At 47.2% G+C, this 126609-nt stretch overlaps 3 protein-coding genes, 1 non-coding gene and 1 pseudogene across 4 annotated transcripts; 4 read left to right on the forward strand and 1 right to left on the reverse strand.

The window, feature by feature from the left end:
• Positions 1-15539: 15539 nt before the first annotated feature.
• On the reverse strand, positions 15540-115262 carry LOC101699407 (R-spondin-4; the record flags this gene model as incomplete). The annotated part of the gene is made up of 4 exons (XM_087188585.1): positions 15540-16077; positions 17985-18125; positions 18676-18816; positions 115157-115262. Coding segments are annotated over 4 exons (432 nt in total), but the record flags the coding sequence as incomplete, so codon positions are not given.
• LOC147824694 (small nucleolar RNA SNORA70) lies at positions 49541-49675 on the forward strand. The gene has a single exon (XR_015442120.1). It is a non-coding gene; the product is annotated as a small nucleolar RNA SNORA70 (small nucleolar RNA).
• On the forward strand, positions 55619-56088 carry LOC101717037 (ADP-ribosylation factor-like protein 2-binding protein pseudogene; annotated as a pseudogene).
• Positions 77052-91640, forward strand: Scrt2 (scratch family transcriptional repressor 2). Its single transcript, XM_004840637.3, has 2 exons — positions 77052-78001; positions 88567-91640. The coding sequence occupies exons 1-2, from the start codon at positions 77869-77871 to the stop codon at positions 89355-89357; spliced, it is 924 nt and encodes a 307-aa protein (XP_004840694.1). The 5' UTR covers positions 77052-77868; the 3' UTR covers positions 89358-91640.
• A 69-nt stretch (positions 115263-115331) lies between the features above and the next one.
• Positions 115332-120838, forward strand: Srxn1 (sulfiredoxin 1). The gene is made up of 2 exons (XM_004840636.3): positions 115332-115580; positions 118765-120838. Exons 1-2 carry the CDS (start codon positions 115371-115373, stop codon positions 118966-118968), a joined length of 414 nt encoding a protein of 137 aa, XP_004840693.1. The 5' UTR covers positions 115332-115370; the 3' UTR covers positions 118969-120838.
• Positions 120839-126609: the final 5771 nt, after the last annotated feature.

Raw genomic sequence — 126609 nt, forward strand, 5'->3', positions numbered from 1 at the left:
TCTCACCTGTCCTTTACTTCATAACAGTTATTGAACACTAAATAAACTTCATCAACCAATTGCTTCATTTTGGTTTGTGGGCCCAGCTGGAGTTTGTGGAGCCTTTTCCTAATATCTGGAGCTGACTGGCTGATAAAGTACTGCCTTAGGATAATATGGTCTTCTCCAAAGTCAGAGTCTAAATTAGTGTATTTATGGAAGGCCTCTTTAAACTGAAGCTGAAAAGCAACTGGGTTTTCATTTAGGACCCTGACTAATAGCCCTGAGCATATCATAGTTCACAGATTTGGGCATCCCTTGTCACATACCAGCTACATGGCCTTGATATATAACTTTCATTTATCTTCTCTGCCACCTGTGTTATAATTGCACTCAGGTCCTTCTTGAGTCCCAAATAATGTCATAGTAGTCTAATTGTCAGAGAGTGAAGCTGTGAAGGCTTCATAATTGGCCTGATTTGCAATCTTTATAATCCTTTTCCTTTCTACTGCTGTGCAACAAGAAACAAGGATGAATTGGATGTCTCACCAGGTCAGATCAAAAGTCATTTCAGGATCCTCAAAGAATCTACTTGTTGTAGTCAATGGTTTGCAAGGGAATAGATTTAATATGAGACATAAATTTATAAGATTATCTTACAATATTTATTCACAAAGTCAAATGTAGAATGGTGTAAAAGATCTGTCTGTGTTCTAGGGATTCAAAGAATTCAGCCAAGGGCCTGGATCCCAGGGCAATGTCCCGCGTGAGTTCAACCAAAGGCCTAGAACCCATAGTAGTGTCCCCTAGGTGTCCAGCCAAAGGCCAAAAGCCCACAGCAATGTCTCATGCAACTTTGTATTGGGAGACCAAGGAATGTACAATAAAAGACAGAAAGCCCAAGGATTGCTGCTAGAGGCTAGAGAATCTGTGCCAAAAGTCTGAAGGATCTGTGTCAGAAGGCTGAGGGTTCTGCACTGGATCCAGGGAGCAACACTCAAGACAAAAATGAAGATCAAAGCTCCCCCAAAGAGAACAGCAGCCATTCCTGGTGACAGTGAAGACCTGAGCTCCTCTACCAACAACAGCCAAGTTTGTATCAGGAAAACCAGCCACAACAAAGCTTCTACTGGGAAATCAGCATCATGCAATCTTCCCCTCCCATTCTCCTCTTATATTGTTCAGACAATCCTCAGATGGGTCTTCCACATCCAGAACCACACTAACAGTTCAGCTGGGCATTCCCACTCAAGCTGACCTTTAATTAATTTACCACACTATCCAATTATTTTCTGGCACTGCTGAATATCCATAATTGAAAAGGGAACTACCATGTGGACTGTACCATCAGTGCTTGCCACTTCTCAAAGGGGTAGAGCAGTGGTGGGCTTAGATGTCAGGTTTTCTGAGTCTAAGGCCCTATGGTAAGTAGACCCAGACCTAGTATGGGGTGGGCTCAAGAGATGGCCTTTATCTCCAAAGTATAGACTGAGCAGGCTTCTGGAAAAGTAGTCCATGAGAAGGAGAAGCAGACAGAAAGGAGTCCTCCCTACCATCAGCTCCTGAGAGATGATGACTTTTAGGATACAGATCAGGCCTCTGGTAGTGGGCCATAAAGGCTTGAATATAAAGCATCTCTGACCATTTTTCTTGCTCCTTACAGTTGAGATATAGTTGAAATATGGCATTATATTTCAGGCTGCCAAGGGGTGGCCATGTCTCATTTTCCTCAAGTAGACCATTTTTATTACATAGGAAAATAAGATGATCTCATTGAATGGCCTTAGTGTGGAACTCATTCCAGTGGTTAAGAAGATATCTGAGGGCCAGGGATTTAGCTCAGTGGTTCCACCACCTTCCTCAAAATCACAAGGTCCCATGTTCAATCCCCAGTACCAAAAAAAAAAAAAAAAAGTAGAAGATATCTGAGTGGGTAATCAGAAGGAATAGAGTTGTTCCCATCTGTACATAGGAGAAAAAAAAATTAGGGTCTAGGTTTAGCCTCCTAAGGATTTAACCTGGCAGACCATTTCCTTCCTGATAAGGTTAATTTTACTTGGGGCTGGACCTGGTTAGTTTTAAATGAGCACAAGTGCTACTTCTTTTGGACCCATTGGATTTCCCCTATAAACATAATTCATTTTCTGGTTGAAGAGCCTGGAAGTGGAATGCCTTACTGGCTGGATGACCCTTAGCTAATCAAAAAGGAAACATGATTCACCCTTAGAGAAAACTCAATTCACCAAATCAAGCCACAAAACATATACATCTGATAGCTAAAATCTCAAAATGAAAATCAGTCAGCAAAATACAGGTTACCCATCCTTTTAGGCAGCAGCATAAACTTAAACCCACAGTTATCACAACAAACGCAAAACTAAGTAAGTAAAAAATAAATGAATAGGACACCAAAACAATATCAGCAAACTACTCCAAGAAGCAAAAGCTCTAGGCAGTGTTTTAGGACCCAGAGGAGATGAGTTAGCCAGAGCTGGCTCCACTGCTCTCTGACTCACACAGAAGCAGTGGTGGGAGGTTTAAACAGACCAATTTTTCTCTTCTCATGTGAGAAGACATGGTACCTCTTACCCTGTTTTGAGTTGTCTAGAACCAACAACTAAACAAACGGAACACTCTGGGGCCAGGGATTTAGCTCAGTGGTTCCGCCACCTGCCCTACAAGCACAAGGACCCGAGTTCAACCCCAGTACAAAAAAAAAAAAAAAAAATGGAACACTGTGATATCTGAAAGTCTGAAGGGGAAAGGGGATCAGAAAAGGAGAAGAAAAATCACTAAAATCTATGGAAAGTAAGCACTCCACATGAGTCCATGACCCACAGGGAAGCACAAACACTCTTGATGCTAAACAAAGAGCTGCCCAAGTTCAGAGCAAGCTACCAAATACTCCACAGAGAAAGGCAACAGTTTGAGTGAACGAGGTTCATATCGCCTAGTCCCCTGCTGTGGGTGGCTACACCAAAGCCATTTGTCTATTGACAGCATTCTCACCTGCTCTGCTCAACTGACACTCATTCCTGCTGAGGCATGTACTACAGCCTCCAAGATAGACTTATCACATTGTGTGATCAACAATGGAATATAAGCCCAACTGATTGGCAGGGCCCCTCCTGTCCCCCATAAGGACAGAAGCCATTCATTTTCTCTACCTTTACCAATGATTGTGGTCTCCATGCACAATGAAGATGATAGAGAATGTCCAATGCCTGAGAGACACCCTGTGTGACTGTTGCTTTAAAAGAAGGCCCATAATCATTCTGTAAGCTCTTAGGAAGTCCAAATCTGGGGATGACTTCTAAGACTTAAACCTTTACCATTTGTGGTTTTCTGTTCTTCAAGGAAAGACCTCAATCCACTTCATGAAAGCACTTATCCAGACCAATAGGTATTGGAACTCCTACTCTTTGCCATATGAGCAAAATTGAGCTGTCAATATTTTCCAGGATATTTATCATGTCTCTGTATACCTGGAGGGGCTATGGTCTGATTAAGAGGATTGTTCTTTTGGCAGAGTGCACGTCTTAATTATCTGTTGTATTGTCTGAAAGAATCCCTTTCCTATGAATAACTTTGAGGCCATCTGGTGGGTCTTGTCTCTCCCCAAGTGAAAACTTCGATGTAAAGGCTTAATCATTTTTTTTTTTTGGTACCCGGGATTGAACTCAGGAGCTTGCACTTGCAAAGAGTGGTGCCACTGAGCAAAATCCCCCACCCAAGACTTAATAATTTTTCATTGACTAGCACCAGGAAGGAGCAATTTACCATCATCTGATTGTAACCATCCTGATGGAAGGGAATGACACCTATGGGAAAGAGCCCACTCAACTTTTGACTGAGAATATTTGGGTTGAGTATGATTAAGAGGCCCTTCCCAGATCAGAAGGGTCTGAAGGGATGGCCTTTGAGTAGCTTCTTTTGCAACTGCATCACCCAGTTGATTACCTTGAGATACTTCATCAACTCCTTTTTCTCCTCTACAGTGAATTACCACCACTTTGGAGGGCATATAGTTAGATGATAAAAGTTCATCTATCTCCTTATGATATATGATACTTTATGGGAGATTCGTTTGCTGTCAGATCATTCTTTTTTTTCCATATGGCTGCCTGAGCATACAGCACTAGGAAAGCATACTTTGAATCAGTATAAATATTGACTTTTTGTTCTTCGCTGAGTTGTAAAGCCCTTGTTTGAGCTATGAGTTCTGCTAGCTAGGCACTAGTCTCAGGGGCCAGTGAGGAACTTTTAAGTGTCTGATGCAGAGTCACTACTGGATACTGAGAATCCTCATGACCAGACTTCTCAACTGACTTGGACTGTGCTTCCTCAAGGGTTCAGAGACAGTCCTTAAAAAGAAACTCTGAATCTGTATGTAAAGAAATACAAAAGAAAGCATCTTTTAGATCAAACACTAGCATCTTCCAGGATCTGAGAAAGGAGATTGTACTGGTTATGTACCATTGAGTGGATTGGCACTACTAACTCAATTACCAATCTAAGTCCCTGTATCAATCTCCATTTGCCATTGGGTTTTTGAACTCCCAAGATTGGAGTGTTGCACAGGTTACTACAGACTTTAAACTTTGTGCTCTTAAATTGTCAATTATACACAATAATCCTTTTATTTAACTTCAGGCTTTAGAGGATAGTAGAATCTTTGAGATGTATTTGTATCAGGGCAGTGTTTATTGCTCTCCATATTCTACCTTTAGTTGCTCATACTTCAGGATTTACTTCTGTCTCCATGAGGGGGAGGCAACGTACCTGACCTGGTTCATGTAGATAATGGATAAAGAGAAAGCCATCCCAGTTACAGCCTAAGGGTTGTGAGAAATAGGGAGTTACCTCCACTCCAGTGACTCCTTTCACTGATGTATGAGGTCTGGAAGGAAGGCCAGGGTTGAAGAGAAGGACCAAGAGACATGAATCAGTGTCCATTAGAAGGCTGATTTCTTTCCCCTCTACAGTCATGATTACCCAAGGTTCCTCCTTGGAGATGATAGTCCAGCAAGAAGGAGAAGGTAGAGAATGCCCTGGGGCCTTTCAGTCTTGCTGGACCAGCTGGTAAAATAGCTCTGAGCCCTGGGGCCCTTGCCTCAGAGGGCAGTCTGACATCCAGAGGTCACCTTTGCAATTAAAGCATGGCCCAGGGGATTTCTTACTGCAGTCCTTTTTAAGGTGGCCTAGCTTTGGCAGCAGCAGAAGGTGGGTTTAATCATGGAGCTCTTTTTGAAGTCCTGAGAATCAGACTTAATTTCTGTAAGGGCTGCTGCTAAGGCTATCAGCTTCTTTTGACCCCTCTGTTTTCTCCCTTTGCCCTCTCAATTATAAAATACTGTGGAAGCAATTTTTACTAAAGTGTCAAGTAAGCTATCTGGAGCAGAAGTCATCTTTGGTAACTTTTTTCTGATATCTGGGGCTGATGGGTAATAAACTTGTCTTTAAGAATAATCTGTCCTTCTATGGAATCATGAGCCAGGGATGTATGTTTTACCAGTGCCCCGTGTAAGTGGTCTAAGAAGACAGAGGGATTTTCTTTTTCCTCCTGTTGAATAGTTGATAATTTAAGATAATTAAGGGCTTAGTTCTTGTCCTTCTTAGACCTTCAAGAATACACATCTGAAGATGCCTTCTATTCCAATCTCCTGTCCGGTTGGTAGGCCAATAGGGATCTTGTGTAGGGGCTTCTTGGGCTCTGGTAGGAACCAGCTGTCCCCCAGGCTTCCTGTTTTCTGGTCTTTTAAAATTAACAATATGATATTCATCTCCAAATGCAATGACAGCTTGTAATGCTGCTTGTTTCTCAATAGAAGTCAACGTTTGATTTAAAAGTAACATTACATCCTTCCAGTCTAGTTCATAAGCTTGAGTAAGTTCTCTAAAGACATCAATTTACTTATGAGGGTTGTCTGAAATTTTTCCTAGGTCTTGTTTGATCTGTTTGAGGTCACTGAGAGAAAAGGACATGTGGACATGAGCATGTCCAAATCCTCCATTTACTGCTTGATTGGGCTATTGTCCCTGAACAAAATTAGCTACAGGTGGATACAATCCTGTAGAGACTTTAATTATAACTGGGTTAGAAGCCTCACTCTTGGGCTCTAAAGGATAAGAAAAAGGGATCTCAGACTCCAAAGAGCAAGTGGGTAAAGTAAGCTTAGTAATAGTAGGCATAGCTTTGATTAGAGTTGTCTTGGAAATCTTGCCTTCAGGTTTAGTAATAGTAGGTGGGGTTTTGATTAAACTTGCCTTGGAAACCTAATCCTCAGGGTCCAAAAGGCAAGAGCAGGAAACCTCAGACTCAGTGATAGGGACCAGATGTGTCTGGTTTTCTTGTGGCTTATATTTACATTTTGAATACAGATAAGGATTACCTCTTAATGTAAACAAAATCTGAACATAAAGCAAGTTTGACAATTTCCCGCTCTCTCTTACACTACAATTCTAATTGTGAATACTATAACATGATAGTCAATACTTCCCTCTGCATTCCGTTTTGGCTCTAGAGGATAGGCAGGCCATGAATGGGTACAGAAGAATATTAAGCTTTGCTCTTCCCCAATATGTGAGGGCCAAACTTTAAGAGGTTTTGACATTGAGTTTCCCATGCTGAAATGCAAAAATAAAGAATCAGCATCCCTTTGATTTCTATTTGATTTTTGTATCTTCAAGGTCCCCTGAATTGATTCTGCTTCAGGGCAAATGGCTTCCATCTCAAGAATGACTAGAAGATAAATATGACCAGACTATCCACCCTTGTGCTGGTGTGTGAGCTTATCTTCGTAGGAATCTCATATTTTTACTCCTGTAGGTGTTTTTTATAAGCACAAGTTACAATTTATTTCAGCCATAATGACCATGTTTAAAGAAAGTTTTGCTAACAAACCAATAATCAAGAGATTTCAACTGCTGCTTTTTTTTTTTTTTTTTTGCAATACCAGGATTGAACTCAGGACCTTGCACTTTTTTTTTTCAATATATGTATTTTTTTTTTTGCTTAAATTCTTTTATTGGTCCATTTTAGGTATACAATACATTTACATTTATCATTTGGTACTTGTACCTGTACATGATGTATCTTGGTTCTTGTTTTTTTCCCATTCCCTGCCCTCCCTTCACCCCCTCCACCCTTCCCTATTTACAAACACTTTATTTCCATTTTTTCCTTTTCTCATAATTTTTCCTTTCCTTTCTTACCTTTTCCCTTCCCCTCCCCCTTTGGACCTTTTCTTCCTATTTCAAATTATCAATTATTCATTTTAATCATTTAATCCTTATTTACACTTTCAGTTTCTCACACCAGAGAAACTATTTGGTATTTACACACTTGTGTCCTATTTATTTCACTTAAGAGTATGGCCTCAATATGCTTCCATTTAGCTATAAATGTCTACTTTCTCATTCTTTATGGCTGAATAGTACTCCATTTTATAAAAAAAAAAACACATCTTCTTTATCCAGTTTGCAGTTGATGGGCACTTGGGCTGTTTCCATGCTTTAGCTATTACAAACTGTGCTGCTACAAACATGAGTACACATATATCTCTGTGGTATGATTCTTTTAATTCTTTTGGGAAGATACCCAGCAGAGGAATAGCTGGGTCAAATGGGACTTCTAATCCTAGTTGTTTCAGGCATCTCCATATGGATTTCCACAGTGGTCCCACCAGTCTGCACTCCCACCAACAATGAAGAAGGGTTCCTTTCTCCCCACAACCCTGCCAGCATTTGTTATTGGTTGATTTCTTGTTGGCAGCAATTCTTTCTGGGGTGAGGCAGAATCTCAGTGTTGTTATCATCTGCATCTCTCAAGTGACCAGTGATGTTGAACATTTTTTCATATGTTGATTGGCTGCTTTTACTTTTTTGTCTGAGAAATGTCTGTTCATTTCAGATGCCCTTTTTTGAATTGGATCTTTATATTTAGGGGGTCAAATTTTTTAAGTTCTTTATATAGTCTGGATAGTAGACCTTTGTCTGAGGAACACCTGGTAAAAATATTTTCCCACATTATAGGTTGCATCTTAGCTCTGTTGGTGGTTTCTCTTGCAGTGCAAAAGCTTTTTAATAAGATGAGATACCACTTGTTGATGCTTTGTGCTAGTTCCTGTGCTACTGAGGTTTTGTTCATAAAGTCTTTTCCTATGCCAATGTCTTCAAGAGTTCTACCTAAATTATGTTCCAGCAAGTTTAGTGTTTCTGTTTTAATATTTAGATCTTTAATCCACTTCGATCTTAGTTTAGTGCATGGTGATAGATATGTGTCTAGTTTTAATCTTTGGCAAGTTGAAATGCAGTTTTTCCGACACCATTTATTAAATAGGCTTTCTTTCATCGAGTGAGGGTATTTGGCTCCTTTGTCAAAAATGAGGTGGCTGAGTATGTCTGGAGTTGTTTCTGCATCTTCTAATCAGTTCCACTGGTCTTCAGGTCTATTACTTTCCCAGTACCATGCTGTTTTTATCACAGTAGCTTTGTAGTATACTTTCAAGTTGGGGACTGTGATACCCCATGCCATGTCTCTGTTGCCCAGAATTGCTTTTGCTATTCTAGGTCTCTTCTGGTTCCAAATGAATTTTTGGATTGTTTTCTCTAGTTCTGTGAAATATATTGTTGGAATTTCAATCAACATTGCATTAAATCTATATAGTAGTTTTGGAAGTATGGCCATTTTCACTATATTGGTTCTTCCTATCCAAGAACAAGGGATGTCTTTCCATTTTCTGATATCATCTTCAATCTCTCTTTTCAGAGTGCTGTAGTTGTCAGTGTAGAGGTCTTTTGCTTTGTTTGTTAGATTGATTCCTAGATATTTCATTTTTTGTATGGTATTGTAAAAGGAGTTGTTTCCCTAATTTCTCTCTCAGCGAGTCTGTTATTTGTATATAAGAAGGCTGTTGTTTTTTGAGTGTTGACCATGTATCCACCTACTCTACTGAATCTGTCAGTAGAGTTTTGGAAAAGTTTTATGGGTCTTCTATGTAAAGTATCATATCATCAGCAAATAATGACAGTTTAACTTCTTCCTTTTCTATCTTTATTCCTTTTATTTCTTTCTCATTTCTAATTGTTGTGGCTAATATTTCCAGAACTATATTGGACAGGAGTGGTGATAGTGGGCATCCTTGTCTTGTTCCTGATTTTAGCTTGAAAGATTTCAGTTTTTGACCATTTAGTATGATGTTGACTGTTGGTTTTTCATAGATAGCCTTAATCAGGTTGAGATAAAGACCTTTCTGTAGGATTTTTATCATGAATGGGTGTTGCATTTTGTCAAATGGTTTTTCTGCATCTATTGAGATGATCATATGGTTTTTGTCCTTGGCTCTGTTAATATAGTATATTACATTTATTGATTAATGTATATTGAACCATTCTTGCATCCCTGGGATAAATCCAACTTGGTCAGAGTGTATGATCTTCTTTTTTTTTTTTTTTTTTGGTACCAGGGATCAAACTCGGGTCCTTGCACTTGTGCAGCAGGCGGCGAACCCACTGAGCTAAATCCCCAGCTCATGATCTTCTTGATGACCATCTGTATTCTTTTTGCCAGTATTTTGTTGAAGATTTTTGCATTTATGTTCATTAGGGAGATTGGCCTGTAGTCCTCTGTTTTGGTTGGGTCTTTCTCTGGTTTTGGAATCAAAGTAACACTTGCTTCCAGGAATGAATTTGGAAGTATTGCTTCTCTTTCAATTTCATTGGTAAGTTTAAAGAGTAATGGTGATAGTTCTTCTTTAAATGTCTTGTAGAATTCAGCAGTGAAGCCATCAAGACCTGGGCTTTTCTTTGTTGGTAAATTTTTAATTACATTTTCAATTTCACTCATTGTAATTGGGGTGTTTATAATTTCTGTATCTTCTTCATTTAACTTTGGCAATTCATATGTATCTAGGAATATGTTCATTTCTTCTGTGTTTTCCATTTTATTAGAGTACAGGTTCTCGGAGTAGGTATTGATGATCCTCTGGATTTCTGCTGGATCTGTTGTGACTTCACCTTTTTCATTCTTAATTGCATGGATTTGAGCCTTTTCTTTTCTTTCCTTTTTTTTTTTTTGATAAATTGGCTAAAGGTTTATTGATTTTATTTATCCTTTTGAAAAACCAACTCTTTGATTCATTGATTTGTTGTTGTTGTTGTTTTTTGGAGTTTTTTTGGTACTGGGGATCAAACTTAGGTCTTTGCGCTTGTGAGGCAGGTGGTGGAACCACTGAGCTAAATCCTCGGCTGATTCATTGATTTTTTGTATCGTTCTCTTAGTCTCCATTGCATTGATTTCTGCTCTGATCTTTATAATTTCCTCTCTTGTACAAGCTTTGGGTTTGTCATGCTCTTCTTTTTCTAGGAGCTTGAGGTTCAGCATTAGGTTGTTTATTTGACCTCTCTCTGTTTTCCTAATATGGGCATTCACTGCTATGAATTTCCTGCATTGAACTGCTTTCATTGTGTCCCATAGATTCCTGTATGTTGTACTGGCATTATCATTTACTTGTAGAAACTGTCTAATTTCTTCTTTAATTTCCTCTGTGACCCATTGGTTGTTCAGGAGAGTGTTATTCAATTTCCCTGTGTTTGTGGGGGTTTTGTGGTTTCTTATGCTATTGATCTCCAATTTTATTGCACTATGGTCTAATAATATACAGGGGGTAACTTCAATTCTTTTACATTTATTTAAACATGTCCTATGAACTAGGATGTGATCTATTTTGGAGAATGACCCATGTGCAGCTAAAAGGAATGTCTATTCTTATTTTGTGGAGTGGAACACTCTAGAAACATCTATTAAGTCCGTTTGTTTAATAGCATGGTTAATAGAACTTCTTTGTTAATTTTTCATCTAGATGATCTGCCAGTTTGTGATAGTGTGGTATTGAGGTCCCCCACTACAATTGTATTAGTGCTTACTTGGTTTTTCATGTCCATTATTATTTGTTTTATATAGTTGGGGGCATTCGTATTTGGTGCATATATATTTATGATTGTCATCTCTTCCTCTTGGATTATTCCCTTCACAAGGATATAATGACCATCTTTGTGTCTCTTAATTAGTTTTTGTTTGAAATCTACTTTGTGTACAAATAAGTTTGCTACCCCTGCTTTTTTCTGGGTTTCTGTCACATGGAGAACTGTTTTCCATCCTTTTACTTTCAGTCTATGAATTTCTTTTTGAGTTAGGTGTGTTTATTGTATAAAGCATATTGTTGGATTTTGCTTCTTAATCCATTCTGCCAGTCTATTTCTTTTGATTGGTGAATTGAGGCCATTAACATTGATGGTTATAATTGATAGATATTGACTCATCCTTGTCATGATGTTTTACTGTTGTTGGCTCTTTTATTTTTTATTTTTCCTCCTTTCCATTTAGTTTCTTGCCTTGCCTAGTGGCTTCCCTCTGTTGGGCCTCATGGAGTTGTGACCTTCATTGTCTTTTTCTAGGATATTTTTGGAATTATTTGAAGTGCTGGTTTGGTGTTCATGAAATTTCTCAGGTGTTCTTTTTCATGGAAGTATCTAATTTCCCCATCCATTTTGAAAGATAATTTTGCAGGATACAACAGTCTAGGTTGGAAGTTATTTTCTTTTAGGGCTTGGAATACTTCACTCTAGGCTCTCCTTGACTTGAGGGTTTGTGTTGAGAAGTCTGCTGTGATTCTGATGGGCTTTCCTTTGTAGGTGATTTGTTTCTTTCCTCTAACTGCTGCTAGGATTTTGTTCTTCTGCTGGGTTTCTGGGATCTTGACTATTATATGTCTAAGTGTAGATTTTTTTTGTTCATGGCTAGTTAGAGTTCTATATGTCTCACTTATCTGTATGTCCAATTCTCTACCTCTCTCTGGGAAGTTTTCTGCTATTACTTCTGTGAACAGTTTTTTTATGTCAATTGTACTTTCTCCTGTTTTTTCATGGACTCCTATCAGTCTTATGTTATTCTTCTTTGCATCATCCAGCAGCTGCTGGATTGATTTCTTGTGGTCCCTTACTATTTTTAAGAAATCTTTGTTTTCATAGTCACTAACTGCAATCCTGTCTTCTATATCTGATATTCTATCTTCACAGTCCCTTAATCTGCTCTGAATACTTTCAATGGAGTTTTTAATCTCCTAGATATCTGTTTGAATCTGTTTCATGGATTCCATTTCTTTCTTATATTGGGTGATCATGGTTTCCATTTCTTTCTTATGCTGGGCATTCATGGCTTCCAGCATGGTTCTGAGCTCATCTATTTTTTTATCTGTTTCTGTTCCAGATCCTCTAATCATGTCTCTTACTCTGCTCACCATCTCTGTTGTTATCTGGGAAATTATTTCTGTTTTGAATTTTTCTAGACCCCCATTCATCTGTTTTGTTACTTCCTGTGCTATCAGTTCAGGGTATCCAGGTGGTTGATTATCACATTTTTCCACCTCATTTGCCCCAGAATTTGTCTTTGGTGGGGTAGAAGTCTGAGCTTGTGCCTTGCTTTAATATCTTCTCATTTTTGTTTTTGGTACTGACCTTGGTTTAATCCCTGGGTTGATACTTCGAAATTGCTTATTTTAAGTATCTTTATTGTTTGTATTTAGAACCCTTGTGGAATGATTGCTTTTCAGAGGTGTCTTCCAGGTATAGCTCGTCTTTAGGTTTTGAATCTCTAATGACTCTGAGGCTATCTCATTTTCATTATGCCAGAAAGCCAATCACAACACCTTAGCCCAAATGATATAATCAGCAACACCATAGCATCAACCACAGCTTAGAAAATAAAAATTTGTGTTAGTTTATATTAATCTATCACCTTTAACTGTGTGAATTAAATCAAAATTGAGGACCAGCCCAACATATGTTAGTGAATAAATTCTTCAATATAGCAACTTTACCCTTCGGGACAGGGAGTCAGAAGGAGTTGGGGAAGGAGGGGTATATAGGTAGAAGGATAGGGAAAGGTTAGCAGTGAGGCCAGAGGACACAGGAAGATCACACAAACTCTAAGAAACTGTTGAAGACAAGATGAAAAGACAGAATGAAAGAACAAAGATGAAAAATGAATAACCTAACATCAATAGGGAGGCTAGAAACTATATTTACTTTCCTTTAAAATTAATGACAATCGAGAGAAGGAAAAAGAGAAGAAAAATGAAGAAATCTGAATTAGTTCCAGAACAGGAACAAAAAGGGAGATGAAGAACAATGTGGGACAGCAAGAGAATGAGTGAGCAAGAGAGAGAAAGAAAAGTGAAAAGAAAGAAAACAAGAAGAGAAAAATAAAAATTTAAAAAGAGTAGAAAAATTAAAAATAAAAGAAAAAATTTTTTCAAATATCAAATAAAAATGAAGGGCCTCCTTCAGGGTATGTCTCTGCTGTCACAACAGACAACATGGGGAGCCATGTACAGGTATACATCAGTGAGTCTCAGCAAGCCAGCAGCAGACCCGTGAGATTCAGGCAGATTTCTGGCTGCGAGTCCCGAGGTGAGCTCCCTGTCCTCCTGCAGGGTTGAACTCTGCAAGGTTCTACTGAAGGTTCCAGCTCCCCTTTCCCTGAAGATAATCCCGATTCCGATGGGAGGTGATGATCCCTCCAACTTATCAAGTACAGTGGTCTGGTGTGCCTTTAATTGCAGAGATTCTCTTCACTTTTCCAGTGGGCTTCAGTTTTCATAGAGGGGCCTGAGAGAGGCCCTCTTTCTGTTTTTCACTTCTGCTCTATCTTCTGGAGCTCAGGACAATGGCCTTTATGACCCCTGTGCCTCTGTAGTGTGGAACCACATAGCAGCGCAGCCAGGAGGCCAGAGTGGAAGAGGTGCTGCAGGCACTAGGCTGGTCGCTGTGGGCAGGGCACGGGACAGAGCAGGGGTTCCACGTTGCCGAGGTCCTCACCGTGTGCCAGCTGGTCAAATTTGTAGAGGTTTCAGTGCATAATAATTTGGCTCCAAGGCAGGGTAGCAGAGGGGCAATGGTTCATGGCAGCAGAAGCAGCAAAAGCAAAAAGGGAGGACCTTGCTCTTGCCGGGCAGGAGGCAGGCACAGTGCCACTGAGCTATATCCCTAGCCCTCTAAACCATTGCTTTTTAATTCTTTGAGAAAGATTGAAGCAAATAGATCAAAGGGCAAGTACTTTGCATCCTGCAAAAGAGATCACAGAAGCAAACAGATGGCTCAGAGGAATTTCACCCATGAAGAAGCCTCCAAAGCACCTGTGTTATCTACCTAAACACCTAGGCAATCTTCCTTAGCAGCAAGACAAGGATATGCATCATTCAAAGTCCATTCTAAGTCTCTGAAGCTCACAGGTTAAACTTATACCCATCACCTAGCAACCACAAGGCACACATCAGTTTTCTACATGTACATGGAAGAAGGGAAACGCTAACTAGAATTCCCTTTTTATTCTTAGTTAGCATATAACAAGCACAAATGTAAGTCACTTCCCTGCTAGCTGTTCTGTGAAAGGCAAACAGTTGTTGCAAGTTGCTTCTGCCTGAGACCTCCTAGAGAAGTGTGGTCTAGTGATAACGTAGCTGAAGAGTTCTAAAGTTAACTCCCAATGATTTGGAGAAAAGCTTAGAAGGAGTTTCTAACCTAGCAAAGACCTATCAAGTCACCTAGAGAGTTACTGTTTCTATTTGTACCTGGCCTCATAGGGGTCTACCTTGCTAGCAGAGAGAGAACAATCCAAATCTCTAGCTCAACTCTTAATGAAGGTTTAAGAAAAGGTCTTAATGAGATCATTTCAAGTCACTCTGAGACAGAGGATACCTGATGATCATTCAAAGAGTTACTTTTCACCTCACTGAGGAGTGCAGGTAAGGATGATAGATAAGTGGAGATTTTCTGCTAATTACCTGGTCAGGGTGTCGGGACCTAGCTTCCACTTGGGGACCTTTGGGTATCAGCTAGAGAGTAGCCCCAGCCATGTCACCTCAGTTGTCCTTTTAGCTTCCACTAGTTCCATGCAATCAGAGATCTGTCTCCAGAAAGGAGTCAGTTTCCCATCTGGCCAACATTCCATCAGCCATTGACTTCAATGGGAATTCACCAGAAAATACTTGGAGAAATCTGCCCTCTGCTTTGAGAGTGGCAGCTGCTCTGATAGCATTTTCTAGCTGGCAGAGTATCCACTGTTTGTTTTAGCATTTTATAAGGGACAGATAAAAGTATCTGAGCTGACTTTATCTGAGATGACTTCCCTGTCTTCAGCATTAACAAATGCTCATTTTCTATGCGCTCAACTTAAAGGCCCCTAGTTGGAAAAGATTGGGGCAGCTAAGAGATCCTTTCATTCTCTAATTCTGTATGTCTCTTTTTCTCCAATATAAACTAGATTTCATAAAAAGACCCATTATGCAGCATTTTCTAAAATTATCTGTAGTTACTGTTAAAGTCCACTAAGTGGTGCTATAACAGTAGTTCTGTCTAAAATAACAAACTAGTCAAGCAATTAATATAAAACAGAAACATAAAACTTTACCTGAAAAAGTAAAATATCCCTTTGAAGAAACATCAAATCATTTTAACAAAAGGCAATGTATAAGACTCAAGATATAAAACTCATGGCACAAGCAGTGACAAACAAGAATGACAATTTTTGATTACCTAATATAAATCAGCAAAATAAAAGCAAACTCTTACCTCCTTTTAATTATCTCTTATCTTGGTAGGACCTCCAATAATGATACAGGAGATTAACTATGAAAATATTTCTATTGTTAGATGTCTGATCCCCCAAACTTGTGTTCTCTAAAAATTGAAGAATGAATTCTAGAAACATCGGAGGTTAAGAGTAGGAAATATTTATTGAGGGGAAAGACACAGCTCCTGAGAGGCAGAATGGGTAGCCAGGGACTCCACTTTACAGGCAAGTTTTATAGAGTGAAACCCACATGGGTACAATGTGGGCTACAGCTATGATTGACCAATAAGGCTACAAGTATAGTCACTTAGGTAATAGGGGTTCAATTGGGAAACAAGTGTGCATGGAAAGGACAAAGACTTCTTCTCAGACATGATGGGTCCAGAAGTCTTTGGAAGGTGACTGATGTCTATCTAGCCTTCTTCAGGCCTGCTGTTTGTCTTTTGAGGGTTTATAGGTGTGGTCATCTTGAAAAGGAAAAGTGTGGTATGGGTTAATTTAAAAATGAAATTAAAAACTCCATGGCCTTGTGGTCGGTAGTAAATGATTATTGTAAACACATATTTTCTTGCTAATTCTGCCAGGCACATAACTCCCCATGCAACCTGTTAGTACCACCAAGAGCTCCATAACTCCCTATCTCTGCCTAGGGCTTGAACACATTCTGGAATGTAATGTACTCTATATGATGCCCACTCTAAGTACACATCTTTCTTATCCCCTCCTCCTTGGCAGACCCTTCCCTAAACTGATACATACTCCAAATATGTTCCTTACCCTGAGTTTGACTTTGCTATAGACCAATCAATAATGATATTATATATATAACCAATCAACTGCCTGCTCTGCTTCTATACTAGTTCCTGCTTACAAATCCTATATAAACTATAGACAGACAAAAAGACAGTGCCTGGTTCTCTAAAACATTATTCCAACCGGGCCCATTGACATAAATAAAGTTTGCTTTCTGCCTTCAAGTCCTGGGTGCCTGTCAGTATTTCCCATTTGCTGTTACAATCTCATCTTTATTTTGAGGCTTGGTCTCCGTGTTTCACCTTTCTCCTGACTCTCTCTCTGTGCCCTAGCCCTATCTGACTCCCTATAATATTTCTATCTAGCTTAGCTGTCTATAATACCAGGATTCTGGGAGGCTGAGGCACAAGGATCTCAAGCTTGAGCCCAGCCTGGGACATTTAGTGACTTATTGAGGCTCTGGTTCAAAAAATTTAAAAAGTCATGAGTTCAAAGAGTGTAAAGGGTATAAAGGCCCTGGGTTTAATCTCTGTTACTGCAAAAAGAAAGAGGCCCCAGGGCCGGGGATTTAGCTCAGTGGTTTCGCCGCCTGCTACGCAAGCGCGAGGACCCGAGTTCGATCCCCAGTACCAAAAAAAAGAAAGAAAGAGGCCCTGGCCAGAGCAGATGGTCTAGTGGATACCACGCTAGTGAATGAGGGACCAGACTGGGTTGCACACAGGGTGAGGGAGAGAAGGGTCCAGCTGCTTCCTGGGTCTTGGCATGGCCACGGCGGGGATTCTGGAGCTGAGTGTGGAGGAGGAACTGGCTTGAACCACTGGGGAAGGGGCCTTCAGAGCCAGGAGCCTCAGCTGTGGGATGACCATGACCGTGTGCTCAGGGAGACCATGGGGCACTGACAAGGCCACCACAGCCAGGGCACTCACAGACAGGGTCTGACAAGGAGCTGTGGACAGATAGTGACAGCTAACACACACTGCCAGTTGCTGAACAGAGTACTTTAAACTGCATAGATGTATTTAATCCTATAACAACACTTTCCCATGAGGCAGGGTCTGTGTTCTCTCACGATTTTTTAACATTTGGAGACGCTAAGACACAGAAATCACTAATGAATAAGTTTTAGAGCCAGGATTTGATCCTAGATTGTTTTTTCCATACTGGGGATTGAGCCCAGGGCCTTCACACTGAGCTACATCTCTAGTACTTTTTATGCACTTATTTGTTTTTTATGTTGAGTCAGGGTCTCAGTGAGTCACTAAGTTGCCCAGGCTGGGCTTGAACTTGCAATCTCCCTGCATCAGCCTCCCTGAGTGCTGGCATGACAGACATGCACCAACACACTTAGCTTGATCCTAGATGTTTTATTCCAAAGTCATTGCTCTTCTTCTGTCTCCTTGGTAATCAGACGGTGCTAATGTTGGTACCAACAGTTATCGCCTTCACGGTGGCTGGGTCAGCTCCAGCACACTGGAGGATGACTCTGTGTAGGTCCCCAGTGCACAAGACTCAGTGGGCCTGGGCATCCCATCCCCACATGACAACCTACTGTGATGTGTCCTTGTCTCCTAACACCTGTCACCAAGCCCCTCCTCCAGGCAGGGGAGGAGTCCCCACTCACCCTGGCACTCCCAGGTGCTCTGGTGGGTCAAGGTGCCTGGTGGGCAGGTGGGCAGACACTTCCCCTTGTGCAGAAAGAATCGTCTCTTGCAGCGGATGCAGAAGTCCTGGCTGAAGCAGCTGTCACATGTAGCCCCGCATTCTGCAACAGAGCCAGGACACTGGCCGGTGAGGCTCCCTGCCCAGGAGGCGACCCGGGTCTGGCTGAGGTGGCCCCTGAGCAGCCACATGCTCTGCAGCATGGGGTCCAGCTGCAGAGTCTTCTCTGAACTCCAGACTTGGCCAAGGTAAAAATGGGCTGCTTGTGGGAAATCGCCTTTTCTCATTTTAGCCGTACTCAGGAAGGGCAAATGAGTTGCTTAAAATCACACAGCAAATCTGGGCTGGGAATGAGGCCTTCCTGGCTGTTTTTCCACCAAGGCTCAGAGACATTGATGGTCTGTCCCAGGTCACAGCACAAATAGGAGGTAGAACGCTTTTCTGAGCTAGGCCCAGAGCAGGTGAGTAACAGGCAAGGCCACAAACCAAGCCAGAAGTGATGGTTCCCTTTGCCCTGTCAGTGCTGATGAAGGCAGAGAGGGGACTGGCTGCCAGTCTGGAGCTGAGCAGGTGTCAAGTCTGGGCTCAGGTGTCTTCCTGGCTCCCCTGGCTGTGCTGGGGGGAGAGAATGGGACAAGGAGGGAACCACGTACTTTTGCACCTGTTGACCTCCTGGCCGCGGATGCCGAAGAAGCCGAGTGGACAGTCGTGCACGCACTTGCCGTACTGGCGGATGCCCTCACGGCGGATGAGCAGGAAGAGCCTCTGCTGGCAGGTGGAGCAGCCATTCTCCTCTACCAGGAAGGAGGGGAGGGGAGAGAGTCAGCACACATGGGAGCTGCCCAGACTTTCTCACTGCGCTGTTACCTGGGCACATGGCTCCCAAACAAGACTACATTCCCCAGCTTCCCTTGCAGCTAGTTGCAGGCATGCAGCCAAAATCTGCCTTAAAGGGTGGAGTCATGCTCTTTGTCATCCCTTGTCTTTCCTTTGGGTGGAATGTGACCGTGATGGTTGGAGCACAAGCAGTCACTTTGGACCATGAAGTGGAAACCATGCCCTGAGAATGGCGGAGAGATAAGATCAAAGGAGCCTGGGTCCCTGAAGACAGAACTGTTGTACCAGCTCTACACTGCATGGGTAAACTATTAGGATGAGTGATAAATCAATGTCTGTTTTACTTAAACTACTGTCATTTGGAGTTTTCTCTTATTCATACTTAGAATTTACTAACAGTGTGTATGAAGTTGATCAAAAAATACAATTGATAGGTAAATTTTTAAAATTTATTATCAAAAAGACACATTATCATTAATCTTGTCAAAATATTTCAAATATGCTTATCCCATCCTTCTTGCCACTTTTCTGAAGCATTTTAGGAAGTCCTCTTTCTTGAGTGTCTTTCGTTGCACTGTCATGGCTTGCCTCAGTGTCCTGAACCCACTCAAAATGCTTACTTTTCATGATCATTTGATTTTCAGAAAGAGCCAGAAGCTCCACAGAGCCAGATCTGGTGAATAAGGTGGATGAGATATGCTGTAATACTTTTACAAGCCTGCCTTTCTGGTGGATGGCACTCTGCAGCAGCATTAACCAAAATTTTTTATCACAACTTGGAAAGAAGACTTCCAGGGTTGCTGCAGAAAGTGGCAAGAACAATGGGATAAATGTGATAAAAGTTAGGGGAATAGCTGGGCATGGTGGCCCATGCCTGTAATCCCATCACTCGGGAGTCTGAGGCAAGAGGATCACTATGAGTTCAAGGCCAGCCTGAACTACATAGTGAGACCCTGTCTCAAAAAAAAAAAAGTGAGGGGGATAATTTGGGAGGGATTAATGGCAAAGAGCCTTATACTATAATAAACTGTTTATGTAAACATTCACTATATATTTTGATCATCCTTTGTATTTTGAGTGTGTCGGGAACATGTGCATGTGGGGAGGGGCCGAGACCCTCACCCTCCTTCATGGTTCTGAGAGATATTCCATTCCCCACAGTCACCACGATCAAACACACCCAACACCGTTGGGTACAGTAAGTTGAGGGGAGGAATTTTTATTTTGGTTTTTTTTTTTTTTTTGGTGCTGGGGAACGAACTCAGGTCCTTGTGCTTGCACAGCAGGTGGCAAAACCACTGAGCTAAATCCCCGGCCAAGGGGAGGAATTTTTATTGCTCCAGAACTGGGAACCAGGAACCAAAGCTGGGGAGAAAGAGGTAGAAAATGTCCTTGGATCTAAAGAGCCTCACCAAGGCCACAGGGAGGCTGTAGGGTGGTAGGGAGGCCATCTCCTCAGGATCACTCAGAGGGAGTCCCAGGAGTTAGGCGTTGTCATTCTGCGGCAGCTGGCAACAGTACTGTGACTTTTTCTCTGCTCCCAACCCTCCAAAGCCAGGGAGGAGACACAAAGGAAGTCTTTAAATAGAGCATCAGGGCTTCAAGGGGATGCTAGCCCCTCCTGCCCCAGAGGGATATAAACCTGCATTCACAGCCCTGCAGCTCTGCCCCTTCCTACACCTCTCTGAGCAGAGACAGGTGATCAGGAAAGGGGGCAAAGCCGAGAGGGGAGACAGCAGCAGGAGAGCCAACCTGTCCTTTCTGGCAGGCTTGAGGGGCTGGCAGGGGCCAGGGCCCTTAGGAGGAGCCGGGCTTGGTGGCCTATGCAACTGCCTTGCAGGGGTCCATGGGTGTCAAGTGCCCCACAGTGAGAGGCAAAGTGTCAGAAAGTGACCAAGTCTCAAAGGGGGACAAGAAAGGCCGAGCATCTCCTTAGGAGAAGCAACAGGGCAAACACTAAACACTCCATGTTTGTGCTCCACCAAGGCCAGCTGCTCAGTGAGCTGGTCCCTCCTCCCCTCCTTCCTTCCCATGCTTGTAATGAATAAACACTGGATGTTCTTGATGCCTTTTTTTCTTTGCTGCTCAGAGTGTGAGATAGTTGGAAATCTTGTTGCAGTGCCTTGGAAGTCTGATGAAAATAGCTACGTGACTCTTTAGCCTGATCAAAAGCTGTAAGGAATGCTATAAGTTGACCCACTTGTGCATTGCCATACGAAAGTGGCCCAGGAACGTTGATATGTGGTCAAGTGTGCCCAATATAAAAGGGAGCAGTTCTTCAACATATGACTTTTTGCACTCTTAAAAACAAATTTTGTTTGCAGAACAGTTTTGTGACACTGATGATACATAAATGTGTACTCAGAGAAGACATAGAAGGAGCAGACACACACTAAATCCAAGGTAGCTGCTCCTCTGGGTCAGATGTGGGGTCAGGGATTGGGGAACAAGACATAAGAATTTTCTTATGTCTATAATATTTAATTTCTTAAAATCTGAAGCAAATGTGAAAATGGAAAGATTTGATCAAAGTGGCTGGCAGGTGCACAGATGTGCATTATATTATGTTTTTATTCTTGACTGTAAGTTTATCTCAAACTTGCAATCCTCCTGATTCTGCTTCCCAAGTAGCTGGGATCACAGGCATTCACCATTGTGCCCAGCTTATCAGTGTTTTTAATTTCCATGATTTTATGAATTTCCTCAAAATTCTTCTCCTATTGATTTTGCTTTATTTTTTGTGATTGGGAAGATATTTTGTATGATTCCAAAAATTTATTGAGACTTGCATTAGGGCCTAACATATGGCTGATCTAGAGAATGTTCTGTGTTTTCAGCAATTCCCAAGGCCTCCCATGGCTACATGAGCTCTCCAATGGAGCAGAGCCAGGGAAACTGGGCTGGGGACCACCAGGTTGGAAAACCAGGGCTCTTATTCTCCCTCCCCACACTAAGCAAACCTCCTGCAGCCTCTAGGAGCCCTTCTAGCAGAAGAAAGCAGCAGAGGGAACCCCTGGTTAGATCAGCCTCCTCCTAAGTCTCTTCCAGGCTCTGGAGCTGACTGCAGCCTCCTGTCAGAAGAACTGGGGATGGTGGCTCGGCCCTCAGACTCCATAAGCACTCAGCCCAGGCTGGCTTGTCCAGACCAGGCCTGCCAGTGCTCAAGACACCCCAGCAGGGCACCAGACCTGGGGTTCCCCATCACCCTTGCAGAGGTTCCTCTTCAACACTGCAGGTCTGTTCCCATCACCCTTTCCTTAGGAAACAGAGTTTCCTTAGGAAACAGAGTTGTCCACCTCCTACACTAATCTATAATGTTAGATACAAGACCACTTACTGAGAAGGCACATACATGGGCAATTGCACTGAATCCCTGGTGAAAGGAGTAATCAACTTACAGCAAGTCCACACAGCCGGAAAGTGATAGAGCTGGGCTTTGAACCCAGGTGGTCTGGCTCTAGAGCCTATAAGGGTGTAATCTCCCCACTGCAGTGCCTCCTCAAAGGTGGTCAATAGAAGATCCATTTCCTCTGGGAAGTGGGGGAACCCTTGTTTGCACCATTGTAGCATTTGCCAACTCCATGGTGTATTAGTCATTTTCTCAACACTGAGACACAATGCCTGACATCCACAGCTTAAGGAAGGAGAGGTTTATTTTGGCTCACACTTCAGTCCATAGACAGCTGGCTCCAAGGCGAGACAGCACAGCAGAGGTGCATGGAGGAGGATAGCTGCTCATGGCATGATGGCCAGGAGGCAGAGAGATCCAAGTGAGGGGGCAGGAGATAGACTCATATAGACCATACCACCAGTGACCTGCCTTCTTTGCCCTGGCTCTACCTCCCAAGATCACATTTAGCCATAAACTCATCCATAGACTAATTTACTGATGATCATCTCACCCCACAATCCAATCACTTCCTCAAAGCTCCACCTGTGAGCACAGGAAGCTTTGGAGGAACATCAGATCTAAACCATAACATTCTGCCCTGGTCCCCAAAATAATAATGCACATCCCATTATACAAACTAGTTCTAGCCCATCATTAAGAGTTGACAAACTCTTAACAGATTCAGGATTGCTAAAAACTTCAAGTCCAAAGTCTCCTCTGAGATTTAAGGCAAACTCTTAACTGTGAGCCACTGTAAAAATCAAAAGAAAATTAAACATGCTGGCTTACAAAGGCATAAGGTAAACATTCCCATTCCAAAGGGGAGGAAAAGAGAATAGAAACCAATGGGACCAAAGCAAAACCAAAACCCAGCAGGGCAAGCATTAAATCCTGTAGCTCCAAGCCCAGCACCCAGGGAAAGATGTGGCTTGATGTGAACTCCAAAGATCTTGGGTGGCCCCACCCCTGCAGCATTGCTGGTGGTTGCAGTCCTCATGGCTTCTCTCTTGGGCTGGCATTGCTCACTCCATGCAGCTTTTCTCAGACGATCCACATTCCTGCCTTCTCCAACTTTCTGAAGTCTCCACTGTATCTTTGGCTCCACTCTCACAGCTTCACATCTTGCCCCTCAGGGGCATACTGTCTGGCTTCCCAGCCTCTCTTCTGAAATCTAGGTAGAAGCCTCCTTGACTCCACAACTCTTGTACCCTACATGCCTGAAAAACCAGCACAATGTGGATGACACCACGGTCTGTCACCACCTCAAGCCAGGCCTCCTTGAAGGAGCCTTTGAGTGCCTGGATGGATGAGCACTGCAAAAGGAATCCCAAGAAGCCAATTTTCTAGGTGGCCTTTCTAGATCAAGGTGCCCTACGACTATTCTCAAAGCAAATTCTTTCACTTTTCCATTCTTGAGTCTGAGAAGAGCAGTCTTCCAGATTCTTTTCACACCCTCAAGGCACCCTTTATATTTGCCAATACAAAGTATATGGCTTCCTTTTAATGCCAATCTTTTTAGCAACCAAATTTTCTTCTACTCCATCTTTGTAGGGCCCAACTGTACTGGTGCTTCCCTTCTGGTCAAACTAAAACTTTTTAAATAATTCAGCTGTACTCTTTGCTCTTGATTTTCAGTATAAATCTGTCCAAGAGGCCCCAACAATACCCATACCACAGCCTGAATATTGGGCTGCCTTGAAATTTCCTCCACCAGATTTATTAGTCCTCTTCCCTTAATCTCAGTATCCTGCAAAGTCTCAGGACATGAGTAAAATGTACACAAGTTTTCTCCCAGTGTGTAACACACATGGCCTGAATCCAACCACCAGTAGAGTCCTTCTTCCCAAGTGAAACCTCTTGAATCTGGTCTTCACTGGCTATCCTACCAGCATACTGGTCTTCTGAGCTATGATCAGAATGTCCCATCAAGCTTGGGTTATAGTATGCTATGGCTGCTTCTCCAGCTGGCATCCAAACTCCTCCTGATAACCAGCTTCAAAGTCTTCTGAACTTGGTCAGGTACATCACAGCAATGACCCCACTTCTCTGGTACCTAAATCTGTCTTAGTCACTTTCCTCACCACTGAGACACAATATCTACACTGCAAAAGTGTCACTGAATACAGAGTTGGAAAAGATGAACACAATCAGCTCTCTTGAGGTGGTGCACCCTCAATTGAGTAGACTGAACCCCAGAGAGGGTTGAGACCAGGGGAGGGTAGGGGGCTTTGTGTTCACTCAAGAGTTTGCTGGGTCTCCCTCCAACAGGTTGGGTGCATGTCCTCATCTCAGGAGACCAGGCCAAGGCTCAGGGTGCCTCCTGTGTTTACTTAGCACCCCTGAACACACACCTGGCTGGAATGAACCAGAATTGGGGAGGCAAAGATGACCCAGACCAGTTCTAGTCTGCCTGACCCAGCTGTGGGTTGACCACAGACACACACATGTGGGCACAGGTTCAGAGGAGCCTCTGTTCAGGGGGACAGCACAATGCTTAAGAGCACGGATTCTGATTCTGGATTGCCTGGCCTCAATTTCAAGCTCTACCATTCACCGGCTGTGTGACCTTGGGCTAGTTACTTAACTTCTCAGCACCCCTGTTTACTCAGCTATAAAGAGGGCACATAGAACTAACTATATCGGGGTGTAATTAGGATTATGTGAACTAATAATGCAAGCACAAGCTCGAAACAGTGCCTGATAAACTCTCAGTAAGAGGTAAGCGCTGTAGTGTGTAACTTCAGGAAGGCAACTCCATGTGTGCTGGGAAAGGGGTTAAGGAAGAAGGAAGTGCCCGATGTGGGGGATTCTCCCCCTTAGAAGGAAGGTGTGGGGGCTGTGGGATTCTGTTCAGAAGCCGCAACCTCTGTGGAGAGCAGCAGCTAACATTACAGTGTGCAAAGGCAAAGAGTTATACCAATCCCCGCCCCATTTCAGCCTGTGTGTTAGTTGCTGCATATGACTATATTCAGAAAAATGCCCAAACTGTACCTTAGGGGTGTCTTAGGGTTTTTAAGAAGTTTTTGAACTTTTGTTTAGTTTTATAGTTTTCTCCTCACATTGGAACCTAACGCCCCCATGAACTCCTCTCCCACAATAACTGCTGCATACTGCATTTCAAATTGGCAAGAGCTGGAATGGACGGGTGAGGGTTTCCCCCAGGCTGTTTTGAGCATGGGTGGGAGTGGAGAAGGCAAGCCTGGCCCCAGCCTGAGGACTCTGAGTCCAGCGTTCTTTCCTCTGACACGAGGACAACCCAGCCCTCATCCCAAGGATGCAAAGTCTCAGCCCGTGGCTCCGCTGGGCAGAGCAGAAGCGTGGTCAGGGGTTCCCCCAGGGCTGTGGCAGAACCAGGAGTCCGCAACCCAGAGGATGTTTGCAGTGGAGGTGAAAGGAAGATGTGGACTCTCGTGCCAGCTTCGCAGATGCTCCGAGTGACCTCTGCGGCCTCGCTCTCCATCTGAACCAAGTAGAGATGATGACACCTGTCTTGGCATGTGCACGTGCGAGCAACCTGCTCACAGCCGGGGTCCAAGGACCCCGGTTCTTCTGCTCTGCCAGTGAGCGGTCTGGGAGGTGCTGGGTGCAGTGTGGCTGTAGGCCAGCAGATGGCACTGCAACCCAAGGAGACGGAAAAGGGAAGGAAGGGGTTGTGCCGGGAGAGTGGGTCAGCCGGGGTCCTACCGGCATGATGTGGGCATTCAAAGCGGAGAATGGGTCCAGGCCTCGCGAGGGGTTAGCTATGCCCCGAACGCAGGCACTCCCAGGGGCTCACAGAGGCGCATAACCAAGGACCGACCCTGTGCCAAAGGTGCCTTTCACACATGATGTCCCTGAACCCTCACAGTTGTGCTATGGATGGTGCCATTCCCAAGTAATTCCTGCAAAGTTCATACTGTCCTAAGCCCTTCTGCAACTGTTATCCCGTTCAACCTCTGGCAAACCTGTGAAGGATTTGTGATTGTGTGTACTCTTCCAGTACAGAGGAGCAAATGGAGGCACTGAGAGAGTAAGTGATTTGTCCAAGGCTGCACAGCCAGAGCAAGAAAGCTGAATCCTAACTGAAAAGTCTTGCTCTAAATCACTGCTGTGCCCTGGATGCTGGAACAGGCACACAGGTGTGTAAGGACATGTCCCCTGTCACCCCCACTGCTCACCCTCCACACACACCCCTCAGCTGGCCTTGTGGCACCCTCGCTGACCACCTCAGGGGTCCCCTTGAAAGAACCTGGCTGGTCACTCCGGGTTTCGCAGGGGAGCCCCCTCCCGCAGCACTCAGAAGTCATAGGGGACCTCTTCCATTACAGTGTCACTTTACGGGGGCAGGGTCTCAGCCACTAGGACGGTGGGGATGAAGCAAGGAGACCAGTGGGAGGACGTGGTGAGAAACCAGGTGTCAGGGATCGAGGTGAGCGAATATGGTGATGGCTAAGGATCACCAGTGGCCTTGGAGGTGGCAAAAGGGATTCACATTCCCCATATGTTTGAAAGAAGGGGCTAATAGGATTTGATCAATTTTGTATGTGAGCATGAAAGAAATTGTTCTCATATGTAATAAGTTCCATTACATATCTTTATGTCTTAAGCTATTAGTTATCAAATGTGGTGTAACAGATTGACCCAACCTAGTGGCTTAAGACCACAGTAAGGGTTTGTATCTCAAAGCATTCCCAGGATCAGGGAAGTTTCCATGAGGCTCTGCTCACTCGCAGGCTTGATGGGGCTGGAGGACTCCCTGCAAGGTCACTTATATACACAGTGCTGGCTGTTACCAAGGTGCTCAGTTCTTCTCCACCTTGAGTGTCCTCATGATGTGGTGCCACCCTCCCCCAGAGCCAGTGACAAGAAAGCGGACAAGATACAGGCCGTGATGCCTTTCCTGACCTCACCTCAGAAGTCACATTCTGTCATTTCTGCAGTGTCCCAAGGCACCCTGTTCAGCGTGGGGGTCAGAGGTCATGTGAACTGCAGGAGGTGCAGATCGGCAGGGGCCAGCTTGGAGCTAGCTGCTGCAGAAGGAGCTTTTTTATTGTGAGAAGATATGCATAACTAAAATTTATCACTATTTTTAAGTGTAGTTTGGTGGCATTAAGTAGATTCACAATGTTGTGCAACCATCATCACCATCCAGGTCTAGAATTTTTTCATCTTTCCAAACTGAGACTTAAACACTAACTAAAGAGAGTTAGTTAAACACTAACTCTCCAGTACCAGTCCCCTTGGCCCCTGGGAACCACCTTTTGCTTTGAATTTGACAACTCTGAGCACCATTTATAAGGACTCATGCAGGATTTCTTTTTGTGATAGGTTTGTTTCCCTTAGCATATCCTCAGGGTCCATCCATATTGTACCACATGAGAATATTTCTTTCCTTTTTAGGGCTGAGTAATGTTCCATTGCATGTACACACCACATTGGGTTTCTCCATTCACCAGTGGACAGACACTTGGGCTGCTTCTGCTTTTTGGCTATGGTAGCTAATGCTGCTGTGAATGTGGCCGTACAGAGATCTGTTTGAATCTCTGCTACCAGTTCCTTGGGGTGCCAACCCAGAAGTGAGATTGCTAGATCATATGGTAATTCAAGATTTAATTCTTTGAGAAACTGCCACATGATTTTTACCGCAGCTGCCCATGGTATGTCCCTGCCAGCAATTCACAATGGGTCTGGTTTCTCCACAACCTCACTGATGCTGTTCTTGCCTGTTTGGGGGGGGGGGTGCCTTTTTCTAGAACAGTCTTCCTGAGCAGTGAAAAGTGATGTCTCATTGCGGTAACTTTCCCTAACGACTAGTGAAGTTGAGCACCTGACTGTGAGCTCTTGGCCTTTTGGATATCTTCTTCAGAGAAATGTCTGTGTGGTTCCTTTGCTCCTTTTCCCCTTGAATTTTTCCTTTTATTGTTGTTTTTCCTTTCTTTATAATTAAATGCCCTTCAAGCTGAGGCTGATCACTCACTTTGACTCTGCCTTCTCTCAGTCTCCTCAGTCCACACCAAGCCCTGCCCTACATGCTGGGGACACCAGAGACAGCAGAGTCCACAGGTTGCCGCCCATGGGCCTTCTCACTCTTTGTTGACACTAAGGTGATGTCAGGTTGCGGCAGAGTGGGTTTTATAGCAGGGCCTCAGCCCCATCCAGCCCTGAGCCTGGCATGCAGGCCTCACGGCAGATTCTCAAAGTCTAGGGCTTCCTGCATGACAAGCATTGGGAGACTTAACACTTCTCTCGATGTACACTTCTCTGGAAGACCTGACAGCTCTGATCCCTGGGGCCTGTATCCCATCCAGGATCCATCACTGGGACTAAGGGACTGTCCCCATCTGCCTAACAAGTTGGCTGCTGATGACTTGGGGGAAGGGACTGAGCCCCGCTTTGGTCCTTCCAGTGGCCCCACAACCACTTCACATTTCACAGGCAGCAGGGCAGGGCACAGTGGCCAACTCCTGCCTTAGACTGCAACGCATCTAAAGAGCTATCCAGATCCAGAACCCTATGGGACTGGCCCAGGCCTCCGTGACAACTGCCGGAACCTGTGTCCCTTACTCCCTAAAGATCCTAGGAGCACTGCCTGGAAACCACCTTCAGCAGATCCCCACCTGAGGGTCTCATTCCCAGGACCTGACCTTCAAGACAGGGCAAATGCCCACCAGTCTTTTCCTGGTCCACCTGGCCTTGAGTTTTCCACCCCTGCTATGTCCTGACCTCCCCCACAGTGATGGCAATAGTGGCAGTGTCTAGGCACTGTTGGGTGATATCCCATAAACCCATGGTAAGTTGAAAATATCTTAAGTCACAACTGCTTTGGATCTACCTAACTCACCAAGCATAGCCTCCCTAGCCTACCTGCAGTGTGCTCTGAACACTTAAACATGAGCCCGCAGTTGCCAAAAGCAGCTAACACAAAGCCCGTTTTTTGTTTTTGTTTTTTGGTACCTGGGATTGAACTCAGGTCGTTCCGCTTGCGCAGCAGGCGGCGAAACCACTGAGCTAAATCCTAGGCCCAAGGCCCGTTTTTCATTTGTTTGTTTTTTGACAGAATCTTGCTATGTACTTCAGGCTGGCCTTCAACTCACTTTGTAACCCAGGCTGGCCTTGAACTGTCAGCAATCCTCCTGCTTCAGCCTCTCTAGGATTACAGGCATGCACCACCATGCTTGGCTTAAGGCCTGTTTTATAATGAAGCACTGAGTAGCTCACATAATTTACTGAATACTGCAGTGAAAGTGAAAAATGGCCATATATAAAATTGAAAAATCATAAGCCATGTCATCATAAATCAAGTATCATGTGTGTGTGCACATGTATATATTTAATCCTTACAGTAATGCCATGATCACTGGATACTTATTAAAATGGCTAATTTCTTCTAAAATTGACAATACTATGTGCTGGAGAGAACACAAAATAGCACAGCTACATTGGAAGGCAGCTTGTTAGTTTATAAGATGATAAATACACTTACAATGGAACCCAGTAATTCTCCCAGGTATCAACTCTAGAGAAATGACAGCTCGAGACTTGGTGTGGACACTAAGACCTGTCCACACATGTTTCAGAGTGGCATTCTTTGTAATCACGCACACTTGGAAGGGACCCAAATGCTTTTTAGCTTGTGGAGAGATCAGTTGTGCTGCACCCTGCTAAGCTTGGACCTGTGCAGCTATAAAGAGTAATGGAGTCCTCATACCTACAGGAACATAGATGAATCTCAAATGTGACATGCTGAATGAGAGAAGCCAGATTCCAAAAAGCTGTCCACTTTCTGCAGGATTCCAAAACTGTACTGCACAACTAAACAGATGGAAACTTTGCCATTCTGAAGCCAGAATCTGAAATCAAGATCCTTCCTTCCCTGCGAGGCTCTTGAAGAGAATCTCTCCCTGTCTCTTCCCTCTGGCTTGTGGTCACACTGCTCCTCCCTTCTTTGAGGACTCTTGGTGTGACAGTTTGGGGTCCACCTAGATAATCCTTATCCCAAGAACCTAACAAGTAAAGATCCCTTTTATATAAGGTCACATTTATAAACTTCAGGGAATCAAACTCAGTGTCTTTGAATGGCTGTGATTCAACTCACTATTCCAGGGCTAAAGGTTAGAATGCTGGCTACATTCCTGGGGCATAAGGAAACATTTTGGTTGATGGGCATGGTCTATAGTCATACCTGGGTACTCAGATGCTATGAAACTCATCGAATTCGGTACCCAAATTTTGTTCCCGAACTCATTTGTTTGGTACTCAGTGCTCCAGCTACAACTTGTCGGGGCATTGACTGCCTCATGGTTCAATACCTTTTCCATCCAGAACAATTTGGTACTCATTCTCCTTTTGGTACTTGTCATGCCTCCTGGAAAGGATGGCAGTACCACTGTACAGTAATTGTGGTGATGGTCACATAATTGGTGCACCCATCAGAACCCACAGAATGGCACATGTCCCCCAGCTGCCCCAGGTGTGAGCAGCAGAGCCGGAAATGTGTGAGGCAGACTGGCACCAGACTCACTTTCAATGCGATCGATGCACTATTTGTTATTGAGGTGGGAGAGGATAAGGTGTGGGGGTGGGTGACTCCGGATCCCACTGCTAATAATTAAGCAAAAAGTCTGACAATGATGGGAGGTGATGAGCTGTCCCATGGCGGCAAGACGTCATGACTGAAGCTCTTCCGCTCTCTGAATTCCTGCTGCAGGATTCCAGGAGGTGAAGCCCCTGCCCACTGTGAACCCAGAGGGCAGGGTCTGGGATGCTTGGCCCAGTGGGGGAGGGGGAAGAGGGTGGAGTGGATGAAAATAATAGCAGGGAAGGCCATTCTTCTGACCCCTCTCCCGCAGAGCACTCATGCCCTGTCCCCAGGGAGGAGGCCTCTGTCCTCTCCATTCACTGGCCCCAGCTGATGCCACACTCCCCCACCAGGGGCCTCCCCCCTCCTGTCATTGTCTGAGGGCTCAGATGGAAGGACGGCCCATTAACCCCTTCCTGGCCTCACTGCTGCACTGTGCAGCTGTCACCACGGCCTCAGGCCCGAGCCGGAGAGGACCCAATAGTTAATCACAATTAGAGAACGGCATGTCAGCTGCGAGGCTGGCCTTGCCCATCGGCTGCCAGCCGGCCCAGGCCAAGGGACGGCCCTCAGCAGCCATGCAGCGGGTTGGGAGACAACGACAGAAGCCTTCCTGATTCTTTCCTGGGGACTGCCTTGAAGACTCAGCCAAGTGGCCTCCATCCCAGAGCGGTCACATCCAGTGCTTTCCAAACCCACCAAGAGCCTTGGCCCCCAGTATCCCTGTCTGATGCTCACATGGCCAAGTCAGGGCCACCTCCTCCAAGAGGCCTTCCCTGACTGCCTGGCTGAGGTGGCATTGCTCCCAATCATTCTCCATCACCTGCCCTGTGACTTAGCATCTTGTTTTGTTTTCCCAAGGCATTCAACATTTCCTAGGATCATTTTAGATTTTACCTGGTTTAGTGTGAGTGTTTGTTTCCTAGGATTACAACAACAAGTTACCGCAAACTAGGTGGCAACCGAAATGTAGGCTTCCCAGTGCCACGGGCCAGAAGTCTGGGACCTAGATGTCTCCACAGCAGCGCTGAGGGAGGACACTTCCTGGCCCCTTCCTGGGCTGCTCTGGCTGCAGGCCACCTCAGTCAAGCTCCTTGGTCTGCAGACCCATCCCTGTTGTCCCAGTGTCTCTCCAAATGTCCGTGTGCAGACGTCCTTCTCTTACAAGGACACCAGTCATTGCACTGGGGCCCTCTACACTTTCATGTGACCTCGTCATCACTCTGACTTCTGCCTGACCCTGTTTCCAAATAAGTCCACCGGTGCAGGTGCAGGATTAGGAGAGGAGCAGATCTTTTGTGAGGACATGTTTAATCCCCCAGCTGTGTGATTCTCTGTCTGTTCTAAGAGAGCAAGTCCTGCTTGGTTCCTTTCATGAGTTGTATTCTCTTTGCAGCCACCATTTAATTTAAAATAATACATTTTCTAAAGGGTTCTGCCCCAGCCAGAGCTGGATCCAGGAAGAGAGGACTGGGGTGCTTGAAGGGAGGAGAAAGCTGGAGACTGGAGAGGGCAAATCTGGAAGCAGGGTCCCCCTAAAGATGGCTCCCATCCATCTCCAGGGCTCTGGGGTCCTCCAGGACCCTGCAGCTCACTGCAGGTGCCAGGAAGCATGTTGATCTGACAGATAAGGGAGAGTGTCCCCCAAGTTCAGAGGGATTAACTCTGTGGGAGACTGGTGAGAGCTCCCCAGGTAGTGAGCATTGAGGGGAGACACCGAGAGGGCAAGTGCATCTGTGGGTGAGTGCTGAGCATCCTCAGGAAGGTGCCAAGTGTCTTCCACAAAGAGCCTTTAGGGGACTTTTTTTAAAGCAGGGACATGTCAAATATGTATCTAACCGATCTTTGCATTTTCAACTAGTTTTCCATTGAGCAGTACATTCACTTTGCTGAAGATTCAGGATACGGCAAAAGTTTTCCTCTTCCTATCCAAAGCTCCCCTCCTGCAGGAACTCACTGTTCCTGGTCTCTTTTAGATAGAATCAATAGATGCAAACACATGTCCTTCGTGTCTTTCCTTGATAAGCATACAGTAGGAGCACATAATGCATGTGCTGTTGCTGTTCTGTGTCTCCTCCTTTTTAGGGGGTTCAGTATTGGAACTCTGGGAGCACTAAACTACATACTCAGCCTTTTCATTTCATTTTGTGACAAATCTCACTAAATTGTCCAGGCTGGCCTCAAACTTCCAATCCTCCTGCCTCAGCTTCCCAAATAGATGAAATTACAGGTGTGTACCACTGTGCCTAGCATTACATCTTGCTTTTAAAACCATCAAAGTGTCATTATATACAGTGAAATGTACCTGTGTAACCAACACCCTAATCACAATTCAGAATATATCCAGTGCCCCAAGAAATCCTTTCATGCTCCTTCCTGACCCCCTACCCCAGAGGCAGCCACTGCTCTGCTTCCTATGGTCAATGATTTGTTTCGCCTGCTAGAATTTCATATGAATGGCATCGCCATAGCATGTTATCTTAGTGCCCAGCTTGCTTTCACTCCACATGTTTGTGATTCACCCACACTGTCATGTGTGCCTCTTCACTGATCTGTACTGCAGCACATGCTTTGAATGCATGGATACATGATTCCTTGATCTCTGGCCAGTGCTTCTGGGCTGTGTCAGGTATTGTCTATTATATATTCAACTGTTTTGAACATGTTTGCACAAGTCCTGTGGGGATGTATATTTTTATTTCATTTGTACAAAAGCCTAACAGCAAAGATACTGGGCCACTGGGAACCATGTGTTTATAAGAAATGGCAAGATTATTTTCCAAAGATTAAGACCTTCCATGCCATTTCAGCTCCATGCACCTGCATGTGCTCCACCCTGTGATATCCTGGAGTTTGTCTAACTTGTCCCCCATCAAAAGACATTTAGATTGTTTCATCTTCAGCTGTCACAATGTTGTAGTGAATAATTCTGCAGATATGTCACATATCACCTGGGCAAAACACCCCAGGACACACTCCTAGAAGTGGGACCTCTGAATGTGCCAGAGACTGATAGTTTCCCCCAATAATCTGGCTGTGCTTCTTCCTTTGAAATACACTCTCATTTTTCATCAGGGTACATGGTACCTGGAACAGAAACCATCTTTTCTTGCCTCTACTGTAGCTTTTGTGCCCATGTAATCAAGATCTAGCCAATGAACTAGAAATCAAGGATCGTAACATCCAGAGTCTTTAAGGGGAACTTTCTCCCTTCTTGGTTCCTTTCTAATGACTGGAATGCTTTCCATCTTGGGATATAGATGTGACGCCTGGTGTTTGAACAGCCATTTGGGGCCCAAAAATAGAAGCCATGTACTGAGAATGGTAGAGTAATGATGAGAACCTAGATCCCTGGACTGCAGAGCACCGTGTCAGCCTTTGACTGCCCACTTCTGGACTTCATTTATGTGTGAGAGACAAATCCCTCTAATTTGCACATGCCACCATTACCTGATCTGACAGGTGTCCCACCCTCACCATAGGCTCAGCCCACAGTCCAGTGGCCTTGTGCCCGTGTGCTTGCTTCAGCAGCACATATACTAGTGGCCTTGTGCCCTGCTCACCTTTCCCCCCTTTGCAGCAAGATGCACCAGGGTACACCTTGCTTTTACTGTAGCCCCTTTGCACCTACTGAGCCCTCCTCCCCCTCATCTGTTCTTATCTCCCACTGCCTCCTCCTAGGAGGCCCCTGTGAGTCCCTCCTCTCCCAGGGCCCCTCATTGCTGGCCTCACGGAGTTCACTGACCCACACTGAAATTGTCAGTCTGTGAGTTTGGGGTGCTTGGGTGGAAACCAAGGGAAGCCTAAGTCCTGATGGCGCTGTTCAAACTGGTCCATTGCCAGGACCTCAGGCCTGCACCTCAGCTTCTGTCGCACTCTGTACAACAGTCCTGTGGACTGCTGGGTGAACGAATGAGTGAACGAATGAGTGAACGAATGAATGAGGGGCCCACCAGGGGGCGGTAGCGTTTTGCCACCCAGGCGGGGTAGGCGAGGAGCTGGGCGGCTCCTCCTCTCCCCCCCAGGGCTCCGCCCCTCCCCGGGCAGATAATTAACTCCACCAATAAAACGCTGATTGCAGCGCCTTTGTACTCCCCGCCTCACCCATTGTCATGGAAAACGGGGTCCCCTCCCAAGCCCCCGCAGCTGGCCGGGAGTTCCCGAGCCACCTGGACTGGACCGGGGGACCCCGAGCCTGCGGACGCCCAGTCCATCTGCTCCGCACCGCCACCCCACTGTCAGGGGGCGGGGGGGGGGGGGAACCTGGCTGCACCAGGCACTCGGCCAGCGCTACAGGGGCCCGCGCGGTGGGGTCGAGGCCGAGGTGTGACCTGAACCGATAGGGCCCTATCAGTGATGAGCAGCCCGAGAACATAGAAGAAACCTGTGGTGAGGGCCCCCACCCCTGATCCCGTTTAACCTTCCAGAAATAGTCTTGAAATAGAAAAATGGTATTGTTAAGAGCCTGCAAATAAAGCAAGTGAGTTGGATGTAACCAATTTAAACTGTAGGGGTTTTTTTTGGGGGGGGGGGGGGTTCTATTTGTTTAGTTTTTGTTTTTTAATAAGATTGTTTCCAAACCCCTGAGTGGTGGAGCTGCCTGTAACCCCAGCACTCTGGGAGGCTGAAGCAGGAGGATTGTGAGTTCAAGCCCAGCCTGGGAAATTTAGGGAAACCCTGTCTCAAATTTTTAAAAAATTTTAAAAAGGGCTGAGGATCAATCAAAAGCCCTGGGATCAATCCTCAGTACTGCAAAACAAAAACAAAACAATAAGTACAAGATTGTTCCCCCTAAATTCCCAACCTTCTCGTGTCTGTCAGTTTGGGGGCCATTTCTCCAGGGAGCTGGCTCACAATTACCCCCAGAAAGGAACCTGCCTGCCCACACATGTGCTAGCTTGTGTGGAACCCATGGGTCACTTCATTTGCCTCTTCAAGAAATATGGCAGAGGTCGTGCCACAGCTTGGTTATTGACAAAACCAGCTGGGCAATCCCCCTCTGTTGGCTGCTATCTGGTCTGTGTGCCTGCCCTCCCCCCTTCATCTGTGGGTACAGCCTCTGGCCACAAGTCCCTGGGTAAATGGGGTGGTTATGATCTGGGGGGGGGGGGGGGTACTTGGGCTTTGGGGACCCAATGCGGTGCAGGAGCTGGCTTTCATCAGAGGGAAGTATAATAATGACAACAGCAACTACCAAAAAGAAAAAAGATGAAAGCAAGTCTTGTGCCCTATCAATCTCAGGCCCAGGACCTGTGTGAATGAGCCTGGCTGGGTCCCCTGATTCTCCTCTGCTAACTTATAGAAGATGCCCATGGGACAACTGATTTTGGTCCTGTAAAAACAACAGCGCCTCTATGGTTTTGGGGCTGGAAGACATTCACCAGTGTTGTCCTTAACTGCACCATCCCACCCTCCTCTGCCTGGCTCTGCCATCCTGCCACTTCCCTTTCGTGAGATAAACAAGACTGTGACCCATGCTCACTACATCATCATGTGACATCATGTTTTCAACTTCCTGAAGATAATACCCTGACCCTGTCACCAGCTGTTAAACTTCAAGAAAGACTTTACTAAGCCCCTCTTGAGACTGGCAGGACGTGGCTGAGGAATGTGAGAAGTGCCCATTGCCCTCACCTCTCAGGTACAAGCTGTGCCTGCGAGGACTGGGCTCTGAGCCGCAAGCACATCACCCTCCCCTCCCTGGTCTATACTTTTCTAACCTGTCAAATGGGAACAGTAAGTGCAATGGGACTTGCATGAATTGCACATATATGAATTTCAGAACAAGCAAAATTCACACTGATGAAAATCAGAATCGTTTCTCCCTGAGTGTCTGAAATGTTCCAGGTCTTGATCCGCATGGTTGTCACACAAGGACACACTAAGAGAAAACTCACTGAATGGCACACTTGAGAAAGTGTGTCTTCCAGGTACTTTATTGTGTGTGGTGTAAACCTTCATTAAAAAGGGAGAGGAGGGAGAGAAGTTCGAGCACAGTGATCCTTGCCAAGCCTGGCATCCAGGACAAGGTGAGGAAGCTGACCCAGGTGTCTCTGCAGAGGGTGGACAGGGGGCACTAGATCCAACCTGGACAGCAATAGCAGAAGGGCTGGTGTCAAGCTTGTCTTCCTTTCTCTACTCTGTCCCCAGCCAACTCCCAACTGGACATTCCCTCAGTGCTAGAGGACAGGTAAGGTAGCGCCATCCAACAGAGCAGAAAGTAAAACTCTGAAGTCACCCCCATGGCTGTGTGACCTTGGCTGTGTCGCCTACCTTCTCTGGGCCTCAGGCTTCTCACCCAGAAAATGAGGCCAGTACTCTCAGATCACTGTGACACCAGCTGAGTTGTCACTTCCTTCCTTCACTCATACAATTGCCTACACTCTGCCGGGGCTCAGTTTGCTGTCTCAACAGTGAGGTGACACAACCTCGGCTCCACAGGGTGGCTATGAGGATGAGAGGAGTCTTTGCTTGGAGCGAGGACTCTGAGGACCTGGCTAATGGCTCCACTCACTCCCTTCCCTCCGCTGAAGACCTGCTGTGCACTGGCGAAGTGCTGGGCCCCAGGGGGCCCATGGGACTGGCAGTCCAGCCAGGGCCTGAGAGTGCCCTTCATTCGGTCAAGTGGAGGGATGGCAGGGGATCTCCAGAGCCAGTGGCATGGATCTATCAAATGAGGCACCGAGAAAGGCTGTCACCGGGGACACCAAGGCAGCCCTGTACACTCTTCAGCATGGATGGGCAGGGACAGCGCTCCTGCCACCTGGCTCTGCAACTGTTCCCGGGCAGCCTGGCTGTGCCTAAGAGAATGGGGCAGCAGGGCAGGGCCAGTGGGCACAAGACGCCTGCCAGACAGAGGCAGCCCAAGACTTGGAGAGAAAGCGGGGGGCAGACTGCAGACAGTGAGGAGAGGAAAGAGAGCCAGGGAAGAGCATTAACAATGAGTTCGGGATGCTCCCGAGGCACCCAAAGGCTCCAGGCCCTCACCAGCCAGGAGGGATGCCGTCAGGATCCCCTTACAGCTCAGGAAACCAGAGCACAGAAAAAGGCAGTAACTTGACCCAGGTCACACAACCAGTGAGTGGCAGACCTGGTCTTGGGACCCGGGCAGGCTGCCCCCAGAGACCATGGTTCTAATCATTACAAGGACAGAGAGGAGGAGGGAAAGGAGGGGCAAGGGAGAAGAAAGACTAGACAAGAAAAAGTGGCAGGAAAGAGGAAGGGGAGACAAAAGAGAAGGAAGATGAAGAAGGAAAAATAAAATAAGAAAAAGGTGGGTGAAGAGAAGGAAGTAGAGGAGGTGGGGGAGGAAGGAGGTGGAGTGGAGTGCTAAGGAGGGGGAAGCAGTAACATGAAGGGGGCAGGAGACCTCCTGGGGCAGGGTGGGGCTGCCATTGCTCCTACCCTCCACTTCCCACTACAAGGAGCTACTTCCTGAGACACAGGTTTAGGACAGCCACACCACCACACCAGGAGAGGTTGCCTTCTGTGAGACAGGCTGGTGGCTCTGCCAAGGCTCAGAGCCAAGGAGGGGAGGTCGAGGAGGAAGATGGAAGGCAACTGTTTGAGGGCTTCAGAAGCTGGGGCCAGAATGAGAGTCAGCTCCCCAGGCCTGGTGGCTACTGAGTTCTGGGTGCAGGGCTGGCCTGGAAGCTTCATTTTCAGCCTTACACTCCTCAGACCCTGGCCTCCTGGAGGCAGAGGCCATAGCCAAGACTCAGCACCAGCAGCCGGCAGGGCCTGGCCAGAGAAGTCGCCCGTACACATGCAAGCTGGCTCTCTTGTCCTGTTCCTTTGAAAGCTAAATCTCTCCATTTGTCAGCCACAGCCTGCACACTGCTGGCCTCCTCTGTGGGGCCCAGCCTGCCAAGGGCATAGAGAAGAGAAAGAGAAAGAGTCAAGGCCATGCACACACAGCCCTGCCAGGCCAGAGACCCAGCAGCAGCCAACACTGTTCCACTGCCTGCAGAAGCAAGTGTCTTCTGCAGTGTGGCAACTGGGACTCTGTTCCCTCCTCAGTCAGGTGTTATGGCCATGGTGGGCAGAGGGCTGTGGGCACTGGGACCTAGGGGTTTAAGGTTCTACTTTGGATGGTCTTGGGGTCCCTTTGAAATTACACCCCAATTTCTGTGTACTTGAACTTTTCCAAAGGAGGGCTTTGGTTTTCAACAGACTCATCAGATGGTAGCAGAAGAGGCCACAAAGGGCCCAGAGAAGACTCCATGATTTGATGCTACAGAGCAAGCCACCCCCACTCAGTGACTCACAACAGCCAGCATTACTGAACAGGTGCCCTCGTTTCTATGGGTCAAGAACTCAGTATGGGCCTGGCGGGTCACTCTGGGCTATGCTCAGCTGAATGCTGGTCTGGGCTGAGGATCCATTGTAAGGTGGCTTGTTCATAGGATGAGCAATGGGCACTGGCTGCCCGTGGGACCTCAGCTCCTCTCTGTGTGCCACTGCACAGGTACCTGGGTGGCTCCACTACACAGCAACTGGCTTCTCCAGAGCTGTCAAACCTGGAGATAAAGGCAGAAGCGGCAATATATTGTATGACCCAGCTTTGGAAGTCCCACTGGGTCTTTCCCAGAAAATCCTCCCGGTTCCCCAGTCTTGCTTTATAGAACCTGACAAAGATGTGAACACGGAGGGGAGAGAAGCACTGGAGCTTCCTTGGGTGCTGGTGGCCAGAGGAGTTCAGAGTCCTGCAGATCCAAGGTCCCCTGCAGAGTGAAGCCCTGCCCTGAACAGAGGTGAAGCCACAGGCCAGGCCCAAAACTGCCCCCACACCCCCAGGCACTCCTCCACTTCACCTCTTCCCAGCCACACTGTCCCCACACTGTCAGTGTTCCAGTCTTGCTGATTTTCTGTCCATTTCCTGAAGGCAGTGTGAGTTCTCCTCCTCAGTCTTCTCTCATCCTTGAATGTCCTCCTCACCTCCTCTGCTCAAAGCCTCCCTCCCGCAGGAGGTGCCCCGAGTGCACATACCCAGGTGTCATCACCCCTGCAGTGCCCTGCACCCTCACCAGAGCACTGCTCTGGGCCCACTTAACAAAGCATAAAAGCAAGACTAGAAAGGATCAAGCTGTTTCTAAGTAACTAAATTATACCTCAGAGCAGAAGTCAAGATTTATGGAGTTTGAAATTCATCACTGAAAAAAAAAGATGTATAGAGATATAAAAATATACAGCACCCAACAAAGGTAAAATTCACAATGTCTGGCATTCAAAGTTTACTGGGCACGCCAAGAAGAAAGAAAACACAAACCATAGTGAGAAGGCTAATTTATCTGTATGTTTAAAGCTAGGGAGAGACATGGAAGACATAAAAAGAGATGAAAAGTACGATGTCTGAAATGAAAAATATTCTGACTAAACATGGCAGAAGAAAACTTTAGTAAGTTTGAAAACATAGCAGATAGTAACTATCCAAAACAGAACACATAGAGAAAAAATAAGAATAAAAAATTAAGAAAAGTGTTAGAAAAAGAGTTGATTGAAATAGTCCAAATCTGACATAAACTATAAACTCACAGATCCCAGAAGTTTAACAAACCACAGTGCAAGGAACAGGAAGAAAATTAGCTATCATGATCAAATTGCTGAAAACCAATGCCAAGGAGAAAAATAGAGTAAAAAAGACATGCTAAGTACAGGGGAACAAATATAAAGATGACAGCAGATTTCTTGTCAGACACAGTATAAAAGAGAAGATGGAGGAGCAACATCCTTTAAGGTACTGAAAGAATCTTTCACCCAAAATTCTATACCCAGTTAAAATGTCTTTCAGAAACAAAAGTAAAATAAAGATGTTTTCAAAGCCAGGTGTGGTGGTGCATGCCTGTAATACCAGTACTCAGGAAGCTGAGCCAGGAGGATTGCTGCAAGTTTGAGGCTAGCCTGGGCTACATAGTGAGTTTAAGGCCAGCATGGAATGCATAGAAAGACCTTGTATCAGAAAACTAAGTAAGTAAATAAATAAATTTTTTCAGACATACAAAAGCTAAAACAATAGATCTGCACTAACAGAAATGATAAAAGAAATTCTTAGGCAGAAAGATGAAACCAGATGAAAATCTGTACCCACACAAGGGAATGAAGGTCACCAGAAATATTAACTAAATGAATAAATATAAGGTTTTTCCTTGCTATTTTCCTACATAAGATGTGTTTAAAAATAATTTACCATCTAAAGAAAAATTGTGGAATTTGTAATGTAATGTATTCCTTGACTTACAATGGTTCAACTTAGGATTTTTCAACTTTACATAATGGTGTGAAAGCAATATGCATCAGTAGACATTGTATTTTGAATTTTGATCTTTTCTTGGGCTATCTTGTGCAGTGCGATACTCTCTTGTGATGGGGTCAGCAGCAGTGGGCAACAGTTCCAAGTGAGCCATGAAATCACAAGGATAAACAGCTCATGCCGGACTACACTATTTTGCAGGTTACATATATTACAAATGGCCAATAAGCACATGAAAAATGTTCACATCTCTGGCCATTAGAGAAATACAAATTAAAACATTGAGATTCCATTTTACTCCAGAAAGAATGGCTATTATCAAGAAATCAAATAATAACAAATGCTGGTGAGAATGTGGGAGGAAAGGAATCCTTATTGGCAGGAATATAAACTAGTACAACCATTATGGAAATCAGTATGCAGATTCCTGAAAAACTAACACTAGAAATTCCATTTGACCCACATATTCTCCTTCTAGGTATCTTCCCAAAAGAGTTAAAGACACCCTATTACAGTGATCCATGCATACCCATGTTTATAGCAGCACAATTCACAATAGCCAAATCTTGGAAGCAGCCTATATGTCCATCAACAGATGAATGGATAGGGCTGGGGATTTAGCTCAGTGGTTCTGCTGCCTGCCTTGAAAGCACAAGGTCCTGAGTTCAATCACTGGTACCAAAAAAAAACCTTCAACAGATGAATGGATAAAGAAAATGTGTTATTTACACACAATGAAGTACTTCTCTCCCATAAAGAAAGATAAACTTGAGTCAATGGTCGGATCATAATATTAAATGAAATATGTCAGGCACACACTCTTAAATATTGTATAGTTTCTCTTACATGAAAAATCCAAAGTATAAACAAATTGAAGAGCAAAATAAAAGATAGATAATAGGAAACAGGGAGATAGATCTTTTCCAAATGGGGAGGGAACCAAGAGATGGAGGGAGAAGGGAAGGAGAGGTAGGGGAAGGAGAGGTAGGGGAAGGAGAGGTAGGGGAAGGAGAGGTAGGGGAATGGACATAAGAAGAATGCAGATGTTTACGTACATGTACCAATTCCCCCTGATGAATGTAATCATTATGTGCCACAAATGTGTACTAATAAAATAAAAACTAAAAAGTAAATAAATGAATTTTCAATTTAATGATATTTTTAGCTTACAATGGGCCTGTCAGAGTGTCTCATCATAAGTCAAGAAGCATCTGTTTGCATAACTAAAATGCCTGACATGAATAACATAAAGCCCAGGGAAAAAAAATTAAAACGTACTTTTGTAAAGTTCTTATACTACACATGAAGTGGTATAACATCACTTGAAGATACACTGTGATAAGTTAGAGATACATATTACAAAGCCTAAGACAACCATTAAAATAACAGAACATTAGAGCTAATAAATCAATAAGGGTGGTAAAATGGAATAATAAAAATACCCAATTAATATAAAAGAAGGCAGAGAAAGAAGAAAAAGAACAGATGGGACAAGTAGAAAACAAACAGCAAGATGATAAACTCAAATCTAACTGCATCAATAATAATATTAAACATAAACAGTCTAAACATTCCCAATGAGAAAGCAGAAATTGTCAGATTGAATTAAGGGAAAGAGACATGACTCATAGATGCCCCACCATAAAAAAAAAAATTTAGAAGCACACTGTGAACACACCAGTTAAAAGTAGAAGGATGAGAAGAGATACATCATATTTAATACTAATCAAAAGAACACGAGAGTGGCTAGTTTAATATCAGACAAAGTTGATTTCATAGCAAATAATATTACCAAGGACAGATAAAGCAATCAATTACTCAAGAATATATAATAATTCTAAATAGGTATAACCCTATAGCAGAGATTAAAAATATAGGAAGCAAAAACTGATGGACCTACAAAAAGAAACAATCCATAGTTATCAATTTAGCTTTGCAACCTCAATAACTACAAGAACAAGTGGAAAAAATTTAACCAGGACCTTTTTAGTGAGTCTTGCCTTGACTATCTATTTTAACTGTACTCTCCTCTTCCCTACATCCTTCCTGTGCAATCTTCTAACATAATATTTATTTACTTACTTTAATTTATATGTTTGTATGATGCCTGGAACACTGTCCAGCACTTAGAAGATTCTCAAAAAATACTTGTTGAATGAAAATATGATTGAAAGACTGTTAGTTGCTACTATTATGATATATTATGTGACTCTTCGTATTCTCTTTCCCCACTGTTGTTTGAATGTGTGGACCCCCCACAAAACCAATATCCAAGCCTCAGAGTTCTAGAATATAAATCATGGAACTTCAGAATGTTTGTGCCAGATGCATAGGATGTTAAAATTCTAGCAAGTCAGGTACTCACAAAGTTGGAATTCTAAGGTGTTTAGAGTCAGATCATCGGGACCAGGAACACAGTTGATGGGGAATCTAAGCCTGGTGTACACAGAGGTAGATGGGAGAGCTTTTTGGTGTCCCACCTGCTGTTCTGTGTGTGCCCTTATTTTAGTATCCAGAAAGAGGTGTCCACCCAGCTAACCCAGCTCAGCAGTGCAAAAGGACAGAGAAACGACTCCCTCCTGGCTTCAGGAGCTTGGGGGCGGGGGTAGAGGAGGGTGATGTGGGGCAAAGAGGCAATATTTCTTCATATTAATTCAGCCCCTGCTCACTGGGCCCCTTCTGGACTACGGGCTCATGCTTCACTGTGGTCACGCAAGACTGGAAGCTGTCATTATCACAGGAAACCACTCTCACCACCACTTCCCTCAGGGATAAGGGGGAGAGGCCACAGTGCTGGAAGCCTGTCCATCATCCCAGGGACCTTGGCCCAAGGCTACAGAGCTGGTGGGGGCTGGAGCTAGGGGGTGGAGAGAGGAGACTACAGAGTCAGAGGGACCCAGGGCTCTAGGCCCAGGAGTGTGGCCTTCAGTGCCTTGGCCATGGAGCACTCTAGAGGGGGTAATCAGTTGTCCTTCAGCTGTACAGCTCTTTTCATCCACTCATCTACTGCATGTCTCGTGTGTTGATTTCTCATCCACCCACCAAACTAGACTGAGTCTAAATGGGAACCCACAGCTTCTCCTTTGCTCATAACTATTCTCAGCACCTAGTGGCATTAGTGTAGACTCCATGCAAAATATGCATTTGATCAGTTTTGCTTTTAGACTGAATGGATGATGCTGCTTCGCGGCCCTGTACATGGGGATGCTTAACACTTGGGGATGTGACACACCTTCTTTGGAAACCAGGGAAGGCTGTGAATCCTCTGCAGCCCAAGGACCACAGAGGAGCCTGCTCTGTCCCTGATAAGCAGGCACCAGCAGCTACCCTACTGGCCCAAGGGCCCCTTCTGCCACCATCAGTTTTTAATTCACTGTGCCATCCAGGGGACACGGTGGACTGACCAAGGGCCGCACCTGGTGAGCCCTCACTGACAACCCAGCTCTGTGCAACATACTCAGCTAGTCACCACCACCACTCCACTCCCAAGGATGGAGTGGTCCCAGCACACCACTCCTTTCAGACCTGGTGCTACCAGTCTCTAAAACAGCCTGGGCCTTGCCCTCCAGTTAGGACCCTGGTTCTGCGCGAATGGAACACAGGCCGCCTTTCTGAGGCCCGGTGAACTGCTGGCAAAACCCCTCAAATTGCACAAAGAGGCATGAGGTGTCAGGCAAATTCCCAGGGACACTCCCTCCTCCACTCCACCCCAGCCCCCAACCCCCAGCCCCCAGCCAATAACCAGAAGGTTCCCACCTGGTGTGCAGAATGGGTGGCAGCGACCCCCTCTTTTCTGGACCCTGCTGGGGAACCCCCCCAATAGTTCAAACTGCTGCTATGCGTCCTCGTGCCTTCTCCTTCTTCATTATTACTGCCCCGCTTAATTGGGCGGCCCCGCGTGTGTGTGCGTGTGTGCGGTGTGTCTCCTGGGTGAGAGGGCGAGGGGGTTACTTCTGACACATGGGGCGGCCGGGGCGGGGGGGGGGGCGGTGCTGGCTCCCTGCCCGAGAGCGGGACCCTCCCCCAGCCCCGGCCGCTGGGGATCGCGCGGTGCAGACAGATGGGCCGAGCCCAGGGGCGGGGGCGCGCTGACGGGGTGCGAGACGGCGGCGCGGCCCGCTCGGGTGCTGACAAAGGCGGGCGGTGCGGGCGCCTTATCTGCGCGAGCAGACCGGGCGGCCGGCCGGGCCTGCGGCCCGCGCAGCGCTCACAAAGGCCGGCCGGGGGCGCGGGCACGAAGATTAATTGCCCAATCAAGTTGTCGGCGCGGGCGGGGGGCGGGGGCGGAGCCCCGGCCCCGGGGGACGCAGGGCGGCGCATAATGAAGTGTGCAAAAAGTTAATTTGCTCTGCGACTCGCTGCTTTCCACAATCAAAGGCGGGCGGCGAGGATGGGGGGGCGGCGAGGAAGGGCCCCCTCTCCCTACCCCAGCTTGTGATCCCGAGGCTAGGCGTGGTGTGGGGACACGGAACTTCCCAGAGGGGAGGCCAAGGTCTCCAGACTAGCGCTCTAACCCTTGTGCGCTGTGCCTGCTGTGCGCCTCCAGCAGCGCTCATTCCTCTCCGGGGCCGCGGTCCTCTGCTGGATGCAGAGTGGCCGACAGTTCTGGAGCGCTCACTGCTCCAAGTGGCCAGTCCCTTCGCTGGCGCGGTCTCCCTCCCCCTGCAAACCCTGGGGCCTTAGAGGCGTCTTGGAGGAAGAGAAAACCCAGGCCCTAGGTGCTTATAAATCACTCGAAGGCCCCAGGGCTCTTCCTTTGCTGCCCAGATAGCAGATGGAAAATAGGTAGAGGGGTAAGTCTCAAGACGAACTACACAGGACAACTGGGAAGATGGTGGTATTCACACTATTGTATAAGAAGGAGCCCCCGGACCCATATCATAGTGTTTGGACAGGGTAGGTTTCTCTGGCATGTATTGGGAAGAGTGGACAGGTTACAGGTGGGAAACGAGAGCCTGGATTGTCTTGCACCACAATCCAGTCAGCTGAAGAGGAGGTGTTTATCTCCATGTCTCGCTAGTTCCAGAGAGGACACAGGTTTCTAAACTCAGCTGATCCACCCTGAGACAAAGAAGAGGAAGTGGGAGGGTCTTCTCTGGCCTCTCAGGAGGTTCTTGCAAAAGAGGAAAGGTCACAGGAAAAGGGAAATCATCCCCCAGTCACCAAAGAGTGGACGGCAAGTCTGACTTAAGTCACATGGGGAAAGGTCGTTCAGTTTGTTCAGCCATTTCTCTGAACAGAAAAGAGTAGGGGGAGCTCAGAAAACAAAAGGCTGGGGGTGTTTCTTACCCATTGCTATTTTCCAGGAGAATAGGGGCTCAGATGGAGGCTCACACTGTCCCAGGCTGGCTGATGGTACAGGGAGAAACCCTGTAGCTGTCACAGTAGCTCTACTGACCAGCTTCAAGCCATCGCTTGGTGAAGAACTATCTGGACAAATCATTTAACCTCTCCTCTGCAACACCTTAAGGATATCAGCAAGAACAAAGTGGAGGACATGGGATGTGGGAGGTGCTCTATGAAGGAGCTGCTGTTTTCTCAGAAAGGAGTGGGACCAGGATTGGAATTCAAGCTGTGGTCTCAGGACCACAGCCCCACCCACCTACCTGCTCAACACCAGCCCCTTGACACATCCAGAACTTGGCGCCCAAGTACTGGGTCCCCTGAAAGAAAAGGAGCAAGCCTGCCTTTCCCAGGGGCTTGCACCACTCCAAACAGACAATGGGGCACAAGTTGGGTGACCATGGCAGCTCTGAGGAGGTTCCAAGGCCCCCTCTTTGAGATGTAGTATCCAGGCCAGACTGGCCAGCTCACCTTCTGCCTCTGACCAGTGGGTCCTAAGTCCTGGCTCCCTGACTCATTTCCCAGGCCTAGCCCTGGGCTGCAGCTGGGCCAGGAGACTGGTGAGGGAGCCCTTGGGGGTGTTAGGAGCCAGGCTTTCAGGGGAGAAGGGGAAGGGTTACAGCCAAACCAAGATTTATGGGCCTGATCATAATAATGAAAGAAAAAAGAAAAAAAGGACGCGTGTTCGGCAATGCCCAGGGACCAAGACTACTTCCCTATTACCGAAAATGTCCTCGCTCTCGACTCTGCAAATTAGCATAAAACATGCTGTTTTGCATCCATTTGCATCTCATTTGCATGCTAATAACTTGACGCCACAATGCACCCAGTCCCCTAAGAGGTTTCTGGTCTTACATTTTTTTCTGCCAGCCCCTGCCCCTTGTCTTTTCCAGAGAAAACCAGGAGATCTAGGTTCTAGGCTAGGCTGGGCCACTCTCTCTAGGCTGCTCTCTGCTCCTCTCTTTATTTCAGTTTCCCTGACTGTAATCCAAAGGAGACAAACTGTGTGCAGTTTTCCAGATTATGCTCCATTAGCCCTCTTCGGGGCTGCAGGCAGAGACAGGAGCAGGTGGGGCAGGCACACCCCATCCCCTCTGAACAGCTGGGGCTGCAAGCAAAATTCTCTTGAGCTTCTCTATTAAAAACAAAGACCAAAAAGTTTGCAAACAAATGGACTGTTTTCTCCACCAAGTCTTCCCAGTGCAGTGTTCTCTAAAGACTTTGATAGTAGCAATCTGCACTCAGATGTGTAGCCCAAACAACCCTTGAAATAAGTACTAGTATCAAACTTAAATGGGTAAACTGAGTCACTGGAAAGTCAAGTAACTTAACTAAGTTCACATAGCTGCCACGTGATCAAGTTTCAAACCCAAGCAGTCTGGCACTGGTGTCTACACCACAAGTTTACCCAGGTCAACCTTTCCATTGTACAGATGAGGAAACAGAGGATCAGTGCGGGGAGAAAATTTTTCCACAGAGCAGCTGAACTGATTAGGCTCTTTGCCCCAGGGAAAGATGGTTGGAGAAGTAAGGCCTCACGTTACAAAGATGGTTTAATGAGCTGGGGGGTGGGGGGGCTTCTTTGCTTTTTTTGCTTCTTTGCCAGCCATAGCAAGGGTCTGCAGCCTCCTGCTCAGCCAACCTTGCCCCAGCTGGTAGATTTCAGGGAACAGGCCCCTGAGCCAGGCAGGACGAGCCCCTAAATCAGAGCAGCCAGCAGGCTGAAGAGCACCAGGTGTGCCAGCCACAGCCAACATACAATGCCATCCACCCGGCTATGCAGGTGGAGGCGCCTCAAGGGGGGCCTTGGGAAGGGGGGCAGGGAGCTCTATTTCTGCATGCAAAGCCCCTGCTGGCCAGCAGGTGCTGGGCCCACCCCTGGGGGCCTGGCTGGGAAACTCCCAGATGCAGAGATAACTAGGCCCCCTGAGGGGTGCCCTGTGGGGGCCAACCATTCCTCCCTCTATTCAGTGCCTCTCCACCCCCCTTCCTCCTGCCAACCCCCCCCCAACTGGCCCCTTTTACCCTGCTCAGCCACCTTGGCCTTCTTGTGTTTCCCAGGCTTTAAGCTCAGTCCCATCTCTGTGCCTTGGCACCTGCAGTTCTTCCACCTGGAAGGCCCTTCTTGACCCTGGAGCACCCATCTTTTGGGTCTCAGCTCAGGCCTGACCACCCCAGCCAAGAGAACCTTCTGCCACCCTCCTAGGTGCTCCTGGGCACACTGACCTTGTCTTTTGCTCCATCACTAACATGGCCTCAACCTCTGCTCATTTCTGGGTCACCTTTCGCCCCACAATCCTCTCCCTGCAGGGGAACCAGGACCATGTCCATCTTAGAACAAAATAGTTCTCAATAACTGTTTGTTGAAGGAAAGAAATAGAGAAGATAGTAGCTGTAGATGCTTTATTTGGTGTCAGCCTCCCCCATCCCACCCTGCCCTAGAATTACCAGTTTCAGGACAAAGGGAGAAATGAATATTTGATATGTTTGCTACTATGCTTTCAGACCTAGCAATAGTAAGTGCTCAATAAATATTTGTTGCATGAAAAAGCAAAGCTGGCAAGAGCTCTGAGTCAGGATCGAGGTCTGAGTCCCTCCAGCATTGCCGGCCAATGACCCAATGCAGGATCTTGAGGGCAAATACCTTCCCCTCTGGGGCTTTTATTTTCTTCTCTGAAAGCTAGACTTGGGCACCTCTGCCACCTTGACCAGGACCATGGAGGGTCAAGTATGGCCCATCTCACTCATTCCCAGGGGAGGTGGATGGTACCGCTACCAGGAGGCGAAGGGGCAGGCAAACCTGGCTATGCAACCTTGGGGGAACCTTTCCCTCTCTTCCCACCATCTCATTTGCAAAAGGGACACTGTAGCTGTGAGGACTACATAACTTGATGGTAGGAACGGTGCAGTGCAGAGTGTAAAATGACCTTTCTGTGGCATCAGCAAGACGGTGCAGTAGGGCCTCCATGGCATGGCCGACCCAGCCAGTGCTCTGCTTCTTTGTCTGTAAAAAGAGTTCTCACTGGATGTACACCAGTAGCTCCAACTACTCTGGAGGCTGAAGCAGGAGGATCATAAGTTCAAGACCAACCTGGGCAATTGAAAAAGACCCTATCTCAAAATTTTAAAAAAAGAAAGTGACTGCAGTCAATTAAGCCAACTGGGTTCCTCTGCTGGTGAGTGCCCAGTGTGCAATGGCTGCAAATAGCAACCTCTTCCGTAGTGTACACAGCCTGCTGCTTGTATGGGCTGCCCTAAGAGACCTTGGAGACACTGCTTCCTGGTGGATGTTTGTGTATTTGACCTCCTGCCATCCCCAGTCCAGGCTCCAGACAGGCATGCTGCAGGGTGCCTTTAGGAAGCCCCAGGGCACATTGGTGAGGGCTCACATTGGACAAGTCATCATGTCCATCCACTGCAGAACAAGGAACATGTGATTGAGGCCCTATGCAGAACCAAGTTCTAGCTGCCAGAAGATCCACATCTCCAAGAAGTGGGGCTTCACCAAGTTCAATACAGACAAATTTGAAGACTTGGTGGCCAAGAAGCACCTCATTCCTGATAGCTGCAGGGTGAAATACATCCCACATCAAGGTCCCCTGGACAAGTGGTGGGCTTTGCACTCCTCAAGGATTCCACTATGCTGCCCCCCCATAACAAATTCATCAATAAATCTTATCTCTGCCCCTCCTCAAAAAAAGGAAGGGGAAGTTGAGGATGTAGCTCAGTGATAGAGCACATGCTTAGCATGTAGAGGCCCTGTGTTCGATTCCCAGCACTAAAGAAAGAAGGAAAAGAAAGAAAAGGAGTCCTGAGGGGTATTGTAAGGATTAAAGTGAGAAAATTTTGCAGAGGACTTGGCACATAAGAGGCACTTTATTAAATGCCTCTGTGGCTGTTCAAGTCTAATTGAAATAAGCAGAGGACAAAGAGAGACACAAGGTGAAGATGGAGGTCAGCATGGCTCTAGTGTTGTTGGGGTGGACTAGGAGGGTAAGGCTGGGGTACAGGGTGGGGATGAGACTGGAACAGTGAGCCAGGGTGAGATCAGCAGCACTGAGGATGAAATCTCAGGATTTAACCTTTAATACAGGAGCAGAGGATACTACAGAAGAAGCTTAAGCAGGGAAGTAAAATGATCTGATAACAAAATGTGCACTCAGGCTTCAAGGTGGAGCTCAGAGGAACAGTGCATGCTTAGCATCCCTTAGGCCCTAGGTTCCAGCCCCAGCACCAAAACAACAAAACAAAAACTCAGAATGCTCACTCCAGCGACTAGACACCAGGTATGGCTGCCATTACTGCTCATTCCCAAGTGCAGTCTCTCTCTTTCATGCTGGCTCATGGGCACCCAAAGGAGATCCACCCTTCTGAGCCTCTCTTACACTTAGATGTGGCCCTGGTCCACATCCCCGCCAAGAGGAGGTAGGTAGAGCAGCACCTACAACTTCTAGGGCTGGAGGTCTTTAAAAACAGTGCCACATACTTTGCCTGTTCCTCCTCCCCTCAGGCTGGAATTTGGACATGGTGGCTGGAGAATGAGCAGCCATTTGGGATCATGAATTGTTGCAGGTAGAACAATAAAACAGAAGGAGCCAGGTCTCTGAGGATGGAGGAACCATCACACCTGCCTGGGACTGCCTGCCTCCAACTGTTTATAAGAAAGCAGATCAGTGTTTCCTTTGGTCACACTTCTTGTGGACTCTCTGCCACTCACAACCAGCTCTAAGCCAAATAGCTCCACCTGGCACACACGATCATGGACCTCAGTGGCCCACCTTAGGTATACAGGGCGGTGCAGGATGATTCTGAGTCTTCCCTCCTGCTCACACTGGCAGTGAGGCTCCTGGCCCTGACTGCCTGGGTCTGCCTAACTGTCTATAGCTGGCTAGAGTCATATCTTAAAATGGCTTGAACCATGCTGAGCCCATCATAAACACTCATTAATGTTAGTAGAAGTCCTTGAGTACAATAGCAATAGGATTCAATCCTGTATGTATGTGTAGAAACTTTCATATCCATAGACCCTAGGCATAAAGGGGTTAATGGACGAAGCATGGGGACAAGTCTCTGGAACCTGACATCCCTACCAAGCCAGGACAGGAACCAAGAGAGAGTTTGAATAATAACAGATAATATGTCTTAATATTCTGCCAGGCATGAAGCCAAGCACTTTCCATGTATGATCTGATATAATCCATGCAGCAATCTAAGAGGCAGATCCTATCATTATGCCCATTTATGGACGAGGAGCCAGAGGCTCAGAGAAGCAATGGGTCTTGCCCAAGACCACACAGCCAGGAAGATACACAGCCAAGACTGGAACCTAGGCTGTGGGTGGTCAGAGCTGGGCCTCACTACCCAAGACTAAGCTGGGCACTAGTCCAGCCTGCCAGGTGGAACAGGCTGTCCTGACTGTTTGGTGACAGACAGAGAGGGCTTGTTCTGCTGGCTGGAGAGCCAGGACCAGGAGGTGTGTCAGCTGCGAGCCCACAGCCACAGGCTGAGGAATAGGGCCAAGACCTCCGTCTGGAGGGGTGTGGGGAGGGAGTGAAGAGAACCTGAAGAGCCAGGCAGAGCATCACAGAATGAACATAAAGCCACAGCCACAGGACAGGCCCTAAATACTGCTCCCTGGAGCCATGACCAAGTAGCCACTGACAGCCACCTGAAGCAGGGCACCACCGGTGCAAGAGGCAGGAAGAGCTTCAGCTATCAAAAGGGAAAGCAAAGGATGGGAAGGGGCACCATTCCAAACAGCCAAGATCAGTCACAGAGAGGCCCAGCACTGTGTCCATAGGACCACCAGAACCTAGGGCCAAGACAGTTCTGCCCAGTGGCCATTGTCTTCACTGCTCTTTGGTTCTCCTCTACTCCCTTTCCCTTCCTCCCCTCCTGCCTTCCTCCCGTCCCTCCTTCCTTCCGTTCCTTCCCTCTTTCCCCTCTATTTCTCTCTTCCACACTGCCCTCCTTATTCTCCCCTTCTTTTCTTCTCCCCTTCCTCACAGATGGGAGAAGCTGCCTCCTCCAGGGACAAAGGAAGGAAATCTCATCTGACCACAAACTTCACTGTGAAATGAAACTCAACTCCCTAAATTGTTGCAATACCAGCCAAAGTGTCCCCAAGCCCCAGATGACCTTTGACTCTCCAGAAATCAAGTGTAAAGGGAGTGTCCCCAAATGACAGAGTGTGTCTCCCATAGCATATATGTAACCTGGAATTCTGGCAGGCAGCTTTGTGGGGTCCTGCATTATTCACTGGGTTGCCTGGGGCTGATTGCTAGGCCTCACTGAGCCTCTGCATTCATGGCTAAGACAGCTTTAGGGGCTGAAAGGTGGGTGAGGCTGGATGACACCCATTGCACACAGTCACAGCTGCCTGGTCTCTTGCTGGCACAGGCTTCTGACCTTCCTCTTAGGCCCATGGGGCTGAGCCAGCTCTCAGCTGATGTTGGCATGTGGCTGAGAAAGTGGACAGGCAGGCTCTCAGGGCCGGCCATGTGCCCAGAGAGCCTTCTGTGCCACCATCCCGTCAGCCAGCTCACCCGTCCAGCCACTGGGCACTTTCTGTGCCCCTGGCAGGACAAGGTTGCAGCCCCGTGTCTCCCACATCTCCGTTCAACTGATGCAAGCCACCCCTCCCCCCACCAAGGCCCTGGAAACAGAAGTCTCCAATATAAATGCAAATTTTCTGCAGTCCCCAGTCTCCTGGCAGCTCCACCGGCTGGGACAGGAGCTGACACTGGCCCAGAGGAGATAGGACACTTCTGGACCACCCTTATCTCCAGCCTTACCCAACTCTTAGCCTGTCAGCTCCACAGGACCCAGGGAGTCCCACCAATTCATTTCCCTATCTCTTCCCTGTCCCATAAGGCCTGGGATGGGCCTGCAGAGGTCCCCTTGTTGCAACTGAGGAGAGAAGAAGTCCTCTAATGGGGAGAAGCCCATCAGGGTGGGGTGGGGTGCAGGCAGGAACAAAGCAGGGATGCAAGAGATGTGGGAGAAAGGGCACCATGACATGGGGTCTCATCTTGGCCACTATCCTGCAGTTGGCTCAGGTGCCACCAGCCCAAGCATTGCTTTGTGTGAATGAGACATCTGCACCTTCTCTTCCTGCTGGGACAGCTCCCAAGGGTACAAGGCATCCCTGCATCCCCCAGGCAGGCACAACTCATACAACTGTGACCTGCAACCTTTGCCAGGGCCCATCTCATCTTTGGGACTTCGTTTCCCTTTGGACAGGGAAGTACCTAGAGACCCCCAATGTTGCACAGCTATACCCACTGCAGGCCCTGGAACTGGGCAGACAGCTCCAGGGGTGAGATCTCTCCTGGGTTTTATCATCCTCCCCATCTTCTGGCTCCTAGGTCTCATGCCCCAGGCTGACTCCAAGACTTACCAGGGATGGAGGAGACTCTGGCCAAAAGCAATCTGTGATCCACATGACCCAGAGTCAGGGTGGGTCTGGGGTCAGGAGCAGGACTCCCAAATGCCACAACCCAGGGTCCAGTCTAGCACATTCCTGTCTCTGCTGCTAACACCACCTCCTCCCTGACGGCCTCATCTGGAGCAGTTCCTTTGCTACCTCCAGAGGCCACATCACACTGCCTCATTGGTTTTTATCTCCATGGTGTTTATCGTTAAGTGAAATTGGCTCATTCATTTACATCTTTCTGTGGTTATTTTCTGGCTTCCCTCTCCCTTACTGGAATTCAAGTTTCTGCAAGAGTAGACACCATAGATCAATAACTCCTGCCCTTGACCTTTTCTAAGGGATCACAACACATCCCTTCCCATCAGGTTAGTAAACTATTCAGCAAGATAGCCATAGTTGCTGAGCACAGAGCCTGCACACAGTAAGTACAGGATAAATACTGATGGTTGTTATTATCAGCATGCAAGGACTAGGCGCATCCTGGCCCTGAAGGCCTGGCTCCCGGCCCATCGCCACCAATTCCCAATGAAATTCCACCTCCTCCCACCATGCTGCCCATGCTCACTATGGACCAAGCTCTTCTCTGCCTTTCTCACCCCAAGTTCCTGGGCAGATTCCTCTTCTCTATGCTCCTCAGCTTCTCTCTAGAAACCGATGCAGTGAACTCCTCCCTGCCTGAAACTTCACGAAGTCGCTACGAGAATCAGGGGACATAATTATGAAGACACTACCTTTAAGCCCTATATATAATTTCAGCACCAAATAGAACTCCAGGCCAGGCATCCACTCCCTCAGAGTCTCTTCCCCATGGCCTCGAATCTCAAGGCCCTGCTTTCCCCTAGCCCATCCCCACCTCATCTCAGGGTTTCTTCAAAGCAGTGGTTTCCATTTGAAACTGGGTTTCTCTTGGACATAATCACTCCACCTTCCCTCACCTACAACCCATCTTTCTCACAATTTGCTTTATATCTTTCTTCAAGTTGCTTCATTTAAAAATGGAAAGCCAGTTCCTGCTAATGGGAAACTTTATACTACTGCCATAAATGAAAATTACTACCAATTACCATAAAAAGAGGGTATCTGTTGATATTTGCTAAAATAAATGCTTAAGTATTAGAAGCTTGGTACACCCAGCAAGAAGGGATCCTGGTGGAGGGTTTTTAAATTCTCAAGATGAGATTCTCTGGAGAACTTTTCAAATTCCTTGGCTCAGTGGACAAATATTCCATGAGAATGCTGTGTGCCCAGCCCATGGGCCACAGCTGTGAGAGGGGCCACTTCCACGAGCACACCGCTTGAGACCTTGAGACCTTGAATTTGTTGGGTATTTTCACTCCTAGGAAAAAACCATGAATGTGGACCTGAATAGTGAAGGGAAACTTTTGGCAACATTGTTGACATAGGAAAAAGTTGGAAACAACCTGAATGCTCATCAGTAAGGGATTCAGTAAAAATGGTGTAGTCCATACGATGAAAAATTATGCAGCCTTTACCAGTGATACTGTGGAATATTCAGATATGAGAAAATGTCCATAGTCTTTTTTAGGTGGGAAAGCAGCTACAAAACAGAATGTTCTATATGATCCCTTTAAAAAAATATACAAGAAGTGGCAGCAAGTGGGGAATGGCCTGGCCGGGCAAGGGCACCCAAGCCAAGCCTGGGGCCTCACACAGAAGTGCTGAGCCGGCTAAGGGGGCGAGGCCTCTCCGCTGCGGAGCGTGTGTTAAGAAGCTAAGAAAAAAAAAGAGGCCAAGGAGACTGCAACCGTGGCTGCCCGGGAGGAGGAGAACTTGGCACTGTCCTTCTCCTCTGCCTCTGATGCAGAATTTGATGTTGTGGTTGAATATTTAGGGGACATTATCATGGATGATGAGTTCCAGTTACTACAGAGAAATTTCATGGACAGGTACTACCAGGAGTTTGAAGACACAGAGGAGAATAAACTTACCTACACACCCATTTTTAATGAATATATTTCTCTAGTGGAAAAGTACATTGAGGAGCAGCTGCTGGAGCAGATCCTGGGGTTCAGTATGGCGGCCTACGTGACAATGTTACAGCACCATAAAGGCTGGTGACATCTTTGACATGCTGCTCACATTTACAGGTTTTCTGGCTTTTAAAGAAATGTTTCTGGACTACAGAGCAGAAAAGGAAGGCCAGGGGCTAGATTTAAGCGGTGGCTTAGTAGTGACATTGTTGTGCAAATCACTTCCAATGCCAGCTTCCCAGACAATCCACAGCATGAGGTAACAAATGGGATCATTCTGGGTGTCACCAGCTAAACAGCTCAGAGAGACTTCTGCTGATGACAACAACAGAAGAGTGCATCTTAGAAAGACTGACTGTTCTGCAGTGCTTCGTTCATGTTAAATAAGTATTGATGGGTCAAAAACATGACCTGGTGCTCCTAGCCCCATTTCTCCCAAATCACCTTCCTGTATTTAGTAACCCTAGTGCTCCTCATCTGTGGACACCTCGCTCTGGTGCTTCTAAGTCAGGCTCTGGAGCAACCCCAGGCCAGTCATCCCAGGCCTCCCCAGAATGCACACCAATGTGGCTGTCAGCAGAGTGCAGGACCCCACTGTCACCAACCCTCTGTCCCTGCAGGTTTTGCACGAGTCCTTTTGTGCATTCATTGCTCTTTTTTACATAGCTCAGAGTTTCAGATCTTAAGCCTCAGTGGGGTTTTTGTTGGGGAGTATTAATCTAGGGAGTCACTCGCCTGAGCCAGCTGCCCCGCTTGAGATCTCAGAATCTCCTATGACCCCTGTCCTGGCTGGAGGAAGCAACTGAGAGAAATGCCCTTTACCTGAAAGCTCCATTGAAAATCCAGTTCTATCTCACACCTGTAGTCCTTGTAACACCATCTTATGCTAGTCCAGATGTAGTCTCCCTGTTTCTAGAAGTCTCTTTTTAAACATTATTTTCAAGAAAATATTTTTTATAGATAAGTACTCAGGCTAACCTAGTGGATATGATCTTCTAGGGAACTTCTATGATTACCCACTCCTGTGATTACCCACTTAAAGATCAAAGTATTATATGTTGTGTGCTCTGTAGTTCTCAGTGTTATGAAGGCAAAAATGTTTTCTACTTTGGTGTGCATGTGTGTGCTGCAAATAGACTAAAGCTATCTTGCTTTAAACTAATGCTATCCTGTTGTCGAAGCATGTTAAGAGTGTTTCTGCATGCTTGCTTAAATCTTTTCCATACAAGCCACTCTGTTGGGTTTCTGTTGGAGTAGGTAGAGTCTCTGCAGTTTCTTCTTCCTTTCCAAACCTCTCTTGCCAACATGGTGCTCCCCGTTTGTCTGAGCATGAGTTGGGGCAGTGGACACTCTACTGGTCACCAGTCAGCTCTGACTTAGCACAATGTTCAGTAGACAACTCCCAACCTGGAAACAATTTGCATCTCTACAAAGAAGAAAAAAAGTTCAATTCCTAATGTGTACTTTTGATTTCACTTTTTATAGTGAAAATAAGAATCTGGCTATTCTGGTTTTAAAGGATATAAGCTATAAGCTATAAGCTATGTGTTTTTTCCATACTAATACATTGCTTACTTTTGGACCATGAGTAAAATTTGAGACATTTTGCAAGAAAAACAACAACAACAACAACAATATATATATATATATATATATATATATATATATATATATTATACAAGATGTGCTTGAAACACATATGGTGAATATTTTTTGAATTTATTACAGAAAAGACGTATTGCTATTAATTTCTCTCTCAAAATACTCTCCCTTGCTCTGAACTCATTTATCCCATTGTTCTTGCCACTTCCTGAAGCAGATATAGAAGTCATCTTTCAGGAGGGTCTTTATGAAGTGTGATCAAAAATACAGTGAATGTTGCTGCTGTGTGTCTTTCAATAGAAAGACAGACTTGTAAAAGTATTATGGTGTATCTTCATTCCGCCCTATTCACCTGATCTGGCACTGTGCAATTTCTAGCTCTTCCCCAAAGTCAAAATGGCTGTGAAAGGTAAATGTTTTGAACTGATTCAGGACATGAGGCACCTGTGACAGTACAACAAAGACATTCATGAAAGAAGACTTCCAGAACTGCTTCAGAAAGTGGCAAGAATGATGGGATAAGGGTGTTCAGAGTTTTTCAAGAAGGGCTAATGGCAATGTATCTTTTATTGTAATAAAAAATTTTGGGGGGGTACCGGGGAATAAATTCGGGACCTTGTGCTTGCAAGGCAGGTGGCAAAACCACTGAGCTAAATCCCCAGCCCAGTAAAATTTTTTTTAAAAATTAACCATTCAGCCAGGCGTGGTTACACATGCCTATAATCCTAGCACTTCGGAGGCTGAGGCAGGAGGATTGCCATGAGTTAGAGGCCAAACTGGGATACCTAGTGAGTTCAAGGCCAGCCTGAACTATATAGCAAGATCCTGTCTCAAAAAAAAAAAACACAAGAGGGCCAGGGTTTTATCTCGGTGGTACCGCTGCGTGCCTCGAAAGTGCAAGGTCTGAAGTCCGATCCCCAGTATCCAAAAAAATAAATAAATAAAGGAATTTAATCATTCACTGTATTTTCAATCACAGCTTGTAGATATATGTATGATAGAAAGATTGGGGGCTTTGGGCTGCAGAGAATTTTTTAAACAAGAAATAAAAAGTACAAACCATAAAAGCAAATACTGATAAAATAATCTACACTAAGATTGACTCTGTCTATCAAAGTTCACCATTTAAAAAGTAGAAAAACAAGCCATAAACTGAGAGATGTTAACAGTTTGACTGACAAAGATTAACATCCAAAATATATAAAGAACAATAGGAAAAGGACAATAAAAAAGAAAAGAAGGCCAACAGTTTGCTCAGACATAGAGAACCAATAAACATTTGAAAAGATGATAAACCTCTGAGTAATTAGGGAAATCTAAATTAATACTTCATTATGTCCATGAGATTGGCAAACCTTAAAAAGCTGGACAAATTCAAATGTGATCAATTATGTGGAACAAAGAGGACTCCTTGACTCTGGTGAGGGGGAGGCCCAGCATAATCACTTTGGACAACACCTTGGCATTGTATTGCACAAATTCTGTGAGCTGGCCATCCTTCCTGGAGTCATGCTAGAGAAACACTTTTATGCATCAGGATGTATGTGTGTTGTTTTTTTTTTTTTGGTACCGGGGATCTAACTCGGGACCTTGCACTTGAAAGGCAGGCGCCAGAACCACTGAGCTAAATCCCTGGCCACATCAGGATGTATAAACAACAACAAAGCCCTTCCCTGGACCCTGCCCTCGGACTCCAGATAAACTCCTCTTCCTTCTTCATTGCTTTCTGCTTTCTTTGGACAAGGTTTTCCCCAGGGCTGAGGCTTCAGCTCTCCTGTGTGTCTGAGTGGTATAGCCCAATCCTGTTGGGCAGCTGCTGGACAAGCCAAATTCCACTTGCAGAGCTGGGCACGGAGAGCATCAGCAGAAAGGAAAGAGGGGACAAGCTACATCTTCCGTGACCCTCCTGGACCAAAGAGAGGCCAACGCTGCTTGGATGTTAGGAAAAAAAGTGGCAGAGTTTTAGAAAGGGGTCATTAATAAATGATGATTTATCAAAGTAACAGATTGTTCTGCTGCCATGCAAAAGAATAGACACCTCCTGATGGGCCACTAGGAACCAGCTCCAAGGCAGGGTGTGGCTCCAGGCTAGAGCACTGGCAGAGAATGTGTGTGAACTGGGTTCCCTCCCCAGCACCTCACAAAAAGGAGGACAGAGAAAGGAAAACATCTCCAAGATATACTGCCAAGTGAGCAAAGCAGGCCAAGCAGCCATCATTATGAAAAGAGAGGAGTGAGGCTCATATGTATATGTTAACTCGTATGTCATTAAATACCTCTGAACACAGGAAAGTGGCCTCTGGAGGAGTGGGTGACTGGGGCTTGGGTGAGGCAGAGTCTTCCTTTTTGTAACATTCTCTTTTGTACCTTTTTATGTTGTATACTCCATGTGATTCTATGGAAAAAATATGTAAATATGATAATTTTAAAATGGAAAAGAAATGTAGCCACATTAAGCCTACTGCATATATAATGATTAAGAAAGTGGAGTTATCTGGGCATGGTGGCCCACACCTGTAATCTTAGCACTGTGGGAGGCTGAGGCAGAAGGGTAGCAAGTCTGAGCCCAGTTTGTACAACTTGGCAAATTCGTGTCTCAAAATAAAGCATAAAAAAGGACCAGGGATATAGCTTAGTGTGAAGGCCCTGGTTTCAATCTCCAATACAGAGAGAGAGAGAGAGAGAGAGAGAGAGAGAGGAAGTTGCTGACCATTGGTTGATATATTGCTACTTGGTAGATACTCCATTAAATTTTATTACTTTCAACTTTGGAAACTTTTCAAATTTTTTAGTCACATCTTTTCAAGTTTTAGACCTTTCTATGGGGTCTTGAGGAATGTATGGGGGTTCTTGGCATTGTGCCTACCACGCCAAGTGCATGGAACAAATCCATTCATTCTGGTGGCTCATTGTTTCACCAGGCACTGTTCTTTGAGACATTTTCCTTTGATTAAAATAGTCTACTTGTTCCATCCAGGACTGATCTTGAGCACAGGTAAAAGATGAGTCCCCAGAGGAACCAGTATGACTCCCCTTTCTCAGGATCCAAAATGGCACAAGGTCGCTGTTGAGATCTTGGTCTCCTATTGCAGACTATGGTATATATGTGATTTTCTACTCTCTACCTACCCTGGGCTCCTTGTTCATTCCTCTCTAGTCATACTGGCTTCTTTGTCCGTCAAATCCCTCACAATGGCAGACAAATTCCAAGATGGGCCTTGTAGTGGTTAAACTTAATCATGTCAACTTGATAAGTTTGGAACTGACCTAGGGGATTAATAAAATATGCTCTGGGGCCAGGGATTTAGCTCAGTGGCACTGCAGCTGCCTTGTAAGCACAAGGTCCTGAGTTCGATCCACAATACCAAAAAAAAAAAAAATGCTCTGAGTGTGTCTGGATGAGTCATAGAGGAATGACCTTAGGTGCTGTAAACGATTCCTACCCCTTCCTCTCCAGCACTGTTCTCCTGCTCTGCTTCTGGTTGTCAAGAACTAAGCAGCTCTGCTCCACCATGAATTAAGCAGCTTGGTTCCACCATGCCCTTCTGCCATAATGTTTCTGTCCTAGAGCCAGCTGATCATAGACTGAGTTCTCTGAAACCATGAGCCAAATTAAACCTCTCCTTTAAACTGTGGGCTTGAGTATTATGTCCTAGCAACAGAAAAGCTTACTCAGACAGAAAATGGTACCAGAGAAGTGGGATTTTGCTGTGACTATACTTGACAATGTGGCTTAGAAGTCTTTGGAATTGATTTGTGGAAGGAGTTTAGAAAGGTTTCAAGATGTGGGCTAGAAAAATCTTAGAATACTGTTAGCAGAATCTGATGGGTGATTCTGGTCAGAGTTCAGAAGACTGGAGTGCTAATAGGAATGCAGACAGTAAAAGCCAGGCTCAGGATGTTATAGTTGGGAACAAGGACTCCATTGGCAGTTGGACTGAAATTACACTCTGGCAAAAAAAAAAAAGTCTACATTTTGTTTGTGTCTCAAGATTTTGCAGGATACTGAGATTAAGAGTGGTAGACTAATTAGTCTGGCAGAGGAAATTTCAAGTAGTCAAATATTCAGGCTGTGGCGTGGGTATTGCTGGCTGCTTTTAGCCAGATTTATAGTACAAATCAGGAGTAAAAAGCAGAACAGAAAAATTTTTAAAACTTAAATTTGGGCCCAAAAGAAATCATGTGCAAAATTAGTGCCAAAGGAAGTATAGTTGCTGAAGAGACTACCAATGAAAAAGAAACCAAGTACAATCAAACCTTGGATTGCAAGTAACTTAGTATGTAAACATCAGGCAAGATGAGCAAACATTTCTAAGAAATTTTAACTTGATAAATGAGTGATGTCCTTCGGGGTTGAAATGCTGCCTCAGTGATTTACTGGTGAGGTGGCCTTGTGGAAGTTGCTTTTCTGGAAACTCAAGTTCTCTGTGTGACAAATGGGAATAATAATAGTATCTACCTGGGCTGAGATTTAACTCAGTGGTTCCACCGCCTGCCTTGCAAGCACAAGGACCTGAGTTCGATCCCCGGTACCAAAAAAAAAATAGTATCTACCTCACGACATTGTGAGGACGAAAGGATTAGTAACAATAAAGCATTTAAAATACTGTGTTACCTGTTGGTTCAATAAATATGGCAATTCCCACTTTATAGACAAGGAAACTGAAGGGGGAGAATGTTAAGAAACTTCATACAAATTCACTTGTTTGAAATCCATGTTATAATTAGAAGTCTGCAATATATTTATAGCTTTACATCTGTTATTATGCTGGTGTATATATAGCTTTTTTAAAATTAAAGCACCTTAAATATTTTTACATTTAAAAAAAGAGTGATGTCTTGCAATGCAAGTAGTATGTCACACTGAACATCACATGATCACAACAGGTTCCTCTCTCCCTCTCTCTCTCTCTCTCTCTCTCTCTCTCTCTCTCTCTCTCTCTGCTTTGATATATAAGTGCTTTGGATTATGAGTGGAACTAATTATTCTTGCAAACCAAAATTTTACTATACTTTTTCCAGGGAAAAGATGAACTACACCTTGTGGGCATCTCAGAAATCAGTAAGACTCCATCCATCATAGGCTCAAGAATACAAAACTATAGGGCTGGAGATTTAGCTCAGTGGTTCCGCCACCTGCCTCGAAAGCACAAGGACCCAAGTTTGATCCTCAGTACAAAAAAAAGACTCAAGAATACAAAACTATAAACCTTTCATTTGAGAAAAGAGTCCCTGGGACCCTTGCTCCAGAAGGGTCGGCTAGGGAACTGATTACCTAGGATTCATTTTGAATGCTCAGTCATCCTGGCACTCATATGCCACTGCAGCCATGGTCAAGTGGCCCTTCTGCTGACACCAGACCTTAGCTTCATCCATGTGATGTTGGTTTTACTGGCATGCAGAATGCAAGAGTTAGGGTCAGGGAGGCTTCCACTCCGAGGAAGACCTGGGAGGCCAGGCAAGAAGCCCCTTTGAGGGCAATGTGTAAAGCTGTGGAAATAAAGACAAAGGTGCAGTGGAGACCCCAGGAAGGTGGGGATGCCAGGAATGTGGCCAATCTGCTGAGGAAAATGCAGGGGTGGGGGGAGGGCAAAAGAGAGGCCATGTGGGCTGCTACCAGAAAGCCCATAGAAGTGGAGCTGCCCAAGCCCTCTGGGACCCACATCTCACCACTCTGTGCTCCAGATGCCAAATATGGAGCTATAGGATTTAATGCTTACTATGCTGGTTTTTGGTGTTGCTTTGATCATATTCTCTATCTCACTCTTCCTCCCCTTTGTAATGGGAATGTTTAGTTTACCTTGTGCCATTGTACCTTGGGATTTTGTAACTTGCTTTTTATTTTCACAGAGGATCACAGCTAAGAGTTTGCCTTGGGTCTTAGAAGAGACTTGGACTTGGACATTTGAAAAATGCTGGAGCTGGAAAGTCTTTGGGAAAGGGATTATTGTTTCCAGTTGAACACAGGATAATGTTAGGTGAAATTATTAACTTGATTTTTTTTATTTGGAGATTAAGTGTGTTTATTTGGAGTTTGGGTGTCAAGTTGACAAGAAGTGCAATGTAGAGGTTAAGTTTAATCATGTCAACTTGACTAGCTTGGGAGCAGCCTAGGGGATTAATAAAGCACACATGTGGCTGTGTCTTGGTGGGTCACAGAAGCATACTTTGCTGGGGATTTAGGTGCCGCCACCTGCTTCGCAAGTGCAAGGTCCTCAGTTCAATCCCCAATACCAAAAAAAGAAAAAACAATTATAGCACAAAAGCATACTTTGCTCCACCACATCCTCCTGCCTTAGAGCCAGCCAATCATAGACTGAATCCTCCAAAACCATGAGCTAAGTTAAACCTCTCCTTCAAGTTCTGGGTGTCAGGTATTGTGTCCCAGCTATGTGAAAACTGACTAATACAGCCCCTAAGATTTCTTCTCCTCTCCTCTCCAAGTATGTGACCTGAAAAATCCCCTGGATTATGAATGTGATGGTGTATACCTCCATGATTAGGTCATTTGGTAAAGGTGACCTGAAGATGTGGAAAGTATTTGGCTTGTCCTGACCTAATTTCCTGACCCCTTTAAAAGTAGTGAGTTTCCACTGGCTGACCACAGCCTGAAAAGGATTCGACACACCCTTGCTGACATGAAGACAGAGGGGGCCACATGTCAAGGCATGCAGGTGACCTCTAGGAGCTGACAGCCAATGAGAAAACCAGGACTTCAGTATTGTTGCCCTCAAAAATGAATTTACTACCTGAGCATAGAGGCAGAGGCAGGAAAATCACAAATGCAAGCCCAGCCTGGGCAATTTACCTACTTAGGAAAACCCTGTCTCAAAACTAAAAAAATAATAAATAAATATTTAAAAATTTTAAAGTCTGTGAGGTACTTCAGTGCAAACACTCTGGGTTCAACCCTCAGTACTGCAAAAGAAAAAAAAAAAGGAATTAATTTACAAGTAGCTGTTTCCCTGACAGTCAAGAACAGAGCCCAGCCCACCCCTGATTTTCACCCTGTGATTCCCCAACTTGTGACTTACAGAACTACAAGCTAAGCCACTGAGCTTGAGGTCACTGCTTACACAGTAACGGGAATCAATGGACATGCCACACTGGCTGCATTCTGACCCTGCTTTTGAATGGGTCCCTCAGCCTGGAAGGGTATCCCCACAGGTATTTTCCCTCCTTTCACCCAACTCTCTGTTCAAACATCCCTTCCAAAGAGTTCTGCCCTACCCTGACCATATCATCTAGAATAGCACCACTCCTTCGTTTTCTAGTCCCCTGCCCACTGGATTGTTTTGTATATCATTTGTCACTACTTGATGTTATATGGTTTCAGTTTCATCCAAGTAACTTTATTTTGAAATAATGTTACACAGAGAAAAGTTGCGAATGCTGTACAAAGAATTCCCGTATGCTGCATCTTTCACCTGGAATCTCTTGACATTGGCACTTAAACACGTGTGCTTTATCATGCTCTCTTTGTTTGGAGAGAGATTCTTTCTGAACAATTTGAGAGTAAATTGCCAGTCTGATTCCCCATCACCCCAGAATACTCTAGTGTCTACTTCCTACCAACAAAGGCCTTCTACATAATTACAATAATGTCATTGAAATCAGGGAATTGATATTGATGTATTATTACCTTCTAATCTTCAGACCCAGTAAAATAGTGCTAGTTGTCCCAATATCAGTGTCTTTTATAATAAACAAAAAGATGCAACCAGAAACACAGCATTTCCTTGTCTCATCTCTGTAGTCTCCTCTAACCTGGACCATAGCTAGGTTTTGCCTTGCCTCTCATTACCTTGGCACTTACTGGGCATCTTGGGCAGGAACATCACAGGACTGGGTTTTTGCTCCTCTCTGATAATCCTAGCAGGGTCCCATGTCAACTCTTTCCCTAACAAGTGATGTAACCTTTCAGCACTTGATTAAGGTGGTCTCTGCCCTGTTTCTCCACTCTAAAGCCACACTCTTTCCCTTTGTAATTATTACATACTGGGGCAGTAATTGAAGACTACTGTCAATATCTTATCTGCAACAAGGTTTCACACAGTGATTTTAGTTTTAGCATCCAGTAATGATTCTTATCTATCTATATGTATCAACAACATAAGTTTACGCTGATTATTCCAACTCCAACCTAACATCACATGGTCCTTCTAGCCTTGCTGGTGTCTGTGTCTGCCGTGGCCTTCTCTGATGGCAAGAGACCTGCTCTCCTTACCCTCAACACATGTGCTTGCTTGTTCAAACCCAGCCTGGGCCGTGTTGCCTTCCATGCTGAGTCCCACACCCAGCACCATTTCCAACAAGTATTGATAAAGGGAAGTAAGAAAGAAGAAATTGAATACTTTTTATGTTATTTTATTAATTAATAATAAATTCACTTGATACAAAAATTAAAACTACAGAAAAGTCTGCAGTGAAAAGTCTCCTTCCTGGCCCCCTCTCTTGCTCTGACCCCTCCTCCACAGATAACAACTATTATTAGTTTGTTATGTAAATGACTGACATAATTACTTTTTTGTTTCCCCCTCTTTTGTGCAAACATTTTGTACAAACATTTCTTTTCTCACTGGTCAATACATCTTGGAGACTTCTCTATACCAGTACATTAAGCATAGTCTTTCCGTTCTGATGACTGTATAGTATTCCATTCCTTGACTGTGCCATACTTTATTTAGTTGGCTCATGTATTATAGACATTTAGATTGTTTCTAAGATTTCTTTTTGAGACAGGGTCTCACTTTGTAATGCAGGCTGACCTTAAATGCACTATGTAACCAGGCTAGCCTAAAACTTATAGCAATTCTCCTGCCTCAGCCTCCCTAGTGCTGCGATTACAGGCATGTGCCACCATGCCCTGCTTTGTTTCTAAGATTTTTCTAGGCAAAATAAGACAGCAATTTTTTAAAACTTTGAATGTATTCATTTCACAAGTATACAAATACATCCATGGAATACATTTTCAGAAATGGGGTTGTTAGTGTGATCTTTTATGTTTATATATTTAATGAATAATAATTGTCTCACCTCTTAGAATGCCAGCTCTGAGAAGAATGGGACTCTGCTATTCACTATTTTCCCAGCATCAAGAACTGAGCAGGTACTCAATAAACATTTACTCACTAAGTGAATGAGTGACAATTCTCTCTTGACTGTCTCGAGCATTTATGGGCACTATACCTTGCCTGGCACCATGCATCATCTTGCTAATCCTCCAAACACACCTGGGAAGTAGGGACTGTTTAACAGCCCTATTTTACTAATTAAGGTCCTGGGGCCCAGAGAAGGGCCATGATTAGCCTGAGGTCACACAGCTGGCTCAAGCCAGGCAACAATTCCCACGCAGGCAACTCAGACACTGGGGTCTGCACTCTCAACACCTCTCCTACTGCCCAGGCACAGCTCACAGCCTTGCAACCCCATGTGGACCCCTCATCTCACCCCAACCACTTTCCAACTTCTCCCCATTGTCACCCCAGTTCAAGTCGCTTGCCCCCCACCTTCAGCTGACACAGGACAGGAAGGAGAAGAGCTGTCATTTCCATACAGCTGTCCCAGAGCCAGGCCCTGCCTCAGCCCCCCCATTTCCCTGAAAAGGCTGAATTGTCTTGGCCGTTTGGGGGGCACCTCTCGGCATAGGCCAGGCTGCCTGGGCAGGGCCTGGCGGGGCTATTATCCCACATTATCTCACTCCCCTGCTCCTGAAAAGAACCGGTGACTGCCTCCCCCACCCCACCCCGCCTGCTCTGTCTTTTATACTTAATTACCTCACTCATTACCCCACAGCCTGCAGAGGCTGGACCACAACTGGGGCGTGAGTAATCCCAGCCTCACACATCCAGCCGGCAGGAGTGGACTGCCCACACAGCCCATAAATAAAGAGCCAGGCCTGGTCCGGCCTTCCCAACAGAAGGGCTCTGTGTTGGCTGTTGGGAGGAACAGGCCTCGCCCTCTCAGACCCGTTCCCAGTTGGCCTTTGCCAGCCGTGGTGTTGTGGCTCTACCTCTTCCACTCCAGACAGTGACCTTGAACTTCCCCAGGCCACTGAAGTCACAGTTCGGTGCCCTTGAGATGGGTGGGACAGCACCTCTTCCTCATCCAACCCTGGGCCCCTAAATGCAACTTCCGGGACCTGTGTGACCCCTGCAGCCACCTCCCACCCCTTCCCTCCCAAGCATGGAATGTCCCCTTGCTCTCCAGCTCCTTTGCACATACTGTTCCTGCCTCACAAGCAGCCTTCTGAAGCACACCAGGGATGGTTAGTTCCTGTTCTATCTAAAGGTCACCTCCTCTGGGGCACCTTCTAAATCCCTCCAGGCTGGGTCCTCGAGTTCCTCACCTCTCAAAGCACTGAGCCTGTACTGTTTGCTCATCTCTTGAGGAAGAACTGAGTCTTGACACATCTCCCCTTCCCAGTGCTCAGCTGAGGCCCTGGTAAAGGGTGAGGCCATTTACTGGGGACCAGGGAAATATGAATGAGTAAACGAAGGAAGGAATGAACAGTGGGGTGAGGGCTAGAGTTTGTTGGCTGGTGAGCTGATGTCTGGGAGGAGGGTGTTTGTTCCTATTTCATGGGCATTCTTCCTCCTGTGCTATGGCTTCCTGGAGTCCAGGGCCTCTGAGCTCAGAAGGGTGAGTGATCTGGAAACTCTCAGGGTCAATTCTGCCTTCTAGCCACCAGCAGGTTGGGCCAGACTCCTTCCCTCCTGTCACCTCGAGAAACACTAGCCTCCCCATACCACCCCCTGCATGAGATGCTCCAGTCTTGGCCCAGAAAAAGCCTGCACAACCTCTCCAACCACACAAAGGCTTTTGCATCACTGCTGTGGCATCTTGGGGCAGGTAAACTAAATAAATAAAATAACACAGTATTACAAAGGAAACCAATAATATTGAAACAGTCATCAAAATATTAAAAACAAATTTGCATTAGAGTATACACGTGCTTCTTTATTACATTTGGTAACACAAGATTTAGCAAATACCTGTAGCCATTTCCAAGATATGGTGAGTATAAATGATACTTCAAGACCTCTGAAACATCTGTAATGAGGTAAGAGCACATCTGTGATTTCTATTGGTGACAAAGTCATGGGTCCTGCTACTTTCCCTTGGTTTGTTGCCTACATTCATAATCGAAGGAGTGATGTGTTTCAGGTAGAGATTAGTGAAATTAAAGATGGAATACTTTTCCCACACGTGTTAATAGTGGGCCTCCTGACTTCCTTCCTATGGACTCCAGCTTCCAAGGCCCTAGGATAGGAAATGACAAGTACACCACAAACATCCTAGCACTCCTTCCTGTGTCTTGGCAAGCATCTTTAATCAATTATAACACTGAGCCTAAACTCAGCTCCAGAATCTATCTCAACATCATATTCTCAGAAACTGCTACCAACAACCAAGATTATGCTCTCGAACTGTTACTAATTGGCCATGGGGGAGGAGGCAGTGCCATGGTGGGAATGAGATTAAGGTGAGGGGTGGTAAAGTGAGGTTTGGCAATAATATAGAGGGGGCATAAAAACAAAACGCTTGATGGTAGCTTGATATTAGCTTGATGCGTGTCATCAGGAGAAATTTCAAAAGTTTATGAGATATGTCTGGCCACATAATTAGGAGTTTGAAATCTAGACCAAGGGAGGTGATGCTTTCTTTCCACTCAAGCCCACTGACATATTTCTGGAAGTTTTATGTTCAATTCTGGGCCCTGCACTTTCAAAAGAACATCAGCCGAAAGCACCATGCCTCAGGGGAGCAGCCAGAATGCATGACGACCGTATCCCATGCCTCTCATCTGCTCATGCCATGAACATGTGAGGAGACTACTGGCCTGTGCTGTGCACGGAGATGGAGACACAAATGTGAGCAACCCAAGCCACTGCCCTTGAGGTGAGGACAGGAAAAATCTGGAATTCTGCATATCCCCAAGGGGCCCTATGGGCCAGAAGGATGGGTCAGTGGAGAAAGATTCAAACTCAACAGGAGAAAAATCTAAAGGAAAGTTTCCAGGTAATGCCATGGGCTGTCAGATCATCCAGAATCCACGAACAAACATGCCTGAGGCATCTCCAAGTGGGCCAGAGGCTCCACCCCAGGAAAAAAGCTGCCAATCAGGATGAGCCACGGCCTGAGGGAGACTTCACTGCTGACACTGTGGGACCCAGGGATCCCAGCTCATGCTGGATACTGGCACCAAGACCTTTGTTGCTGATGGACATCACTACAGCAGTCCCCACGCTCTCTTCAGAGTGGCAAACACAGGGTAGCTGGATCATGTGACTGTCCCTGGCTGCAGAGGGGGCTGGGCAGACAGTGTTGACCCCACCAGCATGAGACAGGGACTCACAGGGCAAAGGTACTGAAAGGCACTGGGCAGCCAAATGGAAGGTCCACTGCCCCTTGCAGCCACAAGGATAAGGTGCTCTGATGGCCCAGCTCTGTGCCCAGTGCTCAGCATACACTGTCCCGGACTCAGCTCAGCTCTGCTGAGTGCATGCTGTCCTCACAAACCCACTTTACAGAGGAAGAAGGAAGGCCAGGGAAGCTAAGCCATATGCCCTATTCTCTTAACTGCCCCCCAGAGGTGAGGCAGCTGGGAGGGGCTCATTTGTCCTCTTTGAAGCTGACCCAGGCCACTGAGCTCTAGGCACCACCAGTCCTGGAAGCCTTGGATACCAGGTCGCACCTGCCCAGCAGGGCTACGGAGGATTCCCTGGGTCTCGACCAAGCACTTACTGCATCCTGGACACTAAAGTCACCTCCTCAAGGAGGTCTTCCTTGACTACCACACCCAAAACTGTTCTACCACATCTACCTTAGCCCTGTGTCAGTGGCTTCCCAGAGCTTTCTGCAACAGGAAATAGCTGGCTTTTCTACCAGTATTGGCTCAGTAGGACATAAGATGCATGGGAGCAGATATTTGTCTTATTCACTACTGTGTCCAACCCTCAGCACAGGGTCTGGCACATAATAGATGCTCAGTTAATATCTGCTGTGAGCCTTTGGGTAATTTCTTAACCCCTTTATAAAATGGGAATAATCAAAACTGGTTGTAAGGATTCCAAGAGCTCATGTGAACCAAGCAGACCTTTTAATGAGCACTTACTGTATGCCAGGCCTGCACGGGACACTGGACTATCACTAAGAGTTCACAGTTTAGGCAGAGCCCCAGTGGGATGCCACTGCGGGGTTAGGAGTCAGGGAGAAGAAAGGTTCCTCGGGGCTGAATGGCTCACAAGACCAACTGTAAGATGGAGTTGGGGGCCACAGTGGCTGGTGTACCCAGCACAGACTGTATGCGAGCACCTCTCCTCTTCTGTCTGCCCTGTGGTACCATTAGCATAAGTGTCCCCATCTGAGGCCAAAGAACCTGCAGTATGAAGAGGACAAGTGACTTGCCCAGGGCAGATGGATTGTTACTAGGAAGCACAGCAGAGTTTAAACCGAGACCACCCATGCCTTTACCCCTGTGCTCCCTGCACCTCCGGCTGGTTCGAGTTGAGGGGGCTGGAAGGTGCATGCAGGAGCACATGGATTCTCTGCTTCCTTGGAGGTCCATCCATCCATAGTCTGAGGTCAAGCCCAGGTCAAGCCCAGGTCAATCCTGGGGGCCCTTGCCTCCAAGCCTGTGAGCCACCTCCTGGCCTCATGCAGCAGCTGATGGGACCCAGCTGGTGCCTGAGCAAAGGCAGGGAGCAGGAGGCAGAGCCGAGGGTGCTAAGAGAGGTTGCTTCCTCTGTGCTAGGAGTCCTGGGAACCAGGAAATGCCAACTCTGCAGCTCTGACAGCCGCCTTGGCATCTGCCAGGGATGGTTGTGAGAGCTCAGCTGATAGGGAAGAGAGAGAGGAAAGATGTGAACTTGTAAAAAAATAACGTGACCTTGGTGGGATCAGGAGTGTCTCCAGGTTTGAGGAAAGGCACTTTAGTGCAAGGCCATTGGTGTCTGTGATAGTCAGGGTAGGATCAGTGATATCCCAAAACAGTAGGAAATCTCGAGGGTTGATGGATCGACCTGGCCAGGGCCAAAGGAGATTGTGGTGAGTACGGGTCACAGGAGGTTTGCACTCATTCACCCAAGAGCTGCACTTCCTGAGCACTTATTATTCACCCCACAGTGGGCAGGTGAGGGCCGTGTGACAATGAATGGAGCAGGTCTGACCCCATTCAAGGTCACTCAAGTAGTGCTCCGCCCTGGTAGGGGAAGGGACACCCCGTTGGAAGGCTCCCCCTACCTACCTACATGGACACCTTTGGGCTTCTTAGAGGGAGGGACTCCTAGTGTGAGGTCAGGACTTTGCAACCAGACAGCCCAATGAGAATCTTAACACCACTGGCTCCTGGCTGGGTCTCTTGGGTAGGTCACCCTGCCTCTCTGAGCCCTGGCTTCCTCATCTGGAAAACAGGGAGAGCAACAGACCCTACCTCATAGATTGTTATGACAATAATGTGAGATACTGCACTTAAAAGGCTGGACTTGGCTCTGGGCACATAGTATGTGCTCAATGTCAGCATCATGATCCTCTGGGGCTGACACATGCTCCTTCTTTCATGTGTCACCCTTGTCCTGGGCTGGATCCTGGGGTCAGGCAAGAGAATCATGGAAGGAAGGGCTAATGAGGCCAGGAGGGGAGAGAAGTGAACTCCAGGTAGTCGGGACAGCATATACAAAGTCCAAGGCAGGAGGTTTTGAAGTCTCTGCCTCTGTCTCTGCCTGTTTCCACCACTCCAGTCAGTGCCTTCCTGAATCTGCAGCAGCTTTGAGGCTCTGAGCCAATAAAAATGAAAATGGGAAAATCCCCAGAATTCCATGCCAGGGCCTTCATGACCCAAGAGGAGGCAGCATGGCAGGGAGGGGAGGGCACAGTCCCTGGGAAGACTGCCCAGGTGGCCTTGTGGCTCACTACTAACTGGCTGTGAAACCTAGGATAAGTCATTTAACCTAACTGTGCTTAGTTACCCCCTCTGTAAAATGGGACCAACAATTCTGTCTGCCTCCCAAGGTGAGTATGAGGACTCACTGTGGTGATATCTGTAAAGTGCATAGGTCTGTACCTGGTACATGGCTCAGCACTCCTTGTTGATTAAATGAGTAAAGGAAAACATGAGCAGAGACAGGGAGGTGCTGCTCAGATCTTCTCTGGGCTGCAGTAGTGGAGATCCTCCAGCCTGATGCCTTGGCCATTTCCAGGGCACTTGCTGCTGACAGAGCACAGCTGGAACCCCACCTGGCACTGGGTCCTGAGTGGGCCTCCTCTGCTGGAACCTTTGCCCCAGAGCCGGCTGGAGTGACCAGGTCTTCCTTGGAGCTCCGCCAGGCCTGGGTCTCTCTCCTCAGTCCTCCTTTCCTCCATCTCTCCTTGCTCAGGTCACATCTGCACCCCAGAGGGCGAGCTGTTCTCCTTTGATCCCAGAAAGTGGTCCCCAGTAAGGCTCTTACATTTCCACTTCCATTGTCACACCTGCTTCCCAGAGGACCAAAGCAACAAAGGAAAGAATAGAGCATTTATCAAATTTCTGAGGCCCTACCGCATGCCTTTGGAGAGCCTGAGCCTGGGTGCACCGAGCTGTGAAATCATCCAGCTTCAGCCTTTCCCTCACCTCTTCCCTTTGGGCCAGAGAAGGAGGTCTAGATAAACACACTAGAATCTGGGCTGGGCAAGTGGAGCTTATGGGAGAAAGAGCCCCGGCAGCACAGAGCGGATGCATTTGCGGCTGCTCTCCTCCTTGGAATTCGTACAGAATTCCATTATCAGATCTGGACAGCAGCTCAGGGACCATTTCATCCCATTCCCATTTGACAGACAAGAAAGCTGGGGCCCAGAAGGGAGAGAAGAGCCAGGGCAGGGATGGGTTCCTGACTCCCAAGTCTGTGCTCCTTCCTGAGAAGCTGAGTGAAATGCACAAATCCCATGATGCCCCAGGGCCCTTTACAGATGGGCAGGGGGAGCCTTGGGGCAGCTCTGCCAGCCAGCTCAGTCACAGCTCTGAGACTCCTAGACTCTAGTAGATACCTTCTTCCTGATGGGCAGCACAGGCACAGTGGCCTTGAGGCCTTAAGCCTCATCTATAGAACAGGCCAATAGCAGAGTCTTCCTCCCTAAGCCACGATGAGGCTTAGAGGAGTGAAAATAAGTAAATAACAACAGTCAGCCTTTACCATGTCACATGACCATGTGCCAGGCCTTGTTCTAAGCACTTTCCATGAGCATTATCATCAAAGTGAAGCAGGCCTATTTACACTGCCATTTTACAAATGGGAAAAAAGAGGCATGGAGAAAGACAGCTGGGAGATGGTAGGGCAGGGATTTAAATTGAAAATAAACTGACCCCAAATTCTTCTACTTGGAGCCCCAGGCCAAGCCTGCTTCTCCTAAGTTCTTGTGTAGCTCAGTGCCAGGTCCAAGGAGCTCCTCAGTCATGTTGCTGATGGTGTAATAATAATTGTCACTGGGGAAACTTGCCATGGGCAATGCTATCTTCTCCAAACCAGAAGAAATAATGAATTTTCTGACATGTTTTACTAAACTTCATCATTTCTTTTATTTGGCAGTAAATAGATGGTTACCAAGTGCTCAAGATAAATGTTTGTTGAATTGAAAAATTTTATAGTCTTTTTGGAAAATACGAAAAGAAGGAGGACAACTCCCTTATAGTTCCACCAGCCGCCTTTCACTTCTCTATGTGTGTTTATTTTTATTTTGGTTCATAGTTGTGAATATGCTATGAGAGATTTCTGGATTCTGCATCCTTCACTTAACATAATTCTATGAGTTCTTCCCTGTATATAAATTTTTAATGACTGCAGAATATTCCATCGTGTGGATGTTTTCTTCCCCTCCCCACTTTATCCAGCTTGGGGTTTTTATTCCAACCTTGGATGCTGCAGCAAACATCCTTGGGAATAAAGTTCTTTCCTTACTTGATGTGACTTGGAGAAATAAATACCTAGCAGCAATTTTCCTGAACCCAATAAGCTGGTATTGAGGGTGGTTCTGGGGACAGTGGCTCTTCTTGGTGTCCTAGTGATGAAATTCTGCCATCCATGCTTAAGGCCACTCCCCCCAAAGTTACTTTTGAACCTCAGCTTCTGGACTAAAGAAGCTTATCTGGTTTTGTGCCCATGCCACCTTCCACACTGAAGGCTGCAGCCAAGGATCTTATTCTCAGCCTGACACCACTGGGCTGCAGGATCCTGGGTATGTCACTCCTGTGGGGCCTTCACTTACCAGTAAAGGAGTGGATCACTTCTACATCCTGCCCAGAAAAAAAAGGCATAATGTAGGAAAGCTCAGTCCCAACTCTGTCTATAACTTATTGCAGACTGTCAGTGACTTGTTGAGCTCTCTGGGCTTAGTCTTGCCATGTCTTAAGAGGAGCTTGGAGTGGTAGAACCATTAGGCAAGCAGAAGTGAGTTTACTGGCACCCATTTGTCTTATTTATTCCTAGGGAGTAGGCACCCCTAGCGGACAGAGACAAAAAACCCAAATATGGCCACATCATGAATAGCAGTCACCAATTGAACAAATAAACAACTTTCTCGATGTAAGCAGCCAAAAGCTACTCTCCAGCCAGTAGGGGCTATAGTTACAGGCCACCATTACCGGTGGAATCTCACCAGCATAGTGAGATGGGGTTCAGCACTGCCAACTTCTTCACTTCATCTTTTTTACTTCTTGCTTTCCCTCAAGCGCATTCTTCCAGCACAAGGTCATTCCTGCTTCAGAGGCTTTTGAACTGCCTCTGCCTGGAGCCCTCTTTCCTTGGCTCCTCCATGGCTGGCTCAAACCTTGGCATGAATATCACCTCTCCCAGGAGATCTCTGCTGGCCAACCTATCTAAAGGCACCATCACCCTCCATGATTTCATCTACTGTCATAGCCTCACAATACCGAACCACAATACCAAACGACTCTCAGAAAGGACAATGTTGACATAAATGTTTCTGTGTTTACTGTCCACCCGCTCTTCCCTGGATGCCAGCTCCAAGATCCCAGGGACCATGGATGCTTGGCTCACTATTTATTCCATGGCACTCCATGAACATGTGATAAATGAATGTTAGATCCCATAGGCACAGCTGTCCATATAGAATTCAGGTATATTGAGCACCTATTATATGCCTGTCACCATTCCAAGCCCTTTATGCATAACAACTCTTATAATGCTCTCAAGAACCCTCAAAGTAGCAACAAGTATTATTCCCATTTTACAAATGGGAAAATTGAGGCACAGATCAGTTGAGTAACTTGCCCAGGGTTTCACAGCTAGCAGGGAGATGATCTGGAAGACTCAGGAATATTGTTAAGAGAGTGCTGAGCCATACACAGAACAGAGTCCCTGTCCTTGGGCAGCTTAGAGACAAACGTGTAAGTTGGCTTGGTGTACAATGAAGGAAGTCAGGGAGACCTCCTGAAGAAAGTGCCTCAGCTATATCCTGGGTACAAGCAGGGGCTAGCAGGGGTGAAGGAAAGGGAAGGTTGCTGCACAGAGAAAAAGGGGGGCCTGCAGAACTAGAAGTAGGCTCATGTGCCTGGAGCAGAGAACAGAGGTGTGCCTCGGGGCTGTAGGTTTTAAAAAGAGACTGAGGTTTTAAAAAGTCCCTGGGGGCAAAATAGGAGACAATATAACTGAGAAGATGGGCAGGGACTCCCAGATCACACAAAGCCTTGACAAGATCAGGGACTCAAATTTATTCTTAAGATTTCTAAGCCACACATCAAAGGCCAGGCCAGCCCCTGACCTAATGGTATCCTGAAGATACTGAGGTCTGGCAATTGTAGCTGTCTCACTGTGTGACCTCAGACACCTCCATGTCCTCTTTGGGTCTTATCTCCCCAACTGGTAGTGGATGACCCAATACCCAAAGGACATCCCTACTCCATCAGCTTTGCATCCATCCACAGAAAGCCATTGGCCAGTGACAGCCTCGTGTCCCTGGAGTCCAGTTCTGAGACTCTCAGGTATTGGCCATCACACACTTGTAGAAGTGACCCACTACCCTGGGGCTTTGCCCAGCAGCCTCTGGACAGGGGGCTGGGTTCTCCTGCTCCTTAGTTCTGCCAAGACATGGCGGGGGGGGGGGACCTCTCAGGTTTGGGCTAGACTGGGGGGGGGGGAGTCCTGCTTGGATCCTTCCAGAGACAAAGGAGCTGACCTGCAAAGAGTTCCAGCAGGAACCCCGCTCCCCCTCCCTTCCCCCCTCTCCCTTCCCAGTCCACGTGTCTCTATTGTCTGCTCCCCGCTTCAGGGAAAGACACAGCCTCGGATGTGTCAAAACCACCCCCCCACCAGCAGCAGCAGAAATTAATTACTGGGCGATTTTCACTTCCTCTTGCAGCGCTTGCCTGAGATAGACACCAGAACATGACTGGCTGAGAGAGGCCAGCATCGGCATGGGGGACTTGCTCCCCCCATCTGGGAGAAGAAAGTGAAACCCCAAACCCAACAGGGGGCTCTAGTGGGAGCCCAAGCTGGCGGTGGTAGAGGGGCTTCTTCTAGTTAAAACTGGTGTCCACACTGGCCACTTCAGAACTAGGCAGAGGGCGAGGGCTGTGGGCGGACAGGCAGGAGGGTAGTTCCCGGCTAGCTCACTCTTTTCTTTCCACCCCCTTCCCTGTGTCCCCATGTGCCTGAACCCCGCCTGCTCTAGCCTGCGCTCTCTCTGCTCCCCTAGATCTCTGTTTTGCAGGACCCCCCCCCCCTTTTCTTTACATCTCAGAGGGGCATCCTTTTTGTGTGTCTGGATCTCTCTTTTCCTCCCGTGGGTGCAGGAGTGTGTGCTGCTACTTTCTCCATCTCTTTCTTCTGTTTCTCGCTTGTGTCTTTTTGTCCTTATCTTGGTCTCTCTGCTTCTATTCCTACCTTTTTCAGCGTGTGTCTCTCCTTTCTCTGCATGTCTGTCTGTCTCTCCTCTCTCTCTCTCTCTCTCTCTCTCACACACACACACACACACACACACACACACACACACACGCTCCCCTTTCTCTGTCTCTCTGTATCTCTGCTCCTTTCTCGCCCTCACTTTCTCCCCTCCTGCCTGCTCTCTGCTCCCTGCTCCTGGCCTGCCCCCACCGCCGCCGGTTCAGGGGAACGTATGCGGAGCGATTGTCCTGGGGGACATTTGATGGATTAGAGCGCTGAACAGTTCCATTGCTAGGGGACCACCTGATCTCCTCCAGCCTGCGTCCCATATAAAGCCGGCAGCCTGAGTGCTGAGCACTGCTCCAGCGATCGCCTGTCTGCGCGCCGCTGCCGCCCAGCCCGAGCGGGAGCCTGAGGCCGGCCGGGGCCGCCGCCGGGGGCCGCCCGCCCGCTGGGAGCTGTCCAGTGCTGAAACCCCGCACGGACAGCCAATCGCGCCCCGCTGGCCGCCTCCCCACAGCCCGGCTCCGCGCAAGTGCACCCGCCGAGCCCCCCGCCAGTTGCACCATGCCGCGCTCCTTCTTGGTAAAGAAGATCAAAGGCGACGGTTTCCAGTGCAGCGGGGTGCCGGCGCCCACCTACCACCCCTTGGAGACCGCCTACGTGCTGCCTGGCGTCCGGGGGCCTCCCGGGGACAACGGTGAGTGGGACCGCGCCAGGAGGAGAGGAGAGGGAAGCTTGGTCCCTCCTCAACTTGGGCCATGAGGAGGGGCACGGTTGGCAGGGAACCCCGGGAGGAGATTTCTCCGGCCGCGAGCCTCCCGGACTTCCCCAGGGCTGACGGGCGGGGCTGGGGCTCAGCCCTACAAAGGAAAAGTCTCAGGGTTGGCCCATCCCGCAGCCACCCGCCAGCTGGGACTTTGAAAGTTTCGGCATTAGAACAGGGCTGGGGTAAGGGGTGCTGAGAGAACACAGAGAGGAAGCTCAGGAAAGGCTGGTACTGGGGGCAGAGGGGGCTCCTGAGGCACTAGCAGTTGGAGGTTACCTTCCTCTCCCTGGCTGAGGGACAGGGCTGGCTGCCTGAGTGTGCCTGGTGGGGAGGCAGAGGCCTGAACTGCCAATCTCTGGAGGCGCGGGGCTAGCTCTCTGGGGGTAGCTGAGGGCACCCTCCCCCCTTCAAACCTTCTCCCTCCCTTCAAATCTGCTCCCCCTGGCCATGCCAGACAAGTGCTCTCAGACCCCCCTTTCTCAACAACTCTTTTGTTACCCTCAGCCACATGCTTACCAAAGGCTGGGCCTGTCCTGGGAATGGCAAGAAAGAGGATTTGGGGGGGCTCCCCTAAAGAGGCTCCTGGTCCCCTGGACTACACTACCTCCCATCCCCAGCTTCTCACCCCTTCCAGAGCCAACCCCAATGATCCTTGTAAGCCTCTCCACCCTGCCCCACCCCCACACTCCATCTCTTCTCAGAGCAAGTTCCCGCAGGGACAAGGGTTTGGGGGACAAGAGACTCACACAGGGTGATCTCTGGAGGTGACAGAGAGAAGAGAATGCTTTTGTGGGCCCCATCCTCCACTGAGGGAATCACAAAAGGGTTCTTCTCTGATGGCCCCCATCAGGCAGGTGTCTGGAGAGGAGGAGTCCCTTTGGCAGTAAGAGACCTGACATCATATGTGGCATCAGCTTTGGGGAGAGAGAGAGAGAGGGAGAGAGAGAGAGAGAGGGAGAGAGAGAGAAGAAAGGGGAGAGGAAGAAGGGGAGCTGAGATGGCAAAGACAGGAGGGGGTTCTGTCCCAGGGATTTCCAAGCTTTTCACTCACATTCCAATATTCTGCCATGCCAGGTAGAGAGAGTGCTGGGCAAAGGGCTATGTGACCTCACCAAGGTCAAAGAAGTCAGGGAACGATTATGGATACAGTTACAGCCCCTGGCTCCCCATCTACCCAACAAAACCCCCTTCTCTTCTGCCCACATGTCCCTTATTCTGTTGTCCTCTGTTCTGGAACCCAGGGCCTCTTGGGGTGAGAGACAGAAGCCCAAGGATATGGCTGAGCTGAAGGTTGGCCAGACAGAGGGTGGACCTGGGGCCACACCAAGGCTGGGTGCCGGTAGAAAATGAAGTAATCTGCAAGCCTGGGATATAGGTCCCTTAACAGATTGACACAAAGCTCCTGGATCCCACCCCCTAAAGCCCCTTGGTCCTGTCCCCAGGCCAGCTGAGAAAACCCATAAAAGCCCAGAGTTCCCACACACAAAGCCAAAACTGCAGGCTGTGCCTCAGGAGGGAGGCAGGAAAAAGTCTTGCCTTGAAATCACTCCACAAAGCCTTTGAAAGGAGCCCTTGGGTGAACCGTGGGTGGGGTAAGTAATGTTTTTGCAGAGGTTCCACCAGCTCTGACACCTGAAAAACCCCATCCTCATTGCTTTCCTCAGGGCCTCTGGAAGATCCTGGGGCTGTCCTGATAGCCTGGAAGTTACAGGTTTAGCTCACTTGCTGTGTGACCTTGGGCAAGTGCCTTTCCTTCTCTAGTCCTCAGCCTCCCTAGCAGTCCAAGAATTTGGATGTCATGAAGTAAGCATCCTTCCAACTTCAACAGGCGTGGCTTCTGTGAAGGTCAAATGTGGTGCAGAAGGCCCTGTAGACACCTAGATGAGTCTAGCAGAATGTTAGGAAGCCATTGTCAGGGTTTTCTTGGGGCTCTGTTAAGCACATACCCCTTGCTGAGGGTTTCTAGGATCAGGCATTTTTCTTAGCTCAATCTCTCCCCTGCAGTAAGGACAGGCACCCTGACCTGGCTACCTCAGTGGTGTCTGCTGTGGACTGTCAGTGCTAGAGCGGGGCAGCTGTCCCTCCAAGCTTGGGTATGACCAGGAAACAAATTTTGTTTCCAGGGGCCTCTCCCCTTCTTGGGGTTTGGCCAGATTGGGCTGTGAGGACTCCCTTACTCCATAGGGGTGGGTCCTGGGAGTCCTCAGAGAGCCTGCAGGCTCCTGGTGGCCCGTTGTCTCCACTCTGCCGGAAATAACCTTGCTGAGCATTTGAGAGAAGTGTGAAAAATTGCTGAGCCGACGTTTTTTCCCTCCCAGCATGTGTAAGTGTGCTGGGTAAACAAGGAGAAAGAGAGGAGGGGGGAGATGAAGAGAGGGAGGGAGGAGAAGGAAGGGAGGGAGAAAGGAGAGAGGGAGGAGGGAGGGAGGGAGGGCCTGGGGCTGGAGATAGTTCCAGTTATTAGAAAGATCCTCTTACAAGCCTTTCCTGCAGCTCAGCTCCGGCTGCCTGCTGCCTGCGGGGTCAGGATGAGGGTGGTGGGAAGGGGGAGCTGCAGGCTGCAAATGGAGAGGTCTGAGGCAAGGCTCCTGATACAGACTCAGGACCCCAAGTTAAAGAGGTGCACCCCCAGCTCAAGGAAAGCCTGGGAATGCTAGAGAACTTCCAGAGGCCTCCTCTTCCTCCTCCACATACACACACACCCCAGAGGACTGTCCCTCCCCTCCCCTAGGGCCCTCTCCTCCTGTATCTCCCCCACCCCCTACCAAGTATAATGCAGATGTGTGTGTCTGGGCTGCAGGCTGCCCCAAACCTGCACAGAACCTCAAAATAGGGAAAGGATGCCCCTAAATGAGAAAGCTCCAGGTATCTCTGCAGAGCTCCCCAAAAAAGGGGGACAAGATCTCATTTCCCTGACTCCTTCAGCAGATCCCTCTCTTCTCCCACTGCCCCTCTGCTCTTTCATGGAGCCTGCCCTTCCCTCTTCTCCCAAGGGCCGCTCTGAGCACGGACTCAGTCTCTGTGAGATACCAACCCACACCCCCCAGACTCCCTCAGAACTGTACCCTCTACTCCCTCAAGCCCACCCCTCACAGACCTAAGCCCCTGAGAGAACGATGGGATTCTCACCCACCCCAGAAAAGGTGGCTGCTCATCCATCTGCATGTCAGTGGTCTCCATGCACCCCTGTCAGGGGCATCTTCTGGAGCATCCTCCTCTCCTCACATTTAATGCTGAACTCTAGCCAGGAGCCAGAACCCCTCCCTCTGCACCCCAGCCCTGTCCTACTCCCATGCCCTCTCAAAGCGCATCCGACCCCAGCAGATGAGGGATCAATGCCAATCCAATAACGCAGTCGTCTGCCCTCTGCAGCTGCATTAAGCCTCCCCCAGCAGGCTGAGGCAGCGCTCCCACTGCTACCCAGGGGCTTAGCTAGTTGACCACATCATATCAGCACCCGCTTCCTCTCTCTCCCCCTGATGGCGCCAAGCAGTCGCTCTGTCCAGGCCTGGGAGTCCAGCCCAATAGTCCCAGCGGCTCCACACCCACCCCACACTTCAGAAAGTTCATATGGGCCACAAGGTGTAAATGGGCTGCCCCAATCTTTTAGAAGAGGGAGAACAGAGAAGGTTGGAAAGCTGCCCAAGATCACACAGCCCACCTGAATCTTCTATAGTCACTACATCCCTTAGCATCCTGGTCTTGGTTCAGATCCAAGGTTCAGGTTAAGACATGTTAGAGATCTAAGTTTAAAGGCTATGTCCAGGTCCAACATCCAGGCCAGTGTCCAAGTACAGATCTGAGTCCAGGTTCAATCTCCATGTCCAACCTCAAGTCTAGGACCAAGGCTAGAGTCTAGTCCAAGGTCAGTGTCTAAGGTTATAGGTCCAGGTCTAATATCCAGGACAAATCCATGTCCACATTCAAGTTTCAATGTCTAGGAATTGGTCTAGGTCAACATTCCAGGTCCAGGATCAAGATCCAGGTCCAACTTCCCATCCAAGGTCACATGCAGATCCATTCTCCAGCCTTGCTGGGTTCAAGTCTTAGATCTATTATCTTTTTGTGTGGCCTTGGTTAGTGTCCTCTACCCTAGCCTCGGATTCCCTCTCATGAAATCAAGCAGTTGAACTTGATCTCTTTTAGCTTTGACTGAGGACTCCAAAGCCTGGTTTTCCCAGAATTAACAGGGTTCAGTGGAATGTGAAACAGCAGGGCCCATGTGAGAGATGCAGTTTGGGAGCCCATGGATCCCCCTAAAGTCTCAGGTCTCTGGGAGAAAACAGGGCGGGGGGCAAGCTGAGCTTCCATGCTTTGAACAGCGTCTGTCTGTGACTCCTGAGGGAGGGCAGGAAGTACACTAGAGTTCCTTAAATCAGCCACCCAGGAGCACAGCCCCAAGGCTGTCAGGAGCTGAAGGCACAGGTGGTGTGGGAGGACTGCTGGGTCCTAAGGTGGCACTGAGGGTGCCTGGAGCACCCCTGGGAGGAGGGAGAGATGCTGCTGGCAGAGATGGTACTCCCAGACCTCTAGGCTTCCTTCCCAGCAAGGGCCTCCCCTGGACTGATGCATCCATTGTCAGCCTGTGGGTAAGGAGGGGCTTGGAAAGGGGCTCTGCTCATATCCTCCTAGGGCAGAAAGCAGGGGGCTGGAGGGGGGGGTACTACGCCACACATCTCTCTCCAGACAGAGGTCCAGAAAGCCCCAGAGATGCCCCTGAGGGTCCAAGAGGCTACTCCCCCACCCAGGCCTGGGCAATCAAGATCTTGAGCCACTCTCTCCCATCTCCACAACCCCTGAAAACTCTTTCCTATCAATTTCTGCAGAGCTTAGGCCTCCCTATGAACCACAGGAATGGGGACAGTCAGGAAAGACCAGAATATGGAGGATTCCAGGATGTAAGGGGATGGGCAGGGGCCCGGGAATGCTCTAGAAGCTCCCTGGGCCTGGGTCAGTGGACACCCCCCCCAACCCTGGTCATGTTGAGTCGGACATCACCATGTCCCTGGCTTCCCTGAACTCAGGGACTCCCTCCCCCCATGGGCAGATGTACCAGCTGCCAGGCCTTCCAAGGAGGTGGGTGTCGTTTCTGGTCCAGTGCCCAGGGAACCACTAACAAAGATGCTATAATAAGGGGACGGGGAGGTACCCAGCCCCTTTGCCCAGCTCTGCGAGCAGACAGGAGAAACTATTTTTATCACGCTTTGCTGCTGACAGACCTGGCTTTCTGCTCAGCTGGCTGGAGCTGATTCTCGAGGCCCGAGGCCCCGGCACAGCAAGCAGCTGCTCTAAATATACCCACACAGCAGCCCCTACAGCCCCCACTGCCCAGCAGCCCTGAGTCCCCACAGGAAACAGCTGCCTGAGGAGGTGGTCCCCACTTGGCTTCTCTTCTTGCCTGCCTGTTTTAGGACAAGGAGGTGGGACTGGGGCTAGAAATTCCCTGAAGACAGCTTAGAACCCAGAGGGTCTGGGAGACACTGGGCAAAGGTGCAATGGACTGGCTCCATTTAGAAAAGGAGACCATCCTGGCTCCAACAAGAATTTGTTCTGTGACCTGAGCAGGGTCACGGCCCCTCCCGGGACCTCAGCTTCTGCAGAAGGGCATGGGAGGACATGACCTTAGACTTGAGCTCTAGTACCAAGTGCTTAGATGGGACTCATTAAGTGTCAGTCATTACTGTTGAGTTTTATTGATAAAAATGTAAAGCATGCTGGTAAATTTTCTAGGACAACAGCTTCTCCCTGCCCCAACATTTCCAACCCCATAAGACATAGGCCAAGTGAGTGGTGGTGTCTGAAGAAATCTACACACCTTCCTACCAGGCAGGGCCCTTCCAACCCCCAGCAGGCCTTCATGCCCTGTCAGAGGCATGTCAGAGGTTGGGGTTAGACACAGGCCTGGGCAGGTTCAGACCTGAGTCCCCTCTTGTGATCATGGGAAGTCGTCTCCTCCTCTGGACCTCAGGAACAGTGTGTCCTTGACTCCCAGAGAGGGCTGGTGTGGGTAGAAGGCTGGTAGTCATGGTAGGGCTCATTACAGGACCCACTCTCACCCTAGAGGTCAGGCAGATGGGGATACAGAGTCCTCAGAAGACCCAGGACCTAAATTTCTCATAAATTTCCTTCTCTACCATTCCTTTGGCACCAGAATTTTTAAAAAATGGATTCTGAGCCTTCCATCAAGGCTCTTAGACAGGGAAAGTTGGTCATTCTCAGGTGACAGGTATACACTGCCCTCTCCATGGCCCTACCTGACAGAGACAAGCCTGGTCCCTATACCTCAAATGGGGCATTTCAGCCCAGAGAGGTGGTAGGACTTGCCCAGGTCGAACAACTAGGGTCTATAGACAAGGGCCAGGTACAAGCTAGCCCTCTTCCCTCTGCGTCCCAGCTCCTCATGTCTCTATGGGGACCCAAACAAAAGAGATCTGTCTCAATGTGTCAGCTGGAGACCCCCAAAACCTATCTGGGGTTCCACACATAGGGTGACAGCATGGTTTATAGTGTCTCAAAGGAATTCCCTGAGTCGAGGCCCAGAGAGGTGAGATGGTTTGTCAAGGTCACAGCAAGATGAGACACCTGTGTGCATCCCCTACTCGCTGGCAGATTATGATAACACTAGAAAATACAGGAATAATAACAATGCCAATAAGAAATTGTGAGGGTAACTACTATGTGCCCAGGGTTGCACCAAGCACTTCATGAGCATCAATTCATACAAACCTCTTATGAACTCCCCTATCCAGATGTGCCAAGTGGGGGTCAAGTAACCTGCCCAAGGTCACATAGGGAGAAATCTGTGGATCTGATGAGAATGGAGGTGGGGGGCAGATCATGAAGGAACCAATTCACCCATGATGCAGAAAGACTCTTTGAACCTCCCAATCAGCCTTCTTCCTGTACACACTGAGCCCAGAGAGATTAAGTAACCTGGGCAAGGTCCCAAAGCAAATTAGAGCCGCTTCCTTCTGACATCAACACACAAACTTTCATTCAATGCTCTCCAGCTATCTGGAATTCCACAGCCACTGGGCATCAGGTGTGGGCCACAATGCCTGCCCTGAAACCAATCCTTCATGCATTCCTAAGCAAATGAGCAGCCCTAGTTTGAGACATCCCTATTGCTATAGAACGAGCCACCAGCAACAGAAGTAAAGTGCTGCAGGACTGCCGGGTGCCAGCAAAGGGCACCACTGGCAGATCATGCATTTGGACAAGAGCTGCTTGGTTTTCTGAGCTCTTGCCATGCATGAAGTTTTCCCATTGGACACACAGGGAAGTGCACACCTGGGTGAGGAAACAGCCCAGAGAGCAGCAGCAAGCAGTGTCAAGGTGGATGCCAAGAACTGCTGCAGAGAAACCCACCTGAGGAGACTGTTATCGCTACTCCTAGCAGCAAACACATACTACAGATTTACAAGGTGCCTGGCTTGGGCTGGAATCCTGGTTCTGACTTATTACTGCCCACTTGAGGCATGTTACCTAAATTCCTTGGGCTTGGTGTCCCCGTCTGTAAAATGGTATGGTCCTGGGGGTAGAATGTATCTGTGTGTGCAAAGTCCTTCAAACACTGCCTGATGCACTGGTGCCCTGGAAGCACTGGTTATTAGCTGTTCATTGTTTGTTTCCTGGTGGCTCCTTACTAAAACTCTAGAGGCATAGACAAGTCAGAGAGTTTGTCTAAGGTCTCACAGCTGGACATGCTGAAGCTAGAACTCAACCCAGGCAGTCTGGCACCAACCGAAGCTGTGTTCTCAACCACTCTGTTGTTTTCTTTAATGACAGAAAATGCAAAGCCCTGGTTGCATGATTGTTCACCTCCTCCAAATGGATCCCATACTAGATTCATTTCCAGAAAAAGGATGCAAGGCATAGAAAGATGGACGATTTGCCCAGTCACCCAGGTAGAATCTGTGTCGGAACCAAACTGTCCTCCACTTTCCTCAGCCCAGGCCATATGAGGTGCTGACCCTCCTGAGGGCTGGTGGACAGGACTGCTATTTCGGTCCTCCTTGGCTGGCAAGCAAGGCTGCCCTGCAAATCTCCATGACCCATCCCACAGTACTTACCAAGTGTCCACTGGCTGGGGTCCTGTGGATAGGAGGTGGCGGTCCAGCCACAGCCTCTTCCTCAGGGACCTCCCAGGTATAGGAAACAAGGGGAGACATGTAGTGGGCTCTAATCACCACTCACCCCCTGAGCAAGCCCCCTCATCACTCTGTACCTCTGTTTCCTGATCTGTAATAAGAAAATTGGTGGTGACAAAGGAAGAGGATGGAAGTGAAGCACTTAGCAGAGCCTGGCACACAGCAGGTGCTCAATAAATGTAGCTATTGTCATCATGATTACTAATTACAATGGGAGGGGATATAGGAAAGAGAGGGGCCCCTGGAGCACCCACCAAGTACTTAACTCAGTCCAAAGCAACACTGCCAGAAACTTTCGGGACACGAGTACCAGGCTAGTCCTGGCACAGAAGGTGAGGGTACCTCCAGACCAAAGGCAAATGGAGGGGAGATGGGGTGCTAAGAGGCTGGGCATGCCCTCCCCCTCAGATTAGCAAACTGCCACCACTAGGGTCCTCCTTTGCCTCTGACCACAGAGCCCCTCACTGTGGACTCACCCATTCCCACAATCCCCACTGTGCTGACTTGACTGCTGAAGGAACAGAGGAAGAGAAAGGGCACAGCCCTTCAGTGCTGGAGACAGTGACCATCCCTAATGACAGATGAGAGGCACAGGCCCGGAGACCGAGTCAGCCAGGTGCTGGAGAAACCAAAGCTGACCAAAGTGCTCAGCCTAAGTCTGAATGTCACTGGAATCATGCTTTGGCTTACAGAGCCCTCCCCCACCTGCTTACTCCATGGGGAGGGGGGATGACACTACAGGACTCAGGGGTCAGGTGGAGAGGGTCAAATGTAATTTGCTGCTCCTCAGCTGTGCATCCCAAGAAAGGGGCCTCACTTCTATTGTTCTCCAGAATCACACAATGGAAAAACTTGGTAATTAAGTGCCAGGATAGTAAGTTTGCTCAAGGTCTGCCACAAACTCTCCTGGGAACCCAGCCCCCAACGTCCCCAGGGAAGATGCTAGGACCAGGTGAGGTCATGGGAGGCAGACAAATCCAGGTGGCCCCTGCCCTCCACAAGCCCCTGCGGAATCCCTGGGGGGAGCCCCAGCCTGCTCACCCACCACTCAAACACATGGCAGATTTCTCCAATTCCAGCCAGCAGGACTGGGGGGCAGGGAGGGCAAAGCAGGCTTGGGTGCTAGTACACAACACACACTTGATCCCTCTGGAGTCCAGCAACCCTGGGGTGGATCTGACTGAACTGCGATTTGGATTCACTTGTGCATCATGTATTCATTGCAGACCTACCGGAAGCCAGACTTCAGGCTGTGCACACAGATCCAGCCCTGGGGAGCTCAAAGTGTAGGGGGAGGCAGACAATCTAATAATCTTCAGTGAAGTCACTTTTTCAAGCAAATAAAAGGCATAATTATAATAGCTAACATTTATATAGCAATTATGGTTCACTCTCTCAAGTTCTTTACATGTAAAATGGGGACCATAATAGTACCTACTTCCTGTAATGATTAAATGAGTTAACATGTAAAGTACCGAGGCAGAGCCTGGCATACAGTAAAAGCATAATACTACATGTGTTTATTACCATCAATCTGCTTGGTCCTTCCAATGATCCTAGAAGGGTGTGTCTAAGCTCCACTTTTACAATGTTGGGCTTATTTTTGGAGAGGAGCAGGGTCTCACTATGTTACCCAGGCTGGTCTCTAATTCCTGATTCAAACCATCCTCTTACTTCAGCTTCTGGAGTAGCTGGGACTACAAGTGCCTGCTACCACAACTACCCACAAGCTCTATTTCATAGATAAGAAAACTGAGATCCATAGAAGTTACAGGACTGGAAAAGCAGAAAATTCTTGGGGGAAAAAACAGAGGATGGGCTTTGGTGTCAAACAACCAAGGTTTGAATCTTACCTTCTCCACTCACTACTGTAAACTTAAGACTGATTTCATCCCTGCCTCACTTCGTCTACCTGCAAAGTGGGTACAGTAATAACACCTTCGCAGTGAGGTTGTGAGCATTTAAGACAGTGAACATAAAGCCAACAGAATGGTGTGGTGGTGCAGGTCTGTAATCCAGCACTCAAGACCCTTGGGCAGGACACCAAGTTCGAGCCCAGTTCCAGCTACACTAGTTCCTAACGAGACACCGTCTCAAAAAAAAAAAAAAAAAAATCAATAGAAACGTACAGATCCAGGGTTCCACGGAGTGAAGTAGTTATTTGTATCGTGACCCATGCAGGAACGATTTGGTCCCAACAATCTGACCCAAAAGCTAAGGCGACCCTGCGACCACTGTATTACACGCTATCATTTCCCAGACCCCGGGAGGGCATGATGTGGGCTCCCCAGAGAAGGGGAGCCTTCCTCGGCACCCCCTCAGCATCGACCATTCTCGCCCCTGCAGGTTATGTCCCGCACTGCCTGCCCCCCAGCAGCTACGATGCAGACCAGAAGCCCGGCCTGGAACTGGCGCCCGCTGAGCCCGTGTACCCGCCGGCGGCCGCGGAGGAGTACAGCGACCCCGAGAGTCCGCAGTCCAGCCTGTCGGCACGCTACTTCCGCGGGGAGGCGGCGGTGACCGACAGCTACTCCATGGACGCCTTCTTCATCTCGGACGGGCGCTCCCGGCGGCGGCGGGGCGGGGCCGGCGGGGACGCGGCGGGCGTGGGGGACGCGGGAGGCGCCGGGGAGCGCTCAGGGCGCGCGGGGGCGCCGACGGGCAGCGGGCACCGGCACGCGTGCGCCGAGTGCGGCAAGACGTATGCCACGTCGTCGAACCTGAGCCGTCACAAGCAGACGCACCGCAGCCTGGACAGCCAGCTGGCGCGGAAGTGCCCGACGTGCGGCAAGGCTTATGTGTCTATGCCCGCGCTCGCCATGCACGTGCTCACGCACAACCTACGCCACAAGTGCGGCGTGTGCGGGAAAGCCTTCTCGCGACCCTGGCTGCTGCAGGGCCACATGCGCTCGCACACTGGCGAGAAGCCCTTTGGCTGTGCGCACTGCGGCAAGGCCTTCGCGGATCGCTCCAACCTGCGCGCGCACATGCAGACGCACTCGGCCTTCAAGCACTACCGCTGCCGCCAGTGCGACAAGAGCTTCGCGCTCAAGTCCTACCTCCACAAGCACTGCGAGGCTGCCTGCGTCAAGGGCGCAGAGCCGCCCCCGCCGGCCCACCCTGGCTCAGCCAGCTGAGGCCCCAGCCTGCCCCCGCAGCGCCCTCTCCAACCCCCAGCTGCGTTTCCCTGCCCATGGGGACTCCCATTCCTGGGCCCCAACTGTACTCTCCAGCCGCTAGACCCATAACTTCTGGCACTATCTTCCCCTCCCTCCCAACCACCCTCTCACATCTCACCCACATCGTCCTTCCCGGCCACCACTCGGACCTTGACCCCCCAGTCCACGCCTTCAAGGCTCCCAACTCAGGCACCAGGTCCGCACCTTTCTCTTCAGGGCCCCTAGGCCAGAAATGTGTCCTGTCCAGACCCAGCCCTTCTAACCTTCAGACTTCTCGTCTCACTTCTCAGCGGAGTCTCTGACCATTCCTCCATTAGCGCCCAGCCTGAGGTGCAAACTTACCCTCGAAGCCCCTGTCTGCCTCAGTTTTCCTACCCACCTGGATGCAGACCTGCAGGACACTATCCAACCCCAGGCCCCTCCCTAGGGCTGCTCTGCTGAGTCTTGATTCTTAGCGTCCCCAGTCTGTCCCCATTCCCTCCACGCCCAGGCCTTAGGTGTCCAGCTATTCACTCACAACCCCCCCCCCCATATCAGTTCTCATCCATTTCAATTTTGGGGGCTGCATCACCTATTTCCTCTCCCTGCTCTCTCCAGGCCCCTCGGCGCTCTAGCACCCCTCTGAGTTTACCTGACCTAGAGCAGACCTGAGGGGCAGTTCAGGGCCCTGAACCCTACTGTAACCCCCTCACCCTAGTACAGCCCTTCCCTGGGCTCCCATCCTGGCGCTGCCCCCTCCCCAGATTTTCTGAGCACTTTTCCCCGTCCCCAGGACTACAGGTACCCCTCCTTATTTGCAGGGGGGAGGCCTGGAGCACCTCACCATGGCCTGTCCCCCTTATCCATCTAGGCCCCTCCAGTTATTTATTTGTGTATTTATTTATTTATTTATCTATCTATTTATTATTCTATTTAATCTCCTGGCCTCACCCAAGGACAGTCTGGCTTCCCCAGCTGGACTGGGAGGTCAGGGAGCCAGGCAAGGAGAGGGGCAGCAATGGCCATAGTGAGCTGACCCTCCCCTCTCGGTCTCGGGAGAAGCCCCACCCTCGTCAGCGCTCAGTGCAGAAGGGGACCTGAGAACGGACAGGAAGGGGCCGCCGGGAGGTCCTGTAGTGGGGCAGGTCCCCACTCTCCTGAGCCCTCCGCTCCTACTCCAGGCAGTCTGGAGACGGGAGCCTCCTCCTTTGTTTCTTATTTCTTCCTCTTCCCGAGGGATTCCAGGTTCCAGGGACCGATTGAGCCCCGGACCCCGCTGGGGCCTCTGGCCCCCTCCCCGGGAGCAGCACTCTCTCCCGGCCACATCTATGCAACTCTCCCGGGCAGAGGGGCCGGGGCTGCCAGCCACCCGCCCATTGGCCGCCACTACCTCCTCCTCCGCGCTTTTGCATGCCCGGGCGAGGACTGAAGCACACGCCTCCACGCGCACGGGCCCTGGTCCCTCTGCTTTAAGCACACGCCTCTGTCCCCAGCGCTGGGAGCCCAGCCTTCGGTGGGCCGGGTGGGCGGAGTCCCGGTCTCTCCAACCCTCCGACCCTGCCCTAGCCACCAGAGAGGCTGGAGATGGAGGAGCCCCTGCAGCAGGGGTTCTCTAGGGCTTCAGGGGGTTGTGTAGAGTTTCATCCAGCTCTGGGCCCACTGTGAAGGGAGGCTGCAGGGATGGTAAGAGAGAGGGGTCGTGGAAGCAATTTGGAGGGTGTCGACCCTGTAAATAGGAACTTCTGACAGCAATAATTTTCCATGCATGCTAAGCCTTTTGGCCATATTTTGTGTGAGCGCCTGGCGCTCCCCTTGTCTCCTCTTCCCCCCAACTCACCCCCAGTCCCCATCCCTTCCCTGCCTTCAGCAGTATTACTTGTAACGCAATTCAGGGATATTAAAGGGACTTTGGCCACTCAGCAGCGCCTCTAGACCTTGTGAATGGGAGTGGGAGATGTGAAGAATGGGAGGGCTCTGACAGGCAGCTAGATGTTTCCACTCTATTACTGTCACCTGACCAACCTGTAGCTGCTACCAGGGTCCCTAGGCATTCATAGTACCAGGCATCCTAAATCGTAGGTACTCCTCAAGTAAAGGTTCAAGAGCTAGATTAATAACATCAGTAAATAAAGCCAAGTCCTTTAAGACATTAGGGAATGGTGGAGCCTGTGATTAACTGGGAAGTGTGTCTTGCCTTAAAGAACTGCAATTCAAATTAACCATACCTGCCAAACAAAGGCAATAGTGGGCCACATTTGTCTACTGACAGCCAGTTCATCAACCCTACATCCTGCTCACTTTATTCCCTCTGCTCCGCACACTCTCCGGCCATCTTTAGATGCTCACGCACAAAGTAAACACAAGTCTGCCAGCCAAAGGCTGGCTTGGGCTCAGCCAGCTGCCTCTCAAGCTTGTGTGCTACCTATCACCAGACGTGTTCAGGAAGACAGACCAGTCCATCCTCCTGCCGGCTGCTTTGGTGATCTTTCAAACCACAGATCTGTCTTTGCAGTAAGTACTAAACACTTCACTGGAGACCAAGAGCCCTAGCCACTAATCCCCAACTCCAACACAGACTCACCAAGAAGTGGCTCACATGTTTTCAGGGGCAGATGCCAAGCTGGGTAGGGGGTTCTGTAGGTTGCAACCCTACCTTCCCTGGCACCTTCCTGTGGGTTTCCCTCCTTGCTAGGCTGTGCCCTCAGTCTTTAGCCCTTCTCCCTGGTGCTTGGCCGTTTCTCTCGTCACACACCTTGGGGCAGATCACCATCCTGAGCACTGTTCTAGGTGTTTCCAACAATAACAGTAGTTGTGAGCGTCCCTGCCCCCAAGACCCTCCAATAGGGTCTTGAGAGCACAAACGCCTGTCACCCCCACATTGTCCACAACCAGCACCATCTCTCACCTGTACCATGGGACCAGCTTTGTGCTAACCTTCTGGGATCCAATCTCCTCCACCTCTCTTCCTCAAATGACTACAGATACAGGGGTCTTTTCAAGATCTGATCATGTCTCAGTCAGTTTGTGTTGCTCTAACAAACTACCATAGCCTGGGTGGCTAATAAGCAACAGGAACTTACTTCTCACAGTTCTGGAGGCTGGAAGCATGTTCAGTGTCTGGTGATTCCTGCTTCCTGGGTCACAGACAGCTGTTTTCTGTGTCCTCACATGATGCAAGGGGCAAGGAAACCCTCCAGGCACTATTTTATTTTCCTTTTTTCAGTACTGGGGATTGAACCCAGAGCCCTGCACATGCTGGGCAAGTGCTCTACCATTGAGCTACCATTGAGTCCCAGGCCCCAGGGCCTCTTCTATTCAGGAGGGCTCTGCCCTCATCAACTAATTCTTTCCCAAAGGGCCTACTCTTAACACCATCACATTGAGGGTTAAGATTTCAACATACAGAGTTTGGAGATAGACAAGGTTATCCCTCTGTCTATGGCATTCTGCCTCTCCCTCCCTCAAATTCACATCCCTCCTCACTTGCAAAATACATTCATTACATTCCCATCACCTCAAAAGTCCTAACTCATTCCCCCATCCACTCTGAAGTCTCAAATCCAAAGTCTCATCTAAACAGTCTTTAAACCAGACATGGGTAAGACTCAAGGTCTCCTTCAGTTGGGAATCTATAGAATAAAACAAGGTCTGTGCTTCCAAAATACAATAGTGGGACAGGCCCAGGACAGACATCCTCTCTCAAAAAGGTGAGACAGGAAAGAAAGAAGGGGCAGCAGATCCCAGGTAGGTCCAAGCTACAAGGCAAATTCCATGAGATCTTAAGGCTCAAGGATAATCCTTTTTAGTCATACATGGTGGTGCACACCAGCAAACCCAGCTACTCAAGAGGCTGAGGGAGGAATATTGGAAGTTTGAGGCCAGCCTGGGCAACTTAGACATTCTCTAAAAGGACTGACCATATAGCTCAATACCTAGTAGAAAGAGAACGATAGACAGACAAACAGACATGGGTGGGCGGAGATGGAGAGAGAAGAAACGGTAGGAAGAAGGGAAAAGGAAAAGGAAAGGAAAGAAAAATGAAAGGAAACAAAAGAAGAAAAATACTCCTTGGCTCAGTGCTCTGCCCATCAGCCCCACGGGGGCAGTCTTTTGGATGCACTAGGACAACAGTCCTGCTCTTCAGTCCTGCCCACAGCTCTACCTAGCAGGGCTGTGCCCCAGGGACCTGGGCAGCCCCACTCTACTGGTCTGGGCAGGGGTGGCCTGTCCCTTTACAAGCAAAGCAAAGTTCCCCACTCATGGAGCACAGCAGGTAGCCCTGGCGGTCTCTGAACTACCTTCAGGGTCATCCTTCTCTTGTCTTGAAAAATGGCTCAGGTTCTCAGCCAAATAGCTCTATAGTCCATCCTGTAACCTTTGAGAAATCTAACCATTATTTCATAACAAGGATGGGCTTTTGCCATTGTCCAAAAATATGTTGTATTAGTTACTTTCCCATAGCTGGGACAAAATATTTGACACCCATAACTTAAAGAGGGCAGGTTTATTTTGCCCCATGGTTTCAGAGGGTTCAGCCCATGGTCTGCTGGCTCCAAGTCAGAAACAGAATGGCAGAAGGGCACGGTGAAAGAAAGTTGCTCAGCCCATGGCAGCCAGGAAGGAGAAAAAGAAGGGAGGAGCTGGGGACAAGAACACAGGCTTCTAGGTCATGAACTCAGTGTCTCACCTACTCCTATTAGGCTCCACCTTCCAAGAGCACATTCAGCAATGAATTCATCAATGGATTAATCCACTGTTGAATATATCACCCCATGATCCATTCACCTTTCAAAAGCCCCATCTCTGAAAACACAAGACTTTTCAGGGACATTTTAGATCTAAACCATAGCACATGTTCCTCATTTCCATCTAAGAACTCATCAGAATGGCCTTTTCCGCCCATATTTCCATTTTGATCCAGATTACTTAGGGACCTTCTAAGAAGACTGAAGCTTCCTCTACAGCTCTCCCCTTCTTTCTCTAAGCCTTCACCAGAACTACCTAGGGATGTCATGGTAAATTTTTTATCTTTCTTTTTGCTGATACCGGGGATCGAATTGAGGACCTTATGCTTGCGAGGCAGGTGAGGCACCACTGAGCTAAATCCCCAGCCCATGGTAAATTTTTTGAAAGGCAAAAAATGGAGGGTGTATAACACCCACATTTATTTTTTAGGAGTATTTCTATTGATGAATTAGTAATTTTAATTTTATGAGTTTTAGTTTTATTATATTAAACAATGTGTACTTAACAGGAAAATAAAATATCAATAAAATAAAATGTTAAATTTTAAATATGTAATGAGTGTTTAGAATGAACATCAACATTTTCAACATCAACTGGTTTTTTTTGTTTGTTTTGGGGGGTTTTTTTTGGTACTGGGGATTGAACTCAGGACCTTGCACTTACGAGGCAGGCAGCAGAACCACTGAGCTAAATCCCCGGTCCTACATCAACTGTTTACTGCTTACAAGCTCTAAAAAATAACAGCCGTGGGCCAAGGATTTGCACAAGGTCCCAAGTTTGATCCCCGGTACCCAAAAAAAAAAAAAGCAGGGACATTGGAATCCCTGCCCAATTGTTGGCCAAAAAATAACAGCAAAAATAAATTCCTATGTGAACTACAATGAAATTAAAAATAAAACTCTACCACAAAAATAATCTTTCCTTCAATTATCTCATGTAAGGCAGTTTTCACACCTGAGAAGAGCATGTTCCATACACAAGTCTGGCATACACTGACAGGACCTGTGTTTGTTTTCCTGTCTTCTTTGGTAGGACACACTTGACATCTGGCTAGTTTTCCTGTTTTCTTGGGAGGTTCTTGTGGTGTTTCACTGGTTCTTGTGTCTGTTCACTGGTCTGCTCCAGAATTCTTTTGAGGAGTTCTTTAGGCAGATATACTATTCTCCCTCTGTTGTAATTGATCATTTATCAATTTCAGTCCCAATCCTCTAAGAAAATTTCTCCATGATAATTTGTGCTGGTTATTTTCATTGTAAACTGTGATACTCTTCATGCCTAACATGTTTAGGATCAAGTAAAACACAACCATTGCCCAACACTTTGTGTTTTGAGTGACATCAGAGTTGCTACATAACTCATCAACAACATCTACTCCACCTTTCCTTTTATTGATGACCATTTCTGGCTTCATTTGTGTAGAGGATTGTCTCAGCAATGAGAAAAGTAACTAAGACAGAAATGTTATGGCTTGTGTTTAGATGTCCCTCCAAAGCTTTATGCAGTCATAGGTGGGGCTTTTGCAGAAGTAGCTGGATGGATATAGAGTGTGTGATGCTAGAATTGATTCATGGTGCAATGCTAGGATCAAGAGCACTAGGATTACGGGTATAAGTCCTACCCGCTCTAAGGGTGGCTAGCCTGGATCAGACATAAGAGATATAAGGGACAGAGAGAAGCTCTGCCAGTCCCAGCACCCAGAAGAAAGCTCCCCACCTCCATCCCAAGCTCCTTGGGCAGAGAAGCTCAGCTGGTCCCAGCACCCGGAAGGAAGCTCCCCTGTCTCCATCCCAGGCTCCGAGGGCAGAGAAGCTCAGCCGGTCCCAGCACCCGGAAGGAAGCTCCCTGCCTCCATCCCAGGTTCCTAGGGCAGAGAAGCTCAGCCAGACCCAGTACCCAGAAGGAAGTCCCTGCTTCCATCCCAGGCTCCTAGGGCAGAAAAGCTCAGCTGGACCCAGCACCCGGAAGGAAGCTCCCCGCCTCCATCCCAGGCTCCTAGGGCACAGAAGCTCAGCTGGTCCCAGCACCCGAAATGAAGCTCCCCACCTCCATCCCAGGCTCCTAGGGCAGAGAAGGTGAGCCACGTGGGCACCAGAAGCAACCCCCCCCCCACCGTGGAAATGAGAAGACACATAAACAAGCCTCAAAAACAGACTTCCAGATCACCTACAGCAACCCCAAAGGGAAACAAAATGGAACAATCTGATACTCAACCACCTGGACTCTCTGAACTGGCAACAAAAGAGGATCTGGGAAAAATGAAATCAGAAATAATTACTCAGATAACAGCAAAGATTTTGCTCATGGTGCAAGACATGATTAATGAATCTAGAGAGGACACAGATAAAAAAATAGAGGATCTGAGGAACATGATGGAATCCCAACATAGGAAACAAATGGAATCCATAAAACAGATGCAAACAGATTTCCAAGAGATTAAAAACTCCATCGAAAGTCTGCACAGCAGAATGAACCAATGTGAGGATAGAATTTCAGATATAGAAGAAAAGATTGAAATTAGTGAGGAGGAAAAGAAAAATTGCTTTAAAATTGTAAGGGAACATGAGAAATCAATCCAGCAGCTGCTAGACGATGCAAAGAAGAATAACATAAGACTGATTGGAGTCAATGAAGAAAGAGGAGAGAGTGCAGATGACATAAAAAATCTGTTCACAAAAGTGATGGCAGAAAACTTCCCAAGGAGGGGAAAAGAACTTGACATACAGATAAGTGAGGCATATAGGATTACAGCTAGGCTTGATCAAAAAAAATCTACACATAGGCATATAATAGATAGGATTCCAGAAATCCAACAGAAGAACAAAATTCTACAAGCAGTGAGAGAAAAGAAACAAATCACACACAAAGGAAAGCCCATCAGAATCACAGCAGACTTCTCAACACAAACCATCAAGGTAAGAAGAGCTTGGAGGGACACATTCCAAGCCCTAAAAGAAAACAGCCTCCAACCCAGACTGATGTACCCTGCAAAACTATCTTTCAAAACTGATGGAGAAATAAGATACTTTTATGACAAAGAGCACCTCAGGAACTTCATGAATACCAAACTGGCACTGCAAAAAATTTTAGACAATACCCTAGGAAAAGACAATGAGGATCACAATCCCAGGAAACCCAGCAGAATGAATCTATTGGGCGTGACAAATTAAACGCAAAGGGGGAGAATCCAACAAAAAGAAAAAGTTATGACAAGGCTTTTAAAACTTTTAACTTCATCTCCCTAATGAGTGTATGATTCAATCTTATTATTGTACTGATAGTATTTTCCTGATTCTAGAGTGGCACACCATTCCTTGTGCTATACTGGCTATTTATCTTATGTCTACATTTTAATTGGGTTGTCTATTAATGAGCTCTAAGAATTCTTTATATATTCTGGTCAGCGGTTATATGCATTGTAAATATGGTCTGTTAAAGGACTACTGTTCATTTTAATGATGTCATTTAAAGTTCTAAATTTTCGTGGAATCCCATTTATCAATTTTTTTCTTTTATACATAATGTTTTTTGTATCCTAGGTAGTTCTTGCCTACCCTGAATTCATAAATATTTTCCCTTATAATTTCTTCTTAAAGTTTTACACTTTTAGACTTTCTTATTTAGGTTCATAGATCCCTTCAAGTTATTTTCATGTATGGAAAAAAATGGTTGAGGTTAATTTTTTATATACAGATAGCAGGTGTTCTAGTGACATTTGCTGAAAACACTATCTCTTCCTCGCCTCTTGAATTGAGTTTATATTCTATGAAATGCTAATGTTAAATAATCTTTCAAAACTCAGTGGACCATATATGTGTGGTTCTATTTCTAGATTCTCTGTTTTATTCAAATGATCTATATGTCTTTCCTTACACCAACATTGCCTTGATTACTGTAGCTTTAGAAGAAGTCTTAAAATTAGGTACTAACCATCTTACAACACTGTTTTTGTTTTTAACTTTTCTAGGTCCTTTGTACTCCTACATAACTTTTAAATTTCAAAATCCAATTCTTCACTTATAGCAAGTATACATAGACCTGAATATTTATATATACCTTGTGTTTTCTAATCCTGCTAAATTCAAGTAAAAGTTCTAGGGGCTCCTAGAGTTTTCTTAGTATTTTCTCTGTAGATGATCATTTCATCTACATATAAAGATTTTGCTTCTGCCATGCCAATCCTATCCTAGTTGTGTCATTTTATTGCCAGACTGTTTTGGTGAGGCCTAAGTTTCAAAGTTTAATGGACACCTGATTCCACACTACAAAGACGCAGAGGACACCAGACCACCAGACCAAGGTACTGAGTCCCACTGTTCCCAGCCCAGAGGTAGGGGCTTCTGAGCCGTTATCCCACTGCTCCTGGTCCAGAGGAAGGGGCTTCCCGGTCACCATCCCTCCTGCTGCTCCCAGCCCAGAGGAAAGGGCTTTTGGGCCACCTTCTGTCCCACTGCTCCTGGCCCAGAAGAAGGGGCTTCCGGGCCACCATCCCTCCCATCGCTTCTGGCCCAGAGGGAGGGGCTTCTGAGCCACCATCCCACTGCTCCTGGTCCAGAGGAAGGGGTTTCCTGGACACCATCCCTCCAGCTGCTCCCAGCCCACAGGAAAGGGCTTTTGGGTCACCATCCCTACCGCTGCTCCAGGTCCCTGTCCCGCCTCACCCAGCTCAGAGGAGGTAATCCGTGTAGGCGCTAACAGCCCCCTGCCCCAGTCGAAATGAGAAAACACGTAAATAAGTCTCAAAACCAGACTTCCAGATCACCTACAGCAACCCCAAAGGGAAATGAGATGGAACACTCTGCTACTCAACCACCTGGACCCACTGAACTGGCAACAAAAGGGGATCTGGAAAAAATGAAATCAGAAATAATTTCTCAGATAACAGGAGAAATTGTGCCCCTAGTGCAAGACATGATTAATAAATCTAGAGAGGAGCTCAGGAACATGATGGAATCCCAACATAAGAAATAAATGGAATCCATAAAACAGATGCAAATAGATTTCCAGGACATGAAAAACTCCACTGAAAGTCTACACAGCAGAATGAACCAATGTGAGGACAGAATTTCCGACATAGAAGATAAGATTGCAATTAGTGACCAGGAAAAGAAAAATTGCTTCAAAATTATAAGGGAACAGGAGAAATCAATCCAGCAGCTGCTAGATGATGCAAAAAAGAATAACATAAGACTGATTGGGCTCAATGAAGAAACAGGAGAGAGCGCAGATGACATAAAAAATCTCTTAACAGAAATAATGGCAGAAAACTTCCCAAGCAGGGGAAAAGAGCTTGACATACAGAGAAGTGAGGCATATAGGACTCCAAATAGCCTTGATCAAAAAAAATCTACACATAGGCATATAATTGTTAAGATTCCAGAAACACAACAGAATAACAAAGTTTCTCCAAGCAGTCAGAGGAAAGAAACAAATCACATACAAAGGAAAGCCCATCAGAATCACAGCAGACTTCTCAACACAAACCATCAAGGCAAGAAGAGCTTGGAGTGACATATTCCAAGCCCTAAAAGAAAACAGCCTTCAACCAAGATTGATGTACCCTGCAAAACTATCTTTCAAAATTGATGGAGAAATAAGATACTTTCATGACAAAGAACACCTTAGGATCTTCGTGAATACCAAACTAGCACTCCAAAGAATTTTACACAATATCCGAGGAACAGACATTGAGGATCACAACCCCAGGAAGGAAAGCAGAATGAACCCATCTGACATGACAAGAAATTAAATGTAAAGGGGGAGAATCCAACAAAAAGAAAAAGTCATGGCAATGACAAGTCAATACATTTCAGTTATAACCATCAACGTTAATGGTCTCAATTCACCAATCAAAAGAAATAGACTGGAAGAATGGGTCAAGAAGCAAAATCCAACAATATGCTGCATACAAGAAACACACTTAATTCAAAAGGAAACTCATAGACTGAAAGTTAAAGGGTGGAAAACAATACTGCATGTGACAGGAACCCAAAAAAAAGCAGGAGTAGCTATCCTCTTGGCAGATCAAGTAGATTTCAAACCAATACTGATGAAGAGAGATGAAGAAGGACACTACATCCTTGTAAAGGGAAGAATCCAAGAGGAAGAGATGACAATCATAAATATCTATGCACCAAACACTAGTGCATCCAACTATAAAAAACAAATACTAACGGACATGAAAAGTCATATATGCACTAATACAATTGTAGTGGTGGACCTCAACACCCCACTGTCACAAATAGATAGATCAACTAGACTAAAAATAAGTAATGAAATACTAGAACTCAATGGAACTCTTGAACAAATGAACTTAACAGATGTTTACAGAGTCTTCCACCCCACAAAATCAGAATACACATTCTTCTCAGCTGCACATGGGTCATTCTCCAAAATAGACCACATAATCACACATAGAACATGTTTAAGTAAGTGCAAAGGAATTGAACTTATCCCCTGTATATTATCAGACCATAGTGCGATGAAATTGGAGATCCATAGCAAAAGAAACTCAAAAAATTTCATAAACATGTGGAAATTGAACAACACACTTCTGAATAACCAATGGGTCACAGAGGAAATTAAAGAAGAAATCAGACAATTCCTTCAATTAAATGACAATGACAATACAACATATCGGAATCTATGGGACACAATGAAAGCAGTCTTATGAGGGAAATTCATAGCAGTGAATACGCATATTAGGAAAACAGAACGAGCCCAATTAAAAAACCTCATGCTGAACCTCAAACTTCTAGAAAAAGAAGAGCAGGACAACCCCAAAGCTCATACAAGGGAGGAAATTATAAAGATCAGAGGAGAAATCAATGCAATGGAGACTAAGAGAATGATACAAAAAAAAATCAATGAAGCCAAGAGTTGGTTCTTCGAAAGAATCAACAAAATTGACAAACCTTTAGCCAACCTTGTCAGAAAAAGGAAAGAAAAGGCCCAAATCCATCCAATTAGGAATGAAAAGGGTGAAATGACAACAGACCCAGCAGAAATCCAGAGGATCACCAATACCTACTTCCAGAACCTATACGCCAATAAGATGGACAACACAGAAGAAATGGACAGATTCCTAGACACATAATAATCACCAAAGTTGAACGAAGAAGACCTAAAAATTCTGAACAACCCAATATCAACCAAGGAAATTGAAAATGTAATTAAAAACATCAACTAAGAAAAGCCCAGGCCCTGATGGCTTCACTGCTGAATTCTACAAGACATTTAGAGGGGAACTACTGCCACTACTGTTCAAACTCTTCAATGAAATTGAAAGGGAAGCAATACTCCCAAATTCATTCCTGGAAGCAAGCATCACCTTGATCCCCAAAGCAGAGAAAGACCCAACTGAAAAAGAGAACTATAGGCCAATCTCACTAATGAACATAGATGCAAAAATCCTTAATAAGATACTGGCAAACAGAATGCAGAAGATCATCAAGAAGATCATACACCCTGATGAAGTGGGATTCATCCCAGGGATGCAGGGATGGTTCAATATACACAAATCAATCAATGTAATACACTATATCAATAGAGCCAAGGACAAAAACCATATGATTATCTCCATAGATGCAGAAAAAGCATTTGACAAAATCCAACATGCATTTATGATAAAAACCCTACAAAAAATTGGAATAGATGGTCTCTACCTCAAACTGATAGAAGCCATCTATGAAAAACCAACAGCCAATATCATACTAAATGGTCAAAAACTGAAATCTTTCACACTCAAATCAGGAACAAGACAAGGATGTCCACTATCACCACTCTTGTTCAATATAGTTCTGGAAACATTAGCCACGGCAATTAGACAAGAGAAAGAAATAAAAGGAATAAAGATAGGTAATGAAGAAGTCAAATTGTCATTATTTGCAGATGACATGATACTCTATATAGAAGACCCCAAGAACTCCACCAAAAGTCTTCTAGACTTAATAACTAAATTCAGTCAAGTAGCTGGTTACAAGGTCAACACAAAAATCAATAGCTTTCCTCTACACCAATGACAGACTCACTGAGAGAGAAACAGGGCAAATAATTCCTTTCACAATAGCATCCAAAAAACTGAAATACCTCGGAATCATCCTAACGAAAGAAATCAAAGACCTCTTCTCTGAAAACTATGGCACTCTGAAAAGAGAGATTGAAGATGATACCAGAAAATGGACAGATATCCCCTGCTCCTGGGGAGGAAGGATTAATACAGTGAAAATGGCCATACTTCCAAAACTGCTATATAGATTTAATGCAATTCCAATTGACATCCCAGCAGCATACTTCATAGACCTCGAGAAAACAATCCAAAAATTCATTTGGAACAAGAAGAGACCCAGAATAGCAAAAGCAATTCTAGGTAACAGAGGCATGGCAGGGGGTATCACAATCCCCAACCTGCAACTATACTACAAAGCTACTGTGAGAAAAACAGCATGGTACTGGCAAAGAAACAGACCTGAGGACCAGTGGAACAGATTAGAAGATGCAGAAACAACGCCAGACACACTGAGCCATCTCATCTTCGACAAAGGAGCCAAACACCCTCACTGGAGGAAAGATAGCCTCTTTGATAAATGATGCTGGAAAAATTGGGCTTCAACTTGCCAAAGATTAAAACTAGACCTATATCTCTCACCATGCACTAAACTAAAATCAAAATGGACTAAAGATCTAAATATTAAAATAGAAACTCTGAACCAGTTGGAACAGAGGTTAGGTAGAACCCTCGAAGACATCGGTGTAGGAAAAGATTTTATGAACAAAACTTCAGTTGCCCGTGAACTAGCACAATCAACAAATGGGATCTCTTCTTATTTAAAAGCTTCTGCACAGCAAGAGAAACCACCAGCAGTGTGAAGAGACAACACATAATGTGGGAAAAAATCTTCACCTGCTCTTCCTCAGACAAAGGTCTACTATCTCAAATCTATAAAGAACTTAAAAAGATCAGACCTCCCAAATTGAAAGACCCAATCCAAAAATGGACATCTGAAATGAACACATATTTCTCAAAGAAGTAGAAATAGCAAATAAATACATGAAAAAATGTTCAACATCACTGGTCATTCGAGAGATGCAAATGAAAACAACGCTGAGATTCCACTTCACTCCAGAAAGAATGGCTGCTCTCATGAAATCAACCAATAACAAATGCTGGTGGGGCTGTGGGGAAAGAGGAACCCTGCTCCACTGCTGGTGGGAGTGTAGACTGGTGCAAGCACTGTGGAAATCAGTATGGAGATACCTCAAAGAACTAGGACTAGAAGTCCCATTTGACCCCACTATTCCACTGCTGGGGGTCTTCCCCAAAGAATTAAAAGAATCATACCACAGTGATATATGTGCACCCATGTTCATAGCAGCGCAGTTTGTAATAGCTAAAACTTGGAAACAGCCCAAATGCCCATCAACTGGAGACTGGATAAAGAAAATGTGGTTTTTTTATAAAATGGAGTACTACTCAGCCATAAAAAATGAGAAATTAGAGACATTTATAGCCACGTGGATGCACATTGAGGCAATACTCTTAAGTGAAATAAATAGGACATACATGTGTAAATACTGAATAGTTTCTCTGGTGTGAGAAACTGAAAGTGTAAATAAGGACTAAATGTATAATAGGTCAATGTGAAATAGGAAGAAAAGGGGCAAAGGGGAATGAAGGGGGAGGGCTAGGGGAAAGGATAGAAGGGAATGGGATTAATATGAGAAAATGGAAAAATAGGAACAAAATCTTTGTAAATAGGGAGGACTGGAGGGGTTGAAGGGAGGGCTGGGCAAGGGTGAAAAATAAGAACCAAGAGAGGCTATGTAAAGGTGCAAATTTCCAATGATGAACATCATTATATTGTATACCTAAAATGTACCAATGATTAGAATGAATAATCGATAATGTAAAATAGGAAGAAAAGGTCCAAAGGGGTAGGGGTAGTGGGAGGGGCAGGGGCAAGGAAAGAAGGGAAAGGACAAAATGATGAGAAATGGAAAAAATGGAAATAAAGTCTTTGTAAGTAAGGAAGGGTGGAGGGCATGAAGGGAGGGCTAGGAATGGGGAAAAAATAAGAACCAAGATGCATTATATAAAGGTATAATTCCCAATGAGAAATGTAATTGTGTTGTATACCTTTGATGAACCAATAAAAGAATTTAATACAAAAAAAAAGAAAGTTTAATGGACAGATAAAGAGTAAGCATATCTGCCCTTGTTCGTCACCTTAAGGAGAAAGCATTGTATCTTCTCCATTCATATAAGGCGTTCTCGCTGGAAGTATGGAGTACATGTCTTTAATCTGATGAGAAGTTTCTGTTCTACTTCTAGTCTCCTGATAGCTTTTACCATGAACAGCTGTAGAATTTAGTCCAATGCTTTTTCTCCAACTACTGACAGGATCATATGGCTTTTTCCTTTCCTCTGTTAAAATGATGACTTTTGGGGGTGGATCTTCCAATGCTGAACCAACACTGCCATCCCTATAACAAAACCACTTTCTACATACTGCCAGATCTGACTTCTAATAGTTTGTTTTGTTAAACAAATTTCTATCTATGTTCATACTTTTTTCTTCTATTATCTTTATCCAGTTTTAGGATTAGCACAATGTTGAGTTCCTAAAATGAGGGGAGAAGTGTTCCTTCTTTTTTCTGCTTTAATTGTTTGATATAATTTATCAGTTAAAATGTTTATGAGCCTGCTGTTGTCAAATAGGTAGGTTTGCAAGCTAGGAATATACTTTCTTTAATAGGTGCTATTCAAATTTTATATTTCCTCCAGAGTTAGTTTCATTAATTTGTCTTCCAAGGTAGAAGAAGTTGTCAAATTTATTTCAAAAACGATTTTTGTAATATGCTTTCTATATCCTTTTAAATTCTGTAAAATCTGTGGTAATGTCTCCTAGATCTTAATATTGTAATTTAAAAAATGTATAACTGATATTGTGTAACAGGAAGAAAAGGTCTAAAAGAGCAGGGTAATTGGGAGGGGTAGGGGAAGGGAAAAAAGGGAAAGGAAAAAATATGAGAAGAGGAAAAAAATGGAAACAATGTCTTTGCAAATAGGGAAGGGTGGAGGGGGTGAAGGGAGGACAAGGGAAGGGGAAAAAAAATAAGAACCAAGATACTCATGTAAAGGTACAAGATCCCAATGATGAATGTGACTGTATTTTATACTGAAAATGTACCAATAAAGTTAATGGGGAAAAAAAAATAAATAAAATAAAATAAAATAAAGAGATATAAGGGACAGAAAGAGTTGTGGTAGTCCCTTGTTGCTTTTGCTGCATTTGGCTGCAATGAACTGTTTTTCTCCTCTGTGATGTCCCTTTGCCATGTGCCATTCTGCCTTGGAGCCAGCCAACTATGGGCTGAAACCTCTATGAAATGTAAGCCAAATAAACCTTCCTCCTTTAATTTCAGGTGTTGGGTATTTTGTCTCAGCAAGGAGAGAAAAGTAACTAAGACAAAGATTCACTAGCAATCTTTTTTTTCCTTTTTTCTTTTCTTTTTATTCTTTTTTTTTTTTTTTTGAGACAATGTCTTGCTATATTGTCCAGGCTAGCCTGGAATTCACTATGTAGCACAGATTGACCTTGAACTCACAGGATCCTACAGCCTCAGCCTCCCCAAATGCTGGAATTACTACCATGCCCAGCTTCACTATAAAGCTTATCATCATGATGTTGACAGTATCAATACTACTGTATTTTTCTTCACCATACAGCAGCCAACGTTATGTCTTTCTGAAATCCAAAGATTGTGCTATACATTTCTCTGTGGTGAACTTGCAACAGGTTTTCGGGAATCTTGACTTTCTTCTTGCAAACAGTTCCTGTGCTGTGCAACTGATGTTCTTTTAGCAAATGTAACATCAATGGGTAATTAACTAGTGAACCAAATGTCAAATGTGACATTTGTGTTACTTTTTGAAATAGGTACACGTCTGTTCACAAGGTCATACAGTTTATTACTGCACAAATAAAGACATGGTGGCTCAGTTCCAGGATAAATTTCTAAATTCAAGGTGTAAAATGTCTTCACATCTAACAGGGCATATATTTTTATACCATGTTTGGAAAGTTTGCTTGGCATATATTGCCAAAAGCTTCAACCACAAAATGATGCAAGTTGTTTGTCCACTGACATGTATTCAGACAGTGTATATAAACTGTAGGACACTTCAAAACAAAGCCTGAATAGCAGCCAAATTGTTAGATTTTCTTTCTTGAGGGGTCTTTTTGTCATCAAAACGTAGGCAATTTTGAAGGAAACCCAATCTCGAGTGTCATTATTGTTCTAAAAAATCTCAATGCCACATCTGTCACTTTTTCATAAATCCTATAGATTCTGACGATTAGAATGATAAAGTCCTGCTATAAAGGTTTTTAGTTCACATAGTGAGGTGTCATGATAAATATATTTTTGTTGCACATGGAACGTTTTACTTGTATTTCACTAATAGTGTATTTCAAAACATCTTGTAGCATATCGTCTGTTAAAAACAATTAACAACATGGAATAGCAGTATTGGAGTTCCAACCAATAGGTTTCACCCCTGTAAAGAACCTAATAACATTTTCTGACCTATTTCAACATTCATGTATACATGACCATTTTGCAGCATTTCATGGCATATTTGTAGTCAAATATTTATTTACATTACTATTTCCTTCCTCACTGAATCAAAGTTTACATGCTGTGCTTCTCCATCTGTCATATCTTGTTCCTTCTCACTGTCACTTCTTTGGCTTACATGATCCAGATCATCATTAGTAGCCGAGTCACCTGATGACTCACTTTCAACCTCCTCTCAAAGTTGTAAAAGCAGACTTTCATATGACATTGTACTAAATTGGGTTAATTCTACAATAAAAATAAAAACGTAATAAAAAAATTTATAAATTAGATACAAAAATATAACATGGTGCATAGCATGGGTAAAACTTGCCCATTTACACTTACACATGTGCACACACCTTGCTGTTCATTGTACCAAGTGGGTGAACACAAAAATTGCTTCCTATTTTCCCCCAGCGCAACTACTGAGATGCACAGCTGGCTACCATTATGCTAAAGTATATACTTTCATCAGAAAAGTATGATATGGGTATCTGCTACCCACCCACGATGCCCCTAGGGTTTGGGCCATTCACAGTTTGCACCTCAAAACATTACCCTATTCCAAAGATGTATCTGCATTTTAGTACTTGTCTCAACAACCCCCACTGCTCAGTACCTGTTTTAGTCCTTTTGAGCTACTATAGAAAACTACTATAGATTGCATGGTTTTAAGTAGCAGGAATTTATTACTCACATTCCTGGAAGCTGGAAAGTACTTGACAAAGGGCAGCAGATTCTTGGTGTATGGAAAGGGATTATTTCCTGGTTCACACACAGCTGTCTTCTCACTGGGTCTTCACATGGTGGAAGAAGAGCTCATTCATGAGGGTGTCTTTTTATAAGAGTAGTAATCCTGTTTAGGAGGAATCCACCTCCATGATGGAATCACATCCCAAAGGCCCACCTCCACCACCATCAAACTGAAGCTTAGGATTTCAGCACACAAGTTGGTAGGTGGGGGATACAAAGACACTTTGCTCTTGGACTTCCAAGTCTCGTGATCAGTGAGAAATCAAATTGTGTTGTTTCTAAGTCACACAATCTGTGGGATTCTGTGATAAAAACTCAAACAGATGAAGATTCTTGCTCACGTGCCTACTCATCGTACACTCTCCCATCACTTGGTGTGGTTCTGTGGTTGTTATCTCTCTCCCCCACTAATCTTCAAGAAGCAGAGACCATAGGGACAGTTCAGATCACTGGTAGGATTATATTAGGGAACTGGGCCCCTGTAAGCAGAAAGGAAATAGCCTTTCTATCTCAGCAAGCAGCCAAGCTGACAGCCCATGGTCTTGAGACCTGCTTCTGTGTAGTTACACTGAGCTGACAGTCTGTGGTTTTAACATTCTCTTCTGTGTAGCTACACTGTCTCACCTAAGCCACTCTTTAAGCAGGTTACTTCACCCCTCAAAATTCCCCTATTAGCCCACCCAACTTAGGCCTCCAGCAATAAATCCAACAACCAAACAAGTAGTGACCCTCGGAGGGTGTGGAGATGGGGCCCTACCCCATAAACCAGGGTCACAGCCCCAGATTCAGTGGTGTCGCAGCTCTGAGCACCCCTACTCCTCCCTTGGAGTGGTTTTGCACTGTTTCTTGCAATACCTGCAATAATGTTTTTGCTTTGCACTGGCCTTCTCTGACTCCTCTTCCTCTTTCTACATCAGAGAGAGGGACAAGCCCAGCAAAGTTGAGTCTAGGGACCTGCAGACCCCAGACCCACCAGATATAACAGGATTGACAGTGTCTTTTTGCACATCATTAAGTCCTCTGGGGATCAAGAGTTGGAAAGAGCAGGAGGGATGGGAGGGGTTGGGGACAAAAACAATTAAGAAGATGCATTATGTACATGTACCAACTCTACACAATAAATGTAATCATTATGTATTGCAAACATGTACTAATACAAAAATTAAATCCCTCAGGTCTAGAATAGTGCTTAGCAAATAGCAGGTAGGCAGTAATCATATTTTTAATGAACTTTATATATTTAAATCACAATAAAAAATGGTGGATTATGCTTTTAAAAAAACTGTCAGCTGGGCGTGGTGGCACACACCTGTATCCCCAACACTCTAGGAAGCTGGAGCAGTAAGGTCGAAAGTCTGAGCTCACCTTGGGTAATTTAGCAACTTAGTGACTTCCTGTGTCAAAATTTTTTTTAAATTAAGAAGGACTGAGGGTACAGTTCAGTCCAAAGGCCCTCCATTCCCTCTGCAATACAGAAAAGAATAATAATAAAACAAAAAAACCCTTTGTCCTCCATGGTCAGACTTCATTTGTTCAGATGTGGGCATCTGAATAGAACTTGGAGAGTTTTGTTTCTGTGTGTCGTAAGACCTGTAACTTGAAAGCTGTGGCTCAGACTGCTAGCTACTCATCAATATCGACTCCCTCCTTCCTTGTAAGAGAATTCTAATTTCAGCTGAGCATTTTTCCACTGTGAATGAAAACTTCGTATCTTAGCTGCCCTGAAGCTGGATGGCCCCAAGTTCTAGTCAATGACAGACAAAGGGGAGGTGTTATGTAGAACTTCTGAGACAGCATCAAAAAAAAAAAGGAAAAGGCCCTATCCTTTTGCCTTTCCATGTTTCTGCCTCCTTCCAAGCTTGGACAAGATGGCTGGTACTTCAGCAGTGGTCTTGAGCTGGGAGGTAACCTAGAGAATAAAAACCCTGCTTTAAAATGACGAAGCAGAAAGACAGAAAAGGCCAGTGGGCCTGGTGACCACAGTACAGCCCTGGACTTCCTGGACCCTGGAGGGTGCATGAGGCCTCTCCTGTCAGGTCTCTTTTCCAGGAACCTGAACATCATCCCTGCTGACAGCCACCTTCCTGTCATGTAGATATAATCCCTCTACTGATTGAAGGCCACAGGAAAAAAAAATCTCCAAATCCACTTTTCCTTGAAGCTCACAATTTAGGGGAGTGGCTGGGCACCCCCATTTTCATTAAGCTGATTCACTTGGGCTTTCTGGGACCAGCAAAAAGGAGGCTAAGCTAATACATCGAGACTAGCCCAGAAATACAGATGTAGAGAGACCGTCAAACTCTGTTATTAACTTAAAATGTAATCAAGCAGCAAATATTTATAGAGCACTTACAAGGTGTTGTCCTGACCTAAGACTTTACCTACTTTACCTTGTAACAACATCTCTTTCCATTCTCCCAACAGCTCTACAAATCAAGTGACACTGTTATGTCCATTTTGCAGATTAGGAAACTGAGCCCAAACAGGTGGCTGGCCCAGGATAACACACCTCATGTGCATGTAATTTAAACACAGATGAGGGGCAGCAGTATAGCTGTCTTAGTCAGCTTCCCATTCCTAGAATCAAACACTTGCCACACAGCTTAAAGAAGAAGACAGCTTTATTTGGCTTATAGTTTCAGGGCTTCAGTCGATGATCTGCTCGCTCCAAGGCAGAGATATCATGGTAGAAGGGCATGGTGGAGGAAAGCTACTCAACCCAGGTAGGCAGAAGCAGAGAGGGTGAGAACAAGCCAGCAAGAGAGGAAGGAGCCAAGGAAAGGACACCCCCCAAAGTTCCCCCCATGACCCACTTCCTCCAACAGGGTCACACCTCCTAACTGCCCATTCAGCCATAAACCCATCAATGGCTTGATGCACTGGTAAGGTCAGCGCCCTCATGATTCAACATCTTCTGAAAGCCCTATCTATGAGTGCATGAGACCTTTAGAGGACATTTTAGATCCAAACCATTACAAGAGGTGACCCAGGGTCCCATTTTCCTTTGTCTGAGCAGTCTGAGACTTGGGTGTGGGTTGTTGGGGGGGGACCCCAAGAAGGACATATGAGGGTCCTGAAGAATAGGACAGGGGCACATTAGAGCAGCCACTGCTGTGGCAATGTGCTGGCTGATGCAGTCTCTGAAAAGGCTCCAGAACACTCCAGATGCTCTAGCACAGCCCTCCAAATTGTCCTTATCTGACAGAAGAGAGGGGTGTGGTGACCAGTTCCTGTTCCCAGGTTGAATATTCCAGAACCTCTGGCCTGAGCCTGATTGTGGACAGAGATCCCCACAGGGACCTGTGACAAGAGACGCTTGGAGCTGGCTGAGTTGCAGAGTCTGAGCTCACACAAGCTTTGCAGCACAACTGCGGCAGAAACCCAAAGGGTCCAGGGGAGGGACGCCAACAGCCAAGCCTCTGTTGCCTCCTGCCCTCATAGCAAACCACATAGTCACTCAGGTGTCTGCTATCACTTAACCCATATCCAGGTGGCTTGGAGGCGGTAGACCTCCGGAGGGTGCCTGGTCGGTACCCTCTATGCTAATCAAGAGTCATCGCAGTGAGTGACAGCTCCAACATCCACACTTATGCAGCTGAGCACATGGCATGTCCCTGGAGAACATCAGGCATCCTACATCTCAATATGACTCTCAAGCCAGCCCAATCAGACTGAGTGGAGAAAGAATTTAATGTTATCATTGCAGGGTACAGATTTTCTCTCCTTTCCCGGATGAGCAAAGAAGAAGGCTGTCCCAGTTGGCACTGACAATAATCTTGTGCCTATGAGGAGAAGCAGTAGAAGTGCAAAGCTGCCTCAAGACCCAAGGAGATGATGGCTCAGCAGGCAGTGAAGATGCAAAAGAAAGAGACAAACTTTCTGAGTGAATTAAAAACAGGAGTTTAGGGGTCCATAGAGGGGAGTGAGAAGAAATGGGGAGGAAAACAGGAAGACACAGGCTATCAGACAGGTAGACATTAGAGGCCCTGAGGGACAAAGGGGCAGGGGTCCAAAGTAGTATGCCTTGCCAGTTAAGTAAAGAAACAAAGATGTCTGTGTACAATACATTTATAATCATTTGTTAGGTCTCAGGCCCAAAGCAATCTCTCAGAGCACAATGACATGTTAAGATCACATATTGTGCACGTTCCAGGTCACCTAGCCGTCCAGCTCCAGAACAAGCCCACAGCATTCCCGGCTGCCATAGCCCACAGGCCAATGAAATCAGGGAAGGAAATGTTCTTTAAAGATCGTCCTGCCTTGGGCTGGGACCTGGTTTAGATTAAGAACTTATCTTTTGTAAGTTTCTCACATGATGAAAGCCCCCGAGGAAACACTGACCATCTAATTAGGACAGAAAGACATTCTGCAATTCCTAAGTAATTTTGAAGTGGAATGTTGACTAGCATCATAGTCACCACAGTCCCCTGAATCCAGGAGTAACTTCTGTATACATAAAAAATGTACCCAAATTCACACAGAGTGCAGATGCCTTCATGGCACCATCCACCTTCTCATGTGAAGGCGTAACTCGCTATATCTACATCAAAATAAATCCTTCCTATAGTTCTGTACAGTGTGTGTGTCTTGACTGAATTATTTCATCAAGGGCACAAAGAACGGAGGAGCAAGAAGTGAAGGGTCAGTTCCTCACTGCATTCACAACCCAACTTCCCAAAGACAAGAGAACCAAGCGCCACAGCGGAAGCCTGCGAGCCAAGCTGAAGAAATGGACATGCCCAATTGAGGGGAGGGCGATGTACAACTGGATGTTACTTTGGGGGCACCAAAATCTTTTTTGTCTTCCCCAACACTTAGACCAGTCACCTGCAGCCTGAATTCCTCACGTACATGTTCTCTGTTGAAAATGAACAGAAAAGGTGTATACCACCTGTAGGTCAAGCAGCTGAGTGAGGAGCAAGGGCCAGCAGCAAGCCAGGGCCTTTGGGTGCACACAACCAACATGGACCTTGCTGGTTTGGACAGAAAAGGAATGCATTGGTATCCTGCTCTTAATGCCCCTGGCCACCCCCTGGTGACTATGAGCAGACAGGCTTTGAGCCTCCAGGTCCACAGATGTGTGCTCAGTTCAAGTTCAGGGCTGCCCAGAATTGTCAGAGACTCACCCACAGGCCCTCTCTACCAGTGAGGGGCAGAAATCAGTGAATAAACACCCAGGCCCTGTCCCTTAGAGGGACAAATGGGGACACACAGTTGTTCCCCAGAGTGTCACCCACAGGAATGAGCCCAAGCTGCCCAACAAGCTAACCTCATCACTGGGCCTTGGTGACATCCAGAACTTCCTAGGGTCACCTCCTGCAGGAGATGTGTCTTCCAAAGATGGTCACAACAGCATCTTCTTCCCCACATGCACAGAACCTTGCTGTTCCTCCCATCAGGAGATGGCACCTAATGTGCCTAGGAGGGCTGTGACAGCTCCCAAATACAGGATGTTGCAGAAAAGATGCTGTGTGACCTCCAAGGCTGTCTGAGAAGAGACCAGGAAGCTCCTACGAGGTCCTCTTGGGACACCTGCTCTCAAGCCAGTGGCCATGCTGCAAGGAGTCCCTGCCCAGGGAGAAGCTGTGTACAGCTATGCTGGCTGCTGGCCAGAAGTGAGACTCCAGCCAACAGGCAGGAGCATCCACTTGATGTGGAAAGACTCCTGCAGATGATTCCAGCCCCAGCCAGCAAGTTACCCCACAGCTGACAGCCCAGACACTGCAGGGAAGAGACCACCGACATCTGATTTACTGACCCACAGAGCCTGTGAGCATGGTAAAATGGCTTTGATGCCACTCGTTCTGGAGTGATTTCATCTGCAGCAGTTAACAAGTAAAACATCTAAGTAGCTACCTGCATGGAGTTTCTGCCTCAGGGTTGACTTCAGAGAATTCAAGCTGGAAAGAAAGCACTGCCAGGGAGATCCTGGCTCCAAGTATATGAAGGCCACAGGCTCAAGGGAGGCAGCTCACCTCCTCCCAACCAGAGGCTTACGTCTGAGTCTCACTGCTTTGGGAACAGCCAGACCAATACAATGGAATTGTTGATTGGGCAGGCCTCATCAGGGACAGGGCAACCCAGCAGCCACACAGTCCTGAGTGGGAGAGGGAGGCTCTCACAAGAGAACTAGGATGCTGCGACTTCCTCAATCCTGCTCAGAGCTTGGGCCATGCACTTCAGGGAGGACAACCCTCCCAAGTCCAAAGGTGAGGACCAATCAGGCTAAGCTGACCATGGTAATTCTACTCCTCTTGGCAGGGACTGGTTTAGGCATGACCTAATTCTTGTTCCTAGCAGGGCAAGGGTTGGGGGCAACTAAGGAAAGGTTTCTTCACTTTTAAAAAAAGAAGCACAAATGGATGTCCTAACTTCTTCTGAATGTGGTTATGTAGTGATGTGAAGCTTTAGGCTATAGCAGCCACACTGGCACCACGAGGAGCAAGCCTGAGGATGACAGCAGCAAAAGATGGACAGAGCCTGGGTCTTTGATGACATTTGTTCTGCTGCCTCCTTACTAACCTTAGATATACCTACCTCCAATCACCAGTGCTGAGTTGGGCCACAAGTACCATACATAACACAGAGTTTGACACCAAGGGCAAGGCCTCACTGGGCACAGCTTGATGAGAGGTCACAGTTCATTTTCCCACTCCAGAACTATGGTCCCACCTGCCTCACATCTTGTATCCACTAAGTGGTTCGGAAGGGACAGCTTCCCTCTTGATGAAATTCTCTAACTCAGTAATTCCAGGACTGAGGTGTTTGCCCTCTTCCTGAAAAAAAGTATAATTTAGGTGCTCATAGGAATTATGTTTGGGAACTGCAGAAAGAGAAAGGTCAAGGTCAAATTCCCAATGGCATGAGCATCCTAACATTTAGCCTTCAACAGCAAGATGGGAAGATCTGCAGATCAGAGGTTTATGTGTGTCCCTCAATTCTTGAAGACACTCTGAGGCAAAGCACCTCATCTCACCACATCTCACAGATGGGCAGCAGAGTGGGCCCCTGGCCTTGAACTCACCTCACCCCTGCCAACTCTGGCATCCCAGGTTGACCCGGTAAGGAGAGGGAGGAGAATCTAAACCAGACTCTGAACTGTCCCCTTCCTGCCTAGCTGTGGTGGCTAAGTGGCCCCAGAGCTCTGCACTGAGAAGGCCTGACTTTCACCTTCAGCTGACCTACCTTGGCCACGTGGTTCGCAACCGAACCTGCTGCCATGGGACAGTGTGGGACTTCAGGGCACTCCCACATATTGTCAGCACGATATGACAACGGTACTGGCTGCTGAACTGGGGTGGGGGTGGGGGATGAGCCTACTTCCTAGTGCCACGATATTAGGCAAGTCGAGTAAACTTCTCTGTGCCTCAGTTTCCTCGTCTGCAAAATGGGACTGATGATCCTGCCTGACTCGCGGGGTGCTTTGGAGGTGCCTGCGCAGTCCGCAGCAGGTCGCTACAGTTACCGCCCTAGGCACGGCTCTCCCTGAGCTCCGACCCCAGGGCTCCGACGGCGACGGCGGCGAGCGGGCCAGCCCCGCAGGTTTCGCCGACTCATCCTGGCTCCGCAGACTTGGCCACCCCGCCCGCTTCGGCCCCGCGGGCCTGAGTCACCGCGCCGTGCGTCGCGCGCCCCTCCCGCCCCGCGACCTGCACACTCACCCTGAGTCAGCGGCCGGGCGCGTCCACTCCCCGAGCACGGAGAGGAGAGGAAACGCGGCGGGGCGCCCCCCAGCGGACACTGCGGCCCAGGCAGCACCACGGCAGCGGAGAGACGCGCGCGGCGTGCGCCCCCGGCGTCCGCGCGGAATGGTACGGCCCAGCTGAGTAAAGCCGGGAGGCGGCAGGCTCTGGCGGCGCTGACCACAGCAGCGTGATGGGGCTGCGCGCTGGCCGAGCTCTGGGCAGAGTGGGTGCGGGCCGGGGGATGCTCGAGGGGCCCGGGGAGAGCGGCAGTGCGCAGGGCGGCAGTATCCACTCGGGCTGCATCGCCGCCGTGCACAACGTGCCGCTGAGCGTGCTCATTCGACCGCTGCCTTCTGTGCTGGACCCGGCCAAGGTGCAGAGACTGGTGGACACCATCCGGGTGAGGCCCGGGGAAGCCGGCAGCGGGAGGGAGGACTTCGGGAGAGGGAGGCGTGCCGGAAGCCTGACGGGACAGTTCTGGGCTCTGCAGAGGCTGTGTGGGCTGTGCGACCTTGAGCAAGTGTCCGGTCTCTCTGGGCCCTGCTCCCTCTCTTGAGCAAGGAGGGGGTAGAACTAGTTAATTAAAATAAGGGTCACTAAACTACAGTGGCCCAGAAGCTGTTTAGGTTCTTTAGCTTCTTGTGCCACCCTATGAGACAAACAAGGCACAGGAAGTTTTAGGCAAATTGCTCAAGGTCAGGCACTCAGATGGCCCTAGTGCCCCATAGTGTGGTCACCACACCATGCAAAGATAAGCTGTGTGGTCCCCTCTGGCTGTGACAGACGGGGGCAGGGGCAATGGGTGTGACAGTGTGTCATGTCTGCTGGGAAGGCCTTGTCTGAACCGGAAGTGGGAGAGAACAAGGGTCAGTCAGGTCACAGACCGAGGGAGGGTGCTCAAGAATTCCCAGGTGGCTCTGGCAGGAACTGGGGCTGAGGGACACAGGAACATGTGTGTCAGCTTAGGCCTACATGCTTCCTGTCCCCTTCTCCCAGACCCTTAGAAGGTGAGCGTATGAGACTCCTAAGCCCCGCCAAGCACTGGTGCAGCCAGCTGGGATGTCTTTCAGTCCCACAGTCTGCACTCTCCCTGTTTCCTGGCACCACCTCCTCAGATAGCCACAGGCCCTGAGCCTTGGCCTCCAGCTTCCTTCCACCCAGGAGTTTTTCTGGCTAGCACTTACAGCCTTCCTACATTGATTTATATGTTTCACTGCTTCAGTGTCTGTTCCTCGAGTGAACACCATATGAGTAGGGGTCTTGTCCATCTTGCTGCTGCCCTCCTTGTGGGCTTTTGTCTGGCCCTAAGTGTCCTCTCCACCACTGGGCCTTTGCACAGACCCCCCACCCCGAGTCAGGAGACTGTTCCATATCTTTGTTGTGCCTAACTCCTCCTTGGTCTTCCTTTCTCAGTGGCAGCCTCTTCCCTGCCCACCCTAACAGGTAAGGGGCCTCCACTATACTCAAAGCCACCTGTGTACCCAGCAGCATAGAACCCCACTGGGTTCTAATCGCCTTTGTAGGCACTTGTCTCCCACATTGGAACCATAGGCTCTATGAGGCCAGGGCCAGATCTGCCTTTGCTAACTTACCACCTGGAGTCATTTCTGTGGCCACAGACTTTATGGCTTCAAGCTGGGCCTGGTGGTGCATACCTGTAATCCCACCACTCAGGAGGCTGAGGCAGGATAATCACTCTGTGTTTGAAACCAATCTGGGCTACATAGTAAGTTCAAGATCAACCTGGCTACATAGCAAGACCTTGTCTCAAAAAAACCAAAAAATAAACTTTATAGCTTGCAGACAGCACGAATGTATTATTTTATGGTCTGTGGAGCAGAAATCTAAAATGGGTCTTACTGAACTAAAACGGAGGTCAGCAGGGCTGCACTGTTCTCTAGAGGTTCTAAGGGACAGTTCCCCAGCCTTTCCCAGTGTCCAACACCACCACAACCACCCCTGAGTATGCAGACTCATGGCCTCTTCCTCATCTTCAGACCAACAGCAGTGCTTGACCCTTTTCAGCTTGTGTCACCTTGACCTCTTCCACCTCCCCATTCTGCTTTTAAGGGCCCTGGTGATAACATTCAACCCATTTTCCTGTCTCAAGATCCAGCTCCAAAACCCCTTCTGTGTAAGGTAACATATTTACAGCCTCTAAGGATTAGGACACAGATGTCTTTGGGGACTGTTACTGGCCCCCACCATCCTGCCCCTCACCCTGGGCCTGCACAAGGCCTTGCAGCTCACTGACACACCTTACACTGCCCTGTGGGAGGTCTCGTTCCCATTTGGTGGATGAGCACCAGTGTTTGGAGAGGCTGAGCTGGCTGCATAGTAGCCCTCTCCGCTGGTTTGCTAGGTTCCAGAGCCCTGGCTGGTGACTGCTGGGCCTTACTGCTGAATAACCAGCTATGCAACATCTGGATTAATGAACCTGTCAGAGCAGCTTCCACTGACAACTGGGCCGGTAGCAAGAGGCCTTCAAGGTACATCACAGTACGTCTCCCCAACATGCCCAGCCTTTCCCTACTTAGAGGATGGCCCTCCTCTGTCTGGCTGCTTGGACCCTACCAAGAAATAACATAAGATTCTCTTCATTCTCGTGCCCTCATGTCCCCCTTTCCTGCCAAAGCCCTCTGATCTGCCTCCTAAACATCTGCCAAACCTGTGTGCCTCTCCCTGTCCCAGCTGTGCAGCATGCAGGCATGTGTCTTCTACTGAAGACTCAGAAAGGCCTGGCTCATGCCCTCGTCCAGCCCACAAGCTGCTCTCCTGTGCATATTTCTAGAATGGGATTGAACCATGCCAACTGCTGTCTGAATGCTCCAGGGTAGACCCCTGCTCCAAGAAACAAATCTGCTCCATCCAGCTCCTGCAGATCTTTCTGACCTCTTGGGTAATACAGGCAGACATTACTGAACACATTTCCTGTACCAAGCATTGCTGGAAGTACTTTGCATATGTTAACTGACTTATCCCAGTGGCTCTATGACGCGGGTCTGTTGTCTTCATCCCCATTTGATAGATAGGGTAAGTGAGGCACAGAAGTTAACTGTACAACGTCACTTAACTGGTAAGTAGCAGAGCAAGATTTGAACCAAGGAAGCCAGGCTCTAAAGCTATACCACATGTCTAGCTCCCCAGGTGGATCTCTGCTTCCTTGTCACCTCAGAGAAGCCTTTTGGACCCCACCCATGTCACCTGGGTACTGTCTGCATAGCACTTGTCACTCCGACATTCACTTACTCATCTCAACCACCCTGTTGGGCCACAGCCCATGCAGGCAGAGGCTGGGCCTGGGACAGGGCATGTGGTGGATAGATGTGTGTTTCACAGACTGTCCCGGGGCGAGAAGATACTTGTTTGTGGCATCTGCCCCTTGCCCTGGTATAAATCTCTCTCATCCTGAGCAGGCAGCCAAAATGACTTCAGCCAACCCACGGGATTCCTGGACATTTCACAGTGTCTTGCTTATGCTGGTTCGGGTGCTCTGTCGGAGTCCCATATTGGGGACAAAGCCTTCTGCAGACTCAGGTGTGGGACTGTACTCACTCACGCGGGGTCCCCCTTCCTCTCTCCAGGACAACCCAGACAACGTGCCGCCCATCGACGTTCTCTGGATCAAAGGGGCCCAGGGTGGTGACTACTACTACTCCTTCGGGGGCTGCCATCGCTACGCAGCCTACCAGCAGCTGCAGCGAGAGACCATCCCTGCCAAGCTTGTGCAGTCCACCCTTTCGGACCTCCGAGTGTACCTGGGCGCGTCCACTCCGGATTTGCAGTAGCAGCTTCCTTGCCACCTCCAGGAAGATACCTGGCCCCCAGTGGGTGGGCCACACAAGGGCCAGCAGGGGCGCCCCTCTTTGCACATGGGGATGGGGGTCTGACTCTCAGCACCCCCTTTACTAGCTGCCAGGCCTGGGACTGATGCTAAATAGTGTGAGAGCCCCTGTTCCCACCTCTGTGAGAGTGAGACTGGGCCTCATCCCTGAGCCAGGAGATGGATCTGGAGATCTGAAGGACAAGGACCTACTGCATCATCTTTATGGTATCCTATTAAGTGGACTGCTCAGCTGCAAGTAAAGCAAGCCTAGGTAACGGGCTTGAACAAAGAAAGGCTGAATTCTGGAGGCAAATAGCCAAAATGGTATTGTTTCAATAATTCAGCAAAGATAGAGTTTATACCTCAGATCCCTTTGCCCTCGTTGTTTGTTACTTCATGGTCATAAGATGGCTGTGATATCTCCAGGAATCATGTCTGTGTTCAAGGAAGAAAGGAGTGGGGGAAGAGGAAGGGCCAATACCCCCAGGCCTGACACCTTCCATCAGAAAGCGTAATCTGTCCTACTCTGTCCTCTGCATATTTCCACTTAGATCTCCTTGGCCTGAGCCAGCTACCATTGCCCTAGCTTTGAAGAAAGCTAACACCTCAGGGAACAGAATTGTCATGGCTGAGCACACCAGTCATATTCCATCTCCTGGGACTGGCACTTTGCCTCTTGAAATAAACTTTTCTTACCAGGAAAGAAGAGGAATTGTATATCAGCTTTGCTGTGTACAAACCACTCCCAAACATAGCACCTTGAAGTTACTGCTCTACCCACAGTTTCTGGGTTGGCAATTTGGGCTAGGTTCATCTAGGCAGCTCTGCTGGCCTTGCCTGAGGTCACCATGGGGCCACAGACAACTGTCACCTCAGCTGAGGCTGAATGGGTTAGGATAGCCTCATGTGCTTTTCTGAGGCTGTTGGCTAGGTGGCGTGGTTCTCTTCCATGTGACTCATCTACTAAGTTCAGGTTTATTTACATAGTGGCCTCAGGGTTCCTAGAGAGCAGAAGTGACAAGAACTCTAGACTAGGCACCAGGACAATCTTACTTCTAGGTTCTTTTGGTCAGGGAAAATTGCAAGACTTTGCCCAGATACAAGGGATGAAAAACATTGCACCACTAGACGGGAGGAGCTACAGAGAACCTGGGGCCATCTTGGACACTCAGACTTACTCTTCATCCTTTGTGAATAAGTCTAGATGGGCAGATCTCAGGATTACACAGACACAGTCTCCTTGCCCTGCCCAAGCTAAGTCACTGATACACAGAGCCTGGGGTCTAGGCAAGGAGATGAGTGAGGCTGGATCCAGTAGGGGCTTCATTGTCCACACTGGTGTGACAGAGACGGCAGGGTGACATTCCAGAGGAGCTTCTGGAAACCAAGAGTCCTGAGGAAAAGTGCAGAATGAGGTGCCTTGGTGTCACTGCCTCTAGGAACTCAGTCATTACATTTTCAAGCCTCAGTCTTGCCAGCTCAAGAGCAAGGACAACAGCTCTTGCACTCATTGGAAATAGGATTGAAAAGGGATACAGCACAGTGTCTTAAATGCAAAATGGTATCTTGCATTGGCTCTCGGGGGAAAAAACAGACATTAGTAGGACAACTGGAACTCCGACATGGTCTGGATTTTAGTTAATAATTTTATACTAATGTTGGTCTGTTGATTTTGACCAGTGTATTCTGGTGATGTAGGAAGGTATTTGTAAGTTGTTGGGGTAAGGGGAGGAGCTGGGTGGAGATTAGATGGGAACTCTTTGTACTATCTCTGCAAATTTTCTGTGAATCTAAAGTAATTCCAAAATAAAAGCTTATTTAATTAAAAATAAGTTGGGTGCAGCTGCTTTAGACCAGTGGTTCAGGTTCTCTAGCTGCTTTGCTGGTTTCCACCCTTGAACGCCAACTCGTCAGGGCTGGGGAGGGCTGGGAATATGTTTCTAACAAGCTCAGGTTATGCTGATGGGGCTGTTCAGAGACCACAATCCAGAACTGCTTATTTTTTCTGCATCAGTTATTTTCAAGTGTGACACCATGGTGACACCTCCCTGCACTCCCATTGCCTTGGGGCCGGTACAGGAGACCTGTGTTTTGCCACCAGCCTGTGTGTTCACTTGCTCAGTGATATTAAGCAAAGCTTTCCCTGCCCTAGAGGACTTGTCCAAGCTGTCAATCGGATTGTGTACCTGAAAGTTTTGTAGCAAGGGTCAGGGAAGAAAGAAGAGGACATGCTTTGTAAACCATTAATGAAAGGTGCTACTGTCTCCTGAGGTTTCTGACACCCATGCCCACCGGCCTAGAATAAGTGAGGTTGGTTGCCCCGGATGAAAGGGCTTTTCCTCCTTGCAGATCAGACCCAAAAGGCAGGCACTGGGAGGGAGGCGTCTAATAGGCAGGGCTGTGGGAGAAGTCGTGAGGGAAGAGGTCTTTGAAGGATGTGACCTGCTAGGGGCTGAGCTGTGTTTCCCTCTTCCACCAGCAGATGGCGCTGCTTTCCTGCCCCCCCCAGAGCAGGGCTGAGCCGCTAAGCTAGAGAGAATGCTGTGGGAACGGGCTGGATAGAAAGGCCAGGCTGGGGTAGTGAGGACCATCCTTTGCCCAAAGAACCCGGGTTCAGGCCTGAGAAGGAGACTCGACTGGCAGTCTAGAGTGTCACGTCCCACTTGTCCCATCTGCTCTTGCTCTGTGGACCTGTACATAGCGTGGCCTCTCTAGACCTATTTCCCTGTCTCCGTGGGTGATGGGCACCTCTACAAAGAAGGCATCTACTCCGAAAAGCGCCTAGGCCCCTCAGGCTGGACCATGTGCCCCGTGTGCCTCCCATGATCCCATATGTCCCCTCCCCAGACAGACCTGGCCCCCAGAACGTGGGTCCAGTGAATGGCAGTGTGTGGGGACCCCTGAGCCACTTGCTGCCCTGAACTAACCCCTTTTGCTGTGGTAGATTTTAATTTGTTTTTAACCTCATGATTATGAGTATATTTAACCACATTAAGAATAAGTATTAAGATATTAAAATGTTAACTAAATATTTAAAAATTAAAATACTAAAGGCAAGCTGAAGCCCACTGTGGGTCGTGGTCTTGGTTGTCCCTTTGCCCTTTTGGGACAGTTACCTTCATGAATTTGGCATATGCTCTTCCGTACATCAATCTGACTTTGTGGTAGTGTGTGTGTGAATACGTACTTTTTTGTTTGGTTTTGGTTTGGTTTTGGTTGTTTGTTTGACTGGGGAATGAACCCGGGGTCCACCCACTGAGCTGCATCTCTAGGCTTTTTTTTTTTTTTGACTCAGGGTTTCACTAAGTTACCAAGTTGCCTAGGCTAGGCTCAAACTTGGGATTCTCCTGCCTCATTCTCCCAAAGTGCTACAGTTACAGGTGTGTACCACCTTGCCCAGCAAAATGCTTCTCTTTTTTTATGTTCCTTTGAATATTGTTCTTCTACCCCACTGGCCCAGTGCTCCTCCCAAATCCCTGAATTTTGATCTCTGGTCAGAGGAACTTCTTCAGAAGGCCTTCCCCTCATTGTTAGTCCCTTCTCTGGTTTTCTTTTCTTCATGGCATTTTCCACTATCTGAAATTATTGTTCGTGTCTGCATCTGCCTCGCCTTCTAGAATGTATATCATGACCAAGATGAGCCTGTCTTGCTTGTTACTGGGGCCTGGGCTGAGCACTGTGCCTGATACATAGTAACAATTGCATAAATAGCTATTGCATGAATAAATCTCCCCTCACCAGGCCTTCTTTTTCCTCACTATGTGGTGCCTCCCCCCAGCCCCACTGTAGCCATTTCCTAGCCAGCTCCTCTCAGGGGCTCTGAGGGTTTGCAGTGGCCACAGCTCTGCTCTCCCACCTGCATGCAGGGTGGGACAGCCACTCCCACTTCTCGGGACTGCCAAGTCGCTCTCCACAGCAGCCGTTTCCAAATGCTGCCCCACAGCAGAGTGAGGGGCCCCCTTCCACCTCTGCACTCAACAGCGCTCTTTAACCTTTCTTGGGTCAGGAAGGTGGTTGAGAACCAAAGAAAGTGGTGAACCTTTCCCACAGAAACACACATATTTTGGGCAATTTCCAGGGCTCCCTGAACTTAGTGGCCTCCTCTTCCAGGGGGCCCTATATCAAATGCTTAGAAGCCTAATTATCCCAGGAGGGGGACACTGAGGCACATGCAGCTGGGTCATGTGAATGAATGGGCTCTGATTTTGTAGAGAGTAGAGTTCAGACCCTGACCCATTTCCAGTTATTAAAACACCTCTGGGTGGCCCAGTCCTGCCTGCTGGGGGCCAGAGGGCACCAAGGGGACGCTGTGCTCAGGGTGGGTATCTCCACCTGCCAGTGCCAGAAAGGGGGCCGTGCCTGGCATCCAGGGCCCTGGGGGAGCGTGATTGCGCAGGGGTGCAAGGGTGCTGTGAGACCTCACCTTGGCCCCCAGACACCACCACACTGTGTGCTGCAAGCTCAGAGGCTCCCAGTTCCACCCAGCCAGCCCTGGCCCTGTCAGGACCACTCTTAGGCTGTTTTCATCCCGCACGTCCCCAGCATCCTGAGCAACGTGGCTTCCATGTTGAAGTCTCACAGTAGTCCCAAGAGAGGCGGACAGAACAGACATGATCTTCCCCTTTAGATGGACGGGTAAACTGAGGCCGGAAGCTGCTCAGCAACCCCCGCGGCACCCCCGCCGGCTCCTGCCTGTGGCCCTTCCCCGGCCTGACCCCCGCGCTGCCTGATAGATGACCCTGGCTGCCGCCAATCCATTGGTTCCAGCTCCGGGGCCGCTCAGAACAAAGCGCGCTTTGTGGTGGGCCGTCCCCTCCGGGCGCCCGCCGCCAGGACCCCCTCCGGAACCCGCCGCGACGCCCAGCCGACAGCCGACAGCCGTGTAATGTCTTCCAGGCCGCCCGGGGCTGGCCTACCTGTCCCGCAGCCAGCGAGCCTGCAGGCTGCAGCTGAGTCACCTCGTCCCGCCCCGTAGCCACCCCCTCACTGGGAAGCAGTGGTGGGCGGCGGAATTGCTACCACTGGCCGCGCAGGAGGGCTCCTCTGCGGTTGCGGGACTGTCGCTCTAGATGGACAGACCTGGCTTTGAATTTGTGCCACTTAGCACCTTGGTAAGTAAATTCATGGCTCACAACAACATGTAATGAGCACCTATGATGTGCTGGACACAGCTCGGTGTTCAATTAAAGGCTTGCTTCACTCTTTCAATGATCTTCATGGCAGACTTGGAAGGGAGGAGGAAACCAAGGCTCTATCCGTCCCGGGGGCAAACTCACCTTCTCTCAGCCTCAGTTTCCCTGTCTGTAAAATAAAGAGGAGCACAGAGGGCTGTCTTACCTCTTCCCAGATGAGGCCTCTGGGGCCAGGAACAGCTCCCTGGCTGGCATGGACCTGTCCCTGAGGCCCCAGCTTTAAGGGCTCCTATAGAGGGAGGATATAGGGGTGGAGGAGTCAGGGGAGAGCCTGTCCCACAGGGCCTGCCCTGTGCCACCTTAGAGGGTTGGGACACTGGGTAGGCAGAGAGGAAAGCCATGCTCACAAGACAGAGGACTAAGGCCACAGAGGGGAGGTGGTATAGTTATTACCTCCACCTTGCAAGTTAGATTTGGAGAGGTGAGGTCCCTCACTCACAGTCACCGGCAGGGAGGGGGCAGAGCCAGGAGTCAACCCAGGCAGGCCCTCTATGGAGTCTGCTCAGGTGACTGCACTTAATTCTGTCTTTCGAATGTAACCCTAACCAATGGAGCTAGAAGGGCCTTCTGCTTTAATTCAGTAAATATGTATTGAGTAGCAACTAAAATTTACATCATATCCTATCTCCTCTTGCTTGAAGCTGTTTGAGAATCAAATTTAGAAAATAATTCCAGGCTCCTTGCCATTGATACCCTAAATGACTATGCTTTCCCAGGTCATTCCACCCTAGCCAGTTTGGCTGCTGCATAAGTCCCATTTGCTTTCTGACCTGGGGGCCTTTACATGTGCTCTTGCTCTGCTCAGATGCCCCTCCTCTACTTCTTCGGGCTCTTTAGCATCCTTCCAGTATCTGTTCAATTATCACTTCCCTTGAGAGGCTTTGCCTTGCCTTTCCACATTTCCAGTGGCCACCTCAATCATCTCACCTGCTTTGTTCCCCTTCGAATTAGTGTGAGATCATTTTGTTTGTCTGAACTTGTACTCGGTCCTGCACCCCACCAGCATGTACACTCTCTGCAAGCTGGACCTGGTGGGCAGGACAGCTAAGCATCTGGGGTGAAGGGTCCCAAGAAGAGCAGGCTGTGCTGGGTGGGCACTTGGGCCGCCCTCAGGGAGAGTAGATGTGTCTGTGGGCCCCAGAGGGCAGGGGGTCTCCAGAAAGATCAACTTAATATAATGAAGGTCTTTCATGCACACCTAGTGTTTAGACATGGAAAGGGCTGTGTCACAAAGTAACGAGACCCCTGTCCTAGGAGCTAGGCAGACTGAGATAGAACAGCCTCTGGTCAGGACTTCCCAAATGCTGGCGCTGTGTAAAATGGATTCCTACCATAGACAGGCTAGATATTCATTCTGTTGCTCATTCATTCATTCAGTCTCCTATCTATTCATTTATTTACTGACTCTAACCTTTACCATGAGATGGTCAACTTGAGGACTTCGTCACACCCACGCAGTGTCTGTACCAATACTTTCTAAGTATCTTCGACCAGAATCTGACTTCTTAACACACAGTTTTAAATCAACTTTAAGATATAATTTACATACAATAAAAAGCACCCATTGTGTTACTGTTTAATGTATTGTGACACATGTACACAGTCATGCCACAGTTAAAACACAGAACACTTCCATCACGCACAAGTTCCCTGATCACCTTTTGTGATCAAGCCCCTTTGCCACTTGAATCCCTTCATCAGAAAGTTCCAAAGCTTTCTTCAGGGTGCCGAGACTGCGTCAAACTCCTGCCACTAATGTCCAAACCTAAGCACCAAAATCAGAAACTTGTCACAATTACAATGTAACCAACTGAAACAAATAAAATGGAAACAAAACAATATAAACTTGAGTCAAATCTAACTGGTAGTGTAGTCTGCAGAAGCTCCAAGTTCAAGATCAGGCCAGGGGTGTGGGGGACAGGTGTTACTGGTTACTGGCTGGCATTATTGGACTTTGTTCTTGGCAGTGAGACTGAAAAAGGAATGCCTTTCTAACCGTGGATTTATTAGGATTTAATAATTGGTTGCTGTCCACTGATGTCATCTTTTATCCACCCCCCCCAACCCCGACCCCAGTTTCCACATTTACAAAGCATAATAGATCTTCATAGCTCTTTATGTACCCACCCATGCATTTATTCACACGATGCCCCTCCGCAGGTGCCTGAGCTACACTGAAAAGCTGTGTCAGCCTTGAGGGTGGCATGGTGCACAGGTCTGTTGAATGAATGCTGTGATGAAAGACACAAGCACTCTCCTTGAGACACTAAACTATTGCTCTATCAAAGGCTGCCTGGAGCAAGCAAGGAAGGCTTCCCTGAGTAGGATGCCCAGAACAGACACCTGACAGAATTCATTCTCCTTCCACTCACTTGACAGATTGGGAAATGGAGGCATAGAGAGGTAACATG

The sequence above is a fragment of the Heterocephalus glaber genome, unplaced genomic scaffold (assembly GCF_053883595.1).
Source record: "Heterocephalus glaber isolate CG9 unplaced genomic scaffold, H.glaber_assembly_v1.0 deba00001532, whole genome shotgun sequence".
NCBI lineage: Eukaryota > Metazoa > Chordata > Mammalia > Rodentia > Bathyergidae > Heterocephalus > Heterocephalus glaber.

Excerpts from the sequence above, each read along its gene's own strand:
- Srxn1 (XM_004840636.3), top strand. The coding sequence starts at position 115,371 with ATGGGGCTGCGCGCTGGCCGAGCTCTGGGCAGAGTGGGTGCGGGCCGG. Across the intron at positions 115,581-118,764 it reads GACTGGTGGACACCATCCGG|GACAACCCAGACAACGTGCC; the intron begins GTGAGGCCCGGG and ends TCCTCTCTCCAG.
- Scrt2 (XM_004840637.3), top strand. The coding sequence starts at position 77,869 with ATGCCGCGCTCCTTCTTGGTAAAGAAGATCAAAGGCGACGGTTTCCAG. Across the intron at positions 78,002-88,566 it reads GGGGCCTCCCGGGGACAACG|GTTATGTCCCGCACTGCCTG; the intron begins GTGAGTGGGACC and ends TCGCCCCTGCAG.